Consider the following 144179-nt stretch of genomic DNA (forward strand, 5'->3'; position numbering starts at 1 on the left):
AGGAAACAAAGTCTAATTTATAAGATTTTATTTTCGAAGCCTTTTGTTAATAATTAAATAATTTTTACAATTGAAGTTCTAGAATCGAAATAGTAAGGTAAAAGCCTATTATTTAGTTTACATGAGATAAAATGACATACAATTAAAAATGTTTATTGAAATAGGTGGATGCTTTTCCGAAATAGTGATTTGATTTTTTGATAGCTATCAAAAGAAAACTCCTTTCTTTTCAAAATTGAATATTTCATTTTTGCTTAACATTTTGTGGGCTATATAAGCATATTTAATCAAAGCTGATTTTCTTCTAATTATGCAATTAAAGCTGTTTATTGAATTAGAAGAAAATTAACTTTGATAATTCAAAAAACTTTATATAAAAAGCAATATTCAGAAATGTCGAATAAAAACTTTAAACATGCTTATTTCATAAATAGTGTAAGAAATTTATGTAAGTAATATGTGAGAATCGGTCTCTATAGTAGAGCACAAGTCTATTATAATGTATTTTTTTTTATTCTAACTTCGCTCCTGTGGAGCATAGGACTGGTGCACGATATTGTAGATAACCATGAGCACCATGTTTCTTACATCATTTAGTTTAACACGTAGGTGACGAGTCTACTTTAGTTCTATAATAAATATTTAAGGATATTGATATTTACTATTTTATTTTGCTGGTATTTTTTATATTGAATATTATTGAATATTATTTTTTCATATGTAATGTGTATAAAGCTATATAATATTGAATATAATTGTAATAGTGACCTGACTAGGCTTTGAACCCGAAAGCCTTCTTTTGAATGACCAGTGCAATAACCACTACACCATTGGTCAGGTATTATAATGTATAATAAATGTATAATCGAAAAATTATTATCCTATTCAAACTGCAACGAAAAACACGTTATTCTCGAATAATATGCTATGAATAGTGTTTGAAAATTTTTATCAAAGTAAAACATATTTTCCAGGATAACCTGTTTTCTTATTTTGAATTGATTTTTCTTAAGATTTTTTCCTTAAATCAAACTTAATTTTAAAAGAATTTTCCAAAAATTTTTTAAAGGAATTAATTCATAATTTTTAATAAATTGAATTAATTTTTAGTAAATTGAAATCGAAAAAAATTTCAAAACACAAGAATGACATAAATAGAAAATACAAGCAAATTTACTGTTAAATGAATACAGCTTATTGAATAAGCTATAGTAGTTTGAATAGGCTGTAAAATATTGCTACAATAAGTTATTCGATGGCGTAAATTTTCTTAATTTTTATTATTGAATTTGAAAATCTTTGAAACAATTTTACATAGTGGGCGTTTTATTTAGAAACTTTCGACAATAGATAAAACACAAACATCTACTATAAATGGATGTATTATGTTTCTGCTTGGCTATTTCTTGTTTAACTGTGTATATTGGGTTTTCTTCGTTACAGTACCTAGTACAGTACATTATATTTTCTCTTTTCTATGTATTTGCTTTAATTCTTTTTCCCACGATTCTATAAATTACGTAGAAAAATTTGTAAAACAATCAACTCCAATATTAACACAAGCATAATGTGAATCAATACAATGAAAGTAAATCGTAAAAAATTTTAATACTTTAAATTCCTACAATTATTTTTTCGTTAAAATTTCTTTATTACACAATAATTTTTTAACAATTTTCTTTTTATCTTAAGCCAAAAGCTTTATTGATTAAACTTTAATTTTTTGTAATATTTTATTTCTTAAAATGCAACAAATTGTTTCGAATCATTCATATATCCTTGTAAAATCAATTATCTTTACTCATATTGCCAATAAATAAAACTCAGAAATAATTGCAATTTAATACCTTAAAGGATTATTTGAGGAAAATTCAAAAAAAAAAAAAATAAATATTTCAAGTTTATATTTTTTTTTTTCTGTTTTGAGAGCAAACCTTTTAGTGGAAATAGTCTTATATCGAGACGAAAAAGAAAAATATAAAAGTATCAACACTGTAGAAAAATTATGAAATTTATTTGAACTGCACAAGAGTAAAAATATCAAAATAAATTTCGATAAGAAAACAGAAAAAGTAAAGCAAAAATTATATTTTTTTTTGTTTTTGCTGAATTTTTTATAATTTTTTTCTCAAAATCCTTTAGTAAAAGTTGGTGTAATAATTCAATGAATTCCCTATGATAATCGTCTATTACAACTTACCCATATACCCATAAATGAATTACTTTAATATTAAAAGTGAAAATATAGAAGTTAAATTGGTCTCTTGGTGCTTTTATTTCGTTTTTCTTATTTTATAATAAATAAATGAAAAGAAAGTTAAAAATTTCATCCTGTTTGCAATTACTAATACAACAGTTTATTGGAAAAAAGAATATGTTCTATTAAAAAAATATTTTTATCAGGATACCTATACATTGTTATTTTGTATCCGGATACCCACATTGCTACACAACGTGGCGGAATATTAACAGACATTCAGATAGACCTCGTTATTTAAAAATAATTTATTTATTAGAGATGCAACGATTTCTACGAGATATTTAATATAAGACCAGTTTGAATAAGTATTAGAACAAACATGTTAGAATACATAGGTACTACCAAATTGTTTACATATGGGTATGATGAAAAATATGGATAAGAAATGTTTCGTCAATTGATTTTTCCGTGCAGTTCAAAGTTAAAAAATTTACGTTTTACTACAGACATTTTTCTTTACTTTTATTTCTATTTAAAAATTTTTATTTATTTATTAAAACGATTAGCTATTTTGGTGGGTTTTTAAATACCTATAAGCATAGTGAAATTTAATTGTAAGTAGGCGTCAGAGACAAACTTGGGATTCGCAATATTGTATATAAAATTGTATACATGTATTTCTCATTTGAAAATCTATATAGTGCTTTTGAAATAGCTCTGTTCAAGTGTTGTTAATCAGTTTTAAAAAGCCACTTCAGGTGGCATACGAAAAAGGATCGAATGAGCTAAAGATTTCTTATTGTTGATATTTTCGCTATATCTTGTAATACATTGCATAGTAATGCAAATTCTTGAAAAAGTTGTAAAATTTCTTTGTCATATTGTATGAGACTTTTCTATTTCCATATTGTACAGAAATGCTTCCTGAAATAACAATGTTGTAACGACAATGTACTTCTTAATAAATTTTCTAACAAGCAAGATCATTGCTTTAATAGAATCAATATTAAAATCGTCTTTGATTTTATTTAATTGATTCCAGAATTATTATTTTTCTCACTCATACTCCGATTTTATTAAAAATCTATTTTTTAAAATAATTTTACATGTCTATTACATAGACACAAGAAAAACAATAAGTAAAGACTTTTGTAGTCGGTCACATCGTTTATAAAATTTTGAAATTTGATGTGAAAAATAATAAAACAAAATAAAAAATAATTTTTGTATACAAAAAATTAAAAATTTTCTTCTACATTAAAATATTTTCATAATTTATCTCGTTAATAAAGTTGGAGGTCATAAATGTTAGGGCAAAAAATGCAGATAAAATTTAACGTCAACTGATTTTGAAAATGAAAACGAGAAAACTTCAATCATTTATAATAATCAAGGTCGTTAAAAATAGAAGAAGAAGAAAAGGAATTTTTCATACTCGGTGCTAAAAAAAAAATAAAAATATTTTTTTTTTTTGAATCTAATGTAAAGGAAATCATTTTAGAAGAATAAAATTCGCTTCCAAAAAAATATTCTAAAATTATTTTGATGGTCGTTCAAGGGATAAATACGCGAAGTTAGAAAAATTTTTATTTTTGTAATTTTAAGAGAGTATTTTGTAATGTATAATGAATTTTTTATTCCATCGGTAAGATTGCGCTGAATCTTGAAATAAAATCAGATAACTTTTTCATTTAGATTATTGAGAACTTATTTTCTCTAGCTCTAAGAAAATTTTTTTATATTATTTTACATACATAGCTATCTTGAAAACTGTTGAAGCTACCCTACTAGAGCTACTGGAATAGCTAATGGAAGAGCTAGTGAATAGCTAGAGTGGCTACTGGAATAGTTCTAGTACAGTAGAGTTTTGTTGAAGCTACTGGAAGTTTTAATTCCATATTTAAATTAATTTAATTTCCATCTTTTCAATTAATCTTAATGCAAATATGAACAACTATGAATATCTTAATTACTATATTTTATTATAATTTTCCTTTTTGTACCTACATATGTACCTACCTACATATTTGATTTTTAAATTTGTGTGTGTTAAATAAAAATAATTTTTTTAATCATAACATTTTTACCAAACATTTGCTTTCGGATGTTACTGATCTAAAAAAAATATTTTATTTTGCAAGTTGGCAGTTCTTTTATACACTAATTTGTGGTTCTAAAATATTAAAATGAATATTTACTTTTTGTATATACCACCTTAAACATAATTAAGATATTTTAGATCAATGCCATCATAAAAATAATTATAATAAAGTAGGATCAAACCATTGATTTATAAGAAAGCACTTTTCCATTCAAAAATTGAAAATAATTTGGTATAGATTCAAAATCATATTTATATATACAAAATTGTATTTATAAATATTGCATATATTCAGGATAAGCGAAAAAAAGAATATAAAAGCATTAACATCTTGGTTGAATTTGAAGGATAAATAAATAAATTAAGAAAAATACATAATAAGAAATCTGGAACAGCTTGCAATTTTAGAAAAATATGGTCCTAAAAATCCAAACCTTAAAAACTTCGGAGGGCAATAACTTGAGAAGGGATCGAGTTAGAAAATAATTTTCTTCTAGCAAAATGAACTGTTTATTGTCATATAAAAGCTGCAAAAAAATTCACACTCTTACAGCTTATTGGTTGGAAGAAAAGCGGTATCAAAAACTTAAAAAAAGCGAATTTTTGACAACTATTAACTTGAACGGCCATTTTGTCTTCTTGATGCCGTGTTAGAAAAATTTGACTTTTACAGAAGTTCATTTTTACAGCTACTTTTACAGAATTTAAAAAATGCTTATGGTTTCGTTCCAATAAATAGGCTACAAATTTTAGAGATAGAGTGGGAGGCTAAATTAAAAATTTTCTTCTACTAAATAAATTTGTATATAAATTGAAGTAAATTTTTAAGTAATTCTCGTGTAATTTACATAGATAGATATTTGTTGGTAGCACGTCTGATGAGATAGAAAAAAAAACCCTTATTCCAAATCTAACTGATATAAAAAACTATTTGCAAATGTAAATGAAAAACAGCAGTAAAATAATATTAATAATGCACCGGTTTCTAATAATTTACTCCCGTTCTTTGAATTTAATTCCTACATTAATCTAACAGATGGAGGTATTCTGAAATACGACTGAAATTCATTTTTTCTTTTTTTTTATTGATAATCAAATTAAAACTACTTTTTAATATTTTAAATATTAAAAGTGTACATTAAATATTAGAATAAACACCCTTGTTATTCTAGCAATTAATAAATTAATTTTCATTATTTCTGATTCCTATATTATATATAGATCAATTACAGGAACTAAAAATATATTGATAAAATTGAACTTTGTACCAACAATTTAAGATTTTATTGAAACTGGAATTCAATGATTGCTTTAATTTTCATATTTTACCTTTTAATCGCATAAGGACTTTATTATTATATTTTATACCGAAACATGCCGCTTTTATTATTATATTTTATTCCGAAACAGGAGATATTTTCGAAAATAAAAAATTATTTTTAATTCTACACCATTGTATCAATAATAAAATAAGTATCCAACATGATTATATCCTTAAATCCTTATTGAAATGAATTTCATTCAAAAATTCATATTATAAAAATCTACAATTTGAAAATTTTAAAGCCCCTTAAAACAAAAATATTTTTTATTCTCGAAAATAATATTTTCTCCAACAATATTATTTCATATCGTAAAAATAATTTTTCTTTTTCATTTTATATCGTAAAATTTTTCTTTTTGACAAATTAAAGAAAACAAAAAAAAAAAAAAATAAAAAATTCAATTTATTCTCAGTCCTTCGTTTTATGAATTTTATTCGTACGTACGTTAAATAAGAATTTTTAATATTTTTAAACTGCTCATGTGCAGTTTAAATGATTTTTCTAACCGAATTCCTTTTTTTTTTTGGCATGATTTTTGTTCTTATTGTTTTTTATATCCATTTTATGTGAATTTAATAAAACGAAATAGAAAGAGAGCATCCAGTAAGACAAATGTTTTTTTTTTTTTGTCTTTATTTTTTCATATTGTTTTGATTTGTTCTTATTTGTTTTTTGTTTTTGTATATTTGTATAAATATGTATTTTTCGGTATATGTATTTTATTATTAAAGACGGAAATACTTGATAAATTTTATAATATAGGAAAAAAAAAATGAAAAAATAACAAAAATCAGGCAAAAAAAGGAAGAATTATTTTATATTGTAGGTACGGTGTGTATAGATTGAAATAAAAATTCCTGATGTTTTCACAATTTGAATTTCATTCAAAGAATTTAATATAATGCTTTTGAAATATCCTTGAATTGGATACTTTTTATAATATTAAAGTGATACGTTTCAGTTTTATGTGTCAACTTTGTTTTTCATCTTTTATTTTTGTTTTATCTTTTTGTTTGGTGCTACACAGAATCAACCTAAAGTATTTATTGTTAAAAAAAAAAAAAATTACTACAAATTTTAAAAGAATTCAAAAGTGTAAAAAATTTGGTTTTTTTGAAAAAAATTTTTTTAAAGATTTATATAGAATTTTTTTCTACTTACATTTATAGTAAAATTTTATCTAATGAAAATTTTTTTCTTTTACAAAATGCGAACAGAATAGATTTATTGTTGGCTAGAAAATATTTTTATCTGTGAAATTTTTAAAAGCCAAATTGCTATACTATTTGCTCAATTTGGTATAAATAAAATTTTCAAAATTGAATTTATTTTGATACAACCATTTTATAATATTGTATTCGGTTTCAAGAAAACGTATATTACATCAAAATTCTTCCAGAAAAAAAAAGAAAAAAAATTCTTCATTCTGATTCCATCCAAATTTTTACCCGTTAAAAATCAATAAAAAATCTTGTATTCTCTGTGGTTTGTATATGAGAAAACAAATAATTTCTAATGTTAGTTATTTGATTCATGGTTGACATAATTATAATATTATGTATTTATGTAGGTATACGTGTCATACATAAGCGTACATACATATATAAATATAATTCGAATGTATATATATAAAAATGAAACATTTACAGAGGAAAATCCAACAAAAAAAAAAAAAAAAAAATGGAAGAAAAATGTAATGAAAATTAAGTCTTTGTTACAGAAGAATAACAAAAATGAAGAGAAAAACAAAAATTTTTTTTATATCATCACATCAGGAAATTGCCGGCAATTTTTCTTTTATTTTATATATATATATATATAATATATATACGTGAACACATACATATAGATTTTGTATAACTTGTTTTTGTAAAAATTTTTGTTTTTACTTTTTCACTATAAAGTTGCTATGAAGAAATAATCCTGTTTTTTTTTTTAATTTTTTTTCATTTTCAATTAATTTCTATGAAAATTGTTCAACATTCTTAATGATTTTACAATAAGGAAATTTTATTAACTATGATTTTTATCCTGATTTAATTTGTTATCAAAATTTTTATAATGTTATTGAATTATACATAGAGGATTGTAAGATTAAATTGAGGACCTACTTGATGATTTGTAAAACTTTTATATGTAGGTATATGTAAAATATATTATGGTTTAGTTAATCAAAAATTATTACGCCGTACTAAACTATGCTTTGATCAAATAAACATTTGTTTTTCTAATTGATTTGAAAATTTCGACTTTTGAGGTTACAAGTTGATTGAGATTGGCTGAGTTAAAAAATTGTTTATTGAGTAACTTAAAATCACGTTTCATATGATTGACAAATTTTTCTATTCAACTTTAGACCAAATCAAGATAACAAAATAATGAAGAAATATAAAACTTGACTCTTAGGCACTTCAATATGTAATGAAAAATTTTTACTAAATATAAATGTGTGCGCAATTGTGTAAATATTTCTTTTTTTTTTTTTGGATACAAAAAGAATAATATTATATTGTGATTTCAATGTCAATTTAAATAATATAGGCTTAACTCCTGGATCAAGAGACTAATTATTTTCTTAACATGAAATCAGGGTATACAATATGAACTTGTTATATAACAGATCATACCAAATATGTATAAATTACACTATAAAAAGTGTTGTTTTTAATAATCAATTGTATAGTTTAATTCTTTACCAAGTCTTTGTTAAGGCCATAACCATAACGCCATTCATTGTAACAATTATCTATTTTTTTTTTTTAATTTTTCAATACACACATATTGGATGACCTTATTAACATCAAACAACATATTTTTTTAATCATCACGCTTTAAATATCTACTCTTCTCTTGTTTTTTGAATAAAAAAATTTTGTTAATACGAGTATAATAATTACTTCTATAATCTTTTATACAATTCCAATTTCAATATGTTTAAGAATAGAAATCCAGTTAAAAAAATATCTATTATAAAATACGTGTAAAACATCAGAAATAAAAAGATTTTGTCTATCAAAACACAGAGAACAGTTTTCAGTCTAAATTTAAACAAAACATTTTTAAAGTTCTATTTTTAAAGTAAATCTATACAAATCTTCGTATACATATACAGACTTGTTTTAAATAAGAAAAAGAAATTGTTATAAAAATAGATAAGTTAGAAATAGAAAATAGAAAAAATAAAGCATTTCTCTTCTGACATCAAAAATTTTCATTATAAACTTTCAATTCTATTTTTTTTTTTTATTCAACTTTCTATTTCTATTTAACATGAAAATTTCTTATAATTTAAATTGTTTTCTTTTGCAAAAAAAAAATTCTTAAGAATGTTAGAATAAACTTAAAACTATTACTACTATAATTTTTTTTTCTATTAGTTTTTTAAAAGGACATCATAACATTTTGGTACAGAAGCTAATTTTTCATATTTTGCTTTGCTTTTTGTTGCCTTTATATTTCTGATATTATTATTTTTTTAAATATTTACATTCATTCAAGAGACCGGAGACACAAAACAACAAAAAAATGTACAAAAAAAATTATAACAGAATTTAAAAATGAAAATAAAAAAAAAACTATAACAAAAATTCTTGTATATAAATGGCAACCTTATAATATCCTTGAAACTTTTATCCTTTCCTTATTTTTTTTTTTCGTTTTATTTGTATTTTCTTTTCTTTTTTTTAATTATGAAACAAAAAATAAAATAGAATTCTTATACACACACACACAATTAAAGAAAAAACAGTCTACAATATTGAAAAAACGAAAATATTTTTTTTTTTTTTAATTTTTGTGTTTTAATTTTTTCTCTTTCCATTTAAATTTTTCTTTGTATGAGTTTGAAAAATATTTGTTTCAAAATCATGTCTAGTTCGCTATATTTTCAGCCAAAAATAAAAATATTCTCTTATTCGTATTGAAATTTTCTCGTATTAATCTTTATGTCTGAATAAAATTATTCGCAACGAGTGAGTAAAATGCAAAATAAATTTTTAAAAGCTGAAAAATATTTAGCTGAATCCAAGATAAATGGCTGAAATGAAATTGATTCATTGAAAAAATAAGAGTTCGTAGAAAGAAGAAATAATATTTTCTTTGCTGAATGCTGAATTTATTTCTCATTTTCAACCGCAGTTGGTTATTAAATTTATTTTTATTATTCAGCTATTTTACTCTTTTTTCTTTAGCAAATAGAATAGAGAAATTTTGCGTTTTAGAAATTCATATTAAATGTATTAAATGCATATGATTGGAAAATGAAAACGAAAAGGAAAGAAAATCATCGGCATTTTCTTTTTTTTTTTTCATACCGATATATTCGTATACGTTACATACACACATTGAAATATTTATACATTCATATTCTTTTCTTTTTTTTTAATAAAAATACATTCTAAGATATAAAAGCATGAAAATTTATAATAATTTATAAAAGGCATAACATAGAAAAGAAAATGTATATAATAAATAATATTTTTTCCTCAGGAAAAATTATAAAATATTTTCATTTTCATATTAAATTTTCTTCTCTTTTAATGTTGGAAAATTTTCTTTATTTTACCTACATTTTCATAAAATTATTTCTAATGCAATTTTATGTGTTGTTTATTGTTCAATTTTGTTATTTCTCTTCTAATGTACCTTTTAAAAGATTGAGTTTCGGTAATGTATTGAAGAATTTGTATGGGTATTATGATGTTAAAGATTCAAGATTTCTGGCCAAAAATTGGCTTAATGAAAAAGAATGTGCAATTTTTCAATTTTGACTTGAATGAAAATCAGGTTACAGGACAAATACAAGAGATAATTCAAAACAATCTAAAGATTTGAAGACATTTCATATTCAGAGCAGTTTTTAAACTATTATACAGAGTGTTTTATTGTAGATTTTTAATTAAGTAAAATTTTAATTTGTTATATAGCAGGAATTTTGAACTATAAACTTATTTCAAATTTTAATACTAAAACCATAAATAGTACAAAGTATAGATAACTAGAAAACATTACTGAATTACTAATTAAACGTGTAGTTGCTTAACTAATAGGTATTTTGCTAATTAGGAAATTTAATTGTCTTGCAATTGAAAAATTTAAAAATGAAAATTGTTTGAGACAATCAACGTAGCCTAATCCATATTAAATATTTTATATTTTGTATTATTTGAAGTTAAGTAAATAATTTATTTATATTATAATATTATTTACTTTTAACTTTTACTTACTTAATATATTTATGTATATAAATATTTAAAAAAAATCATATCATATATAAATTAGTATTATTTTCACACGCTTTATTTAAATAATATGTTTTGTAAATATTTTGCCTTATAATATTCTTATCCTTAATTTTGTTTTGTATTCTGCCAATATTTTACAATTATATACAAATACATACATTTTATAAAATATAATAATGATAATAATAATAATAATAATGTTTATATAATAGATTATAAAAGTAGATATACCCATATACATATATATATATGCAATATAATATTTTGTACTACCTATACATAAACAAAATTTTTTTTTCTTTTTCTAAATATATGAAATAATGTCACAATATTATCAATGTATATGTATGTATTATATAGTTTTCATAATAAATTATTTAAATTTGAATAGCTGAATTTTAGAGCTGAATAATAGCCTCTGCTTTTTTGTTCTTTCTTTTTCTAAAATTATAATACATACATTCTAAAATGAATTTATTTTTGAATATAAATTTTGTACATACACATATATACATTCAATTTTATAATATTGAAATATTATAAAAAAATATTTTCTCAGTATTAATGAAATTATTTGTTTTGCATTTATCTTTTCAAAAATCATGCGATGATTATACTCTTAATTTGATTTTGTGTGTTTTGAAAAAAATTGAGGTAAAACCATACTATATAATAATATTTTTGTAGCTGAATAGAAAAGAAATAATTTTTTTCCTTAATTTTCTTCAGCTAAATTCATTTTCATATTTGTATATTTTCACAATATTTGGAACAATTTTCGATATTTTTTGTGAAAAACTATACAATATACTCTTCTTCTACAATAATGGCAATAATATGATAAATTCATAAACATCCTTTATATGTGTGCTACACAAATTTAATTTTTGTTTTGTGTCTGATAAGACTCACGATGAGAGCGAATTTTCATGTTGATATTGATATTTTTTCCTTATTTTTTTTTTATATTTTAGAATATTGTAATGATAAATATAATAATAATTACGATGAATACGACAACACAACGACAACTCACAAAACAGATAACAACTATATTAGAACACAAAAAAAAAAAAAAAATAAAATAATGAAATGATTCCAAAATATACGAAATAGAAAAAATTGAATTGTCTGTTTGTATGTGAAAAAATAAGGATGCTATGCCGAAATATTTTAAATATAAAATAGTACAAAAAATGTGTATGTATAACCGCGTATTGTATGTACTCATATGCATATAAAAAAAATATTTACAATTATTATTCTACACATATAAGCAACATATGCATATGAAAATGTTTATAAACAAAATTAATCTATTGTACCTACATTATACTTGTGGTATACTCAAAGATATAAGCAAAATATTTTTTTTGTTATTTTTTTAATTTCCACCAAAAACAAAAAATCTTTTACAACATTTCCAATTTGATATCAATGTAGAAATGAACAAAAAAAAACAAGAAAAAGAAAACAAAACAGAACAAAAACAAGGAAAAAGGAAAAGAAAACAAAAGGAAAATTAAAATTTTCTCACTTTTCATATGGCAAAATACAAAATTTTTCGTATTTTACGTGCATGCACACATATACAAACATCAAAAATATGTCTATATAATTTATATTATAAGTTTTTTTTTATACACATATTATGTATATATACTCATAATATATATATAATATATATTTATATTATATAGAGTAGAGAAGAGTATACTACTAGAGTTGAAATTGTAGAGTGTTTCTGTGTTTCCATTTATTTTTTGTTTTTGAAATTGTTTTTTGTTTTTTTTTTTTGTTAAAAAGAGTATATGTTTAGCAAAGCAAAAGCAAAGCCAACACATATAAAAACACAAGAACGTAAAACATAAAAATAATAAGGATAATAAAAAGCAAAAATGAAAAAAATGAAAGAAAAAAAAAAACAGAAACATACAACAGAATAGAGTAAATGTAAACCCAACAAAGTGATGTTGGAAGAGGAAAATAATATAAAACAATTTTTCCGTTTTTACTTTACCATTAAAATAAAAAGTTAAACAGAAAGCTTTAGTAAGAACAGTGTCGCCTTACGGTTTAGTACGTCTTTTTTTCGTTAAAGGATCTTCTATATATTATTAGTATTTATTATAAGAAAAAAAATATAATAATAATAATAATAATAATAATAATAAACATATTTTATATATTTATATATCTATATATACATTTATATTATATACGTATAAATATATATACACGTATAACGTATGTCCTTTTATGTTTTTTTTTCCTTGGGTTGGTTATTGTTTGATTATCTGAATTTGAAATTTCAGATATAAATATAAGTTCGGGTTTTCGCAAACAAAAAGAAAAAAATAATATATTTTCTTTCCATTGAAATATTTTCACATTTAACGAGAAAAAATATAATCGTGTGTTTTTTTTTTAGTTTATATATTTATTTTTTTATAAAACAAAATAATACTTGAAAAAAATTATTTTTGGAAAATTTTTTTAAAATAAAAATTATAAATATTTAAATTATAATTGCAAACAAATGTAAAAAAGAAAATATGCCTGTTAATAGTAAAAGTAAATTATGTAAAAAAATTTAAAATCAAAATTTAAATACAAAATAACAAAAAAATATACACAAAGAAAGTTTTGTTATATTTTGATTAAGAAATTTCAGCAAGAAAAAAATTTGATTTAAAATACTTGGTAAAAGGAAAAAATAAACACAAAATATTAAATAAGCAATTTATAACAAAATAAAAAAAAAATTATTATATAAAACATAATTAAATAAAATTTCAAATAAAATACAAATGAAATTTTTAATCACAAAAATAATTTGATATTTAAATTCTTTTATAAAAAACCAAAAATAATAATAATAATAAAAAAAAAATTTTTAATTGAAATTTCGAATAGAAAAGAATATTATTATAAATTAGTGAAATGTTAGAATAAATTTATAAAATATATAATAATAATATAAAAAATATAACAATAAATTAAGGAAGACACACATGAAAAAATAAATTGATAACAAAAAATAAAACAACAAAAAAAACTCAAATTCAGGATAGAAGTTGTTCTACATATATACATATATATATATATATATATATATATCGGTACATGCTGACAAACATTTTAAGTGTATGTTATCTTCTTATATAATAACTATATATATATATATATATATTAAAATTACTTGCAATTATATATTTATATAATATATAATAATATGTTATATAAAGTATTATATACATAATAAAATTTTTATCAATGAAAAATGAAATATAATTCAAAAATTTAGGAAAAATTCAATTGATACTCTATTTATAGAGAGAAAAAGTAGAGAAATATAATAATAATAAAAATATATAACGAGAAATAGAGCTATAGAGAGAAAGAGAGAGAAGGAAAACAAGAACAAATTGGGAAATAAAAAAAAAATTGATTTAAAAAAAAAATTATATTAAATCTATTGTACATATATATATATATAAAGATATATATAAAAAGATATATTTATATATATACAATAAATATATTTTATTATAAAGAGAATTAAAATATTAAAATAAATTATACAACAAAGAATTTTTACGCGAACACCGTTTAAATACAAGCCTCTAACAATAGTAATTATTAGAAATAAAAAAAATTTCATTTTGTCAGTAGAGTAAAAACACTTTCTTTTTTAAAGGGAATTTGTTTGTTCTTTTCTTTGATTGAAAACAAAATTTTTAGCTCTTGGCTTGTAATCATATTAAATGGCAATAAAAAAGTGGTGGGTCAAATTAATTTTTTTTTTTTTTTAAATATTTGACAAAATGAAAAGATTTTAAAGAATGAAATTATTATTTGCAGCTTAGAATTATACTAAAATATAATTTACTTATTCAGTCGAAATTTTCATATTTATTCAGTCGAAATTTCATAAATAATTGAGTTGAAATTGAACAAGCTATAATATTAAAATTGTTCAGTTGAACTTTAGGATATTTTTGTTTGTAAATTTTAAAGAAAGTAATTAAATTTTTGAAATTCACAATAGTTCAATGTTAAAACCTGGTTTTAATTAGTAATTTAACTATCTACATAATATTATGTAATTCAAATTTATATTATTTGAAATTGTATTCTTTTTCGGTAATGAATGCAAACTGTAAACTATATCAACCATTCTAATTTCGACATTTTTTTCTGTAATTTGTTTATGAATGACAATGCCCCAATATGTAACTTATAATAAAATTATTAAATATTAATAATTTTTCAATAACTGTGCACCAGTTAACGAAATTATTATTTCAGTAAGCACAATTTGTTTACATTTCTGAAAATAAATTACAAAAAAATATTACTATTGAAGGAACAAAATATTAATTGATTTTATTGTTATAAGCTACATAAATACAAGTACTAATTGATTTCTTTCATTATTTTATTTTGTTTTAAAAATAAAATCAAATAATATTAAAAATTTCATCAGATTATAATTTCATTGATATTATATGACAACAAACTATAGCAACCAAAAATATTATATTCAATGTTAACCTTATACTTTACACTTTTGTAAAATATAAATAAATTGATATTAAAATTTCTTTACAAAAAAAAAAATAAATAAATAAATTGTAAAATAAATTTAAAATAAATTGTTATTTTAACAAAATCGAATATTGATTAGGTGAAAAATAAAAATAATAAAAGAAAAAATAAATATAAACATTTTTTTATTTATTTTTATAAATAAATAATATACAATTTATTATATAACAAAAAAGAAAAACAAAAGCAAAGAAAAACAAAAAAAAAATAAAAATTTATCCTTTAACAAATATGTTGACCATGTCAACATTAATGATGCCAGCACCAACAATGGCTATTGGTGCACCACAAATAACGGTTGGGCCACATAAACCACCTGAAACAAAATTATTAGCAATACATCCAGCTCATACACAAGCTCAACAACATCAACAAGCAGCAGCTGCTGCTGCTGCAGCTGTTGTTGCCCAACAACAACAACAACAGCAACAACAGCAAGTTAATCAACAATTACAGCAACAGCATCAAGGACAACAACAAATTCAACAAAATGGTCATAATGGTCAACCATCACAACAGCAAATTACATCAAATTCTAAACCAGGTGAGTGAGAAAATTTTTAGTTTTTGTTTTTTTATCTTGTATTTATATTATAACAAAATGTAAGTATAAAAATAGAAGACTATTCCAAATGAAACATCCAATATAAAATTTTAATAATTAAAAAAATTATTTGAATTTTCAAAATTAAGAATAAAAAATTTGCTTGCACCTACTGAGGATTCTGATAGCGTTAAAAATACTTGAACTAAAATTTAAAATTCCTTAAAGTTTGCTTGAAAAACTGAAATATTTTACAAAAAAATATTATTATAGTCCAAGGTTACAAAGTGAAATTAATCAAAACAATCTGTTTTCACTCTTACGTCCCATTTTCATTAGAATTTCCGATTCAAATTTTAAAAAAAATTTTTTTGTGGGGAAAATGATACGTTAGAAAATAAAAATATAATTAATATTTTTTTTATATAATTGAAACATGACCATCTGTTACATTTTGATTGAGGTTTCATTTTTTTAAATATCGTCTCCTTTGCTTTTATTTATTAAGGATGTATGGAAATTTGCTCAAATATAGATATTCTTAAATTTTTAAAGAGGAGTTCTTATATTTTTAAAGATCCATTAATATTAAATATTTTTGCTTAGTATTGATTTTGGTCTTTATAATTACATTTAAAATTGATAAATTTAATAAAATCTTTTACTATTGTGTTATTGTAAAAATATTAAAAACTTAGTAGTTAGTAGGAAATATACTTAAGAAACTACTTAGTAGGTTTACTTATTATAAAACTTAAGTGGTTCCTAAAGTATATGGCGAGATTTGTAAAGATTTATTACCCAAAGAATTTGGGAGTTTTGAAAAATTATTTTGTCTTCTATATGATTGATTTGCTAAGTAAAAATTTGAATTGAAAAATTCGAAAAAAAAATCATAAGCTCAGAAGAATGAAGACATTAGAAAAATGAGAAAATAAAATAGTTGCCCGCAATTCGGTAGGCTTAAACTCTAATCGGTAGAATAGAGTTTAAGCCTACCGAATTAATATTGTGCATGTCACTGAAATTTAACACAATTACAATAATAGATTTGTTATTGCAAACGATGCGGTTTGGTAAAATAAATAAGTAGTGCCTTGGGGTATGCAACTTTCACAAAATTATTTTTATTTAATTTCCTTTGTAGCATGAGAAAAATACGCGTTTCTTTTTAGGGAATCAAAAAGTTTTTATTCCAAATTGTGAATGTATGTTTTATAATTTAAATGTGAAAGTTCTCGGATTTTTTATGTATACAATAAATTTTTCTAAATGTTATTTAAATGACTATTAAAATATAATGAAAAGATAAATCAAATGAAAGATCTGTCAAAGGCATTCAGGTTAAAATTTTTTGAAAATCGAAAAATCCAAATAAAAATATAATATCGTCAACAATTTTCTTAAATAGTGACTATAACAAATTCATTAGAATAATAATGTGCAGTAGAAATGTGTTGAATAATGTGCAGTATAAAAGTTTTAATTATAGAAATAAAAATTATAATTAAGAGAAGCCAGCGGCGGGATAATCAAGTTGTTGGCAATTCAAAGTAATTAAAATTTAATGCGAAACAACTATTAGTCTTTAATGAAATTCCTTATTTTTCGAAAAATTTTCTTGCGGTCTTTGAAATCTTTCTCATTCTTCCGTTCTTCATCCAAAGATAGTAGAAATTTAAAAAATTAGAAAATATTTAAAATAAGTTTATCACAATTAGCTATCTCCTTTGGTTCATAATTAAAATCGAAAATAACAAACTCCATCCTAACATTTTCATCACGTGATCCAGACTTATTTTGATGGAATCCCTTATTTAAGTTCTGCAATTAATTTCGAACAAATTGAAAATACTTTATTGTAAAGTGAAACTTTTCGTAGTATTATTTCTAATTTAGTTGACATAAAAGCTGGTATGTATATGATTTATCTTTAAGGTTTCATAACATTCCGATTAGACAAAATTGTACTAAACTCTTCAAAGAACTCCAGATATGAGTATAGAAATTTAAAAATTTTTTTTAACCAAATATCAACCTACTAAATCGCATTAAATTCAAATTTTATTTTTCTTTCCATTTCAACACCAAAATTTTACATATTTTATTTAAATTCTTTTATTTTATTTAAATTCATCTTATATGTAGGTACTTTATAGTATACTGATATCCTTATTTCAAAAATAATTCCATCAATATTTTATGTCTAAAGAATAACTTTAAATCTCATCTGTGAATATCATTTTGTTTCCCTTAGTTTATTTAACCCTTATTTAAATTATTTAAGGTGGTTTTTATAACGAATAATTTACATATATTCATTTTATTTATTCATTACACCCTTTACAGTAGATTCATATATTTTAACACTTTTGCTTTTATTATTTTTCTAATAGAATTTTCTATTTAAAGCTGAAAAACCACCTTATATATTAAGACATTTCCTATATGAAATACCAACCGTTTTATTAAAATTTATTTGTGAATATTTTGTTAATTACATAGACCTTAATGAACAAAATAAAATTTGTAGGGTGAAAGTTTTTAAAATTAAAATTAATAATTTAGAATCAGAAAGGCAGAAATTAAAAATATGTAAAATTTGTGTAAATGAGAAGATATTTTCTAAAATTTACTTTAAATAACAATAGATAGCAAATTCATTTTGATAAAATAATTTTAGCAATAATAGTATAATACAGTATAATATTATTGGAAGAAAACCAGATATTGTTAAAAATTAATATCAATAGCACCAGAGCATATTTTAAAATAATGGTCAAGTTAATAAGCTTTAACATGGTCAAGTTTTTAACAAAAACTAAAAATAACATATAAAAATGTCATATAACGAATTCACGAAAAATCGCCCACTTAAATTCAATCAAATTAATAATCATAATAATAAAATCATATTATATTTTGTTTTGGAAAAGTTTGAGAAATTTGAAATACCGAATATAGTAGTAACAAGAAGCAGTCTTAGTATTAAGAATTAATAAAAAAAAAACAAATTTGGATTGAAGCAACGCATTTTCCGCTAAAAAATTTAAATTTGTTGAAAATTATTTTCAAAAAGCCTCATTTTGTTACCATAATTTATTTTCTTAACATTATAACAAGTTCTTATGCCTGTTAAGTTCTTACGCCTTGCATGCCTGTGGAACGAACATAAACTAAAAAAAGGCTTTACACTTTGATATTATTGGAAATTAAAGGAAAAACTTAAATTTTCAGAGATTATGTAGCTAAAATGTAACATTGTTATGTAATTAATTTGATACGCAAATTACATAGTAGGAGAGTTCTAAACCTTGCTGTATAGAAGAATTTTTTTAAATTAATCCAAAAAAAATGATTAATTTTTACAACCATTTTATCAAAATAAGATTTGATCCTGCCATTTTCCAATATAAAAACTAAATATCTCTCTTCGCTGGTATAATTAAAAAGTTGTTTGCATTTTCAATTGCGGTATAAAGATTTAAAGAGCTATAAGTTCTATGGCGAAATGGTGAGGAAAGTAACAGAGTGTGTTTAATGAGTATTAGGAACACTTATTTTTCTTGTTTGAAGTAGGTAAAACAAAAAATTATTGCTTTTTTTGAAAAAAATTGATTGCTCTCAGTAATAGTATCGAATCATTTGGAATCCAACTCAATGAGTTAAGAGTTTATGTATTTAAATAATGTAAAATATTTGAAAATATACTAATTTTCTAAAAATTTCTCTTCATAATTTAAGACTTCTAAAAATTTCTATTCATAATTTATCAGTAACAAAATAGTATAAGTAAATTTATGAAAGAGATTCTTCGATTTCATGAAAATCAGTAAAATAAACTACATTTCTTTAAAAAAAATGAGAAAATATAGAGTTGATCGTGTGAACTCTGTAACATCTGTACGAATGCTTTCCAAAAGTTATAGACACCAATAGCAATAGATGATAAGAGTTCATATACGAGTATAACATTTGTTGATTTTCTGATTGAATTTTTGCTAGTAATATAACCCTATTGCTACAATATCACCGTAGCCTTTATAATTTCAGAATATAGCCAAAATATTTTTGAAGTTGTATATATGAAAACTATTGTTAGAACCTATAGCACAATGATAAATTTTCGCTTTGTTTTAAAATAATGGGCCTCTTACCAAAATCTTTTATGCAAAACTTCAATAGACTGAACTTCAATTTTTGAATATCTGAGATATAATAAAAATATGTTTGATGCCAGTTCGTTGATACATTCGTTTGTACGGGCATAAACTACAATTTAAGCTGTTTTCTATATATGGGCTCATCTTTACTACTGCTTTCATCGAAATAAAAGTTATTCTTCATTATTAATTGTTTTTTTTTTAATTTAAATTTAAGTTTTGGCATTTATTTTTATAAAAACTATTTTTAATAAAGAACATAGGTATGTCACCTACATTAAAATAGAAACTAAATCATTATTTTGTTTTATGGAAAAAGTGAAAGATAAATGAATGCATCATTTATTTTTGAAAGATAAACGAATGCATCATTTTATGCAAATTCATTTTTGAATGATAAGGTCGAATATTATTCTCCACTTTGACTATGGCAATAATTCTTGTGGTTTCACTTTCCAAAAAATAATGGCTTCACCATAGAGTGAATGATAAAACCAATAATGAAGAGAACCTGTATTATATTTCTATATAAGAGAACTTGTGAATATTATCACATATCAATAATAAAGTAAATTACTCTGAATTAATTCATTCAAATTAATGATAATCTTCATAAAATATTTATCCTATTTATAGAAAAAATCAATGTCACATTCCGGCATAGTTAAAATTCACACAAATGGATTTAACTTACCATAAATCAAGCTAATTAAAGTGTTGGTTTTATGATACAAAAAACTTATGTTGCTGAATATTACGAGATAAATGAGTTCATACATAAACACATACATATTCATGTTCTATTTTACATATTTTTTTTTTTTATATTCAAAATTTATTATTACTACAGAAGTTTTTTTTCCCCATATTTTTTTTTCTACATATTTTTATATTTATGATATTCTTGAAACAACAAATTTAGCTTTTCCTCTTCTTTTAAGGGAAATCAGAAAAAAAACAAAAAATAATAATAAAAAATACAAAGAAAATTAACACAATAATTTTATATAACCATGGAGTATGAAGAAAAAACAAAATACAGTTAAAAAAAAATGAAAGAGATAACATGAAAAATGTAACGGTGTTATTATTATTTTCATATATTAACTTTACTGTTATTCTTTTGTTATAAAATTTTTATTTTTTTCGTTTCTTCTTCATTTTGTTTTATCATCAGAATGCTTTATTTTTCATATTAGTACAAAAAAAAAAATAAAAAAATAAATAAGGAAAAAAAAATAATTCTTTACTTTTATTATTTGTAACACAAAGTAAAAAGTGTACTCAAAGGATAATTGAAGACTTTTCGGCAAAATAAAATAACAAAAAAGAAATCACATACTTATTAGAATATCACACAAGGAACAGAGATAGAATGTACGTATAAAATAAGAAAATAAAATGTCACGTGTTGTATGATGAAAAACAAAAATGAAAACAAATGAAAATAACAATGATAAAATCACAAGAAAAAACAAAAAAAAAAAAATTGAAAGACAAACGCTTAAAAATTATCTCTTTCTAAAGTCATAAAAAAAAAAAAACAAAAGTTTCCTTCCCTTCTCTCTGAATATAATTTACATAGAAAAGTTGAAGAAGAAAACAAGTGAACCCACAACAAAACAAGTAAGAGAAAATAAAATAATAAAACAAAAATATGAACAACTAAAAATTAGAATTGAATAGAAAGAGATAGATTGATTTTTTTTTCCCCATTTTAAATCTTTGTTTTCTGAATTATTGTTGTTGCTCTTTAGTTGTTATTTTCTTTCATTTTGTGTTTAGATTCTCGCAAGTGTAAACTCATTGCTATCCAAATGATGAACTTACATAATATATTGTTAATATCATGCCCACTATATGCTCTTATTATTGTTATTTAGAAAGAACTGTTTGCATCGTACAGTGTTAGAACATTTACAGAGTTTCGGTGATATTTGGAGTATCTATGATTACAATTTATTATGATTTACAGCTGAATTAAGATTGTGTTTAAACACAATCTTAATTACAGTTTTAAAATTTTTTACAAGTAAATTATTTTAAAATTCATTTTAAATATTCATTTTAGAATAAAAAGAAAATTGTATTTTCATAACATAGCTAGCTTTATACTTGGAATTCGAAATAAATATTGAATTCTATTATTTAAAATTATCCTTGCTTTAGTAGTATTAAATTAGTATTAAATTAAATATAGGAATTAATACACTTTCTATAAATAAGAATAAATTTATCACAATACTTAATTATTTTCTCAAAAAACCATAGATATTATATTATTGCGAAAATTTCTAAAAAAATTAAAAAAAAAATCATTAATACATAAAAATAGCTAGTTCTGAAGTAAAGCAAGAATAATTCCATTCAATTATTTATAAATTTATACATTTATTTAAAATTATTAAAATACTTAATCAGAATTTTAATTGTGTAGGACAAAAAATTAAATGGAAATTAAAAATTTTTTTTTATTTTCAATAATAACCTAATTCATTGAATCAGAAAACATTATTTTGCTATTGTTACACATTAATTACATATGCATATCGTCGGTATTATGGAAGAGTCACAAGACTCCTTTTTTCAGAGTTTTGATTCATTAAAATAAAAATAAAAATTCAGAATTTTCTAAACTATCTTTTACTTACTAGCCACGTAACTCTAACGTTAATATTTTCGGTAAAATAAAATTGTAAGTTTTACATGTATCTGCAAATTGACATTATTGTGTATATTTTCAAATGCGTTTTTCTCGAAACACAAAAAATGCTATTTCCTGACTCTTCCATAATACCTACGATATATATTTTAAGAACTCAATGCTCAAGATTCTATTTTATTACAGAAATATAACTTAGACCATTATCAAAGGAACACTTTAAATGAAAAATAATTAAAAGTAATTTTAATTGAAAATTATTAATTCTTAAACAAAATATTATTCATATTTTTGTACTGTTATACAAAGCAACGTTTTTCGCTGACATAATTTTAAAATTTTAAAAAAACCTACTTAAAAATATTAGGAATAGATGCCTAAATAGTTTTATAGTTCTTTACAACACTATTATTTTATATTAGAATGTAAGTACTTTCACACCGTGTTACGATAAACTTTTCTCACTTTCTCAGCTATAAATAAAAGGAAGAAGAAAAAAAAACTAAATGAGTAAAGTTCATTTTTATTTGTATTTTTCTTTTTGTGCTTATTTTCTTGTTAATCCCAGTATAAGTGCTGTAAAGAAAAGTATACCTATACCCGTTTTGACAAGGTAATATGAGAATTCATAAATGTGTAGATATTTTACAGCATTTATGCATAGTTTTTTTTTTTATATGTATACAATATGTAGCCATGTACAAGTACTCTGACATACACACATATCTATATATATATATACATATATTCATTGTACATGAACTAGACACGTTTTAAGTTCAAATTTTTTTTATTATTATTGTTCGTTTCAATTTCTTATTATTTTTTCATTTAGTCTTGTTGTTGTTTCGTTCTCTTGATAATTTTTATTTTCTCAACAAATTTTCATTCGATTCTTCAGTGTTTGCTCCTCTTTTTCTTTTCTTTATTTTTTTCTCGCCATCCATGATATTGTTTTTTTTTTTTTTTATTATAGAAAATTTTTCATAAAGTACAACATAGCAAAAAAATAAAAAATTGAAGGCGGTTTAAGAACATTCTCATATATTTACATATACACACACATCCATACATAGACATTTCATATTTTACATGCATACAATAACTTTCAAGTATAATATTTTTATTACACATTGTAAATAGACTTTGTGTACACAACATGTTATAACATTCTTGGCTACATTTATACTAACTTTATACTTACTAACATAATATCTGGGTAAGAAAAACGAGAAAAAATATTAAAATAAAAATCTAAACTTTATGAGTTGAAAATATGTTTTCTCCGGTTTTTGTTCATTTTTCTTGTTTTTTGTAAAAAATTTTTCCACAATTTTTAAGTTTAAAGTTCAAAAACCTTAAGAAACTCTGAAATTTCTCTTATTTTTACATTGGTTTCTTTTTTTTTGCTCCTGTAGCTCTATTGTATGTAAGTATATTATGTATGTATATTTTTTATATTATCCGGATATATATACATATATGTACAATATCTTATGTATATATGAATGTGTAGGTATATGTACATTATAAATAATTCTTTTGGGAATTTTTTAACATGAAAATTAAAAATTTTATGTTTAACCTTCGTCATTTTAAAGGTTACTTATCAAGTTCGGGAAAATTTCTGTTGCTTTTTCTTCTCTTTTTCTGGATAAGTTTTTTATTTTTATGTTTCTTTTATTTTTCTGTTTTTGAATTTTTTTTTACATGTTTTTTTTTGTTATTATTATAAAGAAGTGCGAAATAACTACTATATAAAATCAAAAAAAAAGCAAAAACAAAAAAAAATTCAAATAAAAAATAAGCAGGAAAATTTTTAGATTTATGTTTTTACATTATGGTTGCAAAAAAAAAAAAAAAATAAAAAAAAGAGAAAAAAAATTATTTTTAGATAAATTTTTTTCCTTTTTATTTTTTTTTTGTTGGTAAAATATTTCCTGTTTTTTAGAAATCCAAATTTGAAAGTATGTTAAAGATTTTTTTATTTCTGAATACAAAATGGAAAAGTTAAATAAATTTAAGAGTTTTAAAAAAGGCGAAGAAGAGGTTTGTAAAAATCTTTATTTTTTAGTACCTTTTCTTCTTTTTCTCATAAAATGAATTGAATCAGGCATTTTGATTTGGGTTCTTTTTTTGGTTGATGATTGTCAAATTAGACAATATATAAAAATTGTAACAATTAAAAATTAAAAATTATTAAAATGTACTTTAATGCCGCATAATTTTCGCTTTTTCTCATGAATCTTTCACTGCACGGTTGACAGGATTAATAATGTGTCAAACCTTACATAAAAAAGAATTCAATAAAAGTGTTAGAGTCATGCTAAAATTGTCATACATTTTATATTTTTATATAATGGTTTTAAAATTTTTTGTAGAATTTTTTGTAGAATTTGTAGAAATCATAAGTACTTTATAAATAAAATTCGATTTTTATCGAGAAATCTTAGCAACACTTATCAGCAGACCAAGCATGTATTTATGCAAATATTAAATATTTTGGTAATTGAATCAAAAAAATTCTTCTATATTATTCTGGTTTCTATTAGTTGTTAAGTAAACTGAACAAAAAATAGCTATAATTCTTTAAAACGATTTAAAAAAACCACAAGAGTCTTGTTTATAAATAAGAATTTTATTTGAATTATATGAAATTTGTTTACATTAATAATAATTATTTTTTTCGATAATATATTAGACAAACTATTAATTTATTCAAATTGACTTTAAAATAGTAAAAATTGAATATTTAATAAACGAAATTAATATTAGCAATTCGTCACAGTAAAAATGTTAAATTAATTTTTTTTTTTTTTTAAAATAAAAAACACAAAATGCCCCTGATGTTATGCAATATTAAATAAATTTAAAAAAACATTTAATTAGTTAACGTAACGGGTAACAACTACTGATATTCTGAAAAATCGGCACACTTATTGAAATCCCTAATTGCTATTGCACTTTTCTAGTATTTTAAATTTATTATTAATCAAAAAAATTAATTATACATTCGAATTATTTGATATTTTCTTCATTCTTTGATTATTATTATAATCAATTTTTAATTAATTTAGACTTTAAGGTTTAAAAAATAAAATAAGAATATTAACAAATTTATTTTAGGCAAAAAAAATAGTAAAAATCGCTAAGATCTTTAATATGTAAATTTAGAAGGTTTTAAGGTTCCTGTTATATTTTTATTACATATAATTATTGTTACGCATTTTAAACAAATAAATTTCTAATTTTTTTATTTATAAAAAAAAATATTAAATAGTTATAAAATTGAGGTGTCAATAATAGATCGAATTTTAGCTGAATACCTTACAAAAAATTAAAAATTTTCCTAATTATAAAATTACCTTACTAGTTTTCTTATAGCAATAATTAGTACGTGTTTTTGCATCATTTTAATAAGATTAACGTGAATTTTAAAATTTTCCTAAAGAATCCAACTAGCTATTTTTTAAAAAATAATAATAATTTTTCCTTATTCTGTCATGTCTTCAATTTGTTATCAAAACTATTAAAATTTTTTAAATTTTTTCTTTTAAACATAACTACACATTAAATTATTCTTTTTTATGTAAAATTCAATTTAACTTTTACAATTAATTTTCAATTAAATTGAAAAAGAAATTTAAGATTATCTTATGTTTTTTTTTTTTTTATTTCCCTTTGCTCTATGAAATTATTTGCATTATTTATAAGATTTTGCATATTTATCTTGCATTTTTTTTCCTCATATAAGTTTTTATTTAAAAAAAAATTAAAAAATATCTTCCTAGATTAAAATAATATAATAATTAGTTTACTAAATTAATTTTAAATTTTTTTTTTTTAAAATTAAAATTGCAATTTCTTATAATAAATTTATTCAAGCATACGTCCCATATATAGATGCCAACTAACACGTTAAAAATATCGAAAATGTAGATGATAATTTTCTGAGCTAATTATATAGAAAAAAAAATAATAGTAAAATGAAAAACAATTAAAAATGGAATTTAGCCAGATAATTATAATACAGAAATGTGTTAAAAAGGGAAAATGAATAGCTTTATAATTTTGTTAAAGAAAAGTTTAAAATATTTTTTTCAACTTCATAGCATCTAGATTATAAAACAAAGAAAGTATGTGGAAGAATTAAAAAAAATAGCAATTTTAAAAGTTCTCTACCATCTTAGACTTATAATTATTCTTGAAATGAAGTTTAAATTATTCAAATGAAAAAAAAAAAAACTTCAATTTTATTTAATTGGAAAAAATTATGATTAATATTTTTTTTTTTGTTTAATTTTTAGAATAAGTTTATTAGCTAGCTATTCAAAAATAAGTGAAAAATAATGTTTAATTTTAAAAAGTAAAAATATTAAGAATATTAAAAGAATCTATTCGCAAATAATAAATTTTTTTATACATTAGAGCAAAAATTAATAATTAAAAATGCATTTTAATTATTAAAGAATTTTTGAAAATATTTTTGCTTTTATTTTTATATTGCAAAATGGCGTATTTATTAATAATCACTTAAAAATAAAATTGTTAATTAAAATCCAAAATTTATTCAACGAAATTGTTGTTTTAAATATGCAAGAATTTTTGAAGATTTTTCTATATGAATTTAAAAACTATTTTCAATTTCTCATTTAAAAATATTCAATTTATATATAAGAAATTTAAAAAATTTCAGAAGTATTTTAAAATTCTGGCAACATTTTAATGTTGCAGCTTGTTTTATATTTTAAAGTAATTTATTACAAATATATTACAAGGAATTCAAAATTCCAAAAATATTTTTGTATTACCACTTTGGAATTTCTTGTAACAATCCAAGATGTACTAAAAAATTTTCCTTTGGAATTTTCGATAAAATGGTTGAGAAATGCGCCAGAACTTCTTAAAAATTTTCATATAAAATTTCTCATACACCGTTCGAGACTTTTTATAATGGAAAATTTTCCATTTTCACTTCGAAATTTTCTTTTTTCCGATTTCAAAAATATTACAGCACAAATACCTTAAAAAAATTACAATTGACTTTATACATTAATTCCTTTGCTGAAGCTGCTACCATATTCATAAGCTCTACATTGTAAGATTTTATTCTAACATCATAAAATTTAAAAAAAAAGCTTCAAATCGGTACATTTTAGATAAGGGTACCACATTCGTTTTAAAAAAAGCTTTGTTATCCCTCATATATTTCTTCCCAGGTATAGGAAAGTATTCCATGGAATATGAGAATTTTATAAAAGAATTCAATTGAAAATCCTGTGAATTTGGTCAATTGGGATATTAGCTAATTACACGATTGTTATTAGATAATTGAGACTCTATATCTTTCATTTTCACTTAAATTATCTTCGACCTCTGCTTTCGTTCCTAAAATTTGACTCATTCAGCTTAATATATACCTTAGTTTAAATTTGAAATAATTATGAAATTCACTTAGTTGATTTCTAATATTATGTTTTTCATTATTTAACTCTCTCTACCTATTTCTTTTAGTATCTCACATACCAAATACTGATTAGGTGGTTGAAAAAATGTTTAAGTTTCAGAATTTATTATTTGCGGAGCAAGCATATTGCTTATAAATACTTGATTTAGTAATCGGTTGGTAATAAAATAATAATTTATTTATAAATTTGATAACATTTAAAATAGGTACCAAATATTTTGTTTACCAGAAATTTACTAAAAAATAATTTCAATAAAGTTTCTAAAAGAAAATGTTGACCTGCGATTCAATCATACAATATTTTGTATATTAAAAATTCTGGCTAGCATTTTGTACTACTGCAACAATTTAAATCATAATTAAATTATAATTAAATTTATAATATCGTTTTTAAATTTTATTAAAAATTTTAATTTTAAATTATTTATTTTCAATTTTCTATATGAATGAAATTTCAATTTGTGCCGCCGCATACCTACGTTATATAATGCATGTATGTATAAGTGAATAGAAAAACCAACTCTCGACTAATTTATAAATAGAATTCATATGAACTAAAATGTAAAATTTTTGTTTGAAAATCAAATGGACACAATTTTCATGTTACGGATTGCTTTCCATTTCCCTATTGTTTTCTTCAATTCTGTGTAATTAATTTTTGATTCGTAGAACAAAAGTTTAAATAAGTTTTTTTTAATTTTACTTGTTTTTTCAACTTCAAATCGATTTGATCACACAATACATACCTAGTTATGTCTATAATAACTTTAATTCGACGATTTTTAATGAATATAACAATTGAAAAGAAAAAATTATAGAAGAAGAGAAAAAAAAGAAGTACTTTATTTCTGCATCACTAACATTTCAAAAAATAAATATTATATAAGATTCGGTTCAGTTGATATCAAAAGACGCGTTTTTTACTAAAAATTTAACATCGAAATCAATAGGTTAAGAATTTTTCAATTTTATTTTTGTTCTTGTTTTAACATTATTATTATTGTTATTATTTTTTATTCTACTTGTTTTCCTATATGAAGTGACTTACTTACATTTATATACCAAATAACAGCCAGTGATTTCTTAACATTAAAGTGATTTCCCATAGTATATTTTCCCTTTTTAAATTCAGTTTTCTCTATTGTTATCGTATCTATATAATATTATTATATATCAATAATGTTATATATGAGTAGATTTATATATATATATACTCATATATATAAAAATATTATGCTCTGTTACGTAAGCGAAGTTCAAACTTTTCAATTTATTGCTTTTCATGTTATTGACAAAGTTTAGTGCGTTTTGTGTATTATCTTTGTTAAAGAAAAAAAAAAAAAAAACAGGAAAATATTTTCCGACATAATTCGGTTTAACTAGATGGAAATTCTTTCCTTAAAGTGAAAAGTAGGAAAAACAGAAAAAAAAATATTGTTGGTGTTGTTGTTGAACATTGAGAATATAAGAGTATAAAATTAAAGTATAAATATACTTTTATAGTACCTAAATCATGTGATTTTACGTATATATACATAGAGGTGTGAGTACATTATAAATACATACTTATAAATGTATGTAAATGAATAAGTTGAATCCTTTGTAAATAAAGAAGAAAAGAGGATGAAATATAAGAACAAGAAGAAGAAGAAGAAGAAGAAGAAAAAAATTAGATCATTTTTTTTTTCTTCCTTCTTTCGTTGTTATGGAACAGTCAACAGACACAGTTCATTTTTCTTAAAACTTCCCTTTCTATATATATAAGATTTTTGGAGAACAAAAATACAAAGAAAACTTTTTTCTTTTCATTTCTGGAATTTCCATTTGTTAGAACATCCATAAATTTTCTTTGTTTTTTTTTTTTTTTTTTGTATTTTTTCTACAATTTTATGTAAGTATGTGGTATACGATTGTTTTCTACTGATTTTGTTACTTTTCCGCGAGAAAATATAATCAATTCGAAAGAAGCAAAAATAATTTACTTATTTTATATAACAAGTTAGATACGATGATTTTTTTTTTTTTTTTTTTGTATAACAAAATTTGAGAAGGTTTCATTTTGTATATTTGTATGTATATGTATATAGAAAACGAAAAGTAAAATAAACACAAACAGTTATAATGTGCTTTAAAAGAATAAATTAAGTCTTAAGAGAATGAAAAACAAAAACAAACAATAAAAAATATTGAAGAAAAAAATGAAAATAAAATAATTTTCACGTTTCTTTGTTTTTGTTGTTCAATTTATACAATATGCGCTCATCGCCCTCCTGATTTATATTTCTTTTTTAGTTACCTTTGAGTTTCCTGCTCTTTTTAGAAGCAAAATGAAAATATGTAATAACAATATTGTTATACAATTTGAAAATTATTTTTGAAAAGACTTTGGTTCATTATAACTGAAAAAACTAACATTTTAAGCCTTGTATAATTTAAGAATTATTTATTTACAAAAAAAAAGAAGGTTGAAGAAAACAATTTTTTAAATTTTGGGAAAATTTTTTTAAAAACTAATTTTAAAATTTCGAATTTATTATGCCTCATCTATTCCATTTATCTCGTTTACTTAAAATTTTGTGTTTCAAAATGTAAATTCTTTCCTTAGTATATTTGAAATGTGTAAACTTAATAATAAATAATTTATGAAAATTTTAACCTATAAATTAATAAATGAGTTACAATGAAAATTAAAAATATTTGTTGAAGTACTGCCCTGCTTTATCATTGAAATTATTAACATTAACTATTTTTACATATGTACGTACAATGAATGAATTTTCCAGCTCAATTCAAAATAGCAGTCCAAATGAACCAAGATTAATACAAGATTAATACAAGAAGTAAAGAAATGTAATACAATAAACGAATTTCATATATTGATGTTTTCAATATTTGCTTAACCATTGCAATTTAAGTGTTTTATTCTAGTAATAGCAATAATTTAAAATCGCATTTACATAATACATTAAGAGCATAATACACACACCTACAGCACATTATATCTGATCCAATTCTTTAAATTAATTGCAGAATTTTTTTGAAATTTAAATATTGCCGATACATTTTTGGAAATTAAATTACTTTTTATATACGAAAAGCTCTTCTTTATTTTGCTTCATTTTTGGGAACCTTTTAAAAATTATTCTTTTAAAATGTGAACGCTATTCTATAATCATTTTATTCATACAAATATTATTTGTATTAAAAGTTTCTGTAACTGGCTATAATTAGGTCCATGATTATATCCGATTGAATCAAATATTTATGAAATTTTTCAATTTACAAATTAAAACCGGATTCAAAATAGCACACACATAATAAAAATAATTTTGTTTTTCAACTTTCGAAAAATTTTATTGCAATGTTAATAAATATAGGAACAAAAGTAAAACAAAAGTACAAAATAACAAATCGCTAACTACACATAAATACCAAGTTTTAGTCAAAGACCTAGTAAAACAAAACTATACTTATACAAACGAGAAAAACAAAATAAAAACACAAGGAAACATTCTATCAAATATAATTATAATTTTAAAATGCAATAAAAATTCGAGAGTATATAAGAAAACTCTTTATAAGCAAAAGAAAAAAAAAAATAAAATTGAAAAGACAAAAAAAAAAATGTTTGTCAAAAATTTTCCTTTCACTCAAAGAAAATTCTGAATTTTTAATTTTTTTTTCCTATTTTGTTTTTTTTGCTTTTTTTTGGAATTTGAAACTTTTAAGGATATATAAGGATGAATATAAAAACTTTAAGTCTTTAAAAAATCGCATTTTTTAAGGGTATTTCCTTTCCTTTTTGCAAATTATTCATTCAAAATTGGAAAAACTAAAAGAAAAAAAGATTAAAATTGAAAAAAGGTCGTTTGATTAAATTCTCTATAATTAAAAAATCAAAAAAAAAAAAGAAAAAATGAAAAAATACAAAAAAAATTTAATTATATTTTTCTTGTAAAACCTTAAAATAATGCAACATTTAGTGGACCATTTCGAAAACTTTTAATTTAGTAAAAACTAAAAAGTTTTTAAAATAAATTTACCATTAGTCGTGCAAAAAATGCAATATTAAAAATTAAATATTTTATGGGTAAAATTAAATGGAAAAAGCAATTTTAAGTTTAATAATCCGTAAACTTTTGTTTTTTTTTTATTTTAAATTTCCTATATAAAGTATTTAAAATTCACTATAAAAAATACATAGGTATTAAAACTAAATGTGGCCATAATACATTAGTGAAAATATTAACAAATTAATGTAGCATTCAAATGCAATAAATACAAACACAATCATATGCTTTAGAAGATCAAAACGATTATAATGGTTTGTTTTTTATGGAAACGCAACAATTAACTGGTTCAAAGTAAAAGTTTTGTGCAAAAAAATATGTAACTATAGTGAATTTTACTTAAGTCTACACCATTTCCTTTTCCTTCCTCACTAAATGATGACAATTTTGCTAGACAATCTGATTGTTACATTTAGTCTGTCTAAATGATGATTGTTTTTAGTTTGTTCGAAGTAATTTATTCTTCTGATAAAACTCTAGTTTTATTCAAAATTTTGTAGCAGGTCGAATTAAATGTAGTAGACGAGAGAATACTCAGTCTCTAATGTTTCATATATACTTTCCAAAGTTGATATTCAAAGCATTCTGCGCTCGCATAAAATGGTTTGAAGCTGAATTATTTATTTGTAATACTCTTTTCTGTTTGAGATAGGAAAAATTCAGTAAATAAATTTAAGAGAAATATGAGAAAATTTTTTTTAGTTCTCTTTGGTATTTAGGTTGTTGATAATTTAATTATTACTATTTAAACTTTTAGCAATTAGTAATTTATTAATCGAATTCCCTTTAAAATCTAATTTGGTTTTTCAACTCTAATATATAAACGAATTATTTTTTTAGTGCTCCAGCTTATATTTATAATTTTCTCAAAATTGCTTTAATATTTACAAATTCATTAAAAATATCAAAATTGTTTTTGAATTATTTAATTTTACTGTATTATGCCGATCGGTGAAAGCTGAATATCGAAATTATTCAAAAAATTTTTTAAAGAAAGTGCTTATTATTAGTTATCACTCTGTTCGCTCTGTTCCGTCAGATGCCAACAAGAAATATAATTATTTTTCATAACTGACACATAATCAACCCTTAAATTCGAGCATTGTGTTAACACTTCTCTCTAAATTTTTGTTCTGTTTTGCTCATTCTCAATGCATGCAATCTTTGGTATATGAATGAAAGTAAATATTAAATAATTTTATTGATTTTTTAAAAGCTGATAAAGGGAAAAACCATTAATTTGATTCAGCTTTATTTACATCTATTCCAATGTTTTCCAATTGAAATATTTTTCTGCAATTTCTGAGAATTTTCATTTTATTTAGTATTTTTTCATAATTCATAGATTATTACACTTATTTCAATTATTTATAATTTATAACAGTTTAAAATTTTTTTTCAATTTTCAAATTTTTTTTCAATTAAATCAAAAAATTTTTCTCTGTAATTCAAGATTCTTCCCTTCAGAAGAGAGGAAAGGTCAAATGCGTTCGAATTTCCTGATATTTTTTTAAAATACATTTTTGTAGTTGCTGTGGAATATCTCATAAAATTACAAATAATTTTCAAAATAAATTTGATTACAAGCAAATAACTATTCTAATATTCGAATCAAAAATAATTTACTCATATGTAGTCAATGTAACATGTTAATACTTTATGACAACTGCGTTGTGTATTATAATTTTGGTGAAATTGTGTTTAAAATTTGCATTTAAAAATTGCCTTTTTTCCACTAATTTAATATAAATTAGCAAATAATCTTAAAAATACATACATATATGAAAATATCATTCCGCATACAGCACTGCTTATAATCCACCTTTAGTCTTTATTTCTGATTTCTTTTTATTTTGAAAATTTTTGTTTCCCCCATCTCAAATTAATTGAATAAACCAGATATGATTAAATAAAAGGATATCAAATTTTTATTAAGTATATGTATATATATATATATATTGTATAAAAATTTACATAGCCTTTCAAAATAAAAAGCACAAGAACATAAACAAGAAAAATGAAAAATAAATAAACTTCTAATACAATAATAATCAATTAATTTTATATTTATTTCAATAGATATTTATGTTATTATAAAACAATTTCCTCTTTATATTAAAAATGTACTCTAATTTAATATGAAAAATTTTCAATTCCTCATTTATGTACATACATACGCATATGCATATGTGATATAACGTTAATCAACAAAATACAATGAAAATAAATAAGAGCAAACAAAAATTGTATTAATAAAATTTTCCATTAAGGTTACAAATTATTTTAGTAGAGATATACGAATACATTGTATGTATGTACATATATGTAAATTATATCTTATGTTTTACATGTACTCAAGCATTTTTGCCTTTAGGCAAAATCACATTAGGGGAAATAACATACGAAATATATTATACATATACCTATAATATACTTATGTAATATGCTAATACATAAAATACACGCATCCAAACAGTAAAAATAACAAAAAACTCCATTAAGATTAAAATTTTTTACAAAAAAAAAAAATAAAAATAATTACAGGTATTATATATTATTCACCTGTACCTTTTTTTTTCTCTCTGTGCTTTCTTCTCTTATATTCTAACAAAGAAAAGTTTACACGTAAAAAGATTACAAAAATAAAAACAAAAAAAAAAATAACAATATTTTTAAAAACCGATTTAAATCGATACACAATTTGACAGGAAAACAAAATAAAATCCAAAAAAAATAACCAAGCAAGAGTAACAAGGAAAATTTTTTGAAAAGTTTTAGGGCGATTTTAAGTAGATCCTTTTTAGTATAACATCTTTTTTGTTTCAGAAAAAAAAGTTATTGCGTTGTTTTTTTTTCTTAATTTGTAATCCTTTTTTTTTTTTTGGAAATATAAGTACCACGCATAATACACAGTAAAAACTCGATTAAAAATATTTTATATATAAAAAAAAAAAATATTCAAAAAAAATTTCATTTTAAAGAAAAGCAAAATTAAGGAAATGTGGAAGGACAAAAAGGCTTTGTTTAGGCATTGTTTTTAGCTCTGCTATCATGTGAATTAAATTATAATTAAGATAAATGAATAAAAATTTGATATTAAATTGTAATTATGATAAATTATTCAATTTTAGATTTTGCCTTTTCAAATACCAAAGCGTATTTGAATTCAATAACAGCATATCAGATTTGTGTGGATATATGAAATTTGGATGAAAATCGCAAATAAAAGAATTAAGTATTGTGTTCTGAAATGTTTTAATAATTTCAAGACATAATTTTCAAATTAATTTGTTGCAGTATAATGAAATAGTATGAATAATATAAAAAAGAAGAAAACTGAAGTTGAATTTATTGAATAATTCTGCGAATATTACAAAACATAAAGATATTGGAAAAATTTTTCCTGAAATAAGTATACGAATGTTTAAAATGTTGACGTCTGTTTGCTCAACAAACTGAATTTTTGATTTAGTTAAATAGTATAAAGTCTTTGAAAATAAGAATCAGTATATAAGTAGATAAACAAAGCTATTTTTTTTTAAAAGCGTCTAATCAGCTGAACTCTTTACAATTTGCGTTATAGTAAATATTAATTAAACAGTATGATGTGCGTAAATATTAACATTCATACAGCATCGAAAATAATTCAAAATTTAAATCATTAAAATTTAATTTGATAATTCATACCAGTATACTTGTTTGTTATTTTCATCTCATTAGTTAAATTTCAGAATAAATGAATCCTTGCATTAAAACGAAAAAGGAAGCTTAATTTAATTTTTATTTTTTAAAGATAAAACAATAACAAATTTCGTACTCTCCTTTATTTAGATTTTTATTATTATTAGGAAACAGTAAAAAGAAGGAATTCCAGAATTCCTTGATTACAAATATTATAAAATTAATTCTAAAGAATTTCAATGAAGTGATTCAAGTTATCGCTCTGAGTACACATGTGCATCATTTTTGTTGAGTAAAATTGTAAACACAAATCGTGTTATTCATAAGGAAATCCATATGCAAATTCGATTATTATATTAGTACTCTCTTAACTCTCATTAAGAAGGGGAGAATATTATTATCAATTTTACTCAAATAGGTAATATATTGGGCAACCTTTTGTAGGAACAAGTGGCTTTATTTGAATAATAATTCTTCTATATTAATATTATAAATAAAATATTGGTAAAATTTAAATTAAATACCCAACGAAAAAAAGCTTGATTTACTGCTTCTGTCCTGTTTTTTATTCTATAAATTATTTTTGTTTATTGAACTTCATAGGAAATTTGCTTCTAAATAGTAAAAATATTCTGACATACCTTCTGACCTTATTCTATTGTAATAATAATTAGAGTTAACTAATTTTAATTGAACTATTATTAATTCTATAATTTTCAGAACCAGTTTTCCAAAATTTTCTGAAACATTGAAATAGTTTTCAACTGTAATACATATAAAATTAAATTTTTCAAAAAAAAAAAATTTTTTTTAAATATTACAATATAGGCATGCAAAAATATAAATGAAAAATGTTAAAATAATTATATGTGCTCGAAGGATATTCTACCGCAATAAAAATGAAACAAATTTTAAAGTTTTTTTTAATTTTTTTTTATATATTTTGTTTTACATAATATATTTTTTTGTTTATGATTTTATTTTGCTCAAATGTAGAATCATGATATTTTAACGCAAAATACGTGAGAAAAACATTATCCATATACATATATAACAAGAAGGATAAAAGAAAGTTTCAAAATATGAGGATTCGTCATAGCAACAAAATAATAATATATTGACAAAGTTTTTAAATTTTTTTACCCATTAAAATCTGTGTATGATAATATTCCTGTTTTTTTTTTCCTCATTTCTTGCGGGTATTTTCTTACCTTATCCCTTTGCCTTATTCTATAGTATATAATGTATATATATGTAGCATTATTATTCTGTTCTTTATTCTCGTTTCCTTTATTTCGCGATAGCAAAAAACAAAATCATCCCATATTTGCAAATATTTTGATTTCTTAGAGAAAACAAAAATTTGCACATAAGTAGGAATCGGTAGATAAGTATATACATATGTGCTTACCTATATTTATGAATAAAAGTCCTGTTTGGTTGTGTATATAACATTGTGTTTACCTACATCTATCTATAATATATACGAAAATCTTTAAATAAATTTTTAGAGTTTGACTACAAGTGAAAAAAACAAATAAAATAGAAACCTTAAAAAATAATAATATATGCGAGAGTGGTGAAAAATATTTTTTAAATTTTTTATCCTTGAAAAAGCAAAAACAGAAAATTGCAGAAATGGGTTTAACTTTCCTTTTTTTTTATAATTTTTGTTTTTATTTATTATTATTGCTTTCTATTTAGTATGAATGATTTTTTGATTGGCGGTCGTTTTATAAGGCACTGTGGCGTTTTCAGTTTTTTTTGTGAAAAAAAGAAAATTAATTTTTATTTAAATTTATGCTTGAATTAATAAAATTTATTTACTCTAAACGAAATGTATATATATATGCATATCATGTACATAAATGTATATTAAATAAATATTTTTTTTTTTTATTTTATTTATGTAAATGATTTTATGTTTTGTATTAAGGCTAAATTTTCTAAAGTGATTCTTCTGTTTTTAAACTGTAACTCAAATAAAATTAGTTTAACAAATTAATATTATACAAAAGGGGCAGTTTTATTTACTTATGAGTTTTATTGATATGATTTAAGCTCTTCGGTGGTGTAAGCAAGAAGTTAATTGTTCTGCTTTAGGAATTTTTCCACGTCAGTATTAAAGAGGAGCGCAAAATTGAAAAGATGTTTATTAAAATAAGGTAGAATTTTTTGATCAACAATTGATTTTAACGACTTATTAAAGAAACACTACACATCAAATTTTAAATGCAACAAAATTCTTAAAAGACTCTATTATGTAAAAAAATTAATTAGTCGGATCAATTGTCGACTCGCATTTCAGTTAATTTAAACTGATTTAAGCTATGAATAGCATAAAATATAAATTTACTTAAATTTTGCACCATTTCATAGGATAAGCCTGTATTTCTTTAAATAGAAAGGAACCTAGTTTTATTTACTGTTGCAGTCTAATTCTTTGGTTCTAAATTCTCTATAATAATTGAATTTCATCGACTTCACGTTCTAATTAGAACAACATGTTTAAGGGTATAAAGGAACTTACATTTCTTTTGACTCATAATTCTAGCAATAATTTGTAATTAATAATATTAAAACTAAAATTTTAAAAATATCAAAATTTTTTTGAAAAATTTTTTTCATTTATTCAGAATTTCACTCTCTTCTTGTGTTAATCTTAATAGACGATCGTATGTACACATATTGCGTATATGTGCATATGTTGTATATTTAATTTTAATATTTAAAAATTTTTTAGTTTTAAAATTTTCATTAATTTTATGCAATTGAAACACAAAAAGAATTCAAAAAAATAAAAAAATTGTAATTAAAATTGTCAGAGGAATTTTTTTGTTTTTAATTTTTCCAAAATATCAAAAAGGAAAAAAAAATAATTTAGGTATTTTTTTTTTCCTTTTTAGAGAAAAAGCTTTCAATCCGTGCTAAAAATTGAATTCTAAATTTAATAAAGAGATTATAGACAGTAAAACCTTGATAAAGAAAACTAATATTAGTCAAATTTTTTCTGAATTTTCTGAAATTCTTGAAGTTTTTTACAATATAATCGACCTTAAAACGAGCTTTTGATTGTGCTCTTGAAGTGTCATAAATTTTTTCAAAATATTTTTAATGAACGTTTTACACTTCAAGTTCTTACACAGAATTCTTGAATTCGTATGCAAATTTTATTTAATTTTTAGAAATTAAGTTGGTATGGAAATAGTCAATTCAATTAAAACTACATACTATACTGAAGGCGGAAGAGTGAAAGTGTTTCTATAACTATAAAATTGCCCTGATTTAAAACACTTCGTTAGTCTCCAGGAACCTAAATTCTATCTAATTTGAAATTTTGAATATATTACTATGGTAAACAAACGATAAAAATATAACAGAATGTCTTCTATGAATTAAGTTTTTTTTGCTGTTCTGTTTTCCTTCTCTACTTCACTAAAGTTTTATGATTTTGTTTTTTTCTTTCTTTAATTCTTATTTTATTTTGTATATCTTAACTTTAACCCAAAAATAATATAAAAATGGGATACAATATCCTTTGTATCTTGAAAAAATATTTTAGATTCACATAATATTTTGTTAGCGATTTAAGATTAAGTTTTTTGTTTTATTTTTTTCAAAAACGTTGAAAAGGAAAGGTAAGAAAGAAAATGGAACAAAAATATAACGTTCTGTTTTGTATAAAATAACTGTATATTAAAGACAGTATCAGAAAATTATCAAAAAGGGGTTTTACTTTTATTTCATTTTTTGTTTGTTTTTTTTTTATATAAAATGCAAAAGGTGAGTTAAATAGATAAAAAAAAAATGATAGAAAGAAAAATATAGAATAAATGGAAAATGGGAATGAAATAAGTTTTTTTTTTGTAGAAAAAACTATAAATATAAAATGAATAGATGATTAATTCTGCAGTTTGTAGAACAGTACATTTCCTTTTAATAATTTAAGTCTAGAACTACAATTTATAAAGGTTTAAACATATATAACAGAATAATAACAGAATATTTTTAAAATTGCATACATTTAGGGGAGTAAGTAATGGTAGTAAATAGTATTTAGTAATTACTAAGTTAACATTAAAACGGTTTATATTTGAAATAGATTAATTATCGAATACCTACATAACAGAATAATAACGATCGTGTTGTGATCGTGATATTCGAAATATTGCATACATTTAGGGGATTAAGTAGCATTAGTAAATAGTATTTAGTATTTACTAAATAAATTTTAAAACGGTTAATATTTGAGCGAGATTTATTATCGGAAAACCAATTTAAAAGAAGATCCAATTTTAAGTTAATCTGACAACCTGACATTTGTCTTTAGCTTTTTGTCATACAAGAAAAGATTTCTGGCTCATGTAAAAATTTCAAAACTACTTTCAAGCTATATTCTTCTGGGACGAAAAGTTTTTTTTTCGAGAAAAATAAAGCATTTCAAACATTAAATTTTTAATCTAGAACGGCGAAGCAGATTTGCAAGTAAAAGAACGGCACAGAGAAATAGAGGACAGAAGAATAAATCGACAGACAGAGAGACAAAGTGAAAACTTATACGTAATTAAATTTTATTTAAATTTGTTAAAAATTTCAAAATAAAAATATTTTTGTATATTCGTGTAAAAAGAAAAAAAAAACAGCTAGATCTAATCTTCATTTTTTAAGGAAGGATATATTATAGAAAGAGAATGAGATATCCTGGATTTGTTATTTTTTTTTTCTTTCAAATTCCATTAAAAATGCAATCGAAAAATTATTTGAAAGGGAAAATTTTGGATTACATATGAATGAAACTAATGTACAACACTTGATTAATACCTTTTCTGAAGCTGATTTTTCAAGGAATGTACGTTTTCCAAGGAAATATTTTTATAGTTTATAAGAGCTCTTAAGCTCCATATATGCATATACCATAAAATAGAATGAAAACTACCTTCAGGGGTAAACAAATCTTGTCTATTATTTAGAAACCTATAGCTATCAAACTAAGTTGAAGAACAAATGGTGGACTACTTAAAACAATAGCAACTGCATAATGTATCCAATGGGACAGGAAGTCATTATGATTCTGATTTTCTATTGAATATTAACAGAAAATATCGATTTTAACAACCTTTATTGGCAATATTAATTAAGAAACGTTATTAGTTGCTCTTTAGACACTTTCTTCTTAAAATTTGTCACAATAACGCTCTTTCTTTGCTATATCCTTAGCAATAGCATGTATTACTAGTCACAGATAAAGTATATTGGCCAGCATGTAAAATTGAATAATATGTGAATGACTAGCTGATTATTGCTAAAAATATCTTACAGTTGAATTTACTACAAAAAATTCACCTTCGATTTGTTGTAATACTTCTAATTTTCTTTTCTTTATACTATTACATGAAAGAAAAGAGAAAGGGCTTATTGTCAGAAAGTTTAGAGGAATTTTAAAATTTTTCATTTTGTTCAATGCTATGGTGTGGTTAGATTTTTGTTTTTCGTAATATTTTTTTTCTTATTTTTGTATTTAGCTTAGATTTTCTTCATTTCAGTTATTTTTGTATATATTTTTTTTTCTCCTTTTGGTTAGAATTTAAAGTGGTTAATTTGATTAAAGGAATTCAGATTTATGCGGTCTGATAAGAAGGAGTAGCACAAAAAAGAAATATAATTTTTTTTTTCTTATTTTATTATTTACGACTTACATACATATATTTATAATAATATTATTATATGCACATTTTGTATAAACTTAACCATGTACATATGTGTAACTTAGCCAAAGAAATATATAGGGAATAAAGAGAGAGTGTGTGTACGCCAATGGCGGAAATACGGTTCAAAATATTGAAGTCAATTGACATTTTAAGAAAAAAACACATACATAAGTATGTGATTATCAAAATATATGTAACAGTATGTAGATGCTATATAATATGTAGGTATTTGCTTATAACGGATATGTTTTGCCATAAAAGGCATTATGATAGAAAATTCTTTAAATGTTTTGTAGATGTATTTGGGTTTTCTTTAAGTTTTCTTTCGCTCTGTTATTTTCTTTTGCTGTTATTAAATGTTTATATTTTAAAGTTTTTCCTCTTATTGTTTGGTTGCACGTGAGAAGGAATTTTTTAAGAGGAATTTAATAAAAAAAAAAAAATAAAAAAAAAAATTTTTTTTTCATTCTATTTTTGTATATTTCTTTATTAAAGTTTTTCTACAAAATGATTTTAAATTACAAAAAATATTTAAGAAATTTTTTTTGTTATGTTTTCACCCATTTTCCATTCAAGCTATATTAAAACTTGAAAAAAAAAGAAAATTCCTTAAATAATCAATTACAATAAAGCTTAGGTGTTTAGGTTTTTTTTTCTCCATGTTGATTCAATTCTTTTTTAGTGCGAATTCTGTAGGAAAAATAAGAAGTTTTTCTTTGAAAAATTTAATTTAAAAAATTAGAATTCAAATAAATGCAGTAAATTTAAAATGATCTTGATCTTAAAATTATTCCAGATATTTTATGAATAATTTCAAATTTTTGTATGACAAGGAATTTTAACTTGATTTTGGCATAGATAAAAATATTTAAATACGAGCTTGGTTGCTTCTTCTTCGTCTGCTTATCCACTACTAGATGTTTGCGATTACATTGCTAAAGCTCTCCCTGTTCTGTGCGGTGTGTACTAGTTGCCCGATTGTTTGTAGGCCAGTCTACTGTCTGATGTTTCACAGCCACGACATTTGTTTTCGTTCAGCACGCCTTTTGCCTTGATCGTGTAGATGAAAAAAATACTATTCTATTGTTCTCTTCATAAGGTTCAATAGTCTGCTATTGAGTATAACCTTATAGGGTTTTTCTTGCAATAATTTTTTATTTTTGATTAAAATGAAAGACGGTTTACTCAAAACTTATTGTTTCAAATTGAATTTTATGATTTTAGCCCGAAAATTTACTGTTCTAACACCAAAAAATTATTTTTTTGCTAAAAAAAATCTCGTATAAGTTGAGATACACATAATACTCGTATGTAAAAATGTTTCGGTTACTAAATAAATATGACTATATCTTCCTAAAGATTTGAATTAAAGGACTGCTGCTCCTGTAGATCATAAAATTTCTAAAAAATTCCAAGAACCAAATATATAATTCTGGTAAATTTTCGCCTCCTTTGTATCTATCCACTCTTAAACGTATTAGTTTTACTATACACTATTAGTCAGAATAGCTTAAATAATTGAAGTATTAAACAATTTACAATCGAATTGGAACAAAAATTTTTTGGGGAAACTTACTTATTAATTACATGATGAAAGTATTACCTTTCTTAAATAAAATTTTATTGCACCTTCTCGGCTCCATCACAGTAAGTTATAGTTATTCAAAATTATAAAAATGCAAATGTAGTTCTAAAGTTTAAAGCTAGGCTGTCAAACTAATTACTATTGTTTCAAACAGATTTTGGTTTGATTTACGGAGTACACAAAATATTTTTTATTACACAAGAACTCTGATGAATTTGCCTAAAAATTTTTAGAAAGCGATGAATATTCCATTTTGACAGTGTAACATTTTAAATGTCACAGTCTTGCAGCCATTAATGTAAGACCAATCGTTCTTTTATCCAAAAATATTATTTTATAGTTTAATTAAGGTAATTATTAGGAATCGAATTAAACAACTCTCTTGAAAGTATAATAAATTTCCATTAATTTTTCAATTTATTTTGAAAATATTAAGATTTCTTAAAAAAAAAATTAATATTTTTTTCGAAATATTATAAATTGAATTTTCACACCGTATAGAAGCATATTAGCTCTCAAAAACAGAATCTATCAAGTCTTACAGATCGACGTTATCTTTTATAATGTCACAGAGCCATGTTAAATTTCAGTATAAGAATATTACAGTATAAATCTTTCTCAAATTTGCTTCTTGCAATTGTTTTCATCTCTTCACAAAAATTAATCACTTTCAAAGATTCTTAACTTTCTTTTAAACAATTTGCTTGCTTTTAATTTTAGCAAACTTTTATCTCACATTCTTAAACAATATTAACAGTATTGTCATATCTCATCAGAATTTTTGTGAAAATCAATAAATTCATTCCATGAAAATCCCAAAATATTCTTTAAAATTCCGAAATACCATGCACTTAGCCATTATATAATTTGTTTCGTAAAATCTATAAACTGCGGATATAAAATACAATTGCATTGTTTTTCATTTGAATTGGGAATTATCGCTCACATATTATACATAACGTATTTAATTTATCAAAGCGTCTTTGACAGCTCATTTAAAAAAGACACAAAATCAACAAGAAACTTTCGCTCTTATTCTTTCATTCTCTTTCATCTTATCTTATATGTCAGTATAAAAATCTTAAGTTTTATTGATCAACATTAAGAGTACATACAATTTCCCTATATACAGGTAAAGAAAAAAATGTTCATACACAGATAAAATTTTTTTTTTATTCCTTTGTCAAAAGCATTTTCTCTACATAATTCTTCTTTTGACCGTTATAATAAATTTTTTTTTATTTTTACTTTTTTTTTTTGTTTTCAATGTTTCGCTATTAATAATGGTAGGTACATAATACATAATGATAAAAAAAAAATTAATTTTTTTTTATTGCTTCTGTTTTTATCACTTTTTCAGAGCTGCTACTGCTGCTGCTGTTGTTCTATAAAGGAAAATCTATAATGAAAAGGTGTCAATGTACCTTGTAAAGAGGATCTTTACATTTCATTAATTTTTGCTTCTTGTTTGGGTTCTCGGAAAAATCTTCTATAGCTAGGATTATTTCTTATTTTCTATAAAAAAAAAAAAAAAACAAATATTGTTTGCTTTTTTAACAATTTCAATGAATGAAAAAAAAAGGTACAGTTTTTTCCGTTCTTTTTTTTTTTTATTAAAAATTAATAAGGTCGGGAAAAGAGACGTCTTCTTTATTCTGTTTTTTTTTTTTTTTTATTTTTTATTATCTCACTTCTTGTCAATAATAATTAAAAATAAGAAAGGTAAAAATACAAAAATGTGTGTGTTTGTGTGTAATACGATAAAATATAATTATTTATAGGACCAAAATTTAAATTAAAACGAATTTAATTTTAAGCTTTAAAATGAAAATGGGACTGATTCTCAATTATTTTTCGTTTTTCATTGGTTGTACGTCTTTTGTTAATTTTTTTTTTTTGTAGCATTTCCTTAATGTTTATTAATTACGGTTGAACATAAAAACGTGTCAATTTAATTCCAATTTGATCGAATGGAATTGGATGATGGTGCATGGTGCAATTGCTCAAAATACTACAAAAAGAAAGTTGGGAGGTTTTAGATAAAGTTAAATTAAAAAATTTCCCTATTAAATTTTTTAAAATGCAATATGCGACTCATACAAAATGTGTGAAAAAACTTCCAACAAAATTTTAAGTTAAAAATACCATAGTATGGACATAGCGTCATAAAACGGACTATGGGATGCATGAACCGGTGACCCGCATGTTGCTCAAAGTTAACTTATATTCGTCTGTTTTTCATATAAAAGTAAGTAAGAGAGTGCTTATAGGACAACAGACTTTACGATAGCATTGATTTTATTTAAATTTATTCTCAATTTATGTGACGTTTTCTATTTACTCGCCGTGCATTAGTTGTATACGTATGAATTTCGCTGTTTATTTCTTAATTTACTCATTAATCTTAAATTATTACTACTAATAATATCTTTTTCTCCCTTTTTCCCTTTTCTGATGACGATTTCAGTTATAGTTATTGATAGCTCTAGATGCTTGTATTAATCAATCGTTTGATATATAAAAATGGGAGATGTGTGGGCTCAAGAGCAATGTTAAAAATTATTTTAATTGCACGTTTTTACTAATATTATCAAAATTAAATTTCATTAACAGATACTTAATTATATTGTATGCTTTACTAACAACTAAGTTATTGGTTTGAAATATCCAAAATATTTGCTGTTACAATAATTAAAATTTATTTGAAATATTCATTCTACTTCTCTGAAATTCTTATAGTTCAATTATCACTATATAAAATAAAAAACTTTTTTTTTTTGCAGCTAACGAAATTTAAACCCTATACTTTATACAACATAACACTCGCATCTCTTTTTATAATATACATATTTAAATCGATCATTTATTCCTTTTGAAATTTTAAGTAAGCGAAAACGAAAAGTTTTTTTTTTTTAATATTCAAGGACTTGAAAATCCCTTTTTATTCGCGTGAAAAACCAAAATTGTGAATTTAAATCTCTTAAAATATTATAGGTATGTAAAACAAAAGAATGTTAAGAATATAGAAAAAGTAAAAATTTTTGTTTTGGCTTTAAACTTTCCTTATACTTTATAATATTCATTTTACATAGGTAGTGTCTTTCTGGTATAAGTGCCTACATTTATATACGTGAATAAAATTATCATTATATTATTATGTAAGTATGGTTATGTATACAAGAACTTTTACTTCTTATGATTGTTGTGTTCGCACAAATAAACACAATCTTGTTTTTTGTCTCTTTATATTGGTGTACACACACACATACATGCTTGTTATATTTTTTTATGAAATTTAATATTCTGTGAACAATAAGTAAACATGGTAACAATTTCTATGATCCCACCTGTAACGTATTAAAGATAAATAAGGTAAATATTTATAAGAAAAAAATATATACAAAGATCACAAAGGACTGAGGTAAATTTTTAGACTCAGTAAAAAAAATGGTAGAAGAGTATGCAATATTATGTAGGTATATAGATACTTCGAAAAAATAAAATCAAAATAAGTTCGAATTGGGGTAAAAAATGCACAAAATATTTTTTTCATTCATATTTACACCAAAAAAAAATATGTGTGTATTTATAGGATCTAAAAAGGTAAAAGATAAAAAAAATAAAAGGAAAAAATTAAAAATGTAATTTAAAACAAAAATTCTTAGGTTTCTATAAAAAAAAATGGAAAGTATCTGAAAATATATAAAATAGATCAAAAGGTATTATGAATTTGAAAAATTTAATAGTCTACATCCAATATCAAATTTCCAACTCTATACAATTTTGTGCTTGAAATTATTATTTGGTTGGAGTGGAAAATTTTTTGGTTGGAGTGATAAGTTCTACTCACGTAAGAAACAAAATTACTTTAGTTTAAAACTTAGAAACTACGTTCCTATTATCGAAACTTAAAAAATATTTAAATGGAGAATTTTTTACTTGACAATTGAGAAATTAACTTGAAGGCATTAATATTTTACTTTAATTTGTACAGCATTACATAAGGAAATTTGACATTAATTATAGATCACTTAACTAGCGTCAATAATTAATTGATAAATAATTGATATAAAATTAAATTAAATTAGAAAAATAGGAACGATAGAATTAAATCAATTATGGCCATCTTATTATTCGAATTTTTAATGGTATTTATTAAAAAAACGTACAATATATTATAAACATTCATAATCTATCCTATAATTGTCAGAATTAACCATTTCGAATAGAGAGGTGTTTTTTTTGTCGTGTATCCGTCAATCTTTCTTATTTTAAGTCTCATTCCACAACTCCTTTAATATTTTGTTCTTTTAAAATTTTATTTTTATAATTTTTTTTTTGATATTCGAAGAAAACCTTTCTAATGAGGTGAAAACGAACCTATAAAATTTCACAAATAAAAAAAAATTATGCTCTTTTTTTTTCCTTCTTGTACCTAACACTTGCCTTTTTGCTTTTTTCATTTTTGTTTTTATTGTTAGAGCTTCGTTTGTCACAATATAATTTATGAAATTTGAGACTGTTATATCAAAAATATATTTCCATAGATATACAACTACCCATCCATATATACATGTATATATACTGTTCAATGTAGCGTTATTTTTTTCCGTTCTTTAGAGCTTTAATTGACGATAAAAATTATGATCACTGGAAAAATTATTTGAAAAATTGTCAAAAAAAAAAAAAAAACTTTTTGTTATTGCTCTCTCTATCTGTTTTATGGAAGGTCAGTATATATATACACTTAGCTATTTTAAGAGGAAGAAAAAAATTCATACATTTACATATGTAAGAAAATCTTATAGGTACCAAATATTTTACACAGAGTAAAAGAAAATAAAGTTGAAAAATTTTTGGTAAGAAGGGAAGAGAATAAAATAATAAAAACCCCTAATGCGCTTCATTAATTTTCAATTCTCAATTGTGTTTAAAAAAGAAGAAATTGAAAAAGTTTTCGTAAAATGAAGAAAAAAATGTTTTATTTTTTTTTCAACAAAAATAAATTTTGAAGGTGTTTTTGACAGTTTATTCAAATTTTTCCTTTATTAAAAATATTATTATAGATGCTACAATACCAACAACAATACCATTATGAATGCATACAAAGCCTTGTAAAATCTATATGTACTTGCATAACATGTTCACCTACAAATGAAAATAATATAGATATACATAAGTATATGCGTATGTACATAAAATTAGTTACTAATAAGAAAAAAGTTTTTTTTTTTGAATTCTTCTCATGTAAGTTGAAAATTGAAAATTATTGAATTAAAATTAAATTAAATTGCATAAAATTACTTGGATTATATTCGCTTATAATTTGTATAAATAAATTTTACCCACACACATACTCGTATAATGCATTTTACTTATTATGCAGAAAATTTACTTAAAAGTTTTACGTACACACGCAGATATAAGGAATAAGGATTTTAGTAAAAATAATAAGAAAAGCTTTTAAAATTATTTGTATAATTAATATTAATGTATGATGTATGCAATTAGATGCATGTATATGTATATGTAAATATGCGACTGTGTTAAAATCAATAAAATTGTAAATTTTGTAAGTACATTGAAAGAATAAACAAAAAATTAATTTACGAAATGGTAAATTTTCAATAATTATCGAAAATAATAAAAACGAAAAATAAATTAAAAAAATGTTGAATTTTTTAAAATTTTATTAAAATTTTTATATAATTTAATTAGAAATCTGATGGGTGTACGGAAAATATTATATTTATGCATTTAAGTGAAGTCTAAAATGACAAATTTGCTATTGCATTTCATATGTAAAATTAATTAAAACGAAAATATTATATAGTTGACTGTGTCAACTCTGTGATACTTGTACGAATAAATGATTTTAAATGTCGGAGAAAATTGACATACAGTTTAATATAACCTATGCTTTTCAGCTTAAATAGTTTCTGAGCTATGAACGAACAGCCTAAGAATTTTTGGCAGCTACCGCAAGCAGCCGAGAAATTTCAACGACTTTTAACAAACACATTCTAACTGGTGCATTTGGTTATGGGGGAAATTTCAATTCCCTAGCTTCTATAATTTCTAAGATGGCAGTTATCCAAACCAGTAATTCGATTATATCCAATTTAAATAATGTTCTATCATTTGATTTAATTTATCTTATTTTAAATTATTATTTGATTCTATCATTTGACTATAATGAATCATTTGTGAATCATTTGTGAAGGAAATCGTAGCAGTACAAAGCATTGCTGCTAACACATCAAAAACATGACCTTTTGCACTAATCAGTAAAAACCCATAATAGACTTTTATTCAAAATTTATTTTACAATATTTTGAATTAAATTGTTTAATAATATTTAAGTAGTATTGCGTATTTACTAATAGTTTTAAATAATTGAGAATTTTCCTTGTAATTATTTTTATATGAAAGAAGGCTAAAATCAATTAAATTTAAATTGTTAATAATTCTATATACGCTGATATTTAAGTTGTAAATTAAATTTTAAATTTTCAACATACATATTGAATATTGAAAAATCTGTTTTTAATTCCACTGTACTACTATAATATCAATTATTTCGATTTTGGGAAGTTATTCGAAATTTTCATAGCAAGTGCTTCAAATTTAATTAAAAATTTCTTTAATCAGAAATAAATATGAAATTTTTTTTTAAAGTATACATTTGAATAAATTGTTTTTTTTTTTCCTCCAGTTCACGAAGACGTCTTAGATTTATGATTCAACTAATTATTGATGTATAAGCCTGTAGGTTTAAAGATCACCTAGTCTAATACATTTTCATATCATTTCTTATCATTAATTTTTAATGAATGGTATTTTCAACAAAAATCTTCTTTTTATTACAAATTCAATAAAAATATTCATGCATTTTTTTTCTTTTAATTATAATTATATACATATGTATTACCATAATAATATAATATATATATATATTATGGTAATATAAAAAAACATGAACGTGCACATTTTAGATTTATGATTTGATTCAAATATCCTTGAAAAACAAAAAAACAAAATTAAAGAACTTTCTCTATATCATCTACTATAAATTAACTAACAACCTTATAAAAAGTAAAAAAAAAAAAGAAAAATCAAAATGAATCTATTTAAAATAAATAATTAATGAAATTCCAAAAAATTATGTCTCTAATATTAATTAAAAATAAGCAATACAAGCCACAAGCTCTTATAATAACAAAAAATAAATGAAAAATCATAAAAAAATGAAAATTTTCTAATTAATATTTTTTGTATTTATTTTTGTATTTATGTTATTAAATGATCACACACAATATTATAATGAACTACGAAAAATTCATGATTGCAAATTAAGGCAACAACTTCAAAGAACTTCTTAGTTTTCTTTAGAAATCACAAAAGAAAGAAGGAAAAAAGCCTTGTACAAGAAAAATATTTGGAATACTTTTGTTTCTCATTATATATTAATAGAAAAACAAGAATAAAAGAAAATCGAGAAAAAAATAAAAGGTTTTCTTATTAGGATTACAACTGAGCACATTTTACGAATACAAAAGGAACTCAAATATTATAATAAATTTTCATTGGGAAATTACACATACTACTAACTATGCCTGTGTATAAAAACACATGACTATACAGATAAAAATGTAATAATGTATGTAAACTTATTCTGAAGTTCTAAATGAATGAAAAACATGTGGGTACATTTTGTATTTTTAATAATAATAATATGAACAAGAAAATGAAGACAAGAGAAAAAAAAATAAATAAATAAATAAAATGAGAACATTTTTCTTATTACCAGGAATTCCTCAACAATTGTATACAATATAATTATGTTATCCTCCTATATAATTTTATCCAATTATGTCTAAGAATCCTTCTTTATTCCTTTTACATATTATATATATTATGTACATATATTATATATATACCTATAATACTTTTCATTTACCTTACTTCCCGAATTTTTCAACTTTATGAAAATTATATGGACTTTATTATTTTCTTCAGAAACTAAAATACCTACAAATTTATACGTGTAACCTAAAACATATATATTCATATACAGTTTAATATACCTACATAGGGTTAATAAAATATATGTACTTATTTAGATCTACTGCTTCTAGTGTAAAGAATTACATACATTATACAAAAAATAATTTCGAAAGTAATTACTTTTTCTTTTTTTACATACATGTATTAGGATGACCAATTATTATTGTTCGGTAACAACTTTCTTATTTTTATTACAAAAATTTATTAAACATACATAATATGTACCTACATACATATATACAAAATGCAAATGAATATAATTTTACATATTATGATTTTGTATAATAAGATTTTTATTGAATTTTTTAGTAGACCATCCTAATTAGATATAGAAGGCATAAAAAAAAAACCAAATTTACGAGTAATTTTTAAGTAAAAAAGTACAATTGTAATTGTAATCTAAGTAAGTTTTCTGCTTTAATAAATTTTAAGCATCTTTATTACTTATAATAATTTTTGTGTACTTTACAAAAATACCAAGTAAAAATTTTCTAAAAATATAATAAAATTAATGATTGAAAATAATTATTATTGATATTATGCCTAATCAATGATTTGTTAAAATGTGAGTACTGGAAGAAAAAAATTATCATAAATAATATAAAAATTTTTCAGAATTTTTCAGAAACTTAAGATTTTATAACAATCAGAATTTTGTTTTTAAAATCTAAAGTAAGCGACCTAAAAGGTTCGGAAACAGCCATAGTTTTTCAGTATTTCTATTGATTTGTTTACACTAAAATCTGTAGTTTATCGTACTATTCTTCCCGAAAACTCCGCATAGTATTTATTGTGTGCGGACCTCACCGTACTACGCATTAGATTATCTATCAAATTTTAGTGTTGTTAAACACACACTAGATGATCGCAGTTTGCACTAAATTTAAAATAAATAAACAAGTTGAAGTAAAAAGTTAAGGAAATATTTTAAGGAAAAAGTGAATTATGAGTAATAGTGAAAGTGAATAAAATGAGTAATTCAATTAATCATAATATAATAACAAGAAAAATGGTAACTAATATTATTCAAAATAATATTCGTGTATTGTTAGATGATTCCCAACAAATTAATGTTATAGCAATATTGTAATTGTTAAGTTGTATTTGTAACGTAAGCTAATAAATACACTTTTGTATTATGGCTTGCAGAAAAAAAATTGTACCAAAATATAAGTCACGGTGAGGTATATCGGATGTAATAATGGGTAATGAGAGAAAAAGTAGAAGACATTTTTAAAGAGTTGCATATTCAACGCCTAGAAGATTGGCATACGAAGCAGATTGAAAAAATTATGGTATTCGTAATGTGTTGGAAGCGTATTCTGTTTATATTGCACTTTCCATAATTGATTCAAAATTTGTAAGCAATGGTATATTAATTTTTTTTAAGTAATGTAGACTCCAATGGTCATAATATAAAAAAAACCGATGATTTTTGTTTCGTGAAGATTTCCGAAAATTTGTTAATTGTTATAAATTTTTTTTTAGTCTGGAAAACACTAAAGTGGGATAATTGGTGCACACTTAAATATTTTTGGGAAGTGCTAGTGTGAAGTGCTAGTTCGATACCTTCGAATATAGCTGAAGTAATAAAAATTAGATTATTCGAAATTGTTAAGCTAAAAATAATAAAATTATGATAGTGTATGAAATTGCATACAAGCAACATTTGAATTCAAATTTCTTAGAACTATTGTTGTATTGCTTGGATTTAAAAATGGAATTTCATCATTTCCTCTTTACATTTAAATTTAAAATTGTGTATAACCAAATTTGCTTGGATTTTAAATTGTAATTTATTAAAATTTCAATAAAGAATCTAAAAACTCATTCTCTTATGGCTATATCATTTGTTGTACAAGATAATTAAATAAATCAATGCCTCAATCTTCTCGTTACAAAAACCCTTACATCTTGTATTATTACTTACATACTTACAGCATGTTCGCTGAACCTGCTTGAAATCTGAACAATTCTCTGATAAAAATTTAAAAATTTTTTACACAATTTCATTTTCATTGCACAAAAATTTCTTCATGTTTTTCTTTCGCACCTTTAATTTTTTTTGCTATCGTTTTAAAAAAAAGACAAAAATCCTTATTAAATTTACCGTTATTTTCTTTTAATTTTATTATTTTTTTTTGCCTTATTTTTTGTTTTGTTATTAATTTTTATTTCTTTTGAATAAAAATCTTTTTTTTTTTTTCTTTCCACTAAGTTCATGTAAATTTTAAATATAAAATAAAATAACAAAATAAAAGAATAACAAAAACAAAACGTAGGAAAAAAAAAACAAAATCCTTTTGTTCTGTCTCTGGGAAATTTATTTTAATGGGTAAGTATGGGTGTATCAACATTCTTATTCACCTTAATTTTCTTATATATTATGTAAACTCCTTGTATTCCTTTCTTATATTATCCTTAATTTCTTCAATTCTCTTACAATTTCTATTATGATGAAAATAATAAGATGCGATGGATGAATTGAAATTAGAATAGACGAATAGATTTATTCATTTGAATTTAAAATAAAATTTGTAGAATTGTTTGAATAATATAGACACGATGTCTAAGGGACATAATACAGACGTAATTTGGAAATATTAAGATGGAAATAATTTAAAAATAGAAAATAATAAAAAAAGGGAATATACATTGGGAATTGTAGCTTGGTTTTGTTATTTTTTTTTCTTTATTTTTATCTATCACTACAAATAATATGATTTTTATTGTTTTCGCATGCATTTCAAGTTTAAAAATATTTGGAACTTATTTGATTCACACTTACACGATTTGGAACATTCAATTAAATCAAGTGGCTAAAAATCTGATTAAATAGAAAATTATTTATTACTAACCATTATTATAACAATATGTAGTCCTTTAGAATAGATGGATGACGTTATCAAAGGAACGAATTAAAGGTAGAAAAATGAAAAAATTTTTCTCCTCGAACTGGACTCGAATCAGTGACCTACCGCTTTCCAGGCGGATGCGGTAGAATTCAATTATTTAGGCAGAAAAAAAATTATTTTTAAAAATTATGAACTTTTGGTTTAATTCTAATTAAATTGCTAAATTTAATTCCAACAGAATTGAATAATCAATTTTTCAATAAATTAACCTTTATTTTTGAAATTCGTACAAAAAAATTTAGCTGAAGCAGAGTGGCCATTTCCCAATTTATTATTATTGTGGTCATTATTACCTTCCAATGATCTATTAATTTCAAGAATTTTTATAACTTAAAATTTTTAATTTTCTACCAGCATAAAGTAAAGATAAGAATTTCCGGTTCACTGAGCGATTATAAATCAATTCAAACTAGCTTTGTATTAAAAATCTTATTCAACTCGGAATTTTGCCAGTAAACCCAAACAAATTGATTAAATGTGAAAATAGTTTTGTAAACTATTCTTAAATCCTTATTAAAACAAACATTGTACTTGAAAAACCTAATAGTAAAATTTTATATTTCAAGATCCTTATAAGAGACAATGAAAGAAGAAAATAAAATAATTACAAAAAAGGAAACTTGTCTTCCTTATTCTCCTAACATTATCAAGAAATTGTATTTGGTTGAAATTTTTAATAGCACGTTGGAATTAAATCTAAAATCAAAGCAAAATTGGGAGAAGCGTTAAGGACTACGATATTTTTCATTAAATAGAAACTTAAAAAATAATACGGTATTAAATTTTTCGTATTAAATTAATGGCGAATTTTTTTTTTGATATACGAACTTTCTTTTTTTTTTGTCTAACAGTTTGTTTTACAGTTTTCTTTAAAACAGAAACAACCGGATATTTCAATAGCTGCTGATTTGATAAAAGTAAAAATAAAAACAAAGCAAAAAAAGAAAAACAAACTTTTGTTTTTTTTTGTTTTGGCTTTTTTTCATATCTTTCTATTCTTTTCAACACATTCCCATTAATTTAAAGTGAAGGAATGGTAAAACAGAAAATTGACTTTGCGATTTTGTTTTCTTTTTTTTTTTGTTTAAGGATTCTAGACATCTTCAAAAGGAGTTCAATATTTTAATATAGAAGATTTTGTTTTATTTTTTTTTTTTTGTATTTTTCGTTTTAATTTTTTATTCTTGAAAAATCGATTTTTCAATTTTTTAGTAAAGTTATTTTAGAATTTTTTCTTTTGTTTACGCTTTTTTTTGTTTTTCTTATTATCTTGTGTGTTATCTTCCACAATTTAATCTTAACAAATTTTTATGAGAAAATATTGGAAATGAATCTAATTTTCTTTTTATATATTTTCGTATACTTATACATGAAAATTCATTTTTTAAACATTTTCTGTTTTCTTTGTTTTCTCTTTTATTGTTTTTTAATAAATTTCTTTGCTTTTCAAATATTTTTCATTTAATATTGATTTTATTTAAAAATTTTCTTTTGTCGAATCAAATATTTATTGAATTTTTTGGAGGAGAAAATAAAGAAAAATTTATGTAGCTAGGCTATGTGAGTTTGGAATATTGATTTTTTCATATTAAACAATTTAGAGAACTTAAAAATGATAAAATTCTGAATGACTTTAAAGTTTTTTATTAAAAATTTTTAATATGTTAAAATATTTTGTGAATATGTGCAGAATCGGTACAATATGTTTTAAATTTTAAATAATCTAAATTTAGTGCATAGAGTTGATTCTTTTCTAATTTTCGGATCCTCTAAATTTGCACGTTATGTCTTATACAGTAACTGTGGAATCTGAAGCATTATTATTTGCATTACATCTTATGTTGAATGGTCTCTTGAAACTATGAAATTCATTAAACTATTGATTTTATTAAACTATTGAAATTTATGAAAATCATTTCACATTTTATAGCTTTCAGAAATCATCACAAAATACTTTTTATGAAAAAAACCTGAATTTCAGTTTTGTTTTACCAGAATTACGAAGAGCAGATCGTATACAATATCATTTCACTATAAAAATTAATTTATGCCGAATTTTCTTAAAATTTTAAATAAAAAATGAATTGCTATTTAATCGAATTTAGTTTATATAAAGAAAAAGTAAAAATTTTTCATAAATTCCTATATAAAAATGTAAAAATTAAATTAAATTTAAGAATTAAAAACTAAATCGAATTTTAAGGTATCCATATGAGGTATATGCATACATATGTATTATATTTAATACATATATAAAATAATTTCCATTTTATAACTAAAATTCAAAATTTTATTACATTGAAATTTAAAATCTTTCATAAAATTTCAATTGTTTAGAATATAAAACTACAATGCATTTAACAGAATGTAAAAGAGAACAACATAATTATAGACAACATGAAACCTTAAGTAAATACATAAAATTGTTTTAAATTGACATTATGTAAGTAGCTTCACATGTCCTTTTAAAAATATATAAGTACAAGTATAAAATAAATTACATAAATAAATACAAATATAAATGCAATTTTAAAAAATTAAGGATATTTTATATCAAGACACTTAAATTTTTCATTTTTTTTTGTGTTTCCATTTTGATATTGCTACTCACAATATGAGGTCCATTATTGTTTTGTTGGCGACTCTTAATATTAATTTCTTTACTAATACAATATAGTCTAAAGTAAAAGCATATGTTTAAATGATACATAATTTTAATGGCTACATAAATATAATATTAATAGAATAAATATTTAAACTAAAAAAATATTAAAAAACAAAAAAAAAACATATAAAATTACTTAATTTTAGAAGGATATTTCTATGAGTATTTTGTTGTTTTTTTTGTTTTTTAAATAAAGAGACCTTCAATGTCATTATTAAATGATTTTTTATATTGTATTTCCTTTCCAGTTCATTCTGTGGTCTAAACGGAAAATGTTTTAATATCAAATCATATAGTTTCATCATATTATTAAACTCTTAACAAATTTTAATTTTAATAATTTTTTGGGTTCTTTTTTTGTATATTACACTGTGTAAACCAGTTTGCATTGTTAACTGATACAATGAAGATCAATAAAGAACATTACAGTTTTCATTAATTTTATCGTGAAATCAGGATAAAATATTTGCTAAAATTAATAATATTGTGTGCAATTTCTGACCTTCAAGCGTATCAGTGCAATTCAACTTTCTCCACTTAAAATGATTAGTACTTATAAAAACTAGAAAACTAGAATTGAAATAAAGTGCTTGTCTATTGAAATAGAATAACGTATTTTTCTTAAAAATATAAATTGCGAATATGTAAAATTATAAAATAGCTTATTTATTTTTTAAGCAAATATGAGTTCCATGACTTATAAATTCTCAATAATTAATTTAATAATTAAATGGATCACTACAACCAATAGAATAAAATCAATAAATTTATAGAATCAATGGTTATTGTGCTGACCATATCAGAATTTTTTTTCATTTTTCAATTTTGAGCATAGCTTAGATTTTGTATATAGAATGTATGAATAAATATTATTTGAAAATTACAAATCGAGACTTTAAAAATTTTGGACACAAATATTGGAAGCACATCACTTTAAAATTTGAAAATTCACATTTAATTTTTAAAATTCTTTAGCTGTTAAAATTTGGTATTTCTCCATTTTTCTTGAAAAATTTTGATCTGAAAATTAACTTTCTTGGATTATTATTTATTTGCAAATATTGAAAGCCCAAAGCCTATTATATAGCATCTTGTACTGGCACAGGTCCATATAATATAGTTTTCATTCATAGTTTCCAGCATAATGTTCTTCATTACAAATAATATCAAAATTAGCTATGACTACGGTTTCAATAAGCTACTTGTTGATGTTTCCAATTAGAGAATCTAATATAATAAATTAATTTTACTTATTTCAACACAAAATTTTCAACTTAAAATCAATTTTAGTTTTCTATTACTAACATAATATTGGAATATTCTTGCAATGTACGACAGAAATATTTTAATTTATTTTTGTACCATATTTTATCATTATTTTATCCTCGTAATTTCAACCTATATTTTTATAATATAAACATTACTAAAAAAGCAGCAAAAACAAAAAAAATTACTACACAAAGCAAAATTAAAACAATGTTACATAAAAATTACAGAATTATTAGTAATTTTTTAACATTTGTTTCCCTATTATTTATTTAGTTCGTTTTTCTGCTCGTTTTTCTGCTTATTTTTTCATATTTTTTTTATTTTTGTTATTTTGTTGTCAAAATATAAATTGTAAGAAATTTTGTACTGGTTTTGTTAGCTTTTATAGCGTAATATAAGCCAAAATAATAAGAAAAATAAAATAAAAATAAATAAGGAACAGCAAAAAAAAAAAAAAAAATACAAAAAAAAGGACATTTTTTGTTTTAATTTTTTTTTGTCTTGATGTTTTCTTTTTTCTTATTTTTTTTACGTTTTTTTTATTTTTTACTTGTATTTTGTTTCATTTTCATTTTATTTATTTTGTTTTTTTTTTTATTTTTTACTTGTATAAACAATTTGTTCCGCCGCATTAAATTCTGATGTACTCTCATATAATATATTTATAATAACATACATATGAACGTATATGTATTTATATACATATATACATTTACACATACATTATCATTCAGAGTAAATATTTTTTGTGTCCTTTCATTTTAATTTTTGTTATACTTTATTTTTTATGATTTTCGGTATATTTTTTTCTTAATTTTTCTGTTTTATTTTGATATTCTCTATATACACTCTTCTTTATTTAAATATTTTATAATGTCACATAAAAATCAAGATGAAAGAAAAAGATAGAAACTATTTAAAAAAAAAAATGATTATTATATGTGTAGATATGTATATCGCTATGTAATAATGTAGGTATTATGCAAGTGTGTATAATAAATATAATATGTAAGTTTTGTTCCATTGATTTTTAATATAAAATGTTATTATATATATAAATATATGTAATAATAATGTAAAAACATTGTTAAAATGATTTTGGAATTCGTCCATTTCATTTATGAGACAATTATATATATTATTTTTTAGGTTATAATAAAATATACATATATATATATTTATATTACAATTATTATAGTTCATATCAAAAATATTTATATATATATATATATATTTTTTCCTTTAATGTATTTGAGTAATAAAAAATTTTTAAGTAATTCTATACTTCAGAAACAAAAATGAAGAAAAAAAAAAATAATTGTACTCTTATATTTATTATGTACACATTCACATATACACAAATAAATAAATATAAGTAGCAAAAAAAAAAAAAATTAAATAAATAAAATTAAATTAACAAAAAAAGAAAAATATTTATTTTTTCATATTCATTTGATTTTGGAATGTACCCATATTTTTAATAATTATTGGTCTACGTAAGTATAAAAAAAAATTTTTTTGAAATATTCGTAAATTTATTCGAGGATATTGCCACCATCTTTTCTTATTATATATAAATACACTGTAATCAAATAATAGAATTACAATTTGGAAATTTGAAATGATTTTAAATAAAAATTTAATTTTAATATTATATTTTTTATATAAAATGAAAGTTTATATGTTAAGTTTGTATGTTTTATTAGAGCACTGTGTAAATTGGTTATTACATGGAATAACCTAAGGAAATAAAGCAGTTTATTTATCGGAATGTTCTGTCCAGTATGACAGGAATAAGCACAATCATTTCGTAATGTCATCTCCAATACGAAAAAAATAATGTACTACGGTGAACGATGTTAATTCTGTCCAATTCTTGAACGATTGTTATAAGTAAGACATTATTCTTAATTAAAATACTTTGTTAATTAAAATTTTCCATTCAAATATATTTAAACTCTCCTATAATTTCACAAATAAATTCCAATAATCTTATGTTTTTACAAAATGTGGCGATTTTCTAACCTTTGAAATGCTGACCTGCGTTCTAATATAAGATATTAATTGAATTTTATGTTCATTTTTAATATTACATGTTATTATTCTCCTTTACGTAACATACTTATAAGAGTTCAAATATGTTGGTTTCAAACTCAATCTAGAAAAAAAATGAATTATGCCAAGAGAAAACTAATATTGTCCTTTTTTACAACGGAAAATTTATTCAAATTTAATAACATGAAATGAAGTTACAAAATTTATTTAGTTCATTTAAATATTTAGCTGTACAAATATTAAAACATATATATATATATATATACATATATATATAAAGTAGCAAAATTTAATGACATGACTTAATATTACATTATCTTTCATTCGATTCTAAGTGATATTCTCCTTAACATTAACCCTTATTATGATAATAGGAAAAATTTTCTTATTTGCAATCAATGATGACAATTAACCTGGTACGGAACGGAATACATTTTTCATAACAAAACATTAATGGGAACTCAAAAAATTTAAAAATCTCATAAGATATTTAATTTAATCTAGACAATTTTAATGAGGGACCCTGGAAAAGTCTGTACATTTATAATTCAATCTCAATTTGATAAAGTAACAAACTGAATTTAAGTGATATGCTTTGTATAGTCTTCAGAAACCATCATAGTAAATTCATATCACATCTTGGGGCAATAAACTTCTGAAGTTAAATTAAGTATATAACTTTTCTCTATTCAATAAAAATTAAATAAGTAAAAAATAATAATTTTAAAAGAAAATAAAAAAGAACAAAAAAAAATATATAAAAATTACACCATTACCACACAACTCTCTTTTGAATTATTTCTAAGAAAAATAATAAAAAAAAAAATCCTTGCTCCCTATATTATTAATGAACTATAGAGTGAAAAGCAGAAAAAAGAAACGGACACACGCGTCAACTTTAGCCAATATAAAATATTTTTTTTTATACAAAAAAAATTTATTCGTACACATATGTGCGGTATATCTACATACAAAATTATGTATTGCATTACAACTTTATGTACTTACACAAATACAAAATATCTACATATACACTATAGTAACTCATTATTAAAGAAAAATTTAACTTTGCTCCATTAGGGACGTCATGAAAAGAGTCATAGAGAAAATAAAAAATCGTTATTATGCTAAAGATAAACTACAATAGAAAAAAATAAAACAAAAACAAAATAAAACAGAAAATAATAAGGGCAAATAACTGTAAAACTATGAGAAAAACTTTTATTGGAGATTGAAGAAAATGAGAACAAAACAAACAAAAAAAAAAAGAAATTTACTAAAAATTTAAGGCTCCAAAAAAATATAAGCGAAAAAGCAGAACATCGCATCCTTTAAAAAAGCCTGCTGCTCCTATTTCTCTCTCTTTTTTTTCTCAATAAATTTTCATGCCGTCAGAAAACAAAAAAAAATCAGAATATGCACACATACACTCACTGTAGATAAGAAAAGGGGTGTTGAAACGAAAAATTCAGATATAATAGGACGCAAAGTAAAATAAAATTAGTGAACAAATATCTACATGCGGAAGATTATAAGATACTTAAGCATGTCCTTAAAAGTGATAAATTATTTTTATTTAAAATAAGAGATTAAGGATGATAGTTGAATTTGTTATCTGTACTACTCTAAAGTTAATTAATAACCGTAATCAATAATATTAGATTTAAAAATTACAATAATATTAATATAAAATTTATAATGCTCTTTGAAAGCGTAATTGGTTTCCAATTTTTACGCTCCGTAACTATTGGGGTAAGAAGTCACAATAAAGATTTGTTTTGAATTGGTATAGATAATGTGAGTACTAAACTTAACAAAATTTTGATAGAAAAATTTTCATATGATTTCAGCAAATAATTTTTCAAAATATACGAACTAAATTAGAAATTTCAATAGTAGTATAGAAAAAAAAATAAAGTTTGAATTATAATATTGTTGTAATCTCATAAAGCAGCTCACCACATATTAATCATGTCAATAAAGTTGTACTTTGAAATAAGGATCTTGGTATTCGTGTTAGTATACTCTCTCAGGCTTTGTTACTCAATTCTTGTCAAGTTTAGTGAATTTGAACATAGAATTTTTGAAAAATTCAATGCTTCTATACCGTGTACATATATACATAGTACATGTATTAACTATTTACATCTTGTCATTATTTTCATATAATATTACAAAAGAATAGCCAAATCTTAACATTTTTCTTTTCAATTCAAACTGGAACGAGTATGAAAACTAAAATAACAACAAATAGGTTGTATATTAACAATAAAATATCAGCATTTACATCCATACCTATATATACATTAATAGTATACAGTAGATATTTTTCTTATGCCTCTTCTAACTATTAGTTTTTTTTGGAATAACTACGAGTATATTAAAAATATTTATATTATATATTATTACAACTGCGTATAACAAAAATTGTCTGAGTCTATTTATTTGAAAAAAAAAGAAAAACGAAAAATTTTCTTACAGTTATAATGGGTATTATTATATAACAGTTGGTATGTGATTTTGATTTTTTGGTTATCATTTTTTTTTTTTTCGTTTTTCTTTTGCAATAATGCTGCGATGAAGCGATTTGTATGTGAGAAGTGAATATTTGAATTTAATTTCGTAACATTTGGCGTCTATTTGACTTTATATAGCCCGGCACGTACCAAATTTTATTCCCTTATTAATGCATGCATATATATATATATTAATATATATATATATTCATACTGTTGTGTCTACATTTATATACACACGTTTGAGAATATTATGAAGGTTTATATGTATATACATTATAATGTTATACATGTTTTATACTATAACTTAACAATTTATGTGTATGCATATTTTTCCAACCGCTTATTTGTTCAGCGTTTCTTCTATTTTTTTTTGTTTTTGTTGGTTTTGGTTTCTGGTGCCTATTATTATTATTTAGTTTTTGTATGTGTCTTATTTGGCCTTATTTATTTCAGTTCTTATTTCCGATATATGAAAATATAAAAACAAAAAAAAAAATTGAAAAATAAAATAGCCTTTTGTTTTTCTTAAATTTTTTTCTTCTGTTTTTGCTATAATACCCTCACCAATTTCTCTTATATGAATATATTAAGTAAAAGAATTGAGTAAAGCAAAGCATAGCCAAGAAAATAACTAGATATCTCAAAAATATCATGCTGTGAAAATAGATTTTTCTATCATCATTACATCATTTTTATATGTACGCTATTATTTTAATAATAATATGGTTATGGTTTAATGTAACAATATGAGAGAATGTGCCAATTAAATTGTATTAATATAGTCGTGATTTGTATTTTAAATAAATAATTTTTGGTGCTAATAAAATAGTTAAATTATAAAATTTTTCTAACATTTAACATATTAAAATTTGTAATAGTAAAAAACTACTAATTGAGTTCCTAATAAAATGTAAGGTCCTTTTTAATATTATTTTTATATTCTATTATAGAATTATAAGGGATATTAATCTGTTCATGGAGGTAAATTTTATTAAGAGATAGAAAACTTTGAAAAAGTATTAATTATAGCTAGCTATGTTCATAAGGTTTTTGAGCAATATTATGGAAATTAATATATAGGAAAATTGCATATTTGCAGGGGTTATCTGATCTTTTTGGATTTACAATTGTTTCTTTTTCAAAATTATATTTCGATAATTTAAAATATGACTGGAATAAGTTTTTTATTATGTTACGGATCTAGTTTATAAATGTATATTATTATGGATTATGTATATGTGAAGATAATGCATAATTGTGTATATTTATTCATATTACACATTGCATCAAGTACATATGGCTCTTATCTTAAATTTTGTTTTTAATTGCGTATGATTTTAATTTTATATGCTTAACAAAATAATTTAAAAGCAATGAGAATCTATTACATTGTGTGCATTTTGTGAAAACATGAAAATATCAAAAATTCAATTTTTGTTTGTCTTGTACTGTGTGACATAATATTCGCATTTCCGCTGTATATAATGAATTCGAACAGAAATTTTCTTGATTAGAACCGAGATTTTCTTGATTAAATCTGCCGTAATTGAATAACTATGTCTTGGAATTTATTAACCTATTTCAAAATATTTATTCTAAATTTATTCTAAAAATCTTATATAAAATCTAAGAATACTCTGTGTTGTAATACACGTTCAAAAATCATTCATAAAATTATAAAAGACTAAATCTACAATAATTATTAATTAATATTATTAAAATTACAAATTACTTATATCTTCTTTTACTATATAGATTAACGAATTAGCTTAGAATGAACTTTTAATTTCTATTGGCAAATTAAAATTGTGTTAGACTTTCAATATTGTTTTTTACATTTTATTTAAATATTATCACAATTTTATATACAAACCAATAATTATTGCAGATATTTACAAAAATATTTACTCAAAATTATTTCATTTAAATAATTTCAATTTGGAAAACAAAAAGAAAAAAAAACGAAAATAATTTTAATTTATTTTTTGTTGATTTCCAGGTTTTTTTTTTCTTTACATTTTTAACAATTTCATTTCATTTTGTGAAATATTTATATAAACCGTAAATATGGAAAAAAAAATCAAAACAACAAAAAAAGACAGATTAAAACTATTTTATTCTCATAAATTGAAATTCCATTCGCATCAATTAAATTTCACGCATTGCAAGTTAATAAAATATTTGAAAACAAAAAAAGAAACACAAAATCAAAATAAAGAAAAATAGGATCTGATTAAAAAAGAGATACCTAGTGGAAAAGGCATAATAACAAAGGATGAAATTACGAGAGCGAAAAAGAGAGAGAGAGAGAGAAAAAAGACAGAGATCCAAAATAGCAATTATTATTTAAGCTAGAAACTCATTTGTTTTTTTTTTTATTTTTTTTTTTTTTTGGATTTAAAATTTCATTCATTTAATTTTTTTAATGGAATTCGGAATATTCAAAAAAAAAAGGATAATTTAAATTATACAGAAATAATAATAATATTCATAATAACAGTTATTTGGTATGTATTTATACATACATACACACTGATTATATAACAATATAGCGAAAATTTATTACTGTTATATTCTGTTATTGCTATTATTTTGTTTTTTTTTTTTTTCACTGCGTAACTAAATCAGAAAAATGCGAGTGGTAAAAATAAAAAACGGAAAACAAAAGAAAAATAGATATTCGAAAAAAAAAGGATGAAAATCTGAAAATGAAAATATTTTTGCGTTTAATTTCTTTTTATTATTATTAATGTTATTGTTGTTGTTATTTTTTGTTATGCTTTTTGTTTCATTTTTCTGTCATTGTCATGCTGACACTTAATATCTCAATCTGACCTCTTTCGAAAATTTTACCCAACTTTCATGTTTTCCTTTTTTTTTTTAATTTTTTGCCTTCTCTTCTCTCTTTTTTTTTTCCTCGTGTTTCTCATTATTGTTATTTTATTTTAATTCATTCTTGATTTGTTTCTTTTTCTTTGCTGTATTATTTTTTTTTTTATTATATTTTATTTACATATACATAGATATAACGTACATAATAATAATAATAATTTTTTTGTTAGATTTTCATTTATATGTACATATGCGATAATGAGTTTTCCCATGAGATATCAACAAAATTTCCCAAGTTTATACAGTATATCCTGTGGTTAAGTCGTAATTTAAGCGAAAATAATTTATTAATGAAGTTTTTAATGTTTATTTTTCATTTTTATTATTTTTTCTTTTTTGTATATTTTATAATAATAAATTTTTTTTGGTACATTAACAGTGAGCTCTAGATAATATAAATTGAATTGAATTATTAATATAATTGAAATTGAATGATTTACTTTAAAGATCTTCATATGAAAATCAGTAGATTTATTTTAATTCGAATTCTGGTATATTGTAATTAATTTTTCTAATTTATAGTTTCCTATTAGACCTAAGAATATAATTATAATAAGCATGTTTTCAAGTGAAAGGCTCAGTAAATGTACACATATATAAAACTTGATTGTAAATTTTTTTGTTTTTGCAACTTGCCGTATAGGGAAAATCGGGCAATGGGATTCACAATATTAAGAAAATTGGGGAAAATTCAAAAAATATCAATTAACCTAAGCCTTTAAGAACAATTAATTTCAGTTTATTATTTTTCAATATTATTTGATGAACTTTTTACATAACCTAACTAAATTTAAAGAATCTCATTGCCCATTTGAAAAACATATTAGGACATTTATTCAAGTTTTATAAAATTCAAATATTTTTAATAAATAATCATATTATTAATAGAGAAATTACTGTATATTTAAATCATAACATAGGATGTGTTCATAAAACACGCACTTTATAGTACATACACACGTACATACACGTACATATTTTTGTTAATTTTGGATAAATAATGCATATTATTTAATATATACGTAATATGTATACAATATTAAATATACTGTTATAATTATTATATTTCACATACGTTGATTTATATACAACGTGTGTGTGTTGGGATGTTATTAATTTATTATTTTTTTTGTTCTGTTCTTGTTTCATTGTGAGACAATTTAAATTTTTTATTGTGTGGTTTTGGTTATATAAAATACATATATATATATATACATATTTTTTTTTTTCATTTTATATTTCACTTGATTTTATTTTATATTATGAATAAATTGCCTTTTATAAATATTCTGTTTTAAGATATTGTTGTATTTTTTTTAACGTATTTATTTTATATTATTTTTACATATGTATGTATGTAAATATATGAAAATACAGATATACATATGGTGAAAAATGTAGATATTTTAATGGTGAAAATGACATGCACAGGAAGAATGTATTCACAAAAATATTTTCAATTAAAAAATTAAAACATTAAAAAGAAATTTTCATTTTTGAGGTTACGTTCAATTATTTGAGAAATACAATAAAGAAAAATAAAATGTAAAGTTTACCGCTAAAAAAAAATTTTTTTTTTCAAAATTACTTCAATTTCCTGAATATATTATAAATTTAACCAATTCAATGAATAATTACACAAAAAATTATAATAAAAATTTTGGTGCAATAGCTACTATTTAAAATTATAAATTAATTATCTACATACCGAACAATATATTCTAGATATATACAAGTTTTAAAATCAAAAAATACTCATTTTATACGACAGTTTCAAATTAGTGTTGCTTTCAACTCAGTATTTGCAAGCAATACAGTCAGTTTGTAAAAAAAAAAAACACGAAAATAGTCTAAAACTTGACTGTTACAGCCTTATGAACTGACCGAAACCCTTCGATATTTACAAAAAATAAATTTCTCAGGAATGATTTTAAGTGAAATTATTGAGGCTGGCTGTTGACAATATTGTACTTTTTATAATTGTCATCAATTTGACATTCGTCAAAAATAAGTTTTCATAATTTTAGCATGTCAATCATAATTTCATAATCTGTTGCTAACGCAAATATTTGCAAAAATCAATGAAATGCCGCAATTTTTTTTTTTGGTTACTACAAGATATCAAAATATTTTATATAATAAGACGGAATCAAGATATTTAATTAATTAAAGTTTTCAATGAAAATGTGTTGTGTTTTAATAAATATTATTGTCGAAAATTAAGTGTGGAGTCGCACAGCGTCACTTTAATTTTTAATATTTATCAATGACATATGCAAGTAATTGCAACAATCGACAATTCTGCCATCAATGACAAAAACCATCAACACATGATCGTCAAATCATTGACAATTTTGAAAAGAACCTTTTTTGACGCTCTAATTGAAGTAGTGAAGTAGTTAAAAACATAAATAGATTACTCCTTATATTCATTCTAAATATGCAACTGAAAATTATCTTTATTTGCTGCAGTATATCAAAATGTTTTTCTTTCTAAAATACATACACACTTTACAATTATATAATTTCAAATAATGTTAACAAAATTTTTTTAATTATCTAACAGCAACTTATTTTTAATTTTAATTGGACTAACAATCTTGTTTCCGCTTTTTTTTCATCTACTACCAAACAATTAAGGATAGATTTATGAAAAAATACAAAGATCTTGTAAAACTATTAAAAAAAATTTCAGAATGAAAAAAAAAATAACAAAAATAAAATAAACAATATACTTAGTTTATCCTTATTCTTATATGAACATAGATATGGGAAAAATGTTGTCCTATTAAATAAAAACCTGAAAATTCTTGGCTGTTTAAAGTTAAACAATTTAACTTGGCTGAAAATTGAATGTACATAAACCATATGCATGTTATGTACGTAAGAAAAAAAAAGATCCTAAAAATAACGATGTTTATTTAAAAGAAGAAGAAAAAAAAAACAGAATGTTAAAAGAACAAGTAAAAACGTTTCAGTCGGTATAAACCGATTGAATTATACCCTGCACCTTTCGTTATTGTGTAGCAATTACTCGAACACGTGAAGACATTCTATAGAAACTTCACGGATATGTCTGACCTATTATTGGACATCCGACTGTCAAGTTTCATGAATCTGACTTTATAATTTTTCCAAATATTTAAAATTAGCTTTTGGAGTTGTATGGCAGGTACCTGAACCTGTCAAGCAATTCCATCAAAACTTCATATATCTGATCTACAAATGGACACACAACTGCCAAGTTTCATGAATCTGGCTTTATTATTTTTTCAATATTTAAAATTAACTTCTGGAGTTATATGGCAGGTACCCGAACCTGTCAAGCAATTCTTCTAAAACTTCAGAAATATATTTGGCCTATAATTGGACACATGACTGCCAAGTTTCATGAATCTGACTTTATTATTTTGCCGAATATAAAAAATTTGCTGTTGAAGTTGTATGGCAAGTACCCGAACCTGTTAAGCAATTCCACTAAAACTTCACAAATATATCTGATCTATAATCGGACACACAACTGCCAAGTTTCATGAATCTGACTTTATTATTTTTCCAAATATTAAGAATAAGCTTTTAGACTTGTATGGGAGCTACTCGAACCTGCCAAGCAATCCCACCAAAACTTTAGAAATATATCTGACCTATAATTGGACACACGACTGCCAAGTCTCATGAATCTGACTTTATTATTTTTCGAAATATTAAGAATAAGCTTATGAACTTGTATGGGAGCTACTCAAACCTGCCAAGCAATCCCACCAAAACTTCAGAAATATATCTGACCTATAACTCGACATACAACTGCCAAGTTTCATGAATCTGACTTTATTATTTTTTCAAATATTTAAAACAAGCTTTTAGACTTGCATGGCAAGTACCCGAACCTGTCAAGCAATTCCACTAAAACTTCACAAATATGTCTGATCTACAATCGGACACACAACTGCCAAGTTTCATGAATCTGACTTTATTATTTTTCCAAATATTTAAAATTAGCTTCTGGAGTTGTATGGCAGGTACCCGAACCTGTCAAGCAATTCTTCTAAAACTTCAGAAATATATTTGACCTATAATTGGACACATGACTGCCAAGTTTCATGAATCTGACTTTATTATTTTGCCGAATATAAAAAATTTGCTGTTGGAGTTGTATGGCAGCCACCCGAACCGGTGCAGCTATCCCATTATAATTTTTAGAGCATGTGTAAAATGTAATTGGACATATGTATACAAAATTTTATATTTATAGCTTTATTAGTTTTCGAAATATTTAAAATAAACTCTTTGAGTTGTATGGCAGCTACCCGAACCCGTTGTCCGAATTAGTCCAATAACAATAGGGTTCGTCCTTGGCACAAAAGAAAAAACTTGTGAAAGTTTGGTGTCGATAGCATTATTCGTTTTTGAGTTATCGTGCGATCGGACGGACGGACGGACGGACGGACGGACGGACGGACGGACGGACATGTCTAAATCGACGCAGAATTTTACGCTGAGCAAGAATATATATATATGTCCATACCGCAGATGACTCCTTCAAGTAGTTACAAACTCCATACCAAAGTTAATATACCCTTCACGAAGTGCAGGGTATAAAAAGGCACCACCCTTGAATATTTTTTTCAAACATATTGCTCTGATGCAGTTTTTCATGACATCAATTCTATATGATATAATATTACACATCAGATGCATCTATATAATGTACATCTATATATATTCATACATACAAGTATAAGAATATGTATTAATAAATACATTTTCTTATATTTGTATGTATGATTTTGAAATGGCAACAAAAAAAAACCAATAAGGATAATAATAAAACGGGAAAATATTTTTTTGTTTAAAAGCATCTTTTAAAATTTTATGTTATTTTTCCCCCTGCAGCTACGAATATCTATCGTTACTTAAATAAAACCAAAAAAAAAAAAATAACTAAAATAATAATCAACGTACTCGTATATAAAAAATATAAATGTCCTTTTTTTTCTAAACAAAGACCAATACACTTAATATATACAGTGATCCAATTAATTTCCCAAATAATTTGTAACTATATTCATATAGTGAATTTCGCATACGTAGAATATAAGAAGTAAATTTCTAAAGTAAAATTAATTTTAGAAAAATTAACTGTTCAGAAGAAGATAAGTTGAAGTGTTCTCAATTAAATTACGAATAATCAATTGGCATCGCCACAATCGTTCTTGTATTGTGCCTTAAAATATAAAACACAATAGCTAATTCATTTGATTTCAGTAACCATTTTAACAATTACTGTTTACTTATGAAATTTGTATATTACCAAAAAGATTAAGTATACTTGATATTTTGTTAAAATTCAGACATATCACAATATTGAAAATTTGAAAAATGGAAAACGGATTTGAAAATTTTATTTGTATGTATGCATGTGCATTGCAAATTAAATTGATTAATTTAATATTATTCAAAAATCAAGCCTACAATTTATTCACTTATTTTAAAAGGCACTTCTGTCTGTTTAAATTTGAGTACAATGTAAATTAAAAAAAAATTTCTAAGATAACAAACTATGTAATGAACTTTCACTTTAGATTCTAAGATAAACTACTATGCTATCTCACTTCAGAGATAAAGTAAATTGAGTCACACTGTATAGAAAAATTCAAAATAGTACTACTACTAGGTACAGTAAGATGTTTATACATTATAAATAAAAACACAACAGGAACATACCTATATAATATATATTTACTAATATATAAATACTAACTCCCACTCATTGAGATATATACGAGAATATTTTTAGGAAAAAAATATCATTTACCGCACACACTAAGTAGAAAAAGATGTCAAACAGCTACATTTTGAATGTATACACTGTTGTTTTTAAATTATTTTCCTTTTATTTTTATTTTCTCTCTTTTGAACAACAATAACATCATTATAAGTTGAGCTCTTTTACCACTGATACCATTTCAGGGGCAATCATATATACATATACATACAATATACAAATATATCAACTGTACATACGTTAATATAAAATACCTACATGCGAAAAATCCAAATCTAACACTTCTACTAGAGAACAACGAAAAAACAAAAAAAAAATCAAATAGAAAAATCAAACTAAAAACTTGTGTAAGAAAAATGTTGATTCGTGTACTTGGGGAAAAAAAAGAAGAAAAATGCAAAACTATTAAAAAAATTGCAATGTGATGAGTGAAAGAAAAAAGAAATTCTTTTGTTTTTATTTACGATTAAAGAAAAATGACTTTTGAACTATTGCTGTTGTTTTAGAAATTAGATTTAACCCTAGATATACAAGTAAGGCTACATACATATGTACGTAAACCGGAAATTTGAATGATCATAATTATTATATTGTACAAAGAATTCTAAATATATAAATTAGATATAAGAAAACTGGTATATAGTGTATGTACACTGTATATTACACTGTATATGTATAATAATAAATTAATTTGGAAATTCATTGACAATGACATTTTAAGAGAAAAAAAATAGATTTTTGAATAAAGGTATAAAATTTAGCATGATAAATAATTCCAAATAATTTTTTCAAAATTTTACAGTTTATTTTACTCGTAATACTGCACACAATACTAAAACTTCAAAATTTTATCTGCTCATATTGGGATTTATGGTATAAGTTTTGAATTCTACAATGAATTTCTAAAAAAATTCATTTTCTACAATGAAAATTAAACTATATTCATTCAAAACACAACTGAATTAAATCAAATTTTTAAGCTATTATATGTCGGCAGTAGGCTAAAATAGAATCAAACCCCTTCTTTACTTTATTTTTAGCAAAACTTTTTTCTAACTTGATTCCTCCTCAAGCAATCGCCCCCCAAAATTTATTAAAATTGAACTTTCTGCACCTTATATTTCCAAAACTGCAAGCTTCTTTAAATTTCTATAATTGCAAAAATCTAACAGTAATTGACACGCCATTAAAAATTATAATTATTTTTCTTAACTCACGCAATTAACCCTTGAATTCGAGCATTATGAATTATGAACATAGATTGCACTCATTGCTAATCCTAAATGTATGCAATATTTGAAATATTTTGCGATATGAATAAAATTAATTTTTTTTTTATTTCAACTTATTCCAATTGCAATATAAAAAAAAATTTAAATGTCATGCCTTCAGTCCATTATAATATCATTTTTTTTTTCAATTTTCTAGAAAATCTTCTAAAGATTATGATTTATTTATCTATAATTTTTTTTTAAAACAAAAATTTTTCATTTATGAAAAATATATGAATAATCGAAAGAGAATTTCATTTTAATTAAAATTATCATTCAAGTAGAGAATAAAATTTATAACAAGATTTTGTGTACGTTGCAATCAAAAAAAAAGAAAAAGGAAAACTATTAAAAAAATTTTTTTTTTTAGCAAATATTAAAAAAAACTTTTGCACCCTTAACTTTTTTTAGTTTTTCTACTATATATCTACTAGCACTAACATGGTATAAAATGGGAATTGACTACATTACTGTATGAGAGAAGAAGTGAAATGTATTATATAATGGGCTCACATATGCCAATAAATGATCTCTGATAGTTCAATTATCAATATTAATATTAAAAAAAAACAAGTAAAAACGTTTCAGTCGGTATAAACCGATTGAATTATACCCTGCACCTTTCGTTATTGTATAGCAATTACTCGAACCTGTGAAATCATTCTATAGAAACTTACGGATATGTCTGACCTATAATTGGACATCCGACTGCCAAGTTTCATGAATCTGACTTTATAATTTTTTCAAATATTTAAAATTAGGTTTTGGAAATGTATGGCACGTACCTGAAGCTGTCAAGCAATTCCATCAAAACTTCACAAATATATCTAATCTATAATCGGACACACAACTGCCAAGTTTCATGAATCTAACTTTATTATTTTTCCAAATATTAAGAATAAGCTTTTAGACTTGTATGGGAGCTATTCGAACCTGTCAAGCAATTCCACCAAAACTTCAGAAATATATCTGACCTATAACTCGACACACAACTGCCAAGTTTCATGAATCTGACTTTATTATTTTTTCAAATATTTAAAATTAGCTTCTGGAGTTGTATGGCAGGTACCCGAACCTGTCAAGCAATTCGTCTAAGACTTCAGAAATATATTTTACCTATAATTGGACACATGACTGCCAAATTTCATGAATCTGACTTTATTATTTTTCCGAATATTTAAAATTAGCTTCTGGAGTTGTATGGCAGCTACCCGCACCTGTCCAGCAATTCCTCTAAAACTTCAGAAATATATTTGACCTATAATTGGACACATGACTGCCAAATTTCATGAATCTGACTTTATTATTTTTCCGAATATAAAAAATTTGCTGTTGGAGTTGTATGGCAGCCACCCGAACCGGTGCAGCTATCCCATTATAATTTCTAGAGCATGTGTAGAATATAATTGGACACATATATACAAAATTTTATATTTATAGCTTTATTAGTTTTTGAAATATTTAAAATAAACTCTTTGAGTTGTATGGCAGCTACCCGAACCCGTTGTCCGAATTGGTCCAATAACAATAGGGTTCGTCCTTGGCACAAAAGAAAAAACTTGTGAAAGTTTGGTGTCCATTGCATTATTCGTTTTTGAGTTATCGTGCGATCGGACGGACGGACGGACGGACGGACGGACGGACGGACGGACGGACGGACGGACGGACATGTCTAAATCGACGCAGAATTTTACGCTGAGCAAGAATATATATATATGTCCATACCGCAGATGACTCCTTCAAGTAGTTACAAACTCCATACCAAAGTTAATATACCCTTCACGAAGTGCAGGGTATAAAAACTATATTCATTTGTAAATGTCCTTATTACCTATACAAACAATATAATACAATACTTATAAAAAGAAATTTTTTGCCATATCAACATTAAATTTGAAAAGGAGTTAAACAATTTTTTAAAAAGTATAAAATATTCTGATGGAATAGGAACAGTACTCGTATAACAAAAATATCGAAATGTGGACATTTTATTAACGATTGAGTTGCATATTATTTGAATAACATCAAAATTCATTTGATTATAATTTATGAAGTCTGACGAATAAAATACGAAATGCTATTAATTTTTATGAAAAATTGATTAACTATTTTTTAAGATAAGACATGACTATCAAATTTTCCATAACATATTCCGAAATAAACTTTAATTAATCGCGGATAAAATCTTCTTATCTACGTTTCTTTCATCCCTCTTCACCCCTAGAAGGGTCGGTACATGATATTATAGATAGTCATTCCCCAGTTTCTTTGCGTCATTGAGTTTTTAATTTCTCTTTGTAATTAGTAGAATTACCACCACATAGGATTGAATCAACATTATGTGTTCATCTATATACAATCTAACATTCTTAGCCAACAGGCTAAGAAATCGAAATATATGATTTTCTATACGGTATGTAGAACAAGTAATTATTTCTGATATCATTTTTAAGCATGATATTTTTTATGATAGGACAATACCTTCCCTTTCGTATACTGTAATACCGGAGGGAACGAACTAAAACAAAACTAATGCAAACAATAATAATAAAAAAAAAAAATTGATATTGCATTTTAAATTTAAAATTCAAAATGAAAATGAAAATTCTAGTTACAATTTTTCTTATTATCATATCATCAATAAATTTCCACTTACCATATAACTGTAATATCAAGGCGAATATAAAAGATTTTCATCAAGTTTTCTTGCTTATGTTCTTATTTTTCTTTTTCTCTTTATACGAAGAAAATCTTTTTTTTATTCTGTGCTTCGAGAAATGAACTTTTATTTTTTTACTTTCTTTTTTGTTCATATTGCTGCTGTAATGCAATTGGAAGCAAAGAACACTTAAAAATTTTACAAAGCATTTCATTTTTCTATACTTTGTTCGTTCTTTTAGTTTTTGTTCCGAATCATGCTCTAATAGTTTATATGAATTCCGAATAAAAAAAAGAAATATACATAGATTATAAATTATTAGTGTGTTGGCATAACATGAATCACACACATCCATACATGTATATTAATCTATGGATTTATATTCGTATGTAAATATAATATTATGAATGTGTATAAAGTAAAAGGAAGTCCTCATAACTTTTTGACATTTTTGGTTTGCTTTTGAATAATAAAAAGCAAACGAAGATGAAAAATACAATTTAAAAATGCCGTCTTTTTTTCTCATTTAAATTTTTTTTTCATTTTGGGCAATCTTATAAGCTTTCGATATTTTATTGATACAGTTTTCCTTCTGATTTCGAGAAGACTTTATCATTTTCTTTTATACCCGACTTTTTTTAGTTAAATTGTTGTTTTTTGCAGTATTTGTTATTAGAAGTACGTAAGCTCGTGTACAAGATGACAATTAACATAGGAAGGAGGATAATAATTTCATGAAAGCGAGTTTACATATTTTATTCAAATTCAATAGGGCTAGTATAACAGTTAGTTTTGTTTTACAAAAATTTGTTTAACAGTTTTATTCCAATATAAACTTATTTGTATAAAAAAATTTTTAATATATTAAAAAAATATTTGTAAATTTCATTTTGTCCCTATGGAAAACTATACACCTACTTTGTTTGTGTTCCAAATATTGAAAATTCTAGAAAAATTGAAATAATTCAAACCCGAATAAGAGATAACCCGATTTTTTCTCATTATATTTTTCCATATGTGCATCTTATATGAAAATTTAAATATAGAATTTTTATTTTAAATTCTATATAACTACCGTATCGAATTTTCTAACTGTATTTTTCGATTTATAAAATACCTAACCAATATTGTAATCTTTTTTCTCTTCCTATATGTAAATGTTTTATTTTTTTTTCTATAAATCATAAAAAAAAAAAAGTATAAAAAAAAAAGAAAGACGAGATAAGTTGGTACGTGTGACCTGTTTTGATGTAAGTTTTTTTTTTCCAATTTTAATTTTTATCTTTGCGATATTCGCTATATACTACTAAATTTTTCCGTCTTATTTTTTTTTTGTGTTTTAAGAATTCGATTCCAACAAACATAGTATTTTATATATAAAATGTCATTAATCTGATATTCATTTTGTTTTTCTAACGTTTCTTGAAACGTGAAATATGCCTAAAGTTAAGACAATACCAAATTCATATACACATATTGTAAAATGTATATACATATACACATTATTGATTGGGTACACTGTACATATACATACTCATAATATTATTGAGTGCCTACACATATATTTTGTGGAACATTTTTTTCATATTAGTATGCAATTTTGTGGTATATCATGTGATTTGACTTATAGACTCCAAGATTAATACTAATACGATATATATTTGGCTGCATTAGGAGAAATAAATAGCTGAATTTAGTTTAATTCGTACTCTTTTGAAAATTATTTATTATTGCATACTTTTCGGATGATATTTATTATGTATAAATTTAATTACATATCTTAATTTTTTTTTTCAAATTAGAATGGAATATTGTGTAAAACATCCATTTGTCACTCAAATGTTCTTAATTTCAGGTTACTAAAAGTAATAAAATGTCTCCATATTAACGAAAGGAAAAACAGTTCTTATTAAATTTCTGTCAATTTTTTTTTAATTAATTGGACTCATATTTAATTTTTAAAGTCACAGTTCCGATTTTTTTAAATATTCCAGTTCCATTTCTATAGCAAAATGTTTATTTGAAAAAAAAATTATGTAAACTTTTACTGAAAAACTATTAAATTTGAAAAATATTTATTTAAGTTCAATTGAAATTTAATCAACTACATCTAACCTACTTGAAATCAGTAACATTGATTATGATTAAATTACAAAAGTATTTTACTAGAATTTTTTTATTTAATTTTAAATGAACTCATTAAAGATATGCCTATATAGTTTTACAACATTTCCTTGTAGTTTTAATTTTCACATTCTATACTCATTTTCAGAATTTTCCAATTTAAAAACTTTTTTTTTTACCAAGTTTTTTTTTCTTCTTATTCCTACGATAATAATAATAATATGTTGATGATGATGAAATTGGTATTGTTTTTATTCTATTTTTATTTTTCTTTTTCTTTTGCGTCTAGCATATTTGTCTGTAGAATGCATAAAGTCTGTAAAATTCTCTATATATACCTTAACAATCTATGTCTTCCAGAAAATGTTTTATAATATTTTTTTGTCATTGCAATATTCAAACACATATACGGCCGTAAAATAAAAAAAAATAAGCATACCTACGTGTATAGACGTGTGTATACGAATGCAAAATAATAAAATTTTCATTATTCTTGTTTAACAAAAAAAAAAAATTGAGAACTGGATGAGATGTTCTGTTTGGTTTTTTTTTCATTAATAATAACAGAAATTTTAAATTTCTTATTACAAGGTAGCTAACTATGTGTGTATAATCCTTTTTTTGTACTTTTCTCATATTAATTTTCAGAAAATTTTATAGGAAGTATGAGGTTATAAGCTTTTTAATCGATAATGATTCTTAGATATCTGAATATTAAATTATAATATATTAATATAAGATTCAAAACTATTTAAACCAGACCATTAATTTGAATTTAATATTTAAAGAGAGAAAAATCTTGTAATCTGAAAAAATGTAAACATTGTAGTATTCAAATTCGTGTGCCATCAAATTCTTTATTTCGTACACTATTCAGGCTACTCTCACAAAAGTCAACGTGTCTGGCTGTGACATTGAAAAATCAAGCAGGAATTGATCTGTGTATGTATGTAAATAGAAATTGCTGTCATTATCTTATAAAATTTGATTCGATTTTTGTAAAAAGTTTAGACATAAAAACTTCTTGTGTTTAGACATAAAAACTTCTTGAATCACTTCGAATCGTATGACATCTACCCGAAACCGTTGTTCAAATTGGTTAAATTATAATGGTAGCCGTCCTGGACAGAAAAGAAGCAATTTTTGAAAATTTGTTACAGTTTGCTTAATTCGTTGTTGAGATATGGTGCGATCGTAAGGATGAATGGGCATCTCTAAATAAACGCAGAATTTTACGCTGAGCATGAATATATGGATATGTCCATACCGAAAGTATAATGGATTAGAAACTCCATATTAAAATTAGTATACCAATCACGAATATGCAGGGTACAAAAAATAAAATAGATTGTATAACAGTTGTACTATTATTATTGAAATTATTATTATTAACAACTTCATTTCAGTTTCTTACAGAAAATTAGCATGTGCTATTAAAATTGGCAATATAATTTTAATATTTAAAATTTTTTCATGAGGCACATAGTTTTAATAAAAATTTTAAATTTTGAAATATTTTAATTTATGAAATACTCGTAATTACAGAAAATACTGCAAATTTTAAAGTTTTCTTTTGAAAATTCTAACTTTAGACAGCAAATATTCAAAAGTAAAGGATATATATATAATATTAGTCATGTAGTATAATATCCTATTGCAATTTACCTCTTTTATGATTAATATTACCATAAGAATATTGAAAATTTAATTTTGAAATCAATTCATCTAAACTTTATCATTTTTATTATAACAAAATTAATTCTTTGTATACTAGTCTATAATATATAAATTAGCAAACTTAAATAATAAAAAATTAATTTAAAACAAAAAGTAAATATTTATTGTAAAATTACAATCAAAATAAGCGCAATGTTTTCATGTTTTTATTTCGATTATAAAATAATAACGATAATTTAAACTAATCCCCGGATAATAAAACAAAAAAAAAAAAACAAATACCAAATTCGATAAGCTAATGAATGCGATATTAGATTGAAGAATAAAATTTAAAATAAAAATCATATTAAATATACCGAAATCCGTATTTAAATGACGATTAAAATAAAATTTTAATTTAATCAAAATCTCATTAATTTCCTGTTTAAATCTCTGATAAAAAAAATTTAAAAAAAAAAAAAATTTACAATAAAAATTATGTAATTTATTATTTTCATAAACTAAACATTTTTTTTGTCCTTTTTCTTGTTATCCTTAATTGCATAATATTTAATAAAATACTAAATCAAAATTAATTATTCTCTTGAAACTTGACCTCTATTTTATTATATTATGTAAAATAATAATAATAATAATAATATAAAATATTTTATAAATAATGAATTATTTTTTGATTGCCATAATAATTTTGTGTAAAATTCTCTTATATTATTATATAATTATAATATGAATAAAATTCTTATTATAATTACAAAGTAAAATATTATTATTATTTATTAATAATATTTAGACAATAAAACTATATACATAATAATAAATTTTAAAATAATTTTTAAATTAAATTTTAATCCTTTAACTTTAAAATTGTAAAAGTATAATAATAAAAATAAATAAAACGTAAAATTTTTTACCTATTACCATTGAAGATGGATTAAAACGTTCCATGTCATCCGAATTATGTTAAATCTAAATACTCTAATATACCATATATTATACATAATATATGCCGATATACATAGCCATTATACATACATATATATTATAGTCATTTTGTAATATAACATAATTATAAAATGAAATTTTTGTACATACATAATGTCTATATACGCACATATTATATTTGTTATACAAATTAAATGCAGAGACAAACGATTTTGACAAAATATTATATAAGCAAAAAAAAAAAAACAAAAAAATTGATATACTATTAAAAAACTTAGATTCAAATCTAAAACCACATATTAAACTTTAATTGACAGCATAAAATGCTATGATCTGGGAATAAAATCAATAAAAAAAATAAATTTTTTTTTTTTTTTTTTTTTTTTAATGCGGAGTTTTTATTTAAAAATATTTTGTTAACATGCTTTGCAAATTGATATGCGTATGTATGTATATATATATATGTATGTACGCATAGATATAACAAAAAATCTTTTAACTATACTTTGATTATTATTATTTTTAAATACAGGCACTAACAGTTTTTATACGAATTATTTCTATAGTGTTGTTCTAATTGTCAATATTTTATAATATTTTTTGAATACTGGTAATATTATTTATTGGGAGTAAATTCTGGAACAAAATTAAAATGTTTTGTCGAAAATTTTCATTGCAAGTACAATTTTTTAAGGAAAAATTGCAACTTGCTTGGAGGTTTTTGGAAATTTTACGATTCTTAATAAAGAATTTTTAAATCATTTAATTTTTACATTTGTGTCCTTTTACTTTTGAGAAATTTTAATTTTCTCAAATCTTCAAAGACCTGATTTATATAAAATGTAGACTATTACGTTTCAATATTTCCAATTATTTTTGTATTTCATTCCTCCTTATTTATTATTTGGTACAATTCTTGTACCAAATCATAACATCTCTTTAGAATAAACAAATGGTAGACCATTACATGGAGGGAAAAGACTATTTCTGAAGGCAACTGTACATGTTTTTTGAGTATGAAAACGCTTATTTCATCTGCTTATTCCTTTTATACAGCCAAGTGACTTTTACGTTGCCAAGTAACAGCTACTAGTGATTAATAATCATAATTAAGAATTCCAAATTTTTCCTCTGAATTTTTTGAATTTTTGCTTAAAGTACATAAAATTTCAAAAACTCAAAATCTAGTTAGTTTAAAAATTAATTAAAAATTTGAAAAAGTGTTATAAAAATTATAATATGACAGATTTTATGAATGTAATGCAGTATTTCTGATTTTATTTTAATTAAATAATTTCTTATTGGTTATTGTATTTAATTTAATTTCTATATGCATAAAATCAAAATTAATTGACAACAATATATAGAATCTAAAAAAATTTGAATTTTATAATTTAAATATTGCATTCCTGTACTTTAGTGTCGTAAACATTAATGTTAAATAGAATTTTGAAAAGTTTCCATTTAATATGAATTTACATGCACACACATATACACAACAATATTAATATTATAATACCAACTTTATTTTTAATCATTAAATTTTTTGGTAGATTTAGTTGTCGTTTTCATTTTTTTTTTTCTAATTTAAATGACATTTAATTCATTCTAATACCATGTCAATCTAAATTTCATCTAATATACACATGTTAATATTAGATATATAAATTTAAATTGCTCAATATAAGATATATGTACATACATATATAATATGTATATTATTAAAAATAGTTTTATAGTTTTTGCCGTAATTAAGGATATTTTTTTATCTACATAATTATAATGTATACGTACAGTATACTTTAATATTTTATATAGAACTAGCGTATTTCATTTCAATTTCATTTAAAATCTTTAAGAGTATTTACCGATGAATTCATTTTGATGATGACGAGTTTAATTACATTGAATTTTTATGATTTGTAAATTCATTTGTGTATATGTACCGAAACATGGACATGAAACATACATACATAATTATTTTATGTTTTAGGAAAAATGGAAAATGTTAATAATGTCATTTTGATATTGATGCAATTTTTTATATACATACATATGTATGTATTTTGTACATTTTATAATGAACATAGAAGTATAACATTTGCCTATATATACGAATAATATACATTATTTTTACTAATATAACATTATCAGATATTTAGAAATGAATTGAAAAAATATACTAATTGAAAATGTATATAATTAATTTAAAAAATCATTAAAATCCAAAAACATCTTTGAAATTTCAACAGAATTTTGTTTTGTATATTTGATGTAGAAAACATAATATAATATTATGTAGCTATGTATACTAAGGCCTCGATTAACGTCCAGGTTACGTTCTAATATTGATTGATGTAAAACAGAAAGACGTTAATTGAAAATGTAATATAATATTATGTAATAAATATATAGTGTTACTGTTATTAAATTATAAGTATAGTGTAACTGTTATAATACTTGACCATATCCTGTAAGAAATCAAATTAAAAGATATAAAAATTATATTAAATTTAATTGATTATTTGGTAAGAGTTTTTAATAGCACAAGTTTACGACGATTATATTTCTAAAAAAATTTACTATTTTCTTTAAATCTTTAATTCTCATTGAACGTAAATCAAGAATAAGAATGCCGAAACAGAACAATTAATTTGAAAATTTAAAAAAATGTAAAACGGAAAGATGTAAAGCGAAGCGGTTTAAATTGAGGCCTAGGTGTACATATTTTTTGTAAAGAAATGCAAACGATTGAAATTAAATGACCTAAAATGTTATATAATCGGAAGGTTATCGAAAAACAAAATTAAAAATACTTAAATTTGATTTGGTTGGACAAATACGCAAGTATTGTAAAGAATATATTTTTAAGTATTTTGCTAATTATTCATTACATCTTTAGCATAAAGACAAGAATATGTGTTAGAAGAGTATTCAATTTAAAGTTAACGGTAAACAAATATAATATCAAACAAATTTTTTTTATGAGGATTACAATTTGGAATTGTAATACATGTTTCATGAGTAAATTAGTCGAAAAAACGTTTGCCTTTAAATCAAGGGAAACAATTTCGATTTTGATTAAACTTTCTTATTTTTTGAAATTTTCAAATTATAAATTCCAAAATTTTAAAACCGTGTTAAATAGATTCTTTAGCAACTAGTGAAATACACAGTCTTAAAATATTTTACAATTTACATAAAAATGTAAAAGGAAACTCTGTACTACAATAGACCACTAAATTCAAATATCGCGTATTTTATTACACCCATTCTATACATATTTTTAATATTAACTCTAAAAATCTATAATAAAAATCTATATAACAGTTTTGATATAAATTAACTTTTATTTTTTTTTTTTAATTTCGACAATGTTAAATGTATCACGAAATGTTGATAACATTATTTTTCGCTTTAAAATCACAAAAATTTATTAAAAGAAGAAAGGAAGAAAAAAAAATAAGCTTAGAGAAAAATTACGATTTTCCTTTTGTTCGAATTCCTTTCAAAAACTTTTTCTTTTTTTTTTTAAAAAGTTCTAATTATAAAATTCATGTAGAACTCATTTCGCCAACAAAAGAAATAAAACAAAATGAAAGAGACGGTTCGAAGGGAGGAGAAAGACAAAAAATTAACTAACCAAAAACGAGAGTAAAAATAAAATAGAATAACAGAATAGAACAGAAGCAGAACGGAACAAAAAAAAAGAAGAGAACGAAAAATGTGCAATAAAAAAACTGGAAAGAGAGAAAGATGTAAAATGTGAGACTGTGAGAAAAAAATAAAATAAAACAAAAACACAAATAAAACGAACCAATTCGGAAAAGTGGAAAAGTTTATGAAAAATAAACACACAAACATTAATAGTTTTGCGTTTTATTAAATGACAGCTTTTTTTTCTCATATTTTTTTTTCTTTCCTTATTTTTTATTTGTGTCTCTTTTCTAATTTTCAAATTATGAAAAGTTTTCGTATGACTTTTGCTGAATTAAAATTGAAAAATTAAAAAAGATGCAAAAAAAAAAAATAAAATCGCAAAAAAATAATGTTTGTGTGTATGGAAGTGAAGCTATAAATATATAAACGCCATTTATATAGAACGGAATTGAAGAAAAAACAATAAAAGGCGAGATGAAAAATAAAATGACTTTTTCTGTGGCGTAAAGCAGAAAAAAAAACGAAAAATAAAAGGAAAATGACAGAAGACACAAAAGAAAAATTGAATGGAAATGAATGAAAGTGAATGAATGAATTTGAAACGGGAAACGGAAATGCAATAAAACGCTTCCGGGTTGTTAGAAAATTAGAAGTCTTTTAGATTTTTTTTTTTTGTTTTTTTTTGTACAAATCTTTTACTTTTTATTTTTCTTTTTTATATTTTGTAGACTTTTAGTTTTAAAAAAGAGCGAACGACATAAAGTTAATTACACTAGATGAAACTTAAATATTATTAAAATTGTTGAATTTATTGTTAATTATTGTAGAACAAAGCAAAATGCTTAAAGTGTGTAAGTATGTATAAACATATTAATAGCTATTATATGTCTGTATGCCTGTATATACAATACATATATAATGAAAAAATGAAATAAATGAGATCCTTACGCATTCATCTAATTTTTTTCGTTCATTTTACTGTACATAATGAGCAATGAGTTTATTAAATTAATAAAATTTAATTAATAAGATTTAAATAATAAAATTGTTTTGAAAGGTGTAGTTATCCGTTATGAATTCTGTATTCCAATTTTTAATTTTAAATCTGAAGGAATAACTTCTTACTTCCTAATTTTAAATTGTAATTACTGCAAATAATTTATAATCTCTGTCAATTTTTCCAATTTCAATATTAATTTCTAGATCAATAAATGTGAAAATTGAAAATCATTTTTATTTAAAATTTACGTGTGATGTTTACAATAAATTAATATCTATTTGAAGGTGCTAGTATATTACCATCAAAGGGACAATTTTATTTTGGGTCTATTTTAAAATTTCTGTAGTAACTTTAAATCTAATTTGAACTATATACACATTAATGATCTATAGTAAAAAATTATTTAAGGGTACTACCCTTTTGTTTTAATTTTTTTGAATAAAATTTTAATAATTTTAAAGAATATTTCAAAAAATATTTTAAATCAAATATCTTATTTTTTTTATTACAGGTAATTCGAACTTTTAAAATGAATTGGTTGCTAACATTTGAAGATATAAGTAAGCTTTATGTGAGTATGGTTACCATTGAAATCAAAATTAGAAAATATCTTATAATCGGGTTTTCGTTTATGCAAACTGTGGTGAAAGTTCTGCAATAGAACTAAAATTAGAACTAGAAGAGTATGCAAAAACTTCAGCTAAATTTTTTTCGTTTACGCAGTCTACAAATTCTGAAGCTTTTAAATAATCAGTTGTTAGAAAATAACAGAAATAACATTGTTTATAAAATTAAATTTTTTTTGAAGAAAAAAAGATAAAAAATTTAAACTTAAGGTCTTCCTTACTTTCCTGACATTTCTTTAAATTTCATATTGAATTCTCGAACGCACTATATTACAGCCAGTAATTTCCGAACGATCTACATTTTCAGTGTACGTAGCGTGAATTTTCGAACGTACTACAACCTTAAACCATTTTAGAAGTGAATAAACGAAAATCCCTATATAATGTTGCTATACGTGCTCAATACCAAATTAATAAGAACGTTTTTTATTAAATCAAAATTTAGGTGATGTTAATTTTTAAATACAACTTTTAATTTAGTTAACTTTGAACTAGTTTTCTGCTAAAAACCTGCTTATTTTAGGCATTAGACAAGCACAGTACCATAATTATTAATTTTGTTCGAATTGGATTGCCATTTTTCATATAACAATTTCTTTACTTTACGTTACAAGTTCTAACATTAGCACAATTTTAGTAGAAAATTAACACAATATTGGTATAGGTAATTACTATACTAATTACTAATGATTAAAATTTTCACCATTGAAGTATGTAAACTAACTTTAAGATTTTCAGTAATTTAAGTACGAGTATATGTAACAATATGATTGAAAATCTCATTAAATTAATATAGGGTTTATGTAATAAAATCACTTTTTTTAATACTTCATATGTGTTATACTTATACTAACAATAATACATTATAAAAAATGATTTATTAAAATTACATCGAATACGTCAACTTGAAAATGGGCCAGTGAACTCTTATATATGTACATTTTTAACGTATTCATTCAACTTGAAACATAAAAAAAAATATATGAAAAGTTAAAATTTAAAAGCATATTATTTACAAAACGTTCCACTTTTTTTTTAATCTCAAAAAATTTTTATTTAAAATTTTTATTAAAAAATAATTACGTATTAAAATTTATTTTACAGAATTTTTTATAAAAAGGCAGGTATTGTTTGTCACAAAAAATTTCATATGAAAATTGTAACAGGTTCTGTAAAAACTTATATAATTTCATGTCGAAAAAGATTATAAATAAAAATTTTTTCTAAATTAAATAAATTCAGAGCATATGATTATCATTACCATTAAATTAATTTATTAATTAAAAATTGACTCTTCGGAAAAATTTCGGAAATAAACATAGTGTACAAATTCAGATAATCACCTTAAACAAAACAACCCATATTACTCCGAACAAATTTCACATTAATTTTAGATCCTGTGGTAGGTACTTAATTTAATTGGATCAAGTGTAAAAAGATCGATTATGTGCTGTTCAAACCATAAATTCCATTTTGTTTTTTAATACTTATTCCACAATGCATAATATTAAGTTTTCGATATTGTGATTTTTTTATAACACATATATACATACATATATTATACTTATATAAAATGCTACAAAGTTGAAGAAAGACGTAAATATTAAAATTTAATGGTATTTGGATGAATTTTATTTCAAATTTTATGTTTTTTTCATGTCAATTTAAATTGGGTTTTCTGAACCACATAAACACACATATTCTATACGTATATAACCTATGTGTATATACATTATATAATATTATAATATTGATAAATAAATGTATATGAATGTATTTTTTAACAAGTTTTATTCTCCCATACCGTATAATAAGTATATTTTTTTATAAATGTTTGTAATTTCCAATAACTTTGGGTTGACAGCAACGATTTTTAAATTTATTATTGTACTCGGTTATTGTATTCGTTTATATCAAATTGTAAAAAATGAAAATCAATGGGAAAAAAAAATTTTTTTGAAACTACATTTTTTAACCAGTTTGCTAAAGTATAAAAAAACAGTTTTAATTTTTGCATTTTTCATACTTCTTTTTTCTTTATTTACAAAAGAATATGAAAAAAAAATTTCAATAATTTTATTATTTAACATGAAAATTTTATACTCGTATATATATACCAAAGTATATATAGGGAAATGCATAAACGTGCATAACAATAGTAGATGTCAAAAATGTCTTAAAATTTTAATGAATCGATTCATATATCAAAAAAAAAAAGTGAAACGTTATAAAAATAAGAAACAACTTTTCCAGTTATACAACTATTAATTCGATTTTCATCACAATATTGGCTAGGATTTCTAAATTTTCTAAATGAAATGTGCGCCCATGTAAATTAAATCGAAATATATGAGATGTTGTTTTAGACAGATATTTGAGATTCGTGAGAGATGTGAGCTGATTCTAATAGCGCAGTGTGTTGTTTGAATACATTCGGTTGTTGAATTGAGGGTTGCGGCATGTCTCCTTACTAGTTAAATTATTTGTGTAACGTATGGGAAGCTATACAACTCTATCTCTTTAATGATAAATAAATGGGGCAAATGAAGCCGCTTTATTTAAGACCAAAATATTAAATACTAATTTGCATTATTTCGCGCTTTATTACTTTATCGTTACGCAATAAATCTGATATTCAAATCAAGTTTGACATACAAATTAATAAAAGAAAAAAATATTTTTATTTTTCATCTTGCAATAAATTTTATATTGGACAATTAATTTAGGTACGTGTTATTTTTAAAGCTTTATTCTTAATAAGAAAATATAATATTAACAAAAAAAACAAAAAAAAAATAGGAATTATTTTAAGAGTGCATTACAATTTTTTTTTGCGACTAATGACAATTACAAACATAACTGAAAGTATAAAATAAACAAAATATTAAAAATTCCAACTGTGACTTCTTTTTTAATCGGTTTTAAGCTTAAAATATTGAATTCCCCTCCAAATAAAATACAAAAACAAAATATGAAAAGAAAAAATACCGAAAAATCGAAAAATCTTTAGAAAATCTGCAATAAAACACCATTGCAATTCGACGATACAATAGCAAAAGCAAACAACAATAATCACCATCAGATTACCCAATTTACAAAAAAAAAAAAGTAATAAATTCACAAAAATAAAAAAAAAGTATGTATGTGTATAACACTTGTAAATCTGTTATATATTTTATATTTATGTGTATTTATATAAATATGTAAGTTACTTAATTTCAATTACACTCAGAAAAAAGAAAACTGGGGGAAAAAAAAAAGGAATCGTCGTGAATATTCAAGAAATAAAGAGACGAAAAAGAAAAAAAAAAACAGAAATTCTGAACTCATTTCGTTTGCATATATTAAACTTTCATTTTTTATTTTTAATATCCGCTGTAAACCAGTGTAACATCCTGAAAAAACTCTATTACTTGTACCGATAGCTACTATAATACTATATCCACCTATACTAATACCATAATAATTTTGGGTATAACAATTTTTTTCATTCTTGTTATTTTTTGTTTTTTTTGCTTTGTAATTGACTGGAAATGAAAGCTACAGGAAAACAACTATTTTGATTAACCGGAGAAAAACTTTGCATATACATATATACATTGTATAAATTTACGGATCAACAAACTATATGTATGCATGTACGTTGTAGTATTATATATGATTATGTATATAAGTATGGAAAATTTGAATATATATTTATGTTGAAAATATTTTTGCATCATTCTGTTATTTCCGAATACGTTGTTTTGTTTTCATTTCATCCATTTTTGTAAATTCATTTTTTTTTGTCCTTAATATAACAGTAACAATTTTTTATTTTAAATTTCTTTTATTAAATTTCTTGTTTTTGTGTAATCTTTCGAGATATTTTCAAGTAATATGGCCTAATGTATAACGGTCAATGTAATGGTCAATTGAAAAATATTTTATTCTTGGAATTGCTAACATAAGAAAGCAATTCTTTACGTTTTAAGAATTTTGAAAAATTATACATGGAATTGTTATACCATGGAATCGCATTTTAGTGCAATTATTGTATAGATTTACAAAAATAAGTACAATATACGGAACTAAGACGAAACAGTAGTGCTGTGAGAATGAACTAAGTTTTAATTCAAATTTGGGCAATATTAAGATGTTTAACTTAATGTGAGTTAAACGGTCTAAAAAAATTTTACAAATTTGTTTTTAATTAGACTCCCTAAAATTTGTTTAATAAGTTATTGATTTAATGAACTTTCAATCTTATCTACAATGAAATAGTACATTTTTACGTATTAAACCGGTTCATACAAAAATAATTGAGCTATTTTAAAAACTCTATATTTTAGATGGCCATAAGTGAGCTAATTTACCTTATATTTATTTTTTTGTTCTCTGTTCTATGGAAATACTCTTTTATTATTGCATATTTTATTTTGTTTTACATATTTATGAATATTTAAAATTTTGTTTGTTATAATTTAATTTCACCTACACAATTTTTGTATTATAATCCCCATTCTCTTTTAGGATGCTTATTTGTCTCCTGCTATAAAGTAATAGAAGAATGATAATATTGAAATAAAGAATTACATAATTTATACTTTTGAATTGTACTTGAAAGTGGGCGAAATATGACAAATATTATTTATTATTTTCACGTACGAATAATAAAATTAAATATGAAGTACTGAAGTAAATGAAAAATATCATGGGTAGAAAAATATTATGTATTTAGAGATAAAATTTAAGATACGTACTAATTTTAATTTAAATAATTTGTTGCATTGATTAAGCGGAAAATAATAATAGCTCTGTAATTTTGAAATCTAGTTTTGGAAAATTTTAAAATCAGTACAGGTCATGGAAATGTTCACAAAAGTTATAAGAACAGAAAATTTTGAAAAACACTTAAAACGTGGATGTTCTTCAAATTTTCATTGTTCTGTATAAAATTACACCATTCTTGTAAAATTTAATGTTTATAATGTGCTATTAAATTTCTTATTTAATTTATAATACCTACGTATAATAATAGTTGCTATTATCTTCCATTTCTCAGCATTATTAAACAAAAAGTAACCATAGGTATGCAGTATGCAAAACTTTTAATGCTAAAATGTCGAAATTCGAAAAATAATACAAGAGGTGCAATGAGAAATCTCGCACTATTTTTTTCAAAATGGTGATTCACGGTATAAAAATATTACAATATTTCTGGCAATATTTTAAAACATTTGCATTTATATATATGAAAAGTTCGAAGAGAAAGGCTAACAATAATAAAAAGATTCGTATAACAAAATATAAAAGCAATACGAATGCAATATTTTGTATTTTTTAAAAAAAAATACTATTACCCGAGATATAAACTGCACCCATACAAAATATTCTACACAAAAATATTCTTCCATACTAAATAAAAAAAAAAAAAATTAAATTGGAAATTTTTCTTTTTGAAGTTCCAAAATTTGAGAAATTTTAAATGAAATAAAGTTGGGTCAAACCAATGGTTTGTATTGTAGCACTTTTCCCTTCAACAAGTGAAAATTCTGCTTTTAAATACAGTCTACGAGTATGTATACCTATCACACTATTAAAATTATTTTCATTCATATACAAAACTATTTCTAGGATTGCATATGTTTAGGATGAACGATTTATGCAGTCTTTGAAATAAAGCAAAAATTAATATAAGCAGGGGTTAACGTAATGCTCGATTTTAAGGTTTAATTGTATGAGTTAAGAAAAATAATTATATTTTTTAATATCATGGAATTTACCGTTAACTTTTTGCGTTTATAGAAATTTGAAAAAGCTTGCGGTTTCAGAAATATAAGGCGGCGAAAATGCAAATTTTACAAATTTCAAGAGGCCATAACTTGAGAGGGGGTGGAGATGGAAAAAAATTTTCTTCTAACGAAATGAATTATTTATTAATGTCTAAAAGCTGCTAAAATTTCAAAGTTCTACATTATGGGGTTTAGAAGAAAAACGAGATCAAAAATTTGGAAAAAAAGGACTTTAGATAACGGTAAATTTGAACGGCCATTTTGTTTTTCTAAAGTTTAGCTATAGTATACTGCGCTAGGGGAAGGAAGCTACTGCCTTTCTGCGTTTGCAAAATTTCAAAAATGCTTATGGTTTCATTGCAACAAATAGTTAAAATAGGCTATTTTTAGTGCTTTGGGGTGGTATAACTTCTAGAGGGGGGGAGATAGGTAAAAATTTTGTTCTACGAAAATAAGTTTCTAGTAAAGATCTATGTACGTATTAAATTTCAGCTTTCTATCTTAAAGAATGTAGAAGTTTTGTAAACAGACACACGGACGGACGGACGGACGGACGGACGGACGGACGGACGGACGGACGGACGGACGGTCGGACGGACGGACGGACGGACGGACGGACGGACAGAGTGAAACTAATAAGCACTTTTTTCAAAAAATTTTTGGAAAAGTGCTAAAAAAAACATACATGTATGCATATTCATATGTGTATGTATGTATATATACGTCTATGTACATATTTTTTATATTTATTTCCATTAATATGCATTTACATATACATATGTATATACATATGTACCGGAATAGCTATGAATATTCTTCATCTACGAGTATGTTGTACTTGTACATAAAAACACTTGATGTAGGTATGTTGCTTTTAACAAAAACAAAAAAATGAATAAAAACAACAACAATTCAATTCAAAAGTGAGTGTAAACTTAATTACTTCAAACTAATGAATTATTCATTACAAAACATTTTTTGTCAGTTTGAGATACGACAAGAAAAAAAGAGACAAACAGTAAATAAAATTGATAAAAATGAAACTTTCTTTCTCTTTTTTTTTTGTGCTTATGTCAAACAAAACTGAATTTCCACACAAATAAAACACCAAGAATAATTAATTTTATCTTATCCTGTTTTAATTATTTATTATTTTAATTTTTTAATTTGTGTTCTTCATTTTGCTTTGTTTTTTTTTTCTTGTTTTATGCAATATTATTTATGCGGATAGAATGCTTGCCAACTTGGTTTAATTTTGATTATTTGAAAATGGTATGAATGTGATATACTTGGCAAGAAGAAGCGTAACCTATAAGAAGAGAAACTTAATAAAGCCACTCACATAAGGGAAATCGCAAATAATTGTCAAATCTTTTGCATCTGTACGAACAACTATTTCAAATAGATTTTTTTCTTCAAAATGATATAATCTTAATCACAATCTTTTCCATTTATGTTTTTCAATGTTCTATGTTCAGTATTTTCTAATTTGTTTAAATATAAAAGATTTTAAATTTTTTTTGTAATGCATTCATTCTGCCTTTCCGAATTTTTTTCCAAAATAATGTACCGTTTTTTTCGTAAGCATGTCATATTTTTATTTGGTTCAAATATCCAGTCGAATGTTTAAAAAAGTGAGTATTCCGCCATTATATAGTCAAAATCCTGATTATAACTATATTGACTGGAGTGACTGGACGAAGTTATAGTTGCATTTTGTAAGGAATATTTGCAAATAGCTGTTATTGTTCTTCATTTATTCTTTTTTTTATAACCTATTATTATATTATTTCAATGAATTTGAAACAAACATATTATTCAATTCATTGAATATTAAAACATGGTTTCTTAATTAACAGCCTGATCATGTACTTCGCTTTTTTATTCACTTTTCATTGACTTTCAAATCAGAACTATAAGTATTTTCTAATGGATGTTTCTCTTTTCCAATAACATTACTAATATTTTTTTAATGTATTTTTGGCATTTTTTCTCAAATTATTGACTGAATGTTTCACTTTGAAAAACAAAGTGAAAAACTTTTTTATACAATTTATTTAAAAAATAAAAAAACGAGATACGCAATCGGAATAATTTTTCTCACTCGAAAATTACATTATACAAGTAGATGATAGTTACTCAATTTCTTCTCACTTTCCGAGTAAAATAGCGCGATAGATGATTAGGCCCTAAATGTCTTAGCTCTTAAAATTAATCAACATAAGTTGTCAGCTTTTACATATAATTTATAACAATATTTTTGAATAAGATTTGGAAATTTTCTCAAATTTTCGAATATTCCATTCAAGAATTTGTCATGTTAAAAAAAAATCTTTAAAATTCTCATAGATATTGGAAGGCAACTGGCAACCCTAAAGCAATAGTTTGTTTTTATTTATTGCACATATTATTTAATTAAATTTATTTATTTATTTTTTTTTTTTTTATAATTTGTTTCCGTTTTATAAATTTTTTATTTCAATTTCAGTTTTGATAAAAAGGAAATTTAATATACGTACGTTATATTTATGTAGTTTGTAGTTGAAATTTATTTTTACTCATGACTATCAAAATATAGTAAATATTTTTATCTACTTTGTGTATCTTTATATTGAAGGCTATTAATGTAAATAAAAAAATATTTTGGTTTTTTTTTGTTATTTAATTTTAAAAACTCATTTGGCAATAAAGAAATACAAATGAATATTTTTATTTAAATTTAAAAAAAATCAATTTCAATAGTTAACAATATTAAAATATTCATAATTGTTATCCTTTTTGAAAACTCTTTTATAATGTTATACCTATGTCTGTACGTATAAGTAGGTCATCCTTCTATTATTCAACAAAGTGAAAGCATGTTTTTGTTTAGTAAGTTTTTAAAATTAATTACGGGTATATAGAATTTTAACAATAAGTATTTGAGATTTTAATTTAAATAAGTTGTGGTTAACATAAAGGAGTTTCCAAAACCTAACAAAGACAATAAATTACAGAACAGATTTCGATCATTAATTTACTGAATAATAATTAGGTTTCTTTATTTATTATAAGAAGCAAGACAAAATTATATTATAGGAGAGTTTTTGTTTTCTAAAATAATTTTAATTTTATGTTAATACGGAATCATGTAAATTAGCCAAGCCATATAAGATTTAAAACCACATTAGATTAGATAAATTCAGAAGTGACTTTATTTAAAATGAAAAAAATTTAATGTTTTCTTATAATTTTCTTAGAATTTCTTGAGAAATTTAACACGTCTGCAAGGAAAATCAGTAGAAGAGTTGAAATTATTTTTAATTCCATTTTATGTGGTCATTATTAAATCAATTTCATTTTGCTTCATTTTATTTCAAAAATTTATTTTTTCAAATAAATTTACAAAATATTTTATATTGCATAATACCAAACCGGTATATTCAAATAATATAGTGTGTTTGTTAAATAAAAGTTTAATTCAGGGAGCAGGTTTTTACGTATATCAATTAAAATTATCTCATCAAATTAATGTACACATACAATACATCAATGTTAAATTAATAATATGCAATTATTTTAATCACAACACTCAAAACAGTACAGAGCATATACTGTAGATCCTGGTTATTTATTTTATTCCCTTATAGCACTATTGTGACAGTTTTACCATAAAAATATCAACGCAATTTTGTGTACATAAATATATATATATATATATATCTATAATATAAATACTAAATGTAATGAAAAATAATTTAGATTTTTAATTAATCTAAACGAATAGTCATCTGAAAATTAGAATATGTCAACATTTCATAACATATTCATCAAAATATAATCGATATAATTTCCAAGAAAGGAATGGAAAAGTAATTCACTTTAATAATTTATAAAAATATCACTTTCTCTATCTTACTTATTATATTTTATGATGTATATGTCAAGAGTATGTAAAATTTTTCAAGCAGAAATGTCTTAGATATAAATTTAGGTAGGCATGTCTTGTTATAAACGAGTACATATTATACATAACGATATACTATATAAAAATACCCATTTTTATGGTATAAATCATTCAATATACGTTCTATCATATCGTAATAATATATTGCACATATACATATGTATATACAATGTATACATTTATATAATGTATGTTTATATAATGTATACATTTTATAATTACGTATTTGTTACATATTCTGACTTTTCTTTCACTTCTAATCAGCAAAAAAATAATGTGTTTTTTTTTCTTCTTATTTCTCTTGTTGTTGTGTAAATGTAAGCGCTAAATGTCATTAAAAAATGCCTAAAAAATACAACGACACCTGAGTACACTTCATACACATATATATTATATAATATGAAACTCATATCTTCTTCATTCATTTTTGATTGATGTACGATTGGTTTTGATAGGTTGGAAAATACTAATGGTGTGGCCTATATCTTCAACAGTATAATTTAACATTTTAGATATCATTTAGATGCATATACGTATTACATCATCTACATGATACATGATACATTATTATAGTTTAGAAAAAAATTGAGTGGATAAGGTACTTATTTCATAGCATATTATATAGGTACATACTGTGAATACGTACATAATAATATACATTCAACGCATATGTTTGAAGAAAAAATTTTTTTTTGGCAATATCATATATTTGCGAAAATTATAAAGGTGAATTTCAAAGGGTATTCTCGTATATCATTGTAATAAAAGGTTTTGTTGATATTATTCTACATTAATTTGTGTGGTATACAAGTATATACTCGTAGAATATGATGTATGGTTTTATACTATAAGTACATACATATATTATTTATATTTCGTTTTGATGCGACTTTAATAATGATCAAAAAATATTCTCAATTTGCAACAGAAAAAAATAAAAAATGTTAGTAACAGATAAAGTCAATATTGTAAAAATAATAATTATTTTTTCGAATCTTTAAACACGTTGATCTGGTAAGACTATTATCAGAACCATGACATTTTTCTAGAAATTTTTCTGTAATTATGCAAATTTTATTTGACACCCTGGGTATATTAGCTCTAATACGTAGCACAGTGGTAAGAAACCGACGTGGCAAATTGAATATTATTTTTAAAGGTTTATTTTGCATAATTTGTAACTTATTTAAACAAGTCTCGGCTCCATGGTGACGATTCACTTTACTGAATTACATAGTTACCTTACATTAAGATAGGACAATATTAAATTTGATTCAGGCATTCTTTCTTGAAATTTGTATAATAAAAGTTTTCTATGTTAAATGATCATAGTTTAGCAATATGAAATTTGTACTTCTCTGTTAAATTATATCAAATTAATTATATTATTTTTCTGTAATGTCCTTTACTTACATGGAGTATTTAATTTTTATTAATAAAATATTATTCAGGTAAATCGAATCTCCTTGAGTATGTACTCAGTTTACTGAGTGGCTTCTCTTTTCGTATATTCCTTAGCTTTGTATATATTGATTATATTTACATACTTGTAATGTAATATTAAAATAAAAGGATGTAATATGAAATAGGGTCCTCCCAAGCGATTAACATGCATATATTATAATAAATGAATAGGAACATTTTTCTTCTCTAAATTGTATTTTAATGCATAAAAAAGAGAAGAAAAAAAAACTGGTTACCCCACACGTATTTTGACATTCTATATGTGTTAAAGAATATTAAAAAAGATATTCTGTTATTTTATTATTTGAAAAAAAAACACCTACAATATTTTAAAATTATTAGACAACTATTATAAAATGTTAAAATATGAGAACAATGTCTACATTACAAAAAAAAATGCAAATTGCTTTGTAGCACAGATAAATTAATTTATATTACTTTTACAGTGTCAAGAAATAAACTAAGTACTTAGTGTGGGTGTGCATCTAATAATATGCAACCCGACAGAAAAAGTAATAATCGTAGTAGTAGTAGTAAGATAAGAGATGCCGCTATACAAGAACCATAACACGTATTACATTCCCAAAAAGAAATTATCCAGGTTTCTCTTCCACATCAAACAAAGAAACTCGCAGAGCATATTCCGCTTTTCATTGCACCGAAAACAGACAACTGTGACAATTGTTACATCATAAAACACCACGTCTCTTGGTTATCTTACCCAAGAGGAATTGCCTCGTATAAAGTTCCAATCCCAATATTGATGATTTTCCTACTCAGCCGATAGACCCGGATGATAATTTCGTCACATAAGCCATTGTTTTCTAAACCTAGACAACTCATCAGTCATCTTAATGCTTACCACATTAGAATGATCATAACAGAGCACAACATTAATTGACAAGACTGGCAGCCACAAAGACAGTTTTATGCAGTAAAAAATTCTCTATTTGCAGATAAAATAGTAAATATGATTACATGAGTTATTAACATTCCAGAAGCTTAGAAAACAGTTTCATGGCTTTTTAAATACTGTTATACATTTTCAAATTAACATTCTATAACACTATATGATTAGCTATAAAGAGTTATAAAATAACAAAATGCGTGTATAAATAAAAAACAGCATTTAAATTAGCAACTAATAAGAAAAACGTGAAAAATTACCATTGATTTTTCATGTAATAGAAATTTCGAAAAAAATTTAAGTAATGTAAGTTACAATTTATTAAATTTTTACATAAATAAATAAGATTTACGAAATACTAATTACAAATTCGTATATTTTATACTATAAGTTATTTAGGTACTAACATGGAAGCAAAATAATTTATGTACTTCTAATTTCAATATCCTTGTATGAACAGAAACTATTATGAAAAGTCACGTAGGTAACAAAATTATTTTACATAATTATTATTTTCGAAATACAATTTTTGCACAAATACTACTATTATATTGCATTACATTATGTATAAATACAATATATGGGTATAAAAAGCATGAGTATCCTAAATAATTTTTAATTAGTTATATCGCCATTAAATAACGTAATTTTTTTTCATCCAATAATTAATTTAAAAGTATTCGCGTTCGAATAATAGTTACATATAAATTAGAAAAAAAAGGTAATGTAAACGGCGTGTAATCAAATGCATTTTGAATGTAATTTGCAAAATAAATAAAATATTTTATTAAATATCTATATATAAAAATGTATATTTTATAATAAATATTTTATAATAAATTGCTCGCATAGACCGAATATCTTTAATTAATTTTCATCTTAAAATTAAATTATTCGCTCTAGATTTCACTCTCACTAAAACGGGCTAATTAGCGAAAGCGTTACGTTAGTTAATAGTAAACCCATTAATAGTAAACAAATTGTATAAGAAAGTTTTGAAAGACGACCTTTATTAAAACTTATTCTCTCATAACATCAGGATAAAAATTCAATATTAGAACAAGCGTTTTCTTATATTATAAATAATAATGGTCAACAAATGAAACGGCATGTAAAATTTACACAGTATTCTATTTTCGTATTATTACTTCCAAAATTGTTACAATGAGAGTTCCTACCATCGTTTAATCATTTTGCCTTGAAATTTTTTTTCGTTTATTGATTTTTATTATAATTTCGCTTAGTTTTAAACGCGACATCGAAAGAAATAGAGGAAAGTACGATAAGATTAAATAATTTTCCATAAGACTAAATAATTTCTTTGTTACAACACATCATTTGTTTTTCATATACTATAACCAAAAACCACACTTTATTTACTAGCTTGTCTATTTTTTTTAAGAGCTTACTTCATTTCTTTGATCTTTAATTGAAAATGATAGTTTGAACGTTATACGGGAGATATTAATTATTAAAAATGTAAAAAAATTTTATCATTTTAAGATTGTTTAGAACGCCAAAAATACTAAAAGCAAATTAACGCCAAAAATACTAGAATATAAATTTTCTTACATTATCAATAATTCAACTGGGTCCCTTTTTTGAATTTTTTTTACAATTTACTTAGGTTTATACAACATTCAATTATACATCAAATATTATAAGATCAGTAAAATGGAAAAAAGTCAAAGATATAAGACCATAGTGTATACACGCTTCTGCCTATAATATATATTGTGTTCACACAATATTAAAGCACTGTATATAATTTCCAAAAAATTATTTTCTGAAAAATTTAAGAAAAACTAATATAGAAATTTGTTATATAAAATACAATATATAATAATGGAGTGTTATGTATATGAAAGAGAATAAGAAAGATTTTGCTTTTATTATTAGCCCTGCAGGAGATTCTTTGACACGCAATAGTCATAATCAAAGAAAAGCATAAGATTTTTTTTCTTTAGCAAACGTATATTATATGAACAAACTATATTCTCGTGTATAAATTTAATATTTTTATGTTTAACGATTTATTTACTTATAACGCAAAACGAGTACTTGTTATAAAAATGTTTACGTGTGTAAGTATATAGATACATACATATTTGAATTCTCATAAACTATATAGTATTTTGCTATATTATAATATTTACTAGATAATAATTTATATACACATAAAATATAACACATATGAAAACCATAAATTCATAATAAGTGTACGTTTGTGTGAGTGTTTGTATCTTGATTTAATGTTGAGTGTTTTTATAAAATAACCTGTTTTTTTTTTGTCTTTACTTCTGCTCTTATAATTTTATTGTGTATATGGATTTACGTACATACATAACAATAAAGATATTATTCTATTTAATATGGTGGAAACATGCACGGGAACTTCATATAAAAATTAAAAAAATTAATTTTTAATTTTGTTTTATAATTTTTTTTTTTTTTTTTTTAAATTATATAATTTAAAAATAGAAATTAGATGCTGATTTGAACTGTTTTAAATTTGGGATGCATGAAAACTATATAATTAATATATAGTTGAATTAAGAACAAAAATATTTATTTTATTGAAGAAATTTTCTTTAACGGTATTGAAATAGAAATCGCTTATTCAGAAGCTTGAATTTTGTAACGTTCGAAACGGAAGTTTAAAAAAAAATTGCATAATTTTAGGGGCTTGTAGGATTTTATTTAAAACATTTTCTACTTGCTATTTACTTCCAAAAAAAAACGTGTTCTTATTAAAAATTTTTAGAATTTTTTTAAAATATTTCTAATGATATTGAAGAACGAATAGTTATTAACCTTTAGAAATAAGATTTCGGAAATTCAACAATTGTAGAATATTAATATTAATAAGTGAATCAGTCAAGTACTAATAAAATAATATAAATACTAATAAATATTTACTAGTTAATTGCTGCTATTAATTTTATCATTGGCTTTACTTTAAAAAAAATTCACCTTCAATTTCTACAAAAATAAATGTTAAATAAATGCGAAAATTCTGTCGCAAAAAGTTAATGCTATGTTACTGTTACTGTTGTACTGTTACTGTACTGTTTAGCTGTTTTAGCGAAATATAGCATACCGTAGTTTTTCTTTGTTTTCAATTTTTAGTACAAAAATGAAACTTTTGCAATCGAGTCACATAGATTATGTGCAATTCAGCATACCTAGATATATGCGTTGTTCCCTTAGATGGCAAAAAAAAATTTATTTCGTATATTCGTACATGTTAAGTGGATTACATTAAATTTACTTGAATATTATTAAGAGTCCATTCATATTGTATTTAATTATATTATGTATGTATTATTAACTAAATATATTTAGGTTCATCTAAGTTACAATTTGTTCTCGAAGAAATGCTACATAATAAAAATAAAAATTTCGAACTTAAAATACTTACCATAGAATTAAATACCGATTGACTAAAAGAAATTTCATATGCTCGTTTCTATATTTAATCGTAAATCCTTGGGTATATAAAATATTTAAGGAAACTTAATAAATCCTGTTTTTTCTTCTTATATTTTTTGTACTCAATTGACATTTTATTTTATTTTTTTACAATCAAATCGTTTTTATAACAAAAAAATAAAAATATTTAAAAATAACAAAAATAAAATTCAAAATTTTTTAACAAGCTCTGCAAAAAAATAAAATTTCGCTATTATTTTTCATCTTATATTTTTATATTTTTATGAGTTATAGCAATATTTTGTAAGGACTATTGTAAATTAAAAAAATAAAATGACGAAAGTCACATAGTACATAATTCACACACAACTGTAGAGGCTGGTAACCTTTTCTATTCTTTTTGAAATATATAAAAAACCCAAAAGATTGTAAGCTTCAAACACAATATCTAGGTATACATTTTTCAGACCCAAAAGATACAACATGAATATAATATTAAAATTCAAAAATAAGTAAATTCATGACTCTAATTTTGAAAAGTCATGAAGAAAACAACTTTTCTAGAGTTTATTATGAGAAAATTGTCACATTTCCATAATATTCCACATTAAATATTAGTAAAAATAAAACAGTAAATGTCAATAATTTTAAATTATTTAGTGTAAAGAAAAACCAACCATACAGTCTAGTCACCTACCAAGGTAAAAACCGATGAAGCATGAAACTGAGATGTGGCTGTCTACGATATCAAGTACCAGTCCTCTACTCCTAAGGTGAAGAAACAAAGTATACTAACAATAAAATGTTGTTAATTTCATCAAAAATATTCAAAATTTTTAACCGGAAATAAAAAATTATCACAATTGTGAGTTCCTTTACATAATCCCGACTCTTTTAATTCGCTTCCATTCTCGTTAGAGATCCCATTTAAAGATGTTTGCATTAAATTTCTTTTTACTCTGAAAACCAAGCATTACCAATCAGTTATTCAATCAGTCAAGTATCTTTCCACCAAGCATTGTCCATTTAAGACTAAAATTTGACAGGTCCATTGATAAAAAAATAGTGCTAACTAAAAAATGTTTTTCACTTCTGTTCGACTAATAAATTTTCGCTGTTAAATAATCAAAATAAATAATATTTAGAATGTGATACATACATATGTACATATGCATATGCATGCAGAAAAATACACATACAAACATACTGGCTCAACAAAAAAATAAAACAATCAGTAAATGTACTTAAAAAATAAAAACGCCCAACAAATAAATTATAAGTGTGCCCAAACCACCTAAATTTAACTTTCACATAAAAAAAAGGACAATGTAAAAATATTTAATTTTTTTTTTCTCTTTCGAAAATATAAAAAAAAGCGGAACATAAAAATTGTTATATAATTTTTTTTTTTTTTTTAGAAAATAAAAATATAAAATGGTTTAACAATCATAGACCATAGAACAAAATAAAAACGCGTTACTTTATGACCATAACAACAATACTAAAATATTTTTAAGGACATTTATTTCGACAAAAAAAAAAAGAACAGAAAAAATATAATATAATCGTCACCTTACAATACATTAATAAACTCTCTCATGCTTTCTCCTCCATTATTCACAGAGGAACGTGTAATATTGCTTTGAAAAAAAAAAATTGTTTTTTTTTTTTTTTTGGCTTTACTGGTTTTGCCGGTTTTACATTTATTTAGATTCAGTTTTATACATTTTTTTTTTCTACAATATTTTTTGTTTTCTTCTTTTATAGGACACAAAGTAGACCCTAAGGTTTGAATATCAATGTAAGATTAACTGCGTTTCGCGTATTTTATATAGCTTTGTATATAGCTCTGAGAACAACTTAAATAAAAAGTTGGGTCAAACCAATGGTTTGTATTGTAGCACTTTTCCCTTCAACAAGTGAAAATACTGCTTTTAAAAACAGTCTATGTATACCTATCAAACTATTAAAATTATTTTCATTCATATACAAAACTATTTCTAGAATTGCATATATTTAGGATGACGCATATATGCAGTGTTTGAAATAAAGCAAAAATTAATATAAAAAGGGGTTAACATAATGCTCGATTTTAAGGGTTAATTGTGTGAGTTAAGAGAAATAATTATATTTTTTAATTTCGTGGAATTTACCGTTAGCTTTTTGCTTTATAAAAATTTGGAAAAGCTTGCGGTTTCGGAAATATAAGGTGTCAAAAATTCAAATTTTACAAATTTCAAGAGGTGATAACTTGAGAGGGGGTGGAGATGGAAAAAAAATTTCTTCCAACGAAATGAACTATTTGTTAATGTCTAAAAGCTCCTAAAATTTCAAGCTCCTAGAGGCTGGGGTCTAGAAGAAAAACGAGATCAAAAATTTGGAAAAAAAGGACTTTAGATAACGGTAAATTTGAGCGGCCATTTTGTTTTTCTAAAGTTTAACTATAGTATACCACGGTAGGGGAAGCACGCCGCTGCCTTTCTGCGTTTGCAAAATTTCAAAAATGCTTATGGTTTCATTGCAACAAATAGTTAAAATAGGTAATTTTTAGTGCTTTGGGGGGGTATAACTTCTAGAGGGGGGGAGATAGGTAAAAATTTTGTTCTACGAAAATAAGTTTCTAGTAAAGATCTATGTACGTATTAAATTTCAGCTCTCTATCTTTAAGAATGTAGAAGTTTTGTAAACAGACACACGGACGGACGGACGGACGGACGGACGGACGGACGGACGGACGGACGGACGGACGGACGGACGGACAGAGTGAAACTAATAAGCACTTTTTTTCAAAAATTTTTTGGAAAAGTGCTAAAAATATAAAATATAAAATGCAAGAAATAAAATTAAAGTATAAGATCGGGATCTCACAAATCCTAGAATTATACAATAAAATATATTATATTATATTATATAATAATATAAATAAATTTTCTAAAATCTTGAGATTTCCTTTTCATATTTTATGCTTATTATAGAATTTATGATATTGTAATAAATGAAAATACAGGATGATTTATTAAATTTTATTAATATGTTTTATACGTCATAAGTGTGAAATTGTTATTTAATAATAGTTTACTTAAAAATTTTAGAAATTGAAATTTACAATATGCCTAAACTATTTTCTTATTATGAGAATACTCTTTTCGAATAAATCTCTATAAAATTTACTAAATTCCTAATTGCAATCTGATAATCAGTTTAATAATAAAGTAATAGATCGGGAAGAATTTGATGCTTTTCCAATTATTTTCACTAAAATCTAGAGTTTGTGGATCTAGAGCTTGTAGAGTCAAAGCATGTAAGGTTGGAAACTTGGCTCTATATGAAATCTGTAAAATTTTTGGCAGTGCGATCATCTTGTCAACATTTTATATGAAAATTTTTTCGAAGAAAACTTAATTAATAAATAAATTGCAGAATTTTTTTTGTTGAGTACCTATAATGCTTATTTATTCTATACCCAAACCTGTTGTTATATCATTCAAATCTAAAGCAGCCCCGCTGAATTTATTAAGAGAAAAAATTAATTTTGCTCTCAAGTTATCGCTTCTTGACATCTTTTAAATTTAATTTTTTAGCGCCTTATATTTCCGAAACCGCAAGTTTTTTCAAATTTCTGTAAACGCAAAAAGCTAATGGTACATTCCATGCCATCAAAAAAATATAATCATTTTCCATAACTCACGCAATTAACCCTTAAAACCGAGCATTATATCATCAACTCTTTAAATTAATTTTTACTTTATTTCAAAGATTGAATAAATTCTAATCCAAAAGGTATGCAATTTTTGAAATATACTCCTAATGAATGAAAGTAATTTTAATAATGTGGTAAACGCTTAATTGTTTTTAAAAGCGGTGTCACTCGTTAAACAAAAAAGTATAACCCTGTATAAAAATGGAGAAAAATTTAAATTTATTTATTATATATTTAAAAATATGATAATAAAATAAGTATTATATGTATAACAATTCCCATTTACTTGGCGATTTCATTTCTATTTCCTCTCGTTCCAATTTCAATTTCAAATATTTTACTATGCGATTTTGTTTTATTTATTTAATTTTTTTTTTATTTTTTTTATTATTATATTGTTTGGTAGCATTAAATCACAGCTATAGAGAACTTATATTTTTGCTCTAAATTTATGCATAAATAAAAAAATAAATATGTATAATATATGTATTATATCATATTATACATATACATATATATATACAAACATATTGCAATAAATTCACTTGAATATTATTATAGACATTGTTCATTTCTTTTTCCTTGAAAGCTGGAAGGTGAAATTTAATGGTATTTTAAAGGATAACCGGAAGCTTTAAATTTATATTTATTGCATACATATGTATGCAAATATATAATATTCGTAAAAGTATATAGATGAGAAGCATATGTATGCATAAAAAAAAAAAATTAGAAACATTTTTTTTTTTTTATTCCTCCCGTTCATTTTATCGTTCTCCTATAAAAATGTTGATATTATACAAGTGAACTATAGGAAACAAGCATATAATTTTTTTTTCTCTTTGTTTTTTTTTTCAATATTTAAATTTTGCAATTTAATCAAATTTTATATACCGACACCCTTATGACTATAAATGAAAAAAAAAAGGAACAGAACAAGTAAAATAAAATTCTGTCATAAAGTATTAGTATCGTAAAATGAGACCTCTTGAAAATCAAAATAAAAATTAGATTCTAAACAATATACAGAGTTTATAAATAAAATTGAATGATCGTTTCTATTCTCTATTTTTTTGGTTTTTGTTTCTGTCTTTTTTTTTTTAAACTAAATAAATTTGAAAAATAAAGCAATAATTTTTAAGATATGTTTCGCTTTAGGTAATATAATAAATCCTTTAAGTTTTAGATTACTTGAATATGGCAATGTAGAAGTACCTATTTTAATTAAAAACTTTGATATAGTTAAGAATTTGGAAATTCTCATAAAATTTGGTTATATTGGAATATTTTAGTGTAATATTATAAGATATAGATTTGATGAATTTGAAACTTAAATTTTTTAGTTTTTTAACTAGATACACTCTATAGAAAGAGATCTGTATATTTTATAGTTTTTAGTTTTAATATAACTCCTAGATATATGAAATAGTTGTGTGTAATATGATATTTGGTCATATTATGTCAATATTTAAAACATTATATTATTCTCTAATGTTTAGTTTTAAAAGGACATTTTGAGAATCTACATTTTTATGTAGATTAGGGCACATTTAGAATTTTTGCATTCTCGGGAAATCCGAGAATACAGATATTTGTTCTTGAAAATCTCGAAAGTTCTCGAGAAAAGTTAAAACAAATGTAAAATTTCAACAAAACGAGCACAATAAAGAATTTTGTAGTTAATATCAAAATCAATAGATCTGTAATTGGATTTTAGACTTTGTAACTGGATTATTTTATTTTGATTTCATCATAGTAACCGAACATTATATTAGTATCATTTTTATGTTTTGAAAGCCTTAATTAGGTAAATGTCAAATTGTTTAAAATGTTGCTCATGAATTCCGTTGTTAGCGGCTAATTTGGCTATTATTTTATTAACATTAGGTTGCTTACTTTAAAAGAAATTTTCAATTGATATTGGTGCTTGTTTCTCTGCTATTTTGACAAATTTTGTGGAGGTGTTGATCTTATCTTTTCAAGTGCGGTTCTTTAAAGTATTTGAAGGTCAAACGACAATGCACTGTGGTATTGTCCTTACATAATTAGCTCAATTATAACCTGTTGTCGCATATTCCTTACATGATAAGCTCTTCGAAGAAATTTTACAACTAGCATTTTCTTTCTCAATTGAACTAAAATAAAAATGATAGCGTACTACTTTAAAAATCTTTATTTTCAAATAATGATTTTGAAAACTAAAATATTTTAGAAAAACAAAAAAAATCTTAAACATATTTTAAAAATTAATTGTTAATGTTTATTTTCAAAATTTCAGTTGTTAAATAATTTTGGCGAAAATGTGAGGAATTCTCGGGAATCCAAAAAAAAACTTTCTCGAGAAATATTTTCCCAGAGAATTCCCGAGAAATCGAGAAAACAAATTCCCGACTAAGTTTTCATTAAAAAAGAATGATTATTTATAAACTTTTGAGAGGTATGTAAGCTTTGTGTGAACTAATTGATAAAGAATGACCATTGTAAATTGTCAGTATACTTTCAATACAATTAATAATTCTACCACAGTTTCACATTCATTTTCAAAAAATTTACAAATTTATAAACAAATAATACTTAAAATACCTATTATTACAAAACAAAACTATCGAATATCAATGTACATTACTGCTTCTTTAGAACATTTTCTAAAATAATTTCAATTTTAAAAAATAATCCTAAATGCAACTTTTAAAATCCAAATATAATATTGTATGTATTAAAATTTCACTTCATAATAATATAATATACAGAAACATCTTATTATTATTACCCTATGTATGCATTCCATATACAAGTATACGCATATGCATTTTTGACTTTAAATTACACAAGATACCTTTTTACTTGTTTCTTAATTCACAAATCATGTATGTTTTGAAAGCTTTCAAAATCCTTGCAAAATTTATATTATTTAGAACAACAAAAACAATATATGTATTATCATTTTATGAAGGTATATACTTATATAGTGCAATATATAGGTGCTCTCTTGAGAGATACGCAATACAATTTTTTTTTTGCAGCAAATTATTCTAAAGAATTGATAATATTCTCATAGAAAATTCATAAAGTTAAAATGTTTCTTTCCTAAAAAACCAATTTTGCAATCAAAAACTTTTTGCTTATAAAATATTCTCTTACTCGTATAGTTTTCTTCTTTTCTCATTTAATACTTATGTACACAGAAATAAAAAGGGAATATATAGTTTTATCTCATATGTAAACATTACTGGTAATTACTATATAGTGTAATGGTTATTTACTACAGCATTTATAATATAAAATTAAAATTAAACAAAACGAATTTTCTCTCTGTAGAAAAATCGTAAATGCAATAAACTGCTGTTACAATAAAAAAATTTTGATATTGTTATAAAAAAATTTTGGTTCGAAAAAAATCAGCACAATCTTTGTCTTCCCAGTTCGGAAAGATCATCAATTACTTCAAGTAAGCCCATATTTTGCAAAGATATACCGTGCCATCTGAGATGTGGTACTTCTTTACAAAAAATATTGGTTTATATCAGGAAGACCTTTATCATTTCCTACGTCCGGAGTGAATCATTAACAGAAATCTTCAGTGAGGTAGATTTCAAGTTCAACCCTGCTGACTGATAGATACTCCGTTTAAAATTTTTATTGAAAATAATTCGGGTAACTCACGCCATATTTTAAAAGTTTATGCTTCCTCTGATGCATCTTTATATTCATTCATGTAATCATGTAATTTTTGCTTTTCCTTGAAATGTCTCTTATATAACTCCATCATTTGTCTTTAAATCTTCGTAACAAGGAATTGTATTTTTAAGCTTTTACGAGCCTGAATGCCTCATATTTTGCTTCAATGTTGTAATGTTTATAGTTCTGGTCTCAAATGCATGAGTTTTCGGTTTTCCAGAATATAGCAATAAGTTTTAAAAATCTCTTTACTTGCAGCATCATTTTCCAAATAAATTGAAAGTACTATTGGATGACGACAATTTAAATCACATCCAAAAATGCACCATAAGTCCCGAGTTAAAAATATATGTATCTAAAATTTACATACTTTTCGATATAACTTTCCGAATTCATAATTTTTGTCACAGAGGCTAACGCATGCTCTGATATATTTTACAAATATTTATAAAGATATTTAATAACTTTAGTTGGTCAAGTGCGGGTACTCAGGAGACCATAAGAGCATAGTGAAGAAAAACCTTGGTTTGCAACTAGCTGGAAAATATATTGGCTTGTTCACTGGCAAATATATTGGCTTGGATATTCTGAGAGTTAATGACGGTATTTGAACTAAAAGAGTCTCTAACACATACCAATAACATATTAATTAGCAAAGCGCTCTAACACCACAAACCTGAAATCCGACACGAATTGGTATTTGTAATATTTAATCTCCTTATTTTTTTTTCTCTCTTTATCTCTTGATTAGGTCACAACCTAGTAGCACTTTTGGAAAAATTATGGGAGATTTCATAGACTGGCATGCCAGACTTAAATAATGCACGTTATGGGGGATTCTTTTCGCCAATTCGCCAAACAATAACTTATTTTTAAACTACTACGAAAATCAAGTGGTTTTCCTCGATATAATCAACCTATAATTGAAACATGTTGACGGCAAGTTGTTGCTTTGGAAGCTATATGTGGTTCTTGATAATATATTGAGTATTATACTATTTTATTTTATTTCGTGAAAATAACTAACTGAATATTCTATTTAGAGATAACTTTATTCTGCTTAAAAATTGGTCAATTAAAATTTATTTTCACTTCAAATGGAAAATAGGACTCATTTAGTAATTTAATTTCTGATAAGATTAGATTACCCACACGTGGAATAAAATTTTTAGTTTTAGAACAATTTCTTTATAAAATATTTAACAATAAAAAATATTTGTATCGAAGTTCTTTGTAGTTATTTTTCTGACCTTAAGTAATGCACATTGACAACATTTATAAAGAAATTAGTGGGCCGTATAGTAATTCAAAATTTTAAGAAACAAAAATAGTAGAACGTCTTCCTTTTGCTCTCATTCTATTAAGTAATTTCTTTAAATTAATGATATCCTTGTTTCAATCGTCCTTTTGAATGGATTTGACGTACTTATTTATCTTGAGCATTTTTTTTTATTTATTTATTAATATATAAAATATTAAAACTGAAAAAGTAATTCATCTTTGTAGTCAATAACAGTTAAGTGAAAATTGTCATTATATTGAAAAGAAAGTTGTAAAAATTTGAATTTTATAGTGTTTTTCATAAATTCTACGCCAACATCACTTCATCATTTCCATTTTTACTAAGTTTTGTTTTTTTTCTTTTTGTGTACACTCATATCCTATACTTATCCTTTATTTACCCCTTTATGTCCTTAGGGAATTTTCCATCAACTCGCATTATACTGCCTTATTTTTTCTTTCTATTTCGAAATCTCGTTTTTATTTTCCTTTTTTGGTTTTTAAATGATGGCTCTATATTTGCATTTTGAAATTTTTTTTTTCAAATGTTGGTATAACATTTTCAAATGGCATATAGTTATAATTTTAATAATTATTTAATTTAAATTTAACTTAAGCATAATTTTTATATTGTTCACGTTTAACATTTTACACTCTTATGAAACATATAATTTTTATAATTATATAAGTATGTTGTGGTTGGCTTCTAGCATATTAGTTTGTAAATGGTATAGTAGCATTTTTATTTTCATGTTAATCAAAGTAACAATTTTATAGAATTTTGTTTGGTTACTAATAAGAAATACAGTAGATATGTATTTGAAATGTTAGTTAACGTGAATGATTCGGACTAAAAAGACCTTTAATTGACAACTATTATATAAAGAAATTAACAAGTGTAAAGCTGCTAATATAAAAATTAGTTAAACTAGTCATTTATATTAAGAAAACATTTACAAAGGAAAGGTTTAAAATCGGAATACGTAGCACTTTTTAAGCGCAATATAATTTTCACTCACAACTATTACCATAGAATGGAATATGTAATGTTCACTCACGTTTTGCGCCATATGCAATATTGGATGCCATATTTGATGTTTAATTCCAATAATTCGGAGAATGTAGCCCAATTTAATTTACAAGAAAACTTATACGCTATAAACTATATTAAACAAACATTATACAATTTACTTGTCTATTTTGAAATTAAATATTTGCCATGTTGCACCGAATTAAACCAAGTGATATTTTATATACGATACCAATGACATTTTTCATGTCAAGATATTATTGAAACACTTTATTTTATAGTTAGTCACTGTGTATTTTATATACAGTATTTTTCAGACAATTTCTTTTTATATCTTTCCTTACTAATAAGTAGATTGCTACTCTGTGAGTACACGCACTATACATTATATCTACATATTCTATTTGTCCATGTTGTTGTTAGTTTCGTATATAAACATTTAATACTCACACAGACTTTAAAAACTGAATTGTGCATTTATTAAAAGGAATATATATTTTTTTTTCTATTACCGTTATACAAGTTTCACTGACATCTTTATTTTTTTTTGTTTTTATTATGCCTTTGGGATTCATAAATTATGCTAGGCACTTTATATATTTGATTCTTTTATATTATTCACATATATATACATATTATATCATATTAAGTACAAATTTTCTTTAAGAGGACAAAAATATAGCTAAGGGTGTAGTTTATTTTATACTTACTATTTTCATAATACGTCTATTTTTAAGTGAACTCTGCAAATATATTTTTATTATAACATGCATACAAACATGCATATACATGAAAATTTATCTTGAAATTAAATGCGTTAAATTTATGTATATAAATCTCTTTGTATATTAAATGAAGATAATAATATATGGCGATGGTATTGTACACAAGAATATATATTATGCTTTAAAAGTGCATTTTGGAAAAAGAAAAACTATGTGTTCAGCACATAATCGAAAACAATGTTTATGTGTAGATAAAGAATTTCAATTTCCCATAAATCCTGCTAATTGTTAGTATTACTCCTCTTCTACATGTGTGTCTGCAGAAAACAGTTTTTTTAGTTCGTTTTATTTTCAAGCAAAGGGTAAACTTTTGCCAGAAGATTATCAACAATTTGCTTATTTGCTCATTTATATCTTCTCTCTTCAAAAAGCCACATCATACATCACATGATCTTGGTTTTGGATAGATAACCAATTAACAGTCTGTTCTACATCGGAAATTATTTGATTACCAAAGTATTTAAAATATTTATTATTTGATATTGTGTGTGCCTTGTAGTAGCCACGTTAACCTACCCTAACCTAATCTATTGTTTGACATACTGTTCATGTTATAGCATGTCTTTGAAGCCACATACTCTCACCTAACAAAAATATAGTAATCATCGTTCAAATAATTAGCATCATTAACAGTAGCAGTATTAACCGCAGTACAAAAATCAAAACTAGAAAAATTATGGATTTTTTTGTTTTTTTTTTTACATATCTATACATCCAACAATTTCAAAGATTTCTTCTTGAAGCAACCTATTCCTTCTTGTTGAAAAATTGAACCATTTCTTTATTTATTTCTAAAATCTAATTTTTAACATTAAAGAAACATTAACAATAATTTCATTTTTGTTGCTTTCACTTGAAGCTGTACCGTGCCTTCCATATCTCTCACTTGAAGATCACAATACCTTCCTTATTATTTTCAGTACTATTGGCAAAAAAAAAAGTATCCGAAACCAAAAAAAAATTACAACAAAAAAGGCAAAATACGGCACATATAGTTTTTTTTTTTATTATTAGTATAGCTGAAAAGAAAAGTGTCCAATATACACAAGGATTATGTTGCATAAAAACAAAATATTTTAAATATCAGTAAAGGATACTTTTATTTTATTTTTGTTTTTCTGTTATATACCTACTCTTCTACTTAAACTCTAAATATATGTGTTATGTAAGTATAAACTGGTAAAAAAAATTTTTCGTATTCCTTTATTTTTTTTATTATTATTGCAACATAAAGTATTAAAACAACATTGAATATACCAGTTTATGTACTTATGTACTTATTGTAAAAAATGTACATAATATTATTGTATGTGCATGAATTTTATATTCATGTTACGTAAAGTATATATAATGCAGGTTGATGATAGTAAATGGACGTTGCGGAAAGCAAGTTATAACTTTGTAAACATCAAAGGATTTATTTAAATGTCCTTATTTTTCTTATTATTATTATTATTTTTTTGTTTCTTTTTATTTGCATGCGTTTATCTGATTTTTTAGTTTTTTATGCTTTTACTTTTTCTATTCCTATTTCTATTATACAATTCTGATTTAAATTCTATATTCAATATATAATTATTATAACATACGTACATACATATATAATTGTACCTACATATATAAATTTTAAATTTTTTTTTTTTTGCTGAATTGGGCATTCGGAATATTATTTGTCATGAATATTCTCAATAGAGTTTAAGAAAATATTATACACAATATAATATATTTGGAAATCCTATGAAAACTTCATTTTATAGAGTAACAAAAAATAACGAATAAAATACTTGAATAAATCTCCAAAAATATATACACAAACAATAATGTAAAAACAAAATATTATAATTTACACATATTATCCTTTCAAAAAAGGATATTTGTACATAAAAAGAAGTTTAAATTTTTTTGTTTTTTTTCTTCATTTTTGAAAAGATTTAATTTTTTATATCTTATGTAAATATTACGAATTTCTTGTTAAGGATTATTATTTTGCAAAAAAAAAAAAATTTCATTTATCAGGACAACAAAAAAATCAAATAAAGATATTTAAATTTTTTATTTTGAATTTTCTAAAATCTGAAATACAATATTTTCATTTAAGGTGCAACAATAAAAACTATAATAAATTTTTTTTTTGTTTTTTTTTTTTGAAAATTTATAATTTTGAAAAAATAATAAAATTTTTTGTAAATAAAGCAAATATTTTATAAAATTTCAAATTTTCTCATGTAAAATTTATTATCAGATTTTTTGATTTGTTTTTTTTTTTGAGAAAATATTTTGGAACAATAATAAAAGTCTTAAAATTTCAGGAAGGTTTTTTAACATCACAATAGTATAAGTAACAAATTATTTAAGAACTATTATACATTTGCGTTATCATGTTTTGTTATACACGCAGTTAAGAGTAATATTTTATTGTACAATTGGGGATAAAATGAATATTATTAGATAAAAAAAAACTATTATCAACTGCTAATAAAAAATTACTGCATAAAAGAAGTAGCATGATAATGCTGCAACACTTTATTTGTATATAGTTAAATACTATAGAATTTAAAGAAATTGTAAAACAGATGTGAGAAGTTCTTGGCTATATTTTTGGTTGAATATTGAAAATTATTGCTTTCAAACAAAATTATGTAATTGCCTACCGATATTTGGTATAGGCACATTTAGATCTTGATATTCAAATAAATTTATATTTTGTTCTAATTTCCAATTTATAAGATTAGTAGACATACTTGAATAATTTAAGATTATCAGATTTGTTTAATGGAATTAAGACCGACAAATATTGTGTACTCGTATAATTTATTAAAATAGGTTACAAATATAAAAAATTATTCAACTTATTTAATTTAAAAATAATTTATACAAATTTTTAATGAAAAATGCATTTATTTGGTTAGGAATTACAATATTAAACAGTTGTTAACAGTTGAAAATGGACCCTGAATTTACATCCATGAGTAAAATTTACTCACGTCGAACTTTAAAAGTGCATATCAATAATTTCTTACCTATATTACTTTTGCTCTGTATATTGCTATTTTTACACACCAATTGAATATTTAAAAGTCTGTGGATTAATATTGTACTCATGATTAGATTAATTGTATCTATACTCAATTGTTCTACTCATTTTTCATTAAAAAATATAATTATTTTTCTTAACTCATACAATTAACCCTTAAAATCAAGCATTATGTTAACACCTCTTTAATTTTTTTTGATTTATTTCTAAGACTGCATTAATTGTTTATTCTAAATATATGCAATCCTTGAAATAATTTCGTATATGAGTGAAAGTAGTTTTGGTAGTACTTACACAGATTGTTTATAAAAGCAGTTTTCACTTGTTGAAAGGTAAAAGTGCTACAATGCAAACTATTGGTTTGACACAACTTTATTTTTTTAAAGTTGGCAATGTCAGACACAAATTTGAATGAAAATTGATCGGTAAAATAATAAGACAAAGCATTTGTATTCTCCTGTGTTCTCTTCTATTAAAATTCGAGGTGCGTACGATTTCTTTTTAGAAAAATAATTTTTAATAAAATCTTTATTTGACGTTTTTCTTTTCTAAAATCGAAATTTTTACAGCATTGAGAAAATCTTACTAACTGTTTGTATTAATGCATTAAATTCGTTTGTAGCAAAAAAAACCCAGCAAAAATTCAACCTCTACAATTATGTGAGCAAAATTTAGGTATTAAAGTAGAAAACTAAACAAGAAATGCTATAGGGGGGACAAGAAAGACGATATAGGGCTAAAATTATGCCTGAATAATTTAACATTACTTTCTTTTAATAATTAAAATTATAGAATTAAAATGGGTTGGCAATCCAAAGAAGAGTTAAATCTCATCTAAATGAATAACAGATTTTCAATTTATTAACCCTAAAGCGCAAAATTAATCTTTTACATAATAAAGGTAATTTTATATTATATAATATTAAAGATTTTATGTAATACAGCACTTATATATAGAGTTGTGATTTTTTGTTAAAGTCCCTTTAAAATTTAGACAAATAAAATCATATTAGTTCGGGAATTTTTAAAATTATACCATAAATTCGACTTCCTATAATCGATTTTATTTTGAGTAAAATTAAAGTAGGGTATTGTAGGATTCTTCAAAATAAGACTACATTCCTCTAAACTCCTATATCACTAATTTGCAAATTCAATAAAATTACTCCATTAACCTAAAAGTTAGAACGTGACAGAATCATTTTTAACTTTCATATCATTTTTCCAATTTCGCCTCAATAAGTTTTTCTATACCAAAATAAGAGTTCAAATATAATTTATTTTCTATATTGAAAATATTAAAATCGCATCGTATCCTTTTTTTTTTAATTTATATAAAAATATCGAGTTTTTTTTTTCTTTCTAAATTAAATATGTCATTGTCGTTAAGAAATTTTTTATTACGATAACAGGTTCAAAATGGAATGCCTTTCAAATTAATTTTACTCTTCCTTTTTTTAATTTTTTTTTTTTTTTATAATATTTTACATCTGCTCGCCTGATGTGAAAATCATAAAATGAGGAGACTTTCATAGTATACATATGTACAAATTTTATTACTGCCCATTCTCGCTGTTTTTTTTTTTGTGTGTTATTTGATGCAGATGCTTTCAGGAAAATTAGAAAAAAAGAAACAAAAAAAGAGAAGACGGAAATTCCATTACTTTTCCCTGTGTTATTTACATGGAAACTGAATGATATTTAAATATAAAAAAAAAAAACACATATCCTCAGACACATAGTTTTATGCACACGTAATAAAATTCATCGTCCAAGTCGTCTTCAAATTAAAACTTTTAACATATTTCCATTTATTTTTAAAGCTATATATGTCGTTTGTATGTACATACATATATTTTTATGTAGATTCAAACAGTCTTCTTTATACCATTTTAATTTTCAAAACCGGGCGAAATTCTGAATATTGTGAACCGTAAAAAAAAAAATGATTTTTTTTTTTTTCATCTTATTTTATTTTTTTATGTGCTTGTTTTTATGTTTCATATTGTAAAAGTGAAATATTCCAATTAAATTTTATGAAAAATCAATAGTTTTCCAATTACTTTGCACAAGAAAATTTGAATGAGTGAAAATTAAAAGAAAAATATTGGAAAGTGAGAATATTTAAAATCGAACAAAATTTTTATAGTTAGTAAAGATATGGTTTATTAAGCACATGCCCATAATATCGATTTCATTAAGATACTAAAATAAAAAAAAGGATATAGCATTTTAAGGATTCATATACAAGGAAATAGTTACAAGAACGTCAGTCTTTTGTAACCTTACTTACAAAACACAAGAATTTCTGAAAGATTTCATTAGTAATTTCATAGTTTGATAATAATTTTAAATTTACATTATTTTAGATCATTACATTCAATGCATTTTAATTAAGTAAAAAATTTCCAGAAGGGTTTTAATGAAATTAAAACTTTAATATTCGATTCACAACTATCATCCCGTCAAATTAACATGATACGTAAATAATGTGTATAAGGCAATAAAAGATTGTTAAAAAATTTTTCATTGAAAATGTTGATATTATCCTCAAAATTCTTAAATAAAACAACTCTTTAATAAGATATAAGAAATAATTATACCTGTTTTAATCCACAAAACTGTTAAATAACAAAAAAACTGCTAATCCATAAACAGTTCTTGTTTGATTTGTGTATTTGCACGCTCTCATGAACTTCTCTTCTGTGTTTTCCTTTTTACCTATTTTAATACCTTCAAGTTGTCTTCTATAAATTTGTAATCCGTTTCGTAAATATATGTTTCGGAACAGTTTAATCGAAATTTCCATTAATTCCTACTCTCTTTGCATGTTTCACCTCATTTAAACGTTCCTTAAGTCAGGAACAGGTCTCTTCGCTTGGTCTATGTAAAATTTGTCGCAATTACTGTATTTGATTTTGCACACACCGCACCTTTCATGCTTCTTCAATTTATCCTTAGTCAAATTTAACAAGTTCCTCAGTTTGTATTTACTGTAGGTTTCCGATGTTCAAATATTTTATTCCTTAAGTAATTGTTTATTTATCAAATTCATAAAGCGTTGATCATATAAGTTGAAAAGTATCTTAAGGAATTATTAAAAATTAAGAAATTATTCTGAAAAATGCTTTCCTATTAAATTAGTTTGACTCATATTAGATTAGGTATATAGTTTAAGTACTCTCACCTGCCGCTGAAGAGAAGATCTCTTAGTGTTAATAATATTTGTCGTAAAAATACGACAATTACATTTTATTTATATTTACGATAAATATAATTATTTTGGATGATTTTATTATTCAATGAGTTTAATCCTTATTTTACATATAAGCTTTGATTTTGATATGCAACCCTATTGATCCAGTATTCCGATTTCGTTTAAAGCATTGTAAATGTAACATAGTCGCATTAGTTCCTACTATAATTACCTACATTTATTACCAATTCAAAATGGCGTATAACAGCAAGAAGTTGTTTTTTTTTTTGTTTCTCAAATTTAATTTAATTAAAACGAATAAAAATTTTAAACTTTTTATTCTATTTAAAAGTAATTTTTTTTTTCAAAAATATTTCTATAAAAAATAAATTTTAGTATTAATTAAAAGAAAAATTTAAATTAGGTAACCAGAATCACACGTGATTTCCTTGAACAATTTTGTTATCTTAATTCTTTTCCTATGCATATTTCACATACGATTATACAAAGGACTATACAATATGTATTATAGGAGGGTGATAAAAAAAAAACTTTTAAAGGAATTGAAAATAATTGCCTTATAAAAGAGTATTAGTAAAATTTTTATGTTCTATTTAATTTTTTTTTTTTTTTAAATATAATTTTAAATTTTTGCATGTCTAACTTAGTCATGTCTAAATTTTTTTTTTAATTATATTAAAAATAAAGTGCATATTGTGTTAATAGGGAGTACACATAGCCATACAGTTTATAATTTTATATACATATGGTATATATTGCAATAATATTGTGTACGTGGATACAATCGAAGCAGAGGTTTTCTGCACTGGTATTATAAAAATATTTCATATGTAATTATTGCTGCTGAAATTGTGCTAAATACATAAAAAATTTTTTTTTTGGAAAAGGGGGTCACAAATTGAATAAGTTTTTAGTTTTACTTTTGATCACGGAACCAAAATAAAATTTTTCAACTTTTTCAGATAAACTATGATGAAAAATTAAAAATTGGGAATACTAAAAATTACAAAGATTTACTGAAATTCAATTCTTAATTTTAAAAGATTTTTTATTTAATTAATAATATTACAAAATTAAGTTAATAATTTTAAGGTAAGATATTGAAAATTGCAAAGGATTACAAAGGACTATTCAGTCACGACCTTACAGGTCATTTTACAGGCCGATTGTACAATTTTGATCATTTTTAAGAAAATGTTGAACGGAATAGCTTTAAATTTTACATATATATATTATATAAATGTATGTCAAAGCTGACACTACAATAAACCACTTTACTTTTAGAAGAAATCAGATGCCAGCAAGTAGACTTTTTCTACGGGCAAAATTTATATATTTGCACACATAAAGAGCAATAATCAAACAATTTCCATAAAATTTAATATTATGAATTCAAGGTTTTAAAACAATGAACTTACAATTTTTTTGGTAATATCAAGGTTCGGAAACCGAATTAGGGGCTGGTTTGCTTTTTTTTAACATATCTGAGGAACTAATCAGCGAAACTTGTTGAGATTTAATAATTTAGTTCAGTTTGCTACCGCAAGTAACTGAGAAACAGGGAATTGGAACGACTTAAAATGAAACTCTTATAACTATAAGAGCCAATAAGTTCACATTTTTCTAGGTATTTTAACTTAAAGTTTACTGGCGTCCTTAAAATTTGAAAGAAGTGCCTAAATGGCATTTGCATTATCTTATTGCAATATTTTCACTAAATGAGACACTAAACGTTCCCGTTGGTGGGAATGAGAATTTTGACTATAAAATTCAGATTTGTGTAAATGTGGGAATATGAAAATGGAGTTAAAAACAAATGGATCAGTGGATAATTTTGTCCAGTGTAATTAAATATTTTGTTGACTGCTTGAATAAGACATAAATTCAAACTGAAAGTTTAATTCTTTCGTATAAATGCTTGTTATAATATGTCAGGCTTTTCCAATTATAATATAAATGCTTTAAAAACGATTATAACAGATCATCATCATCATCATCATTTGGCTCTAAAGCTCGGGGTGAGCTTTGGCCTGCTTCACAATTTGTCTCCATTGGTCTCTATTTTATGCCGCTGATCTCCAGTTCTGGTGTCATTTTCTATATTGTCCATCTATCTAGTCCTTGGTCGACCTCTTGCTCTTGGGCCCAGGTCTTGCACGGAAGGTATTATTTTGCGTTCAATTTCCTCCCATTCTAGCAACATGACTAGGCCATTTTTATCGCTGTAACGTGAAATATCTTTATGCCCGATTAATTGGCCTAACTCGTCATTGATTCTTCTATCATACTCGTCATCTCTTATTCTTCTTGCACCAAAAATCTTTCGCAGTATTTTTCTTTCAAATATTCTTAGACTACTCTCGTCATGTTCTGTTATAGTGTCCATACATCAAATCCTTACGTCACTATTGGACGTATCATAGTTTTATATACTATCAATTTATAAATGGTCATTGTATTTAACTTAAGATCATAATTATTTAAAAATACATACTTGTTCGTGTCGCATCTAATTTTGAAAATTTATTCAAAATTCAAAAAAAAAAATGAGACAATGTGATTATGTGACGTACAATTTTTTACGATCCCTATATCACGCATTTCATCAAATGCGTTAAGTTCACATGAATGAGTCCCTGAAAAAAACCTGACATTAAAAACCTCAAATTAAAAATTATATCTTTTAAAATTAACTGTGGATTCTAATATCAAAATATATACGATTTCGATAATACGTGTGCCAGGATCCTAAAATATTAATCAGGATAATTACAATCGTTAACTGAAATTTAACTGTTATTAGTATAGGTATACCTCATTTTTTTCTTGTTTAATTTCACAAAAATGATAAAATGAAAACAATCTTTATGAGTTTTTCCTTTTTTCTTAATTTTTTATCTTTTTTGATTTTGTTTTGCTTACTATTTATAAAGGATATACGAGAATATATCGTTTTTCCTTTTTCTTTTTATATAAACATAAAAATATATGTGATATTTTTTTTTTGTTCCTCCTTTTGAAGTAGATAGATTCATGTAATATTTGAAATGTTTTTAAGATTTGAAAATTTACTGGATTAATGTTAACTCTTTTGAAGGACTTTACGGTTACATACGTTTCTTAATAGCTTTCTTTTATTAGCTTGTTTTTTTTTTCTTTTCTTAATTTTTCTAAAAGAAACAAAAAATATCGAAAATTGAGTCCAATGTCCATTTATTATTTTTTATATTATTCTTTTTTTTCTCATTTTTGTTTTTTTATAAATTTATAAACGGAAACTGCTCATATCTGTTCTCAATTCACTCAATATTTTCGTTTTTTTTTATTTTATTATTTGTTGTTTTTCTACTTTTGTATTCCCATTTGAGAAAAGTTAAGAAATAAATTAAGATTGAAATTTGATCCCGAATAGTCAAAAATGATCGGACCTACTCTCTATCTCTAATATTGGTTATTATTTTCAAGTAAATGTTGCTTTTAAGGGACAGTAACCTTTTTTTTTTATTGCCACAAAAATAACAAAAAAAATAAAACAAAATAAAAGAGTAGAAAAAAAATAATAAAATAATAAAAGAGAAAAAAAAAAGAAATGGAAGGACATAAAATAAAGGACATCATAATCAAAAATAAATAAGAATGAGAACAACGAAAGAAAAGTGGAGAAGGTTTATTTTTTTTTTTTCATTTTTATTTTTTTTTTTGGTTTTATTCGTTAATCACAAGCAGAAAAGAAAATTTACTTTAGATCAGACCTTTATTTTTTTATAAACAACACACACACACATACATTTTAATATCTAAATATATGTATACGTTTGTACTATGTGGTATGTATGGGTATGTTAAAGCATTATTTCTACATATAAATAAATTAAAATGGTCCAGAAGGAGATGAATTTTTAACAATATAATGTACATATATATATATATTATATACTTATTGAATACTATGTATAAGTATGTACATACGCATATAGATAAAAAAACAACATAAAAGAAAAATAAATAAAAAGAAAAAAGCAACAGTGGACAGAAAAATTATCAAAATAAGAGGGTAAAAGAGATTAGAAAATGAGTTTTAAAGTATGGAATTTTAGGATATTTCGTTCAGGGACACATTTAAGGACACATCAAAATAAAAAAAAAAGACAAAAAAATAATATAAGAAAAATATAATAAAATAAAATATTAAGGCTACAAATGATTTTGTTGTATACTCTTTACTATAGTTGTCCTTTTTCACATATAAAGTGGAAAAATTTTTAAAGTGCATAGTTGGAAAAAAAAATTTTCTTTCTTTTTATATAAAATTTAAGATTTAAATAATTTTAATATAAAACAGTACATAAATTAAATTATTTTCAAAGATTTAGAATTTTATTTTTATAGATTATTCAAATATTTTATACCTTTTCTATAAATTTCTTTGTGGAATTCTAGCATTTTTGATTTTGAATAGGTCAAGAATATTCTAAATTATTTAAATTTTGCATTTTAAACAATTTATAGGTTACTCTGTAGAAAGTTATTTTAAATAGAATAAAGTTGGGTCAAACCAATGGTTTGTATTGTAGCACTTTTCCCTTCAACAAGTGAAAATTCTGCTTTTAAATACAGTCTATGTATACCTATCACACTATTAAAATTATTTTCATTCATATACAAAACTCTTTCTAGGATTGCATATATTTAGGATGAACGATTTATGCAGTCTTTGAAATAAAGCAAAAATTAATATAAAAAGGGGTTAACATAATGCTCGATTTTAAGGGTTAATTGTGTGAGTTAAGGAAAATAATTATATTTTTTAATGTCACGGAATTTACCGTTAGCTTTTTGCGTTTATAGAAATTTGAAAAAACGTACGATTTCGGAAATATAAGGTGTCAAAAATTCAAATTTTACAAATTTCAAGGGGCGATAACTTGAAAGGGGGTGGAGATGGAAAAAAATTTTCTTCTAACGAAATAAACTATTTGTTAATGTCTATAAGCCACTAAAATTTCAAGCTTCTACAGGCTGGGGTCTAGAAGAAAAATGACATCAAAAATTTGGAAAAAAAGGACTTTAGATAACGGTAAATTTGAACGGCCATTTTGTTTTTCTAAATTTTGACTATAGCATACCGCGCTAGGGGAAGCAAGCCACTGCCTTTCTGCGTTTGCAAAATTTCAAAAATGCTTATGGTTTCATTGCAACAAAAAGTTAAAAAAGGCCATTTTTAAGGTTTTGGGGGGGTATAACTTCTAGAGGGGGGGAGATAGGTAAAAATTTTGTTCTACGGAAGTAAGTTTCTAGTAAAGATCTATGTACATATAAAATTTCAGCTTTCTATCTTCAAGGGTGTAGAAGTTTTGTAAACAAAAAAAGTGTCCACGGACGGACGGACGGACAGAGTGAAACTAATAAGCACTTTTTTCAAAAAATTTTTTGGAAAAGTGCTAAAAAGGATCATTAAGCCAATTTTTTTAAAACTTAATAAACTATACGCCAGATTTAATTTGTTATATTCATTGGTAAATTAGGTTGTGTCAAATTAAATTTCACTTGATGGTATCAAATTTATAATGAGAATTCAAAATGTAAGGCAAAGTTAAAAAGGACACTAAGAATATAAGAAAAACAAAAATTAAATAATTTTTGCGCATAAACAGTAAAAGAAATTATGTTTTGTCAAAAGATTTTGTTATAAAAAAAAATTACTCATTTTTAAAATTGAATTTAAGGAAAGTTCTGAGGAATTTTCTTAATAGGTAAAATTTTTCTATAATCTTATTATACTACATATAATATTTATGTATTTTTGAAAGAAAATCTTATTGAAACTATGTGAATAAAATTAATTCACTTAAAATTTTTTTATTTAGAAGGCGGAAATTAAGAGTACGTAAAATATTTTTGAATCTTGTTCCAACATTGTTCTTCTTAATACGAATATTGATATTTTGAAAAGTTTAAAAAATGCGATCAAAAACTCTGTTCATCATTGTTATTTTGGGTTTTTTTTTTTAGAAAAAATCAAGAATGAAATTTTGTTCGAAACTTTTTCTATGAGAACAATTTGATTTTACCTTAAAAACTAATTGGAAATCGCATCAACAGTATATTCACAATTTTAATTTAATAATAACGCCCAAAATTTAGCAAATAAGATGCAAAAAATACCAATAGAATCCTATTTAAAAAAAAATTATGTGCTAATGTAACCCACTCTCGAAACAATAACAATATGTAATAAAAATTGAGCATACTAAATCAATTTCTTGTAATTTTATCATGCCTATTGCAAGACACTAAATCATAGAATCAAAGCCTGGAATTCGAGTTTCAGCTTCTTATTTTCAATGTACATGTTATCTAGTTAATTGGAAAACAAATGATGGAATTGGAAGAAATGTTAATTTTTAAAATTTTTTTTTTTTTGTTAGGTCTTCGATGATGCCCACGTTTTCCGGCGAGCGCCCATTGCAAATATTTACTTTGCATACATGCTATATCCAGCGCTGGCAGTAATAATATCTGAATAATTTACAGAACATAGGAGTTATATGAATGTGAATTAGACAAATATGACAAAAAAATATATCACAATCGTATTTATTCTTTTTCCTAAAATTAATTGAAATTTTTTTATACAATATTGAATTATTGATAATTTTCAAACTTACAAAAACAAAAATCTATTTAAATAAATAAAGTTGGGTCAAACCAATGGTTTGTATTGTAGCACTTTTCCCTTCAACAAGTAAAAATTCTGCTTTTAAATACAGTCTATGTGTACCTACCACACTATTAAAACTATTTTCATTCATATTTAACTATTTCTAGGATTGCCTATATTTAGGATGACGCATACGAGTATATGCAGTCTTTGAAATAAATCAAAAATTAATATAAAAAGGGGTTAACATAATGCTCGATTTTAAGGGTTAGTTGTGTGAGTTAAGAAAAATAATTATATTTTTTAATTTCATGGAATTTACCGTTAGCTTTTTGCGTTTATAAAAATTTGAAAAAACTTGCGGTTTCGGAAATATGAGGTGTCAAAAATTCAAATTTTACGAATTTCAAGAGGCGATAACTTGAGAGGGGGTGGAGATGGAAAAAAATTTTCTTCCAACGAAATGAACTGTTTGTTAATGTCTAAAAGCCCCTAAAATTTCAAGCTTCTGCAGACTGAGGTCTAGAAGAAAAACGACATCAAAAATTTGGAAAAAAATAACTGTAGATAACGGTAAATTTGAACGGCCATTTTGTTTTTCTAAAGTTTAACTATAGTATACCGCTCTAGGGGAAACAAGCCGCTGCCTTTCTGCGTTTGAAAAATTTCAAAAATGCTTATGGTTTCATTGCAACAAATATTTAAAAAAGGCCATTTTTAGGGTTTTGGGGGGTATAACTTCTAGAGGGGGGGAGATAGGTAAAAATTTTGTTCCACGGAAATAAGTTTCTAGTGAAGGTCTATGTACGTATGAAATTTCAGCTTTCTATCTTCAAGGGTGTAGAAGTTTTGTAAACAAAAAAAGTGTCCACGGACGGACGGACGGACGGACGGACGGACGGACGGACGGACGGACGGACGGACAGAGTGAAACTAATAAGCACTTTTTTCAAAAATTTTTTTGGAAAAGTGCTAAAAAAAACCATCATGAAAGTCGAATACATTTTTTCAATTGGATCAATTGAAATCCCAAAGTTAATTGAGTAAACTTACAACAACTTGTTAAAATAAAAAATTAAATTAGGTAACTAAATTTATGGGACAACCCGAACAATATTTACATTCTGTCTTGTTAAATTGTAAACGTGTATAACACTATATACAAATATAGAATTGCAAATAAAATTATATAAAACTTTGAATGGATAGGTACATACTTTTCCTTATGTATACTTTTATGTATTTTGTTTTATATATTTTAACACTGTTACATTTACCTATACAATTTATAAATATTGTAGAAATAAAAACATAAAGAGAAAAAGTAGCCAAGTATTATTCATATATCGTATGTACATATAAAAAAGGAATTTTCCTATGGTTCACACGATTCAAAGCATCGAAAAGAACAAAGTATACATATAAAATGAAAACCAATGTTAAACATATACAAAGCAGAGTTTTGACATCATTGCCCTGCTTATAATAAAAAATAACAGCAGTATTTAATATAATAACAACAATAATAATATAGTGTCCATTTTATCCTAAATAGAATTTCCTCTGTTAAGATTTTGATTGATTAAGAAGGATACAAAAAAAAAAAGGCAAAACGAAAAACTTTTTTTTTTCTTCTTAATGGAAACCATTTCAAAATTATACTAGGATGTAAGTATATTATGTAGAAAACATATTGCAATTTAACTATTATATACGAGTATATATCAAATTATTTCTAAAGCTGAAAACATTGAATAAAGAGTTTAAAAGAAGAAAATAAAAAAAAATTTTAGTATCCAAATGATGGTTGTTCTTGCCACTTATGAAATAAGCATGTTAAAAAATATTTTTTTTTTTTGTTATCTTGTCGTACTTTATTCCAGGAATGTTAAGAAAGGACTAATTTAATAATCAAGAAATACTAAGTGTTCCAATATATGCAATTTTTATGTACCAGAATTTAGAATCGAAATCGGAAAATAAATAAGAGGTTTATAAAATTCAAGTAAATAGTAGAAATTTTAAAATCTAATTTTTTGGTATGATTCTGATCACCTTTTGATTTTGGCTTTCATTCTGGCCCCATTTTGTAAAATAAATTCAATAAAATCTTAAAATTATTAACAAATTATTAAAAAATTAATTTGAATTATTTAAGAAATTTTTGTAAATTTTACTGAATGTTCTTTTAAAAATTTGTGGTGGCTATTGAAATTTCCAAGCAAATGACTCAAAAACTTGCATGCGCTTGTATGTAACACTTAATTTTTTATTTAGCATAAAAATTTCACACCAAGTATGTGATTTTACTAAAAAAATTTCATTATTTTTATGCTCATATAGAATATAGTTGCTAATATTAATTAAGGGAGGTAAGAGAAAATATTTAAGTACGTAAATATCGTAATCAGTATTATAGAATTTACAATACTCAAATAGAACATCGCATTCCTTTTTATTCATTTTAGAATATTTAATTCTGGCTCAAATTTATAGAAAAAAATTTAAAGTAGAATTCATTTCAAATTTAAATGAACAAAATTCTGTGAAAATTTTATACTGAAATTTTTGAAATCCCAACATTAAGAATTAAAAAATAATATAAAATTTGCTTAAATCCAGTTTAGTTCAATTAATTCGCAAATTTAATGTCGAATCAATATGATAGATGAAGTGTAAAATTAGTAGAGTAGTTAAAGAAGGAAAACAGAAGCTTTTTTTTTCATAAATTGCCTATCAATAAGGTGTTTTTTATATTCATATTAATTAAAAATAAAGAAGACAATTAAAAAAATATAATATAAAAAAAAAATATATAAAAATATTGTCACATTGAAAAATTTTCGTTTCAAAATTGAGGAATCGAAATAGTACAAGTATTTCCATTTTGAAAGTACAAACGCTTAAATGAATTTTTAACACATTTATTCTTATATTTTCATCTTTTATTCCAGTATAGAACGAAAGAACATAGTTCTATAGAAAAACAAAAATAATAATAAACAACATGGAAAAAAAAATAAAAAAACAATATCAAATCATTGTAATGTCCAGCACATATGATGCTCAACAAAAATTAAATTAAATATAATATATTTTATATACTCGTAGGTATACATAGAAAATTTTAGTCTCTAAATTATTATGTTATAGAAAATCGAGCTTATATACTGTTCGTATATATTATGTATTGATGCTATTGTATAATAGAAATTATATGAGTAAAGAATAAATATATATACACTTCCTACGTATATTGTTAGAATATAGTGGAAACACACATATACTTGTGTTTACAAAAGTGATACACATAAGCAGTTAAAGATATAAAAATATTATTAATTTAAAGACAAATTTTTGTTATCCTTACTATACTCGTATATAAATTTTTTTCCTCTCTTTAAAGAAAAACAAAAACAAAATAACAAATAAAAAATTTGAAGAAAAATGAAAATTAGAAACAAAAAAGAAAAAAACGAAAGAAAGAAATCTCTCGAGACTTGAATATTAAAATTTTAAAGCATATTTTAAGTTATATACATACATACATAATATGTTTATATTCTGTATTTTTAAATACATAAATGTTCGATATATAATACTTAAGTAGGTACACAAAATATATATATACGTGGACATTTAAAGAAAAACTTTATTTTATTTCCTCTTTATTTTCTTGTTTTCCTTAATTTTTATTAAGGAGCACCATATACTGTATAAAAATTCATATATGTATGCATATATATATATATTAAAAATAAATAATATTATACATGCAAATATACATTCATACATCTACCTACATGTAAACATATAAAATTAAGGATTTTAAAAACTTAATTTAAAAAAATGATAACATATTGAAAATTTGTAAAAACATTTTATAATTTTATATGTGATATCCTTATATATATATATATATATATACAATATAATGATATAATGTTAATATTAATATAATATATAGAAAACATTTTATTCCCAAATGTATAACGTAGATAATATAATACAAGAGTGTACATTGTCCTCATCATTAAAAGCTAACATTAACAAATAAGGATAAATTTGTCTTTCCTTTTTTCATTTATTTATTTATTTTTTGTTTTGTTTTTTTTTTATATATTTTTAATTTTCTTTAATTTTGCTTTATTTTATAATAATAAATGTTATTTAAATTCCTAAATAATTTTATAACTATATTATTTCGATTTTATAATACGAAAAATTTCACTTATTAAATCAACTCCATATTATGTAATTTGAGAGTCCTTAAAATCACATAATATACATTATGTATAATATTATGAGATAATATATAAAGTATTTGAATTCATATGTGGTTAAAAAATTATTATTTTCATCATTTTATAATATTTTTGAGATATTTAATTCTAAAAGTTTCTTTTTACAACATATGTTTTTCACTCACTACAGAAATATTATAAATATATGTATATACGAGTATGTAATAAAATTTTGAGTTCAATAGCCTATATATACAAAGAATATTAAGAAATAGTTCATAAATATTTAATGTATTATAATTAATAATTTCTTAATTTGTGAAACAGCAATTTGTTTTCGGAATTATTTGAATAAATTTTCAATATATTTGGTAATATGGCCTATCACAGAGGCTCCCAATCTATTTCCCTCATGAGCCTTTGTCGTGTTTTTCAATTTTTGATAGACCCCATGCTATTTTCTTTATTGATATAAATTTCTAACAGAAATAAAGTACTTTTATGATGTGAGAAAGGAAAATAACAAACTTATTTAATTATATTCATATTTTTTTGTAGACCCCTAGCAGGTCTTCATGAACCCCTGAGGATTTATATAGACCACTTTAAGAATTACTGGTCTAGCATAATTAGAGTGAATGCATGAATAATTAAGGATTAAATGCCAAGGTCATTGCACCTTATCTGCGTTATAAACATACGCCTGAAAAAAGTTTTAGTATGCGTTCAAATTACCTACAAATTACTAAATTATGAATTTATACATTTCTATTAGAAAATAACAAAGATATTTAAGATGATCCTTGCCATATTCAAAACGTAAATGAGCAACATAGTATACTAGGAAAATTAATTATAATAGAAACCGTAGATAATAGAAGCTAATTTATTATATAAGCTTCTGAAAAATACAACCCTGATTTGCATTTAATTAAACTTCTACTAAGTTTCATTGTGATGTACACATTTTTGAATTTACAATTTTCTAACTAACTTAATTTATTTTTTATTGCTTGAAATTAAATGTATGCGCACATACATTCAAAAACTACTAAGTCTGTCTACCATAAGTATGTAATATAAGATAAGTATAATAGATTTAAATTATAATTGTTACATACTGTTATACATATTGTTACTATTTATAGTGCTTAAATATAAGTATAATACTGATGATGTTCCGATGAAAATAGTGATAGAAAAAGAACCAGCTACATAAATAAATTATTGTTGAAAACTTTTGCAATATAATAAAATATAATAAAATTAAAAACAAACAAAAAAAAAATAAAGATGAAATGGAAATTAAAGAGAAAATGTGGAAGGAAAATAAGGATGAAAAGGAAAAAAAAGCAACACGAGAATTTGAAAAAACCACATTTTTGCAACATCATAACCAATAGCAACAAATAATACTCATATATGTATATCTCAGACATAAATAATACATACACCCAACGAAAAAACATAAGTTAAATCACCAAAACCGACTTTGGTAAATTTTTTTGTATGGAGATTTTGAAACTAGTGTATACCAGCCAAGAGATTAGGAATATTACATGTGTTAATTAGGTAAAAAAATAAGCCAGATTGCACAAAAAAACTTGGGTAATATGTTTAGGAAACTAAGTTAAATATTCTAAGCTGTTTCAACTTATTCTTAGGTAATTTAACGTAGTATTATAATATAAGATTAGGTAATGATCTATTTATAAAATTACCTTAGACTATAAGTCAATTTTACCAAAGGTAAAAATTCTTAGGTGTTGCTACTTAGGCAATATTTCCTAGGAATAAGTTATTATTCCTAAAAACTAAGCTGAATTATAAGTTCAAAATATATTTCCTAAACTTATGCTAAATTAGCTTAGTTCTTAGGTAATTTTACTTATATACGCAGATATCAATTCACCTAAGTGCTTGGGTAATATTGCTTAGTACTAAGCTATAATTCCTAAAAATTAAACTTATATACAAGCTAATAATAAATTTGTTAAGTTTTATATTAAACCAGCTTAGTTCTTAGCTGATCTTACTTAAATTAAAGAAAGAAAAATGTGCATAGAAATTCAACTAACCGCTAAGGTAATTTTTGCAAGCTTTACATTTATCCAGCTAAGTTCTTAGGTGATTTTACTTATATAAAAAAAAGCACGTAGTTATCAATTCACCTAAGTGCTTGGGTAATATTCCAAAGTAGTGAGCTATAATTCCTAAAAACTAAACTGATATACAAGTTAATAATTATTTTGTTAAGATTTATATTAAATCAACTTAATTCTTAAGTGATTTAACTTAAATTAAAGAGAGAAAAATTTAGTTACAAATTCTTAGGCGCTAAGGTAATTTTTGCCAGCTTTACGTTTAACCAACTAAGTTTTTAGGTGATTTTACTCATACGAAAGAGAAATATAATTATCAAACCGCATAAGTACCTAAGTAATATTTCTTAATAGTAAGTTACAATTCTTAAATACTAAATTATATAAAAGAAGGGTATATCTATTACCTCACCTGAATGCTTAGTTAATATTGTCTATGAACAAGCTATAATTCCAAAAATATAAGTTGAATTATAAGTTGATAATAATTTTGCTAAATTTTATGTCAAATCAGCTTAGTTGTTAGGTGGTTTTACTTATAGAAACAGAAGTACAGTTAATTCGAAATGCAAATATTGAATCATCACGTGTCATTTTAAGAAATTGAAAAAAGAGAAAAAAAAAATAATAGAAATTTTTTACTTATGCTATAAAATATGCTCTTGCTAAAAAACCAACCCCATTCTAGCTTTTTTTATGCACATGTATTAATTTTGAAAATTTTGTCCTATAATTTGGATTCAAATATTTTAAGATATTTCCATAATAGGCAATTCACCTGCTGTTTAATTATTAAAGCGTTCTTTTTTTTAAATAAACTTGATAAATAAATGGTTAAATTATGTTTCTAAATCTGTTGGCGTGTTCACCATGCATTATCCAAATTAAAAAGCCAAATTATGCGTTGTTTTGTTCAAAATCATCTATTTCCATACGAAATACGCCTGGTAAATAATTGACAATTTGATTTATTCAGCTTTGCAATTTCATATTGTAATTGAAAAATTAAATTTTTCAAACAACTTTTTCTAATTTTTTTTTCTTAAGCAAACTTTGTAAGTTGTTTCGAAAATAATTTTTTCTATAAATTTTCTACTCAGGTAGTAATAAAAAACAAAATATGAGTTGACTCTTAGTTTATCAATAATTATACATGTGATTAACAACTTTTGTAATAAAACTGAATTTTTATAATTATTCCGGACAGAAAAGGAGAACTTTTAAATAGAGAAAACAATTATTTCCTAAATTGTTACATTTTTAATGCAAGTGATCATTTTGTTAGTATACAGGAACTGTCCCTGCTTATAAATAAGAAAACATCACTGAATTATAAATTCATAACAATATTTCCAAATTTTATGTTAAATCAGCCAAGTTTTTAGGTGATTTTACTTATAGAAAGAGAAATACAGTTAATTCGGAATGCAAACGTTTAGTCACCACGTGGTCATTTTAAGAATAGAGGAAAAAAAAAAGCAAATAAAAATTTTTTGCTTGTGTTATCATAATAAAATTTTGTCCTATAATTTGGAATCACAAAGTTTAAGTCATTTCTGAAATCTGCAGGGGACGGCATAATAATTAAGTGCTCTTTTAACATAAACTTGATAAATAGGTTGCAATAAAAAAATAAAAGGAAATAACCAATGTCGTTTTTAAAACTTTCTTATAAACTTCTTTCTGAACGATGTAAATTAAAAAACTAAATTATTTTTACTTTCTAATATTTCCCCGTTAAAAATATTGATATTTTCGTTTGATTTTGAGGAAGACATTTTTTTATTTTTCACGAATTTTGATTACATTTAAAATTTCCAATATAATCAAAATTTTCCATTTTTTAAAAGATGTACATATACAATTCGTCAATTTCATTTATTCAGCTTTAAAAACTGTACAGCACATTTTGTAGGTGGTTTTCAATCATTCCAAATCTATTCTATAACTTTTCTATTAAGGCAGTATAATCAAAGAAAAAATATTAATTATTACATATAACAAAAAAACTTTATTTTAATACTTCAAATTTATATTATTATATAAATTGTCTGACTTATATAGATATTTATTGTAATATAGAAAACAGTCAACTTAAAATTTATGTTATTTATGTTACAACTTTTCGTATACTTAACATAGATATAAATAGAGGAAAAAAAATATTTCAGAATTTTTAGTTATCAGTGCAAGTGCTACTCTTGAACACATAGTAGAATCGCCTCTGCTTGTAAATATGTCATACCTAATTCCCAAAAATAAGCTGGTAAATTTATAACAATTTTGCCAAGTTTTATGTTAAATTAGCTAAGTTTTTAGGTGATTTTATACATGTATACGTACATACATATGCAAGAGAGAAAAGTGCAGTTATTAATTTATTTAAGTATTGAATACATGGTCTATGAATAGGTTATAACCAGGGTTACCATTCATGAAACAATTAATAGGTCAAATTGTAAAACAAAAGGGCCAAGATTAATAATGTGCTTAATTTTCGAATTAAAAAACTTATTGCTATTCTAATTGCAAATTTAATTCAAATTTTATATTACCATGCGTTTTTTATTTTGTTGTATGAGGTCTGAAAAATTTTCTGTTTATATGTAAATAATATATAAAATTGGGAATAAAATATTTAAAAAACCTTTTGCTGCATATTCGATATTTTATAACTAAAAAAACACATTCTAATATGGAAATGGGTTTTATAGTAATATTAAATTACCAATACTAAGAGCATTGTACACAATCTTACAACTTAATTCTAAGGTCTTGCAAAATTTTTATAATCAAATTATATATAAAAAACTTTAAAAAAAGAAGAATTAATGTTTTCTTCAAGACGAAAAATCAGTCAAATAGATCTTTAGCAAGAAAAACGGGCTCATCCCACTTGCCATAAAATGGTAACGCTGGTTATAATTGCAAAAAACTTAGCCAAATTAAAAGTTTATATCAATTTTGCCAAATATTTTGTTAAGCCGGCTAAGTTCTTAGGTGATTTTTCTTATAAATATGGGAGAAAGATCACATGAGAGCAAAAAGTAAATCGTTTATTTACGTATATGAGAGAAACAGTTATCAAAACCACATTGATTTTTATGTCTTGTACAGATTAAATTTTATTCGTCTCTAGTCTCGCATAAAGAGTGTTTGCTAGTAAAGTGTTTTTTTTTTTCAGTGAATAATAATTTAAAAATATATGTATGTATTAAAAAAATTAAAGTTAAAATAATTCTAGTAAAAGTATAATTTAAGAAAAACATAAATATTAGAAATTTATATGAACAAAATATTAACAAAGTTGCTAAAACATAACTTTGAAAGAATTAAAATTTACTTTACAAACACATTTTATTAATTTTATTAAATTTTTTGAAAAATATATACATATGTACATACATTTATGAAGATTTATATTTATGTAAAAAATTTGGTACAAAAGTGAAACATAAAAGGAAAAGAAAAAAAAGGAATCGAAATATTGGTAAGTTAAATTTTAAATATTTGAAATTATAAATGTATATGCATGTATGTATGTATATAGGTGAAATAAACTATGAATGTTAAAATCATTCGAAGCGTCCAAACTTATTTACAGTTATTTTTGTCTCTTTTATTCTTCTATTCACACTTTTCATGTTTTTTTATTTTTTTTTTATAATTAAAAAGTACTAAAAAGATTAAACAACACAAAGATTTTTGCAACAAATCAAAATAATAAAAAATCATTCGTCGGAAGACAATATATTCATATATACATGCATACATAAACATCCCTAATACATACTTAAGCATATTACTATTTCTACAGGTTGTTTAAAGATAATGCTTTTTTTCAGTAAAATGGCTTAGATATTATATTTTAATCAAATTTAATTTATGTAGTTATCTTTATTTATTTTGGGTGAATATTGAATACTTAGATTTGTAAGTATTTTAAATTAATTTTATGTGTATAATATACTCATCGTCAAATTTTATAATATTTAAAATTATATGAATACAAAACGATGCACTACTGTTTGCGATGTGCTACTTGAATTAAACCAGGTTAGTTCTGGGAGCGTGAAAGAGCTATTTATTGAACCAAAGGGAAAATGAATAAGAATGAAAAATTGCAATCTAGAGTCTCAGATGCAGAGTGCAAAAAAAGGAACAACAGACGATGTATCAGATAATGCTATTTTTCCTAAATTAGAGTATCAAATAGACTATACTTAACAAAATGGTAAATATTTTTGCTATATTTAAAATAGTTATAATTTTGTACTTTACTTAACTGAATGCTTTTTATATGTTTCACACTTATTATATAGATATGGAAAACGTTTCACCTCAAGAAGCAAAAAATATTTGCACTGAGCTTAAATACATACGGGATTGGGATGAATTAATACCAAAATGGAAAAAAACTACAAAGTCCAAAAATAAAATATGTTTCAGCAACAGGAATCTGGAACAAATTTTGGTGGAATGACTATTTAGATACTTAAAAGCACCTGAGCTGGTAAGACTTGTCATTGAAATTAGAAAATTTAAGAAATATAAATTATTTAGTGTTCTTCCGCGAACATTTTAAAAAACCTGACGTTTTTTAAACAAGAGTAATTATGTAACAATAATACTTGAATGTGCAAGTAGTTTGTGAGCAAAAAGCATTGAAGAAAAAGATGTTTGCCCGAACAAAAAATTTTTGATTTTATAAGTTTTAAGTTTTTTATCAAACTTTTTTTGTCTTAGTAAAAAATTTTATAATGTGTTAATAAAATCACATAAATATTTAATTAATAAAAATTGTATTTTTCCAGATTGATAATCTCTATATATAAGGTTGATAAGATAGAATTACTCACACTATTCCGGCATAATAACTTTTATTTTGATTTATGGAACAGTTTTTGTAAAGTTGCAGTGGAAATTTTACAATAAAGATTAAAGATGCTGCGAATAAAACTTATTAAAAATATTTAAAGAAAAAATAGTATGATGGATTCAGGTTCGTACATTTTATTACAAATTAATAAACAATAAATTGTAGTTTTATTTCTATAATCTTAATGCTATGATATAGTTTCTCGTTGTCATTAACACAGTTAATTATTATTTTAGACATGATACATCTTTGTAATATGAAGTTTCTATTTGAATTTTATTACCGTCTACCAAGGTAATCAATGGAAAACGGACAAAATATACTATTCATGATTCCCAATGATCATTTACATTACCAACAATTTGGAAAGTCAAGTGAATAGTGTCTTAAACGAATTAACTGATCAACATTATCAAAATAAATCGACTTTGCAACCATTCATTTTGATTACCGGAGAAGAATTTCGCTACCAAAAATTCTAAATTGTTCTGGCAGATGCAAAATTTCAATTTAATACTTAGAAACTATTCAATGTTGCTTCAAATTATTCTATCGTATTTTGGAAGGAAGTTTTTTTCGTTTTAAATTATTTAAGAAATTGAACATACGGAATTAGCTCATTAGCTTATTTAGTTTATATAACTTTTTGCATAAGGCTAAAATATTTAAAACACAATATTGTTTACATTTAGAGTCAGTCATTAATTATACAGAATTAACAGAATTAAAAATAAGTTTAAATTTTATAACAATTTTTTTTTAAAGGATAGATATAAGCAATAATTAAATTCATTTTGGAAAGTTGAAATACAATTTGAAAATCTTTTTTGTGAACATCAAAGTTTTTGCTATATATGGATAAGTAACAAACATATCAAGAAAAACAAATTTGAAACTTTTAAAATAATTTTGCCAAAAGAGAAAAGGAAAATTTCTTTTTGTTTCTGTATTTTAGTTTTTTTATAAAGTATAACATTTTGGATTAATTAATATTACTTTCAATTTACATTTAGATTACTTTTAATGTTACAAAATTTCAAATTGGAATGTATTTTTTTATTACAAAATAATATTTCAAAGAATATTTCAATAATTATGACAATAACAGAATATTATTTCACGAAATAATTTACAATATTTTTTTTTTAAATAAAAATCGCTTTAATTAATTCACATATAATTGAAAAACAAATTTTTTATTGTACATTGTTGCTAGATTTTCACTTGAAATTAAGTTTAATATCTTAAATTATTAGTTATCATAAAATAGCTTAAAAGTAAGGTAAGTCACGTTATTTATTAAGCTATTAAAACAGCTTATAAATAAGTTAAAACACCGTATTTATTGAGCTATTTAAACAGCTTATAAATAAGTTAAAACATCTTATTTATTAAGCTATTTAAACAGCTTATAAATAAGTTAAAATACCTTATTTACTAAGCTATTTGAACAGCCAAGAAGTAAGGTAAAACACCATATTTGCTAAGCTATTTGAACACCCAAGAAATAAGGTAAGACACCTTATTTTCTAAGCTATTTGAACACCCAAGAAATAAGGTAAGACACCTTATTTGCTTAGCTATTTGAACACCTAAGAAATAAGGTAAGACACCTTATTTGTTAAGCTATTTAAGTACCTTAAAAATTAGGTAGAACACCTTAACTGTTAAGGTAATACAGCTTAAAAATAAGGTAAAACTTGTATAACAATTTACGCTGTTATACAAATATAACAGTCAGAAATAAGGTAAAACACCTAAGTGGCTAAGCTGCTCTGCCTAAGGCAATAAGTTTTAGCCAAAACCGATAAGCTTAATTTCACTAAGGCTTGGCTGATTTTCCATTGTTTTTTTATACCAAGTTTTACCCAATTTTTCTTAGTTATATTACCTAATATATTAGTTGGCTGAAAAACACCCAATAAATAAGCTGCGCCACACTCGAATTTTAGCTAATTTAAACTAATCTTTTCGTTCAGTGTACACACACACCTATGTATAATAATAATCCTAATATGGATAGATCATTATGATGATTGTGTTAAATATTAACTGCTATTAGAAATGAACACATTACAATGTACAATGTAACAATCTTATACAAACAACAATATACTTTATGTACTACATATAATATTATTATACATTCACAAAATGGTTTTTAACGGTTATAAGTAATATAAAATGTTATACTTAAATATAACACTACACAAAATAAAAATATAAAAAAAAACTTAATATAATAAGAAAAGTTTTTCACTTGTAAAAGTAATTTATAATTTATCTTCTCTATGTTCATGTATGAGAGGTTATCTTAATAGTTAGTTGAGCAATCAAAAGATTAATATGATCTTAGACAGGCTTAATTTGTAACAAATTATCAGAATATTATGATTATATACCGTTTATTTGTTATACATAATCTTAATAATAATATAAAATTAGTATGTGTGGTTATAAAAAAATAAAATATAGTTATTGTCCTGCGTATATTTATTATTGGTACTACAAACATTCAAACATAATATATATAAAAATATACATATATGAATGTTAACGAGTATTTTATTAATAAATTTCGAATGACAAATGAAAATTATGATTGTATATGTGTACAAAAAAGACTTGTTGTGAATCTTCCCTATAACATGAATGTTAGTTTAAAAAAATAATTTATATTGATTTGTAAATTGTTATTCTGATAAACAAAATTATAGGGTAATCACTTAAATATTACAAGGATTTCACTAAAACTTAATTTATGTATGCAATGTGTTTCGTTTTACAGGAACAAATGTCACTATATGAAAATATGGTTCGAAACAGAATGCTATTTTCCAATGAAATTCTGTTGTAATGGAATAAAAACTATTGTGTATTGGAAGTGATAAATTGACGCGTGCATGTTTATTTTGTTCATATAAAATATTAACCCAAAACAAATCGACAAAGCAATGGTTTTTAAACTTAAGACCAATTTTGGTGTTTAAGTCATAATCAGGCTAATAGTACTTGTAATCAAAAATTTAACAAACATTAATTAATGAAAAACAAAATTTTTAAAAAAAAAAATTGCATAATTAGAAAACTCAGAAATTAAAAAAAAATTTGAAAAAGCAATCCAATCAGTTCTGTTTATCAAAGTAGGTATACTCCGAGTTTTATTCATTTTGAGCAGGCGCAAGTGCTATTGAAACAATCTTTAAAACAAATGAGTACTGAAATTTGCCCTATAGCGGAGATGCAGCTAAATCATTATAACAAAATCATTAAAGGTTACCGTATAAGTGCTGCAGAGAACCCAAGAAGTATGTTCTTTCTAATAAAACACTTGCGTGTAAACACCTGCATGCATATTGTTAAAAGGGAGGAGGCCACGCAAACGAGGTCATTGTTTTGGAGGGCCACGAGCAGTAACAGATTGAGAACAACTGCTGTAGGCATTAACCACACAGTATTATTTTTATCAAAATATCATGCAGTGCTATTAAAGAAACGGTTTAAAACATGGTATATATTCGCTTATATTTTCAACGAATATAGAAAATTAGAGCTCAAATTAAGCAAATCAAATGATTAGAATTTTTAGTGTCAATCTTGAATTTCTCATCTCTTACTTATTAATTCTTAATAACTTTTTATGAATTTTAATCTTAACTTATTTTTTATTTCTTTACAGGTAAACTACTGAACAATTTTTTAACGTATAAGTTTTAAATTCACAATGAATGTAAGTAGTTCTTTATGAATCTTAAATTTATACGAATAATTCTGTTATACATACATATTATATTGTATTATATTATATTAGAGTATAAAATAATGACCTACTTATTGAATATATTCACATTCTTATTTAAAAATAGATTATTTTAAGTGTATGAAGCGGTGAATGGACAAAGGGGTTAACTTACATTTACATTTTGACATTTTTTTTCATTAACAAAGTGTAAAAATATTAATTTTTTTGTTACTTAACTCCTATGTGCACTGCCAACCTCGTCTTCTATTAAGTTCCTAGCTATAAGAGTAATCACAGTTGAAAATATATCAAATTTAATGTTGTTCTATCTGAGCAACTCAATTTTCGTTAAAATGTTAGTTAACCCCTTTGTCCACTTACCTCTTCAATTCACTTAAATTAAATATTATTTAATAATTATTACTAAATATTAAGAATACTTACTTACATACTTTGGGAAAGTGCGCCAACATTTGGAATCAAACGCTTAGTACAAATTTAGGGAACTTCAACATTGAAATTAATACCATTTTCAGAATCACTTTACTAAATTGAAGCCCAAGTGTTCAATTAAACATAGCTATACTTTAATTTAAAGTTTTCGTTAACATTTCTTAAATATGTTCACAAACATTATACCTTTAAACAGTGCGAATTTTTCAATTTCTCGATTTTAGGAAATAATAAGTTTTTGATTTTCTATCTATATAAACCATGGAATTCTTTCAAGTTAGGTCATTTTATAACTATACTTATCTGATAAGTAAAAAATATGTTCTATACAGGTGCTGTCTATGCATCATATAGAGAAAAAATTTCTTTTTTCAATGTTACATAAAACCTTTTTGAATTTCCTAAAGATATATAAAGCCTTTTATTTCAAATTTAACTTTTAAATCATTCTATACATTCAAAAAAAAAAAAATGTTATACATTATTCTATTATTCTTTTCCTGTTCCATACATAAATTTTCATTCTAAAAGAAACATTATTTATTCGTTAAAGTACCTATATAAATTGCATAGATATTGCTTACATAAAATCAAATGATGTAGGTATTCTACATATATTGCTATTTTGAAGAAAGCATATACAATTGAATAGTGGAAGTACATCTTGTAGCCGCAACTATCTTACCATAATCTAGGTTTATCTCTTTTGAACATCCATTACACAATATTTACATAGAATTAAGCTTACAACCCAAGTAACCCATTTTAGAGAAAATTTTTATGTTTAATTTTTTCTTATTTTTTTGCTTTCTTTAAAATCCTTTTTTTTTTTTGTTTTTACACACATATGTGTGTATGGATGTATTTTGTTAATTTTCATGTTTGTTTGTTGCACAGACACTGAGTTCTACTTGAATAGGATATTATAATTCATTCTTGCTGTATGTAGATTCATGTAATGAGTTGAAGTCTAGTTTTCCAACTTATTCCTTGAACGAAAAACAGAAATTTTCATAGCAAAAATTTCGAAAAATTTTGTTTTATTAACGAAATATTAATTAGAGAAAATTGAAAAGGAATCGAAGCATCGTCTGAAGGATAAGCCAGAGTCTTTATTTCAATCCTTGAATGTCTACAGCTATTACAATAAAATCTTTATAGGTTTCATTTTCATAACATTTTAGAAAATATTTTAACTTTCGCATAAACGCATTTTGTAAAAGAAATTTTTGAAGTACAAATTTTCAAACAAGTTTAACATCTTCAGGTGTTAATAGCCTTCTTGGATTAAAAATCTTCTTACTATTATTCAAAACTTAAATTTTAAGGCTAAAGATTCACTTAAATGAATTTTCTAAATGAGTAAAAATTTCTCAAATAAAAATATGTTGAGAACCGTGTTAAAATAGAATTGGGTGTATTTTCCACTTTATTTTTTCCCTTTTGGAAAGAACATTATAAAGGATCATATGAGTTATATTGGGTATTATTTTGTATGTACTTCTAGTCCATGAATAGTACATCATAGATAATATTATAAAAGTTCAATTATATCAGGTGGTTTATGCTTGTTATATAACTAAATGTATGTTTGTAAGTGTATAATATGTTAAACATAAATTTTAGAATATAAAATAGTGCATACTATCTATAATATTAAATCTTTTAGGTATATTTTGTTTGTGTCTTTGTGCTAAATTCGATTCTTTTTTTTTTTTGTTCTTTGTACATTTTTAAAAAATTCTCTTCACACTCGACTTTTATGTAGAATCTTCCCATTTTTAACATTTTCTTTTATACTATTTGTTATACATATATATATATTATATTATACACTTTTATTTGATCTAAGTTATATATATGGTCTATTATGTGTTAATAGGTTAGGAAGCTGATGATACTATTAATTATTAGCTTACAAGTATGAACAAATAAATTTAATAGATTATAGAAAAAAAATTAATCGCTCGAAATATTTTTGTAGGAAAAAAAATAAAATCAATCATAGAGGAAATTTAAAAAAGAAGTCATGGAAAGTAATCTTGTGTTCGTAATATATAAGTACCTGAGTAATGGTGACCATAACACTGCTCCTTAACCTTTCGGTTCTAAGTTTTTTTAAGTATCAATAACCTTAGATAAAATGTAAACTCTATGTCAGTCTAGGATGTCGTTGATCCTAATCCTATTATATTCAACTGAGACATGACTCTATAAAATCTTGCAACAAACTTAAATGCAACAATTAGTGGAATATCTGAAATAAATATGAACACAATATTAGAGGTTGATTGGGAATTTTTGTTTATTCTATATAATTGCAATAAAGCATGGAAAATACAGGAACAAGGCAAATCGAAGGATCAGAAGCTTTAACCTGTTTTTTATCAAATAGATTTATGGTGATTTTAAGTTTTAAAGTTGTCTCTTCAGTGTTGTATTTTCCTAATACCAATTTTTTTTTGGTTTTCCATTAAATATTTTAATTTAAATAGTGACGAAAAGTCAATTTTTAATATTGAAAAATCATTTAAGTTCAATGCACATATTCCTTAATATTGTAGTATAGTATGTAATGAGGGAGATTAATATCTAACCGATGATGCAGTGGTTATGGTGCCAGTCCTTTAACAGAAGGGTCTCGGGTTCAAATCCTCAGGTAAAAAGTTACGCCTAATTAACGGACAACCTGGTGACCGCCTAATTAACGGACATATAAAACTGAGTCTTGACTCCAACAGTTAAGTGGAAGGTGCTAATAATACTCCTTATTAAATGTTTCATTTTAATTACACAAAACTTGACTTACAAAACAAAGCAGAACTTATTAAGAATAGAAAGTAATATACTATTAACCCTTTTTCAATGTTTTAACTGAAGTGTTGGCAACAACCTTGATAAAAAGTATTTATTTGTGATTGATAAAGTAGTGTAGGAGACCGATTTCAAATCTACAATTTTAATTTTTCGAAAAAAAATTTTCGCAATACTGGCTTATAACATTAAAATGTTTTCGAATATTTTAAATTTAACACTTTGTTCAAATGAGAATTTCCTTTATTAAACCGTTTAAAAAATTAACTCGGTTATGTGAACTCATACGTAATATGTAATCTTTAATCGAAAATAAATGAAAAAGTTCTTAACTTTTTCTAAAAGTAAGAGAACAACGTAATAACAGAAATGTGCAAGTATGTAATAAAATAGTTTTAAAAAACAAAGTAGCGTTGTGTAAAAAAAAATCATTTAAAATAAAAATTTTTATTTTTTTTCCCACTTATTTTACATTTAGTGTTATTTTGGTTTTATTTCTTTGTTCCTATTTTTTAATTTATTGGTTGTGAAGGAAACGCTGTTGTACTTTTTTTACTGAAAATACACAGAAATTTTTCAAAAATGCACTTTGTATTTATATAATTTGTAAGTGTGTACAATCGAAAAAGAATTTACAGATTAGAAAATCTCACTAATTTTCCAACTCAGAATAGCTTACGTATAGCTAGATTTTTCGCAATTTTAAATTTTATTCTTGACACAATATCGTAGTGAAGAACAAAAAATGAAAGTTAAAAGAAAATGATGATGAAAATTTCAAATAAAAAAGGTTAATGTAGAAATGTCTAGCTAAAAGTAGAAAAAAAAAAATTAGAAAAAAAGTTGCACATAAGGTGAGATAAAAATGAATGAAACTGAAGGGAAAATTTCAACAAAGTTTTTAAATTTTCTAAGTTCGTAACTAAAGCGTGTGTATGTAGTTCTATACGACTGCATCAATAATTGTACACGTTATATTTATGTAGTACGGTACAGTAAAGATAACAAAAAAGAAAAATTATAGAAAAAATACCTTCACTTACTGCCCATTTTAACAGGATGCTCTTTTCAAATGAGAACAAAGAAACAAATTTCTCCTGCTTTTTTCAACATTTTTTTTTATTTTTTTGTTATACGAAAATACGAAAACTATTATAGTAAAAAACTAAAAAACAAAATGGCAGACAGTTGTAGTTATTTTATTGTAAATTTACTTTTAAAATAACTTTTAGTGAACTGCAAAAAAAAAAGGATAAAACAAGAAAATAAGACAGAAAGGAAAACAAGCTGTAACGAAAATTTATAATGGAATGAAAGAAAAAGTAAAAATTATTTTTTTTCTTTTTTTCAAATAATTAAGAGGAATTGTAAGGCTAATTAATTCTAATTTTTAATATAGTAATATGAAATTTGTATAGCTACCTGTATACTAGTAAAAATTCTTTCCCGGGTGCATTTAATACACCTATATGCATATAATAATTCGTCGGCTGAGAAATAAAACAGTGTATAAAAAAAGGTATAGTTTTGAGTAAATCGCGTTTGAAGTT

General features: G+C 23.6%; 1 protein-coding gene and 1 long non-coding RNA gene across 4 annotated transcripts; both read left to right on the plus strand.

The window, feature by feature from the left end:
* Nucleotides 1-13997: 13997 nt before the first annotated feature.
* LOC129608819 (GATA zinc finger domain-containing protein 10-like) lies at nt 13998-85497 on the plus strand. 2 transcript variants are annotated; one of them, XM_055520557.1, is made up of 3 exons: nt 13998-14016; nt 15560-16024; nt 85372-85497. In XM_055520557.1, exons 2-3 carry the CDS (start codon nt 15712-15714, stop codon nt 85386-85388), a joined length of 330 nt encoding a protein of 109 aa, XP_055376532.1. In that variant the 5' UTR covers nt 13998-14016; nt 15560-15711; the 3' UTR covers nt 85389-85497. The 2 variants fall into 2 exon arrangements, with proteins under 2 accessions (XP_055376532.1, XP_055376531.1); XM_055520556.1 differs by lacking the exon at nt 13998-14016 and having other exon boundaries at nt 15477-16024.
* A 48843-nt stretch (nt 85498-134340) lies between these two features.
* Nucleotides 134341-135689, plus strand: LOC129608822 (uncharacterized). Of its 2 annotated transcripts, XR_008696913.1 has the most exons (4): nt 134341-134674; nt 134798-134975; nt 135064-135254; nt 135556-135689. It is a non-coding gene; the product is annotated as an uncharacterized LOC129608822 (long non-coding RNA). The 2 variants fall into 2 exon arrangements; XR_008696912.1 differs by having other exon boundaries at nt 134341-134975.
* Nucleotides 135690-144179: the final 8490 nt, after the last annotated feature.

The sequence above is a fragment of the Condylostylus longicornis genome, unplaced genomic scaffold (genome assembly GCF_029603195.1).
Source record: "Condylostylus longicornis isolate FDR11 unplaced genomic scaffold, ASM2960319v2 ptg000036l, whole genome shotgun sequence".
NCBI lineage: Eukaryota > Metazoa > Arthropoda > Insecta > Diptera > Dolichopodidae > Condylostylus > Condylostylus longicornis.

Excerpts from the sequence above, each read along its gene's own strand:
- LOC129608819 (XM_055520557.1), top strand. The coding sequence starts at position 15,712 with ATGTTGACCATGTCAACATTAATGATGCCAGCACCAACAATGGCTATT.